Source organism: Bacillus rossius, chromosome 17, assembly GCF_032445375.1.
Source record: "Bacillus rossius redtenbacheri isolate Brsri chromosome 17, Brsri_v3, whole genome shotgun sequence".
In the NCBI taxonomy this organism is placed as follows: domain Eukaryota; kingdom Metazoa; phylum Arthropoda; class Insecta; order Phasmatodea; family Bacillidae; genus Bacillus; species Bacillus rossius.
The window spans coordinates 13,212,976-13,357,154 of NC_086344.1; the positions used below are offsets into that span (position 1 = coordinate 13,212,976).

Consider the following 144,179-nt stretch of genomic DNA (forward strand, 5'->3'; position numbering starts at 1 on the left):
TGACCTGAGTTTGTTTACCATCGAACGAATTTTTTAGCGCGAGACCTGAATTGTGTATACGCAGTGTCGCTTGTGGAAATGTTTGGTTTTATGTACTGTTTATGTTTAGTGTTTAAGAATCATTATTAAATAAATAGTGCACGTAAACATTTAAAGCGTAGACTTCTTCAGTGAAGTTAAATGTAGCTGGTGTCATCAGTTTCAGTACTCGACAGGCAATGTCTTGCTGTGAAAGTAGAGTTAGAACGGAAGAGAGATATCTGAATGTTCGCAAGCAGTTGGATGATTTGGGTTACCACCAAGTGCTTGGCGTTGAAAGTGTTTCACTGGTCGAACATTTGGTAGCTGAACTGTTACATGTGACAGACTGTTTAAACCACTATAAGGATGTGACGCAAAGATGTTTGGAAGTAAGAATACAATGCAAGTGTACTCTTTATTAGTTTTGTTGCTCCTGGTCTTGTTGGTGTTAATGAACCAAAGCACTGAATGTGAAGAATGGTTTGGTTTCCAGCAGGGGCAATCCAGGTTCTGTTCCTGGGAGAGTTAAAGCTTGAATTTTTTTCAAGGCGGAAACGTGGCAAAAGTTATCCCATGGTATTTTTGATCGATTTTTGTAAAAAAAAAATATATTTACACTTGGGCTTTCACCCGGGGGCAAGGAGTCCTACCCCTTTCTATCAATCCCTGTCTCTTAGTCTCTCACAGATCCCTTTCATCTCTCACCCCAAGCGTTCCATCCTGCAGCCCATTCCACTCCCTCCCTGTCCTTGCGAGAAAGCCTTGCGTTCCTCTTTCCGTTCACCTCAGCACCCTCTGGAGCTTCCACCCGTGTCCCACCTCTGTGTACCGTAGTTCCCAGCTGTCCCCAGCCCCCCCTCTCCCTGTATGATTTTGAACAGCCTCACTAACCTCTCCACCCTTCTCTAGCCCTGCCATGCGTCCTGCCCCCAACTCCTGGATCGTTTCCGTCACACCGTGCATTTTCCCCGCCTCGCTGCTCTACGCTGCACCTTCTTCCAGTCACCAGGCCGAGGTCCCAGGTCACAGCTGCATGCTCCGTCACTGGTCTGACCAACATGGTGCGTGATTTCTCCCGCGCCCTCGTGGGGTCCTCGGGTTATCTCGTTCCCCCCTACGTGAGGTAAACAATCCCAGTATTTACCAGAGGCGATTTCGTGGAAACCGTGGGAAACCGAAAATTAAGATCACTGAATATCTGAATTTTTGATTTCAGGATTTTCGGTCCGGTATGTTTTCACTGGGCCCCTGTCTTTTTTTTTTGTCCTTCCATTTTTACAATGAAAGTGTTATCACACAATGATATCTCACACGTCAAAATATCTCGGTTATTTGCTAGCAGTGCAAGTAAAACAAATACAGATACTTATATAGTCTTTATAGACAACAATAAATACAAATATACAAAGATAAAGGTATAAAAATAAAAAAGATACAAATATAGCCTTACAGACAATGCATGAAAATACAACAGTATTACAGATGTAGGTACCTAATCAGAGATTGTACGAGACATATATTCTGATTACTAAAGCTTTCAAACATTAAGCTACAATTGAAAGGAAAAAAATTGTTTTCAATTTACAAGCTCGGAATACAGGAATAGTCAGTGTTGGCCTGTACCTAGATGTACAGTGTTTTTCTTAATGATTCAATCAATTTGATAACTGCATGAAAACTAGAATGTGTATAATGTGTGTTAGGCCGGGTTCACAATAAAAAAAAAAAAAACAGCGAGTGCACACCAGACCATGCGCACGAATTGTGCGAAATGGGTTCACAATAGAAATCTTACTGTTAGTTTCAGCCAATGAAACATCTGTTGGTAAGGCTAGTAAACAACTATATTAACTACCGAATGTTTATCCCAGGACATCTGACTAGAAATTTGTGAACACAGTTGCTTAACATATAAATTAATTTGGGCATGTAACATTTTCAGTTAACCATTCTAACCATGAAAAAATTTTAATTTTTTATTTAAGTTGTTTGCTAGTGACTTTTTTTAAAACTAATAGCATTAATTAATTTTTAAAGCAATAATAATGCATAATATCTAGACAATTTCTTGGCAGAATATCATTGAGAAAAATTAAACAGTTGTCTAGTCTCGCCAAAATGGCTTCCTACTCTGCTGTCACTGGCTGTTGCGCCATGCGTCCGTAACGGAAATAAAATATATTCGTTTGACATCCACATGTACAGTCTATTTCACGACAAGAGGCAGTGGTGCGGCACTCTGCGGCCTGGGACTCCTCGCAGGGTCCTTGGTTCGATGCTCGGCTCTGACACACGGACCAACGAGGCCCGCAGTAGCTGTGGCGGCAATACACTGTGTCGCGGTGTTGTCTGATCAAGCAAACAGTCTGAGCAATATATTCAGTTTTCTTCTATGCGGACGACCTGTCTCCCGTGCACACGATCGTCCTGTCCGCTGTCGCCAAACCAGTTTGGAAAACATGGCGGTCAAATCTTGTGCGCTTGTCCTACTGTTCCTGTTGTTTCTTGACGTGACAACGTCTAATAAATCGATGAATGCCGGCTGCGCGCACGAAAAAGTATCCCGTAAAGCACATTGTCCCGTTACGCTCATTGTACGCTTGCGCCGCATCTATCTCTCTTCCACTCGATTGGAACAACCATCGATTTTACTTTTTCGAGGCACATTAAACTTGAAACACTCCCATTCGTTTCCTGCTTTTTCCTATCATCGTCCTATCCTTAACAGAATAACACAGATTGGTAGAAGTTAAATAGCAAACATGCATAAAAGTTATAGTTAATATGATCTGTTCGTTAAAGTAATAAACATATTTGAATTACTGAGTGCAAATAAAGGTAAATTTATCAATTTAATTGTAGATTTCATTTCACTCATTCTTTGTATCCATACAAAATAGTGATAATTCAATAAAAATGATTCAATTTTATTCATAAAAGTATGCAATCATTTCATCGAAGTTTTGTTATGACGTCATGTTAAACTATCGTCCGTAAACTGACTTTACAGACAACCAATTTTTTTTTTTTGATGTTCAAATGTGCATGTGTGTGTGTGTGTGGTGTGTGCGTTCACCTGGAAGGAATTGTTCCAGTCGCAGAAGGACTTTGACCTGGGCGTGGAGCCGTATCGGCAGGACAACGCGCAGCTCATACAAGAGTGCAACCAGCTGCACATGAAGCTCATGTGTGTGCAAGAAGACGGAGAGAGGAACGTCAGGGGTGAGGAGTTTTGTGATCGGTAGAGACTGGAAAAATTCCCGCTTTCGACGACCTCTAGGATAGACTCCACAACCCCCTACATGCTCGGGCAAATGCCACCTGCTCATTGGCTACCACTGACTCGTGAGACCTGTCAACTGGGACGCTTGCGATTCGATACTTTTTTGGTTGAAGGTTTTCCATTGGCTCATAGTCCTTCAGATAAACTGTAAGCCAATCACAGAAGCAATATAAAGGTACATATGTTTGGATTCTAGCGTATCGTGAAATGAATCCGCAAATTTTTCCGGTCTCTAGTGATCAGTCTTACACCTGCTGCGAAATGTTAAGTGCTTAGCCTTTATTGGCACCGAAAGAAACCAAAATAACTGATAGCATCGGATAGTTTAAGTCATTCTTATAATTCTGGCATATGCCTCATGCGGAACATGCATGATGACACTAGCGCATATGCTCGTATACATGCATTTTCATGGGACATACAGCAGTTTTAAGTTTGTAGTGGGTGGTTCCTAGTTTTATTATGATCACAGTTAAAAAAAAAACATAGTGAACGGAATATTGAAAATGTGAATTTTTTAAGTGTGTGTTAAAACTCGCACCTGATAAAATGTGCAGCGTGTATTTTTGTGCAGCATTATCAACTCCCAAAAACTGTTTTAATGATTAAAAATCATTCAACTATATAAAAAAAATAGTATGTTGGTATGTGCTCCTCTGAGTTTTTTTTTTTTTTTCATGGAGAATGTTTTTATGCTATTCATTTTGCTGTAACTCGCTGCTATATGGCACTGCTGCGCATCAGCTAATCACCATTCAACCGATCGCCGTGGAAAATTGACGTTCAAATTAAGAAGACAATTGCTGTCTACATCTGATTTTGAAAAAAAAAGTTCCCTGCACCCTGTTAAGCCCAGGCAACGCCGGGTACCGCAGCTAGTATTATTATACAGTAGGGAGGATTGATTGAGTTGTTTATTATCGAATTGAAAAATTTTGAGTTTCATATTTTATATTTTTATGTATTTTATAATTAAGTTGGTCGACTGGGTATTTATGAAAAACCTTTGCGTTAAATACCTTTCCCGATTTGTTTTTTTTTTGCCCGTATGTCAAAATTTTAAGCATCTGCAGCAATTTCAGGGTGTTACCAACTCACCAGTCCTTACTGAAACTCAAACAAACTAAATGAAAGTGTGAGCCATTGGCTGCAAGTGTGCCAATGTTAACGTTACCGTAGGTGAGACACGCTGTTTGTGTGGAACTTCTTTTTTTTTTACCTCTTTCATGAGAAATAATATGTGAAATTATACCAAACCCGGGTAGAATTAGAATATATACTTCTGGGTGTCCAAAAAATCAAAATAAATGTTGATATAAAATGGGATCTCCCCCTCTTGATGGATCAAAAAATTATGTATTTATATTACGATCTGTTAAGAATATGGTAATTGCTCCTGCTGATACTGGTAATGATAATAGTAATAAAATAGCTGTAATTGATTCTATGTAGATGTCGAAAGAGTGCCAGGGGTTGTTTCCCGGGAGTCACTTGCGCTGGGGGCAGTACACCCTGTACATGGTCCCTACCCGGTGGTTCGCCGTCGTGTCGCGGGTACCCCTGAGACTGGGGACAAGCGCCTACGCTATCAGCCGCCAGGCACGGTAGCGACACCCGCGAAGGACCGACGAGGCGTGGTGAGCGCGCACGTCAGCTGGCGTGTTCCGAGCTCGCGTTCCAGCCGCCGTGGCAAGGAATTGCGTCCCAGGACGCCCCCTGTCCGTGGTCGTAAAAACCAGGGGCGCGTCGGCACGGCCTGTGCGAGGTGGGGCGTCTGTATTCCAGTGGACAGACCGCTCGCTTCCCACCGGGGATATCTGGCGAGGCTTACGCTCCCTGTTAGCCGGTGGATTCTCTCGTCTCACTCACCGCTCGTGCGTCGGTAACGTACCGTGCTTAAAGTTATACTTCTTTAGGCGCATTTAAAAAAAAAATTATGAGGGTGGGTATTTGCGATCCGCATGCACCATGCAACAAAAATAACGCTACATACAAATAAAAAATTATGTACAGTAGAGCCCTGTTGTAATGTTCCTGCTTATGATGTTTTCTTGCTTATTTCGTCATATTTTTTTTAAGTCACCACATTTTCCCCACAAGGTCAATGTGCTGTACGCGAGTGAGTGTGAGTGCGTGCGCGTGTGCGTGTGGCAGAGCTGAAGAAGAAGGTGCGACGGCTGGAGAGCGAGAACCGGGACCTGGTGTTCGTCAACTCGCAGTGCCTGGCGCGGATCAGCCGCCTGGAGCTGGAGTGCATCGAGAAGAGCAGCGGCCTGCTGCAGTTGAAGGGGCCTGCCCCCGGTGAGCCGCCCCCCCCCCCCCTGCAGCTTCCGCCCGGCCCCGGGCCCCCCGCCCGGACACTCTCGCTCGTGTGTCGCTTACACCTTTGAATATATATACTGTGTAGAAGTCGCCAGCCCAGGTTAAAATTTCTAATACGGTTTCGAGGTAGTTGGTTGATTCACCGCCGCAATCGCCACCATCTCTAGGGCATCGACTTGTAGTGGTCCCTAGCGGACAAGTGTCGAACTCTTCAAACACCCCTTCCCCCCTCACGTTGAACGACCTCGAGCTGCAGTGAATGATGGTTGGGGGGGTGCAGGGGGGAATGACAGCTGGCGACAGTGCTGCGCTCTAACGTGTAAGACGATACAGGGCGTTACGGCAGCGCACTGCAGCGGTGAAGTTCCCAAGCTACTCGTCGTGCGCTCCTGAAAGACGTAGAGTAAATCCTATCCGCTCGCGACTTCTATACAGTATATATGTATTCAAAGCTTACACTCAGTCGGGTTGAAACCGTATCACAACGTGTCTGCGTGTCACGGCAAGTCGTGTGGAAAAGTAGCGGAACTGAAGAACTGGTCACAAAAAAATGTCACGATATAAACGGTAATGGCTGTTGGAAGTCACTAACTTGCTAATTTGCATTTTTTTTTCCCCTCTCACTTAACTTAATAATTGCATGTTAAGTATAAATAGTTTGAGACCGTCCATTTAAATCAGTTGAAAATTATCACTGAAAAATTTTTAACTATTCCAAAAAAATTTGGTGTGTTCATGTGAATAGCAGACATATTCCGTAACATGTTTTATTTCGCATATATTATTTATAAAAATGGTCCTGTGATATAAAAAAAAACTTTATTAAAAGATGCAGAAAAAAAACTCTGAATTGGGTTCATTAGTTATTTGCAGACATTCTGTGTTGAGAAAAGTATTTTTTTTTTAATTGACTCATCGCAGTGTGGAAGTGTGTCTGATGCAGGGGCGTAGCCAGGGGGGGGGATTATAGGGGTTCAACCCCCCCCCCCCCCATTTTAGCGCCAAATCTTTAATTAATTTCTTATTCATCACTCAAATTTCATATTAAAATTAATAAAAAAAATTTTACCATTACAATATTTAAATTTAAGTATCGAAAACTGCTAAAATAGCACTGTTTTACACCTTAAAATCCAAATTTTCCAGAGGGAGGACCCCGCTTTAATACGGGGGGGCCCATGCTTCTTAACACCCCCCATACACAAATCCTGGCTACGCCACTCATCTAATGCACGGCTCCCGGAAATGCACGCTCGCTCGTGAACCAGGAACCAGGGGGGTTTGTTGTTGCGTGTGTCGCGCAGGCAGGAGGAAGAAAGAGGCGGGCCGGCCGAAGAGCGGCTGCCCCGAGCGCGCCCAGCCGTGCCACGGGCAAGAGGACGCTCACGAGCCGCGGGGGGGAGAGCGAGGGCACGGACCGGCGGGTGCAGTCGCTGACACGGCTGCTGAACCGCGCGGAGGACGAGTGCCAGCAGCACGCCGACCTCGTCAGCTCCCTCAAACTGCAGGTGCGCGCGCAGTCGGTTGGTCGGGTGACCGTTCATTTTTTTTTTTTTTTGACGTGACGACGTCTTGTAAATCTATGAACGCCGGCTGCACGCACGAAAAAAATCGTCACGTTCCGCCCGAGCCAAGCGTGCGAGAACCGGCCGAATCGCCGTGCGAGAAAAATCTTCCATAATATCATATAGGTTAAGGCGGGCTGTTTTAACTAATCGTTCGTGATTATATTTAAACAATTATTTAAATGAAATTTTCAAAAAACTTGTAAATAATATTTGAAAATTAAAAAGTATGCAATTATTCATCAGTTTTTCTTGACGTTATCACGCGAAATTATCGTCTGTAAACCGACTTCACAGACCAAACCGGCCCCTCCCCCCCCCTCTTTTTTTTACAATGACGCGGATCTTATGCATACACGTTAATCACGTGTACCCTATTTTCGTGAGCGTCTGGCAAGAATTTTATGCCAGTTGAAAAGCTTAAAGCTGCTACTCATTTTACTTGTTGGTACCTGAGCCGCTGTTGCACGGAGTATACACGCGTGGTGGAACTTATGCCACTGTTGCTTAAAGGAGGACAGAGAAGAGCTAATTTTGGAACAAAAATCTTGTATCCACGCTTTCAACTGTGATGTGCTTTATTTTTTTTTATACAGCCACTTTTTCTATCTTGCTAAATGTTTAAGTAAGATAGTTAAAACTGTTCGTCTCTCTTTTGTTTGTCAAGCTTCTGGTCAAAAAAACTCTGGCCCTAAACCTTATTAAGGTGCAAATCTAGTTTCAAATACTCATCACTGAAACGTTGTGTCGTACAATATGGAAACTATGGCAATAGTGTATGTACAGGGGCGTCTGTGTGTACAGGCACAGAAAAGGCTAGTCAAACCTGAACTTTTATGTCTGAGTGAATAATTTTGGCAGCTATGATAGTCGTGTTTGTTTGATTTCTTAATTCGGTAACTGGTTTTTCAGCCTATAAGATAAGCTGTACACGACTAGTGTTCTATCGTGGTTTTGGAGTTTATTTTTTTGTTAAATTTGTACACTCGGATGTGGTAATGTTCCTGCCTGTAGAAAAAAAATTTATAAAACAGCGATGCTCTTTTTCTTTTTTTTTTTTTTCATTTATCATTAAAATTTAAATGTCTTCACATTTTGTACTGCGCTACTATGTTAGCAAATGTAATTTAATTTATAACGGACAGGCAAGTTGGGTGAGTGTAGACAGAATTACTAAGCATCCCAATTGCTTTTACCTTTTATTTCATTCATGTGCAGTGTGAAACAGGCAGAACTAGTAACGAAATGTAAATATATTGTGCTTCCATAGTATTATACGTTTCCCCAACATTTTAATACAAGGCTAAGGTACAAAATATTATTCTGTATTCTATAAAACAGAAGTAGTACCAAAATATGTGTTAATACACCAATATGCAAGTTACTAATATGTTGTGTAACATTAATACAAGCATTATATAAAAACCTTATCTAATGGTCCATAGTTTATCCTGCAATAGCAAACACCCAAAATTTGGTAAATAGGTATAATTAATTTTTTGTAATTTTCTTTAATGATTATGAATTTATAAATTTATTTGATCTAAAAATCATTGTAATCTTATCTGTTTGATCTTGCATCCATAGTAATTGTAATGCAGGTATGTACTTTATTTTAAAATGTTTTCTCTTTTGCTGTTGTTATTGTTTGCATTAAATTTGCTGCATAAACTTTTCTCATTGTTAAAATAACACTAATATTTTGTCAGGCAAGTACAGTAAAACTTTTTATCTTTTAGTATGCTAAATAGAAAGGCATGTCTATTAAAAATAAAACCATAAAACATCATATTATGTTTTGAATAAGATGAAATTTTAGTTTCAAATGTCCTTAAAACAATAGAACCAATTTACCAAGTTCCCAAGTGAATTTTTTTTTTAGTTAATTTAATTTTTTTTTTTTCACTGCCCTTAATGTACTTCACACTTGGTTTGACACTTTTAAGAGGTTTTGATCTGTATTGTCATTGGACTTCTGAGGAACTTAAACCAACATGGATCCTGAGCAGAAAAATGTTTGGAAATAACTAGGGAAAAGATTATACTGTGAATTGCGATAAAACAGAAATAACACCTAAACACAGAATAACACTGAAATGCAAGTAATATCATGGTGTGGCATTTAACATAAAGGTAATTAAAATCATTAAAAAAACTTATTATTTAATGTTTTTAAATGCAAAGAATTTCATTTCTGGAATAAAAATTGTATCAAAGTGCATGGATCAGACCAAATAATTTGTTTTTATTGTGCATCGCTTATTGAATCACTTTTAAACCACAAATACAGTAGTCACTAATTATTTTTCATTGTTCCGAATGCATCTGTTTTACATAAATTTATTACAAATTTATTTTATTGTAAAAATGCAGCATATAAATTTAACCACTATTTTGGTGCAGTAAGTATTACAAAACAGCTTTTATAAAAATAAAAACATTAACATTTAAATATTCTGATTTAAAAAAGATTGATGACTAAAAATAAGGCCATTAAGTTTTGTCTCTAGCAATAACTGAGATATTGTCTTGTATCCAGCAGTAACTTAGGTGCTGTCTTGTCTCTAGCAATAACTGAGATATTGTCTTGTCTCTAGCAGTAACTTAGGTACTGTCTTGTCTCTGACAATAACTGAGGTACCGTCTTGTCACGAGCAGTACCTGAGGTACTGTCTTGTCACTAGCAGTAACTGAGGCAGTGTCTGGTTGCAGATCGATGCGAGGGACTCGGAGATAGAGCGCCTGCTGGGCTTGCTGGAGGGCGGACGGCCGCTGAGGGCCATCTGCAAGGACTACCGCCGCTGCGAGCAGGACAACAGGGTGCGAGGTCTCGAGGAAGAGCTGAGAGCCGCCGAGGAGAAGAACAGGAGGCTGGAAGACAAACTGAAAGGTTTGATTGCATTTTCTTAAAGTTATACTTCTTTAGGCGCATTATAAAAAATAATGATGAGGGTGAATATTTGCGATGCGCATGCACCATGCAACAAAAATAATGCTACATACAAATAAAAAATTATGTACAGTAGAGCCCTGTTATAATGTTCCTGCTTGTAAGGTTTTTCTTGCTTATTTCATCTTATTTTTTAAGTCACCACATTTTCTCTATAAGGACAATGTATTTATTTCCTGCATACCGTATTTACCTGCAGAAGGGTTGCCCCTTAGTATGGGTGGCACCTTTAATTTTGGGCCAAAAAATTTAACATTTTCACTGGAAGGGTGCCCCCGGCGCAGAGGCGATGCAGCCTGGTGTCGGTGGAGGTGTGTGGTGTGTGAGCGGGGGAGGGGGTGGGTGTGGCGTGCCCCAGAGACCACGGCCAGCCTGCACGAGGCGATGTCGCGCGCCATGGCGCTGGCGGACCGCGGCCGGGAGCTGCAGGAGCGGCTGCACGGACGCGGCGCGGCGGAGGGGCCCATCGCCTCCGAGACCGCCGGCAGCCTCGTCGACGCGCAGGTATCCCGGCTCGCCAGTCTCGTGCATAGCGTGTTCTGTCTCTCCGGGTTCCCCGTCACCGCAGCCAACATTTAGTGATGTGTCAGAAAAAATATGGATCAAAACTCGTACCGGTCAAATTACTTATACGTTTTTTTAACAGAGCTGATACACACACACACACACATATATGCATGTATGTACACACACACACACACACACACACACACACACACACACACATATATATATATATATATATATATATATATATATATATATATATATATATATATATATATATATATATATAATAATCACAATGCAAGTCTTCAGAAATTCGATATTTTGTAAGTAATGAGTCAGTATGTATTATTTTTATTAAATTTAAGTTAATTTGTTTAAACTACTAGGAAATAATGTAATGAAATTTATCAGATATTTTGATGATTGTGAATAACAATGTTATGGATGTTATGGTCCATTTTTTAAATTTTATGTTCTTGTTGGTTACTTACCATTTATTGCATTTCCTTGGCAGTGTTGGAAAAGGCAGACAGGTAACGAAACTCAAAATTCTTGTTCACATAGGACAGGGCAGGGCTCTAGATAACTGATTCCCTTGGTATTTAAACACCTTTTGATGAAACTGATACTTTTTATTCTTATGCACAACTAAAAAATAATGGATAGGGACCAGATTTGATAATTGGATGCTGTAAAACCGAACTGTACTTAATTCATTACACCTTGTAACACTTGAATGCAAGTCTTGTTGCATGCCACAAATGTATGTTTTAAATTATGAGTTTCAGTGAATATCATGAGGTTTCGTACCAAAATGAATAAACCGAAACAATAAGCTAAAGATTTACTCTTGTGCTATAATGAATCTCTCACTAACTTATTTTTACTTTCCTGATGTTGGTTACCATTTATTGCATTTCCTTGCAGTGTTGCAATAGGCAGACAGGTAACGAAACTTAAAAAATCTTGCTCAGATAGTACAGGGAAGGGCTCTAGACAACTGCTTTCCCTTGGCATTTAAACACCTTTTGATGAAACTGATCCTTTTTATTCTGATGAACAGCGAAAATATAATGGATTGGAACCAGATTTGATGAATGTATGCTATAAAGTATTACACCTTGTAACACTTGACATGCAAGTTATGCATAGGTGGCATTTAAACAAGACTTGTTTCATATCACAAATATATCTTTTAAATTATGCATTTCAATGAGCATCATGACAAATAGAAAAACAGATTTACTCTTGTGCTATAGTAAATCTCTCGTTAAGTCATTTTTTTTTTACTTTCCTGATGTTGGCACTTGAGTCACATGGGAGCCACACCGGTTGGGGTCACGCTCGTCCCAAGGCGATCAGGGTTATTCTCTCGACTGGGTCGAAACCTAGATGCTCTGCGAGTCGGAAACATGACGGATGTGCTCTGGGTGCTCCCGTTTATAGGGATGTGCGAGTACCCGATATTTTCGGGTACGGTTCGAATCCACAATTACCCGAACCCGGAATCGTTGTACGTACATGGATTCAAACAGTATTACGAATATTCACAAAAGTTATAAATTAATTTAGTACGGCTCAAGAATACTAGCAGTGAAAAATAAAATTAGGCTACTATTACGTAAGTATTTATAATATGATGTATCAAAGAAAGATATGTAAATTAAATAATTAACACAGTGACATTAAAAGAATTTCGAGATTTCGGTATAGCAAACTATAAACTAAAAACAATTACATACCTCCAAGGAAAAAAAATCTTGGCTATTTGTTGGAGAAAAAATGGTTTCGTTTGCTGAAACGTTTATAAAACAGAGATTTCCCTGCGGCATGCAGTTTATTACGATTGAGTTGGAGAATCGAATATGTTTTGGTTTTCATATTTCTAAGTGTTTATTATTAATTTAAGTTTACATAATTATAAACATCTCAATCTCAGTGAAATAAATAATTGCCAGTAGTTACAGTTAGAAAAAAAAGAGAGAACACACACATTATTTTTCAAATTGATCAGTTATTTTTTAATTATTCCGTGCTTAGTATTCGGAATCGGATTCACGTCTCAGATATTGCCAGGGATTCGAATCGGATTCGAACCGAACTGAAAATCAATAATGCCTCCGTCCAATAAAGTTGCCGTAATGCCCGATGATGCAACGGCCAATGCGATGCCATTATTTTGATCGTATTTCGGCGATAATTATCGAAATAAGGATTGTTTTTTTCCAGTTCCACCTGGTGCATCCAAAAAAAAAAGAACCCACCCTTGTCCTGCTGAAACTGCGAGCATAATGCGGTCGTAAATGGTTCTTTGTTCCTCGTTCATTAGTAGTGGGACATTGCGAGTAACAATCGCCGCCATTCCTACAGTGTCGTCGTACCGCAGTTCACGATCCATTTCAGCGTTCATTAAATCAGACGCAGTTCGATTTGGCGAATTCATGCCGAAATGACTGACCGTTCACCCGGTCGGTCGGTCGGTCGTCTCGTCAGTGCCCCGGTCTCGCGGGAGCGCCGTCGTCTCCGCCTGACCGTGTCTCGCGCGTGTGGTGTCGACCCCAGGACCGGCTGAAGGCGTGCGAGGAGCGCGCGGAGACGCTGGAGCGGGAACTGGCGGCGGCGCGGCAGAAGGGCCGGCAGCTGGAGTCCCAGGCGGAGGCGGAGCGGGGCGACAGGCGGTGGCTGGAGTCCCAGGTCGAGGCGGCCGCCAAGGAGAAGCGCAGGCTGCTCGACCGCTTGGACGAGCTGCACGTCGTGGGTCAGTGGCGCCCGATCCCTGCTCGATGCGTTACCGTGGCAGTTCCGTACCCGGCGCTCGATCCCTGCACGTCGCCGCTTCCCGTTGCAGTTCCGTACTCGTATCGTCATTTATAACTTTCTTTACCATGTTTTATTCCACAATCGTCGCACATTTAATGCCAAAATAAAGTTTGAAAAGTAGGGGTGCTGATTTTTATGAGAATTTTTTTTTTTAAGGTTAGGATTTTCATAACGAAATATGTTGCAAATCAAGTACATTTAATAAAAAAAATAGAGTTTTCACAGCGAAATAATTAAAGTTAGTTACTGAAAAAAAATTTATTAAAAAGAAATAAAAATCTATGAAAATGCATCTGTTGTCATTCACAAGTCATTTTATCATTGTAACCTGCAAGAAAGAAAACAATTTTTTTTTTTGATTAAGCAATAAGTAGTTTAAAATAAAACACCATACTGGTAAATTAAATGATTTAAGTCATCAGAATGACTCGGCATCGGTTGCCTATTTCCGTACTTAAACAGTTACTTTCGCCGAGGTTGTTGTCAGAATCGTCGCCGTCACGCTGCCAGATGTCATCATCTTCACTTTCGTCGATGGCGTTTGAGATACACAAAGCGTTTGTAATCTAACAGCGGGACCAAAAACATCACGCTACTGTAATGCAGTGGCCGGACCAAAAACATCATGTGACTTTTATGCGCAAATAGTTTTTATTCCCCGATTTGGATGCCCTATAATAACAGTGCGACGATTATGCGAGTGCGACGATTATGCAATAAAGCACGGTATTTATCCCAATTTTTGGAATGTCAAGGCATAAATCATACCTCCCAGACCGTCTGTACCTGGTGGCAACCACATAATGACTAACAGACCCTAGTCTGTAAGAGCTGTGAGGAAATAATTTATTATTTAATTTAAATTAACGACTAACAGTAACAGCGAATAAAAGTTTTGTAGATATTTTGTAAATATTGACATGGTATTTTTTGTATTAGTTTTGGACATAATCATTAATATTACTTTTCAGCTTAGAACCAAAAAATAATTTGGTAGGCAAAGGAAAATACCTTATCTTTGGTATGGCGTATGGGTCTTCTTTTGCTCTTAATACTTTGACGTAGCGATTTTTTCTGTTCTGTCAGGAACACTACATGTTTTCATTTTTATTATTATACTAGCTGCAGTACCCGGCGTTGCCCGGGCTGAACACAGGGTGAGGGGGACCTTTTTCGAAATCAGATGTAGACAGTAAGTATTGTCTTCTTAATTTTATGTCAAGTGTGCAAAATAATTTATATCACTTTCAGATCCCGAAAGACGTTCTGCCAGTGTATAGTTATGTACCAGTATACGTATATCTTATAATTGGTGGTCTGTAGCAGTATAAAAAAAAGCTGAAAAATAAGAGATTACTAGTATTGAAAAGATTCCATTATCTAGCTAATGCTTGGCATGCATTGCAATGCCTCATTCAGTTTTGTTTTGTACTATGTTTGAAGTAGTTACACATATACAAATAATCTATCTATCTCTGTAAAATATATTTATCTCTATCTACATCTATATATCTATGTATATCTGGGTCTCTATTTATCTCTCGAAAGAGAACAGATATTCGAAATTTTCGGAATTTTGGGAATTTATCCCTAGAGGAGGGAGTATGTTGAAGACCCTGAATGGCTCGGAAACACTCAAAATCTAAAGAGAATAAATTTTTGACATTTTTGAAACTTCGAAATTTAGGGCTTTGACTCCTTGTGGGGGGAGGTTAGTTTGAGGACCCCGAATGGCTAGGAAACACTCCAAATTGAAAAACGTATATTTTTAAAATAATTTGAAATATTTTCGAAATTTTGGGTTTTTGCATTTTCCTCCCCTTCCCCCCCCCCCCCCCCCCTCACTCTATTTTGATGGAGAAGACGTCTTTGGGTAAATTTTCCACCATGCCCCGGACACTTAAGTCATAATGGCTTAATTTTAATACAATTACCTCCAATTTTTCAAAATTTTTGGGGCTTCATTTTTATGGAGGGGGGGGGGGGGGGGGGGGGAGGGGGTGTGGAGGTTCTGGACCTCGAATGATTCGGAACACTCCATCTCGAAAAAAATAGATATTTGAAATTCCTGAAATTTTCGAAATTTTGGGTCTTTGTCCCCAGAGGGGGAGAGGTGATTTGAGGACCCTGAATGGCTGGGAAACACTAAAAATTAAAAGAGAATGATTTTTTTAAATTTTTTAAATTTTTGGGCTTTGAACCCTGAGGGGGTATGGGGGGGGGGGGGGGGTGGGGGGGGTTGATGTTGAGGACCCCCGAATTGGCTCGTAAACACTCCAAATCTAAAAAAAAAATTTTTTCGAAATTTTGGGAAATTTTTTCAATTATTGGGTCTTTGACCCCTTGTGGATGGAGGGCAGTTTGAGGACCCCCGAATGGCTAGGAAACACTCCAAATAGTAAAAAAAAAGTATACTTATATTTAAGAAATTTTTAGAAATTTTGGGGTTTTGCATTCTCCCCCCCCCCCCCCCCCCCCCCCTCCCTCCATCAAATTTTTATGGGGAAGTCGACTTTGGGTAAAAGTTCCACCATGCCCCGGACACTTTAGTTCGTAATGACTTAATTTTAATACAATTTCCTCCAATTTTTCGAAATTTTGATGCTTTCACTTTTGAGGAACCGAGGGGGAGGGGGGGGTGGAGGTTCAGGACCTCGAATGTTTCGAAATCACTCCATCTCAAAAGAATATACATTTGAAATTCCTGAAATTTTTGAAATTTTTGGGCTTTGTTCCCAGAGGTGGGCGTGGGGTTCGAGAACCCTGAATGGCTCGAAAACCACTTAAAATCGAAAGAGAAATATTTTTAAAAATTTTAAGAACTGTCGAAATTTTTGGGGCTTTGACCTCTGGGGGGGGGGGGGGGGGGGGTGATGTTGAGGACCCCGAATGAGTCTTTGGTCTCGGCAGCCCTAAGAGACGCTTGACGCTCAGCAGATAAATTATAAACACTAAACCAAACTCCTTGCAAAAATGTAAGTAGATACTGTAAAAAAATAACAATATTGACAATTAGAAAAAAAATTAGTAGGCCCTACCAACCTATGAATGCAGAGCTTTAATTTTTCTTACTCTCTACTCAATTCCTTACAATAGCAAAACGTAACGTAATGGCTTGAAAGCTATTACTCGGCTGACATAGAGGAATGACACTTAACAGTTTGTATATCTATGACACACATTACATAAAATTAAAATACATTTTTTTAACCAGTTTAAAGATTATTTTTTTAGACAAAATATAGCCTTAGACCATCTCCAGGATATAATCTATCTCCTTGCCAAAATTCATTACGTTCCGTTCAGCCGTTCAGCCGGGAAAAGGTAACAGACAAACAGACAGACAGACAGAGTTACTTTCGCATTTATAATATTAGTATTGATGTTACAGAAGTACTGTACTGTAACATCTTTCCATTAAGTTTTGAAACCCTGCGTATAACGTGGGCGGGCGTGTGTAAATAAAAACAAAAGTTGTAACGTTGGGTTTCTTCCTCAGAGCAGGACATGCTGGAAGAGATTGGTCGGCTGAAGCAGGCCGGCCTTCAGCAGAGGCAGACAATTCTCGACCTTCAGATCCTGCTGAAGTCAGGCGGCCTCAAGGAGCAGGCCTGCCAGACCAACGGTGCCAAAAACGTAAGTTGCTCGCAAGTTAAATAATAATAAAAAAATTGGTTGTCTGTAAAGTCGGTTTACGGACGATAGTTTAACGTGACGTCATAACAAAACATTAATGAAATGATTACATACTTTTATGAATAAAATTGAATCATTTTTATTGAATTATCACTATTTTGAATGGATACAAAGAAGGAGTGAAATGAAATCTACAATTTAATTGATAAATTTACTTTTATTTGCACTCATTAATTCAAATATGTTTATTACTTTACCGAAGAGATTATTTTAACTATAACTTTTATACGTGTTTGCTATTTAACTTCTTCCAATCTGTGTTATTCTGTTAAGGATAGGACGATGATATGAAAAGTAGGAAACGAATGGGAGTGTTTCAAGGATGATGTGAAGGAAAATGGCTTACCCAACACCAAGAGGCAGTCAAAAATAATATATTTGCGCCACGGACTCTGCAGCAATGCTATGAGGAACGGGTTAGATAAGAGCAATGAAAATGTTACATTGAAATTCATGAAAACAGAATTACGCCACGGACTCTGTCGTAATGCTAGGAGGTTGTTTAGCAAAGAGCAATATAACATGAGCGTAACGGGACACAGCGAAATGGGACAATGTGCTTAACGGGACACTTTTTCATGCGTGCAGCCGGTGTTCATCGATTTATTAGACATCACGTTAAAAAAAAATTGCAATGGAGTTTTAAGAAATGGTGTGTGAAAATAATTATGCATGCCTGGCTCATGGTTATTTGTTTTATGAACTTCTTTTTTTTTTCCTTCCAGATTATTGTCATCATGGTAAACGATTGCAGTAGCTGCAGTTTTAAAATAAATTTTTAAAATGTGATTTGACACTTAAAAAACTGAAGGTTTTTTTTTTAAACACACAAAATTACTTTGAGGATACATGTTAAATGATGCTAGAATTATTTTTCTCGTGTTTTTATTGCTCTGGCGAGAGTGAAGATAACAGACAGCCGCGCTGACAAGTAACACTGCACAGTATTGGCCTGAATATAAGTGTGCAAGTTTTCCCAAACTTTCTTTTCTGTTAGCGTCGAAGACCTTGAAAAAAAAAATTTTGATTTCCCCAATACAGAATGTGCTGTGTAGTGTGTATTTTACAACACATTCATGATAACGTGATAAGTGAAACTCGATAATGAATTCTAATTCAGTATCTTATATTTTCATTCATTTCACAGTTGTAGTGGTCATGTAAGTTGTAGACAAAGGAAGTTATGATTTCTTTTCATCTATGAACTATGCCTAATACATGTTTTTGATACTTTTAATTAAATATCAATTTGATATTTGCTTTGATAGTGAGCAAATTGTTATACTTTATTATTTGTGGTATTGTATTAGTATCATTTTCACTGGAAATTTAACTTAACTAGTCTAATGTTATCTTTTTTCATGTTTTTTTTTTATGTTCTTTAACTACAGAAAATTATGTCGCTTATGTTCGGGTCTGTATGTTGCTATCGCAATCATTCGAATCACTTGCTGTTCAAGAGTTCTGTCACGTTCAGGACGTTTAGAAATTATACAAATATTATAGATTAGAAACTTGCATTTTCCTTAAGAAATTGTTGTAAAAAAGACTGTCCCCTCAAGAAAGGAACCATGTATAGAGATTCATGAAGATATTACATTTAATTTATAATATAGCGTATTCGGTTTTTCAGGACATTTATTTAATAAATGAAATCTTTTGTATTAGTTGCAAGTGTAGACATTAATCGAGACAAGATATCGATTTGTTTTTAGTACAATTTAGATTTTAAAATACAGGATTTTGGTGTTGTTTTTATTTTTATAATGGCTGTTTTGTAATACTTACTCCACCAAAATAGTAGTAAAATTTATATGCAAAATTTTTATACTAAAATAATGTGTAATAAATTGGTCTAAAACAGATACATTGAGAACAATAAAATAAAATTAGCACATTTGGGGTTTGAAAGTAATTCAATAAGAGATGCAGAATATAACAACTCAAATTAATTTTTCTGATCTATGCGCTTTGGTACGAATTTTGTCTGGAAATAATGACAGTCCTTGAATTTCAAACATTAAAAGAAACCTTTTTTTATGATTTTAATTTTTATTAAAGTTTTGGTTAAGTGCTATTTAATTTGATTATTTAACTTGCATTTCAATGCTTTATGGTGGATTAACCGGCATTTTGGTATCATACGATTTTATGACATGGTTTTATTGCAATTCACAGTATGGTCTTGTCCCTAAACATTAAATAATGTATGCAGTTATGCCATGTATTACGGATTCCCCGTAATTATTACTGATTTAGATGTCAAGTTAACGGAATCATGGAATGATTATTTTTTTTTTCCTAACCTAAATTAAAACTAAGTGTGTTTGGGAGGGGTCTGGATTAGGGACAGACTCTAAGTGCGTCTCAGGCCGAAGCCCATACGCTCTAATCATGCAGGGGTTAGCCATGCGGGAGAGGGTGCATGCATCGTGTGCTAGGAGGGGATTGGCCAGCCATGGCAGCGATTGGCGCCATGACTAACTCCCCTCACTGACTATTCTAGACTTATTTGTTGATTACGGAAGCAGAAAAATTTAATGTCTGAAATATTGTGTTTAACATTGTTTCATGCATTGAATTTTGCTCATGTAGCTCATGTATTAAGAATAATTTAAACTATTTTTATCAATTATTTAACATAAATATAAGTCCTACAACTTATTTTAGCTTATTAAATATCAGATGGTTTGCTAAACTTTATTTTTTTTTAATTATCGTTTAATTGATGAATTAGCTCGTTACTTCATAAGGTTGACACTTGATAATAGTGTAGTACTTTGGCATGAACTTTGCATCGCGTTTTTTTTTTGCATGTGTTTTATTACGTGTGTGTTTACTGATGCGTGTGCCTGGACATTGATCAGCAGTGTGTGTGTAATGTCTCTGTCACTCTCGCTCTCTCTGTGCAGGGCCCAGCCGGGAGAGGCGAGAACAATGGGCTGGAGGCAGATGCTGTACGTCTCCAGACACAAGACACTTTGCGGCAAGACGACCAGCTCAGAAGTGTGAGTGTTGCAACAACCCAGATTACAGCCTTCCTCATGCAATCCAGTAATAATAATAATAATGTGTAGGGACACCTGTATTTCGCGAATACATTTCGTGTCAAGGTATTTCACAAAATACTGTAGCTTTTCTCCTGTGGTTATTGGCTGAGGTCGGTGAGAGGTGTCGTCCCGCTCTTGACGGGGCCAATGAGAATGTGGTCACCGTACTGCTGCACCCTCGCAGTTTGCCACGACTCTTATAAAAAGCTACAGTGTTTTGTGAAATACCTTGACATGAAATGAAATCGCGAAATACAGGTGTCCCTAATAATGTGTTATAAAATTTTTGCCATTTTCAGGTTAGGCGTAAAATATTTCACCGGGTTTATTGTTTTTATTTTTAAAATTCATAAAAAAATTTCTAGTGTTTTTTTTTTATTTTATTTTTTTGCTGGCTTTTTTGTGTGGGAAGGCGTGTTGACGTGATTCTCCTTCATTTTTTCCACGACCGTGGGTTTGTTTCACACGCTAGGCGTGTGAGTCGCGGTCACGGGAGTGGGAGAGAGAGAGAGAGAGAAAATTGCTGCGTTGTAGGAACAGAAGTAAGCATTTCATGGAAGGTTTCTGTTGCCATGCGCCGTGATTGGCTGAAAATTGCGTCAGCGAGCCCAGGACACTGCCCGCACGAAGGGAAGGAAGGCTGTAAGATCGGTCATTGTCCGAGCGCCAGGCCGAGCGGTCGTTGTTCGAGTGGCGGGCCGAGCGATGGCTCAGTGTTTGATCTTTTATTTATGTACATTTAATTTTTATTTATTCTGTTCGGAATATAGTGTGATTTTTACATAAATAAATAAAACAGGTAATACATCAAACTTTGTGTATAAATTTCTTCTTTCTTCATGACCTATAACCTGTATGTTCCACTCATCACCTAATTTGAGCTAGCCGGAGGTGGTGAGTGGTGACAGTGTGCACTCAGTTTGTACAAATTTAGGATAACACGAGTACTCAAAATTTTGAGTTTTAAGTACTCGACTCGAGCCTAATTTTTAAGGACAGAAAAATTTCGGCTGGTTTACCGTTTGGTCTCGAGAAACAATAAAACACTCACGTAACATCACTAATGCAAACCTGGAGTAATATAGGATTAAGGATTATACACCTAGTAATTGTGAAGTTCGTACAAAATGGTTAGCTGATGCAAAACTGATCAAATAAAAAAAGTATTCATCATCATCACAATATAAGTACTTCAGCATGCTACGCTAATGATCTCCCGCCATTTCATTATCATTAATAATGTGGATGAATAAGTTTTGAATTTGCTAGCGATGGTGATTGATTTTACATAATCTAATACTGTATTTATGATTTTCATTTTCAGTTTGTACATATTCGCAGTATTTTAGCACATTGTCATCGTAATTTTGTTTAACATTAACTTATACTACAAACACAACAAATATAACGTCCGTGCAAGCACCATACTAAAAATTTTGTTGAGATTTCTACACTAATAACTGCTACTTAAAATGAGCTTCGAAAATCCTTTTCCACATTAGTATTATTCATACTGACACCGGGTATTATCCATTGAAAAGAAATAAACATAGAAAATACACATCTATTTTACCGTCCGCCTAGTTGAAAATTACATGAGTGAAATCACGGTTTATTAGCTAGTAAATAAATAATATTAATTTTTATAATGTATTTTTTTTTCTTCCCCCCCCCCCCCCTTCTCCCACCACTATTTTGATGATACATGTTATAAGGTTGTAGATGATTTATTGATTTTTAAAGAAGTTTGAATATTTTTCATTAACTTTAACTTGCTATATCTTATCCAAAAATTAATTAAAATATCATTAGCCTTTGCATGAGTAACATTAAAACCTTCATCATTCTTGCACCCCCAAGAGTTTCTCGAAATTAAATAGTATTGCATAATGGAATAACGAGCATAAAGTTGATGCGTGTGTTGATACTGTTGTTGCATGTGTTGATACTGTTGCGTGTGTTGATACTGTTGTTGTGTGTGCAGCTTGCGGAGGAGAGCAAGCGAGCTCTCGGCGAGCGCGAACAGCAGTTGGTGTCCCTGCAGCGGAACCTGCGGGCCTCGGAGCAAGAGAACAACTCTCTGAGGACAGAGCTCGACTCTCTCCGCAGATCAAACACGTCTCTTGCCAGTCAAGTGAGTTTGTCACGTACTTCTCAAGACACTTGCTGCATTTCTTTTTGGTCTGATAATGATAATGAGCACATATACTGTCTGTGCATGGTTGTAATAACAGACTATATTTTAATTTACTGGCTATTCTTGTAAATTTTCTTCTAACTTAGTTCAGAGGTTAGGGATATGTCACCTTTTTATTAAAAATTTGTACATCACTTACGTTAGTATTTATAAATTATTTTTTGATGATGTACATATCCAAGTATTTCAAACTTCTGTGGATAGTTGCAGTGATAGTGATAGACTGATCACATCTACAAGGAAAATGTTCGATTTTTAAATGAGGAAATCATAATTTTGTCATTTTATCATTATCATCTTGTTTTGTTATCTGAAAATTTATTGCAAAAAAATCACCATTTTGATGAAAACAAACATAAAATGTGTTATGCATTATAAATACTTTTTTATTACCATCAACTTAATTTTTTTTTGGTGGTTGATTCGACACTCCTGTTCTTATATCTACACTTCATTGCCACCATTTCAAATGTAATTTGCCAGCCTTTTTGAATAATTACCATACTTTTTTGTATCTAAAAAAAAAGATTCCTTCTTTTATAAAAACAATCAAGTATCATTCAATAAGTCAATGACTAATAAGGTGTTGAGGAATTTGATGGTTGCTATTTGCATTATAGTTTGGCAATTTTTTTTTTCTTTACCACTTATATTTTCACATCTTGGATGTTATTTTAACTCTAAAATTCAGCTACTTATTTTTTTTTGTGAATAGTGTAAATAGGACATTCTTATTTGCCAAACTTTTTGTTGTTGTTGCTAATTTGACTTACTCAGTGGCCATACTTGTCTAGTTGAATGTCATTTTACTCAATAGTACATATCAAGATATAAAATAAATTAATATTTAGCAATTAGAACATCCTGTTTTTATTTTTTATTTTTGACATTGGTAAATGTTACCTACATTTGTGTAACTCGGTTAGCGAAACGAGTAATCTTTACACAACTGTTGCATCTCGTCGGGGTGGCTGTGGTGTCCAGGTAGAGGAGCTCCAACGTTCCCTGATGGAGACAAAGCAGCAGTTGGCAGCCCTGCAGCTCACCCCCGCCTCCGCCAGCCAGGTCAGTTCTCTTCAACCTTCGCCTGGTGCAAACCCTCGACTGCTTAGAGACGCGGGGCTTCTAGAGTCATCAGGAGGCCTGTGCGAACATTCAAATTCTTGAATACAATTAATAAACTATTGGTAGGGGCAGGCATTTTTCGTGAATAAAGCTGAACGCATATTAGACTGCAACAAGGTATTCGCGCACCAGCTGTTTCTTCCTTGTGATTGGCGGCCGTCTGCGAGAGAAGTAGTTGCCTTTTTTGGCTGAGCCACTCAGGACGCGTTTACTTCCGCAACAAATTACTGTGACTGGCGTTGTAACAATCGTCATGTACCTGAAACAAACTCGCCCAATCACCAAAACACAAGACGATACTACAGTGTCTTAACTTTCAGCTAGTCTCGAAATCTTTTCGCGAAATATGCATGGCCCTAACTATTGGTATTTGATTCAACTTCAAAATAACGAATATTTGACATAGTATAACCTCATGAGTTTGTCGTACACCAACGTTCACTGTTGAGGTTAAGTCAGTTTTGCAATATAAATACTCTTTTTTTTTTGATAACTTAAAACATAAACAATAAACAATGTTTTAAAAATGCAACAATTCAAAGTTTTTTTTTTTTCATTACTGTCTCTCTAAACAGTGACGGAAAAAAATGTGTGAACGATTCAAAACATGGCATATTTGTAATTTCAAACTTGAAAACAAAATATTATTTGTGTTCATTTTGTCACGAAATGTAGCAGTCATGCTCACCAGAAGTGGAGGGGGGAGAGATTCAACAACCATGGACTAAAATACCACAAAACATGGACACTCGATAGCAAATAACCATTACAAAAAAGTGTAAATTGATAGTTACAATCGATCTAACACAATGTGACAGTAGCAGTTTCCATGCTGTATATATCTATGATGAAACAGATGTTGCGACTCAAAAAAAATTATTTAAAAAAATTAATAATGGTTTAAGATTCTAGATGAAATTGGCATAAATTGTGTTTATAATATTGCTGAACCAAAATACCTTTTACCTGGCTGCGATAGCTACATAAAACTCGTTGTAAATATGAGCTCATTTAACCACTAATTTGGTAATAAAGCACGCATTTGAAAAAAAATTATTCAATTTTTTTTTATTGTGAAATGGTTTGCTTTGGATGTTACGGTGTTTTGATATTTGCGAAAAGTTTCGGCATAAACATGCAGAGCAGCAGGTTCTGTAAAATATGGCGAATTGGGAACTGAAATGAAAGATTAGTGGTTGATTAGGTTAAGTAAGGTTAGTAAAGATAGGTTAGCCGCATAGTTAAAAACACAGTAATTTTTTTTTTGGTAATTTCATAATTTAAATATTTTAACAAACATTTTCCTTGTAATTATTGTAGCTGACTTAACCTGACTAACCTTTTTTTTAATATTATTTGTCTAATTGTTTTTTAGAAATTTTTACATGATGCGACAAAATAAAATTTCTAGTGTGATTATAATTCTCATTCTTACTATTTGAATTGGATACTCATTTTTGTAAATAATTTTGTATTCGTATTTGATTCAAACTTGAAAAATTGGTTTTCTGTAAAGTCTGTTTACGGACGATAATTTAAAATGACGTCATAACAAATCATTGATGAAATGATTGCATACTTTTATGAATAAAATTGAATCATTTTTTTTTAATAATAAAAGAATAAATACTTGAAATTATACTAGTAATCAGATTTTTTAAAATGCAAGAATAATTAACCTTTATTGCCGAAATTGTTGTAATAAGCAATGAAAACCCACATTAACTTTTCACTTCACTTTATAACCAGTCGACGAAACAGTTCACGTGTAGATGTAAGTTGTGTGCTGCCGCTGTCTTTCTTCTCTTCGGACGCATAGACCAATCGAGTGGAAGAGAGATAGATGCGGCGCAAGCGTACAATGAGCGTAATGGGACACAGCATAACGGAACAATGTGTGTAACGGGACACTTTTTTGTGCGTGCAGCCGGCGTTCATTGATTTATTAGACGTCACGTAAAAAACTATTCTAACACTATAACTATTCACACAGGCGTAGTCATCAGATATCCCCCTGCGGACTACAACTAAATGAAGGCTTTATGTAGCCCTGTGCAAAGCTTCAACTGAACAAATCAATCAAAACTCTTTTTTTTTATATTTGATTCGACTTTGCCTGTGGAATTATGTTATTTGTTTTATTTAAAGCATCTGTTGTGTTGCAGAGCTTTGAAACCTCGAAGCCTAACATTAGTTTTCTTATGTGTTCTATATGTTTTGCACAAATAAAGATGAGTATTAAAAAAAAAATCAAATTTGACACTCAAGTTTCCTTTTATTAATGCTCAATATTAATATTAATTACGGTTAGTTAATAAATATCATTTATAGGGCCCAATTGGTTAATCGCCTAATTAGGTCAGACTTTGCAAACTTTAAAATGCTATTATTATTTTTTTACTTCAATTCAGTATTTTATAAAGTAAGTGTAATACAGCCTTGCTGAGAACAATATTTGAAATTTGATTCGACTTAGGGAATATTTTAAACATTCGATTTGATATTCACTTCACATAAAAAAAAACTAGTATTCACAACGGCCTAGTTATGTGTGTCTGAACGGATAAAAGTTTGTCTAAAAAAAAAATTTAAATAATTAAAGATTTATTATATTATTCTGGACTCATTGTCTAAAATTAATCATCAATCTTAAATCTTAAAAGTGCTACTTTCTCTTAGACCTTTGATTAAAAAAAATGTGTGGAAGAAAATTTTCATTGTATTTTTAAAAAAAAAATTTCTGTTGACATTCATGAGTTAATATGTATATTAACTTGATATTAAATCTGACAATTGGTTTGAATTGTAAATATATATATAAAAACATGTATATCATATATATATATTGGCAGAAACCTAGAGCATTTATTATGCCATTTCATCCTAAAACGAGAGAAATTAATTCCTTGGCATATAGAGTTCCCTTGGTTTTTCTGAAACTATCAGAAGCTTCTTCTATGCAATGGTGTACCAATGACAGCCTGCAGCCACATTGAGCGGTTGGCTTGCTGTCAGTTGTAATCAGAGGTGTGCAAATACCCGTCATGGAATTGACTTTAAAACCTGGGAAAGTCGTGGAAATTCGTCAGTGATAGTAATTTGAGGGGAAATGCCATCACCCACCCAGACTTTGAACACGTTTTTTTTTTATCCAGACGGTGTTTTAGTACATGGTCACACACTGAAAATAGGCATATGCAAGATTCTTTTTGAACTAGTACAGCTGTACGGAGGTTAGATTGTCTTTGCTTCGTCGAGGAAATTGCAAAATACATAGGTAAGTTGTTTGAAAAAAATTGGTAAGGGTAATTTGTAATTTTGGTTGTGGAAAGTCAGGGAAATGTTTCTACATTATTTGTGTGAAACCCTGCGGGACTAGCATGATTTGTAAATATAAAGTCTGTCACTGTAAAATGAATTCGAACATTTTTTTCCCAGTTTCATGCATGGTTGACTGGTAAGATGATAATACAAATCTGAAGGGACCATAATGTGTCACTTTGAAATATTGAGCTTTGTATTAATCAAACTGTTTCAGAATTTAATTACAATTTTTGTATAATTTCTTAAACAAATTTTAATAACGTACAAACTTGCGCACACAATTTTGTACCATACTGACATGTACTTTTTTTTTAGGGATTGCAAAATACAATTTTAGGATGGCTACACCTGCGTCTCAATTAATATTTTCTAGTGTATCACACTTAAAAAGGTTTAAGACAGATGAATAAAGCAAAGGTCTATAAATTACCTTTAAAAAAAGACATACTAACCACAATCATTTTGGAAGAATAAAATTTCCAAGCCTTTTTCCCCAACTTAAATGAACAGAAGCAATAGCATTAGTATGATATTAGTTGGAACTTCATTATTCTGGGATATTTGTAACAACCATCCTTTGCTACATGTAACTGTTTACCCTTGCAACAAAAAAAAATTGTATTGCATTATAACCATACTTTTGTATTAAATATATTACTTATCACTGTAACTCCTATGTAATTTGTAGGGACTGTGAAAACACTTAGTATTAACGAGAGTTTTGTATTAACAGGTTTTTTTTGTTATTGAGGTTTTACTGTAATTGGACAGGACATGTTTATCCTACCTCGTGCAAGGCGTTCAGACAAGTTGGACGTGTAGTAACGATGTGATGTGGCGGTTGGGAGTTTCTTTTTGACTTGACATCTTTTTTGAAAGGGATGTTATGACTAGAGACAAGATTTTATGGTTTTTTATTTTTAGACCAATTTCATTTCAAAACAGGATTTCGGGGTATTTTTTTGTCCGGAAATAAAAAAAAAATTCCTTAAAATCCAAAATATTAAAACATTATTATTTTTTTATGATTTTAAATAAGTTTTAATAAAATGCTACCTTATTCCATGTTATAACGCGAACTTTGGTATTATTTATGTTGTATTAACTTGTTACGCTGTGATTCGGCGTGCCTTTTCTGTGTTAGTTCTGTTTTATCGCGATTCACCGCGTAACCTTGTCCCTAGTCATGATGGATGGTGAGACGTAGTGATACCGGGCAGATGGCCGCTGCCTCACGGCCTCGAGTGTGGCCGACGTGTGTCCACGTGTGAAAGGTGCGGGTGAGTGTTTGAGCAGTGCGTCCGGGCAGTCACCGTGATAGCTGTCGTGCTGTCGTGCTGTCGTGGCAGGTGTCGGCGTCGCCGGTCTCCCAGGACGCCGAGCTGAGGCAGCAGCTGTCGGCGGCCCAGGCCGAGCTCTCGCGCCAGAGGGCGCTCTGCAACCAGGTCAAGTATGTACGTCCCCTCGCCCCCGCCGACCTCGCAGTTGCTCTGTCACTGCCCCCCCGGGGGGCAAGGCAGCGTGGTCATGTGGTCGCTACAGGCTGGAAGCACTGCGATCGCCATGAGATCACGTATCTTCGAATGTCAAAACGTTCCGCGCTTCCACGATTCTAATCATTAGGGCCGCACGAGTACTCGAAATTTCGTGTCGAGTCGAGTTTTAAGTATGTACTCGACTCAACCTGAGTTCCTGATATTTCACAAAAAGGTGAAATATCAGGTTAAACCATTCTATAGAAAACCATTGAAGAAACTTAATAACTAACATAATGAAAAATAAAGTAATGCGAGCCCTTCAATTAAATAAAATTAATCAGTTCACGTAATTAAGAGTTTATTTCTATACATTTTACCACCTGATATGAATTATAAATGCAAGACTTGTTTTCACCAAGTGAGATAAATACATTGATGTGATAATGTAAGGTTTATAAAGTTTGTAAGTTATAACATTATTTTATTTCCAATTTGTCTTAGCTTAAGACATATTTGAATTGTTGGCATAGTTCGAGCACGTGATTCACCCTAACTATGCAAGGTTAAAAGGCCAACTTTGTAGTAGAAATTGAAGGTAGCAGTAACTGAGGGTAATGAACGTGCTTTTTAAAATTATGTAAGCTATATACAATGTTAATTTATGTACAGAAAATGAAACTTAATGCAATTATATTTTTTAAATTGACCTTTTTTTGACGTGATAAGGTCTTATAAATCGATGAACGCCGGCTGCACGCGCGAAAAAGCACGACTGTCACGTTCCGCCCGAGCCGAACGTGCAAGAACCGGCCAACCACCGTGCAAGGAAAATCTTCTATAATATCAAACAGGTTAAAGGTGGGCTTTTTTTTAACTAATTGTTCGTGATTATATTCAAACAAATCATTTAAATTAAATTTGTCAAAAACTAGTAAATAATATTTGAAAATTAAAAAGTATGCAGTTTTTCATCAATGTTTCCTTAATGACGTTATCACGTAAACCGACTTTACAGACAACCCCTCCTTTTTTTTTTTTTTTTTTTTTTAAATTTTCTTTTGTTGAACATTGTCAGAAAAAAAATTAAGGAATCAGATTTGAAGAATTGACCCTTTATTTTAGGAATCGGCCCAGCACTACTGATCAGTGATGACCACATGAAGCTATTATTATTATCATCATCATCATCATCATCATCATCATCATCATCATCATCATCATCATCATCATCATCATCATCATCATCATCATCATCATCATCACCATCATTATTATTATCATAGCTGCAATTGGGTACAGAAGTGCCCGGTGGCAAGCATTCTCCCTACTTTCCCCACACTCTTCTTCTGAACTGATCCACACTCCCAGCCGACACACACTCCTCCTCCAGCCTGTTCCATTCCCGTACCATCCTCACGACCATCGCATTCTTTCCCCTTTCTGTCCTCCTCCTCTCTTTGAAAACCATCTACCTAGTATTTTCCTTCCTACTTCTAGGCATTCCCATTTTGACTCATCCCCCCAGCTCTCCCCATCCTCCCACTCCACTCAGCACTTGGTAGTACAGTAGAACCCTGTTATAATGTTCCTGCATATAATGTTTTCCTGCTTATGATGTCATATATTTTTAAAGTCCCAATATTTCCCCCATAAGGACTGTTTGGACTTGTAAATATTGTGTGTAATTTAGTGTATAGTGTTTGAAACATTTGAATTTTGAACTTCCCGCGCTGCTTGCTAGCAGCGCCAAGTTTTTCAAGTTGGCTGCCTGCCGAGGTGGGTAGCCCTGCAGCGTCCGGCAACGAAGCAACAGTTGTTGTTGAACCATCATGGCGGTAAGTTGTGCTATCGTGCACGCTTGCTGCCAATCGAGTTGTTCGCGAGTGAATCGTTATTAATTGTTTCGTTTTACATGGATTTTACAGTCTCGTACGTCTCTAAGACAAAACAAGGACAATGTATTTATTTCCTGCATATAACGTTCATAAATAGTGTAATTTCCTGCTTGTAACGTTTTTTTTTTTTTTTTTTTCCTTGTGCTCCCTTGAAAAACATTGTAACAGGGTTCTACTGTACCTTGACCAGTGTCTCCTCGCGGCAGGTCTTGACGGGCGTGTGTGTGTGGGCCCCAGGCTGCAGCAGCAGCAGGCGGACGGGGCGCTGGCCGAGGCCCAGGCGGAGCTGGGGCACGCGGCCGGGGAGCTGGCGGCCGCTCGGGAGCGGCTGGCTAGCCTCGGCACGGAGCACGCCGAGCTGCAGCGCGAGGCGGCCGCGCTCCGGGCCGAGCGCGCGGCGCTGCGCGAGTCCCTGTCCCGGGTCGACCAGGAGCGAGACGGCCTGCTGGTGAGCGCGCCCCGGGGCCCCCACACGGCCGGTGCCACCGTTGCTACGGCGACGGGGCCCACGGGTCTAGGGGGCCTGCGAATAAAAAGAAAAATAAAATTTTAAAACAAAAAAGTAGACAATTTCAAATAGATCATAGAAAACAATTAAACAGCAAGGCCTAAATTTAGTCACCGATGAAATATCACACCAGAGTAATATTATTCGGAATATGCTGTGCGTACAGAACGTGTCTGAATCTACAACTGTGAGTAACAAGAACACCACCGATTGACGTGACACCGTGTTGACGGAGCAGAACACTTACGCTCATTTATTCGCCGTTATTCATAAATAAATTTACGTTTACAATCGAAACACTGACTTATAACTGGTTTTAACGTGTTTTAAACATAATTGTGAAAAGGATATTAAAAAAATATATACAACTGAAACAATGTACATAAAGGAAAAAAACATTTTTTTTTTAATCTCTGGTAGAAAAAAAAGGGGGGGGGGACATCATGAGCACGCCTCAGGGCCCCCACGTGGCCGGTGCTACCGTTGCTATGGCGACGGGGCCCACAGGTCTAGGGGGCCCACGAAGGAAAGGAAAAAAAAGAACTTTAAAACAAAAAAAAAGAAGACAATTTCAAATAAATCATAGAAAACAATTAAACAGTAAGGCCTAAATTTAGTTACCGATGAAATATTACATCACAGTAATTTTTAATAAATTCAATATTCCAACTATTAATTGTTTCCATTCATACTTTTACCTTCGTTTTATGACAGAAGGTGATGCATGCTTTCTATCCTGGAGCAGGATCGACATATGTACTTTACCACCTTGTCATTAAAAGATTTTTCAACATTCTTAACAAAATGTTGAATACCGTGTTATTTTAATCAGTGCTTCCATTCTTTCAAAATCCTCCATAGACAAACTGATTATAAATAAACTGATACACATTCTCTATACGAAATTAGCATTGCAAAAACCATAATTATACAACACTGAATTATATTTGGCCACAAAATAAAAATGAAATTTCTTCTGTAATTTTACATTACAAAAACATGAATAGTATTTTTTAAATCAGTAATTCTGTGAGGATGTAATGGCGTCACAACTGTGTCAGCTGGCGCACACCTACTGGCCTTCCAGGCAGGATTTCATGCTTTCCATTTCGAAACATAGCTAGAGACTGGAAAAAATTTCGCGCTTTGGATGACCTCTAGGACAGACTCCAGAACCCCCTACACACTCCAGGAAAATGCCACCTGCTCATTGGCTACTGACTCATGACACCTGTTAAGTGGGACGCTTGCGATTCAATACTTTTTTGGTTGAAGGTTTTCCATTGGCTCAAAGTCCTTCAGGTAAACAGTGAGCCAATCAGAGAAGCAATATAAAGGTACAGTTGTTTGGATTCTATCATATCATGAAAATAATACGTGAATTTTTCCTGTTTCTAAACATAGGATTTCATGTCATATTCTTTAATTTTTAATATGTTCAATCTATTCATAAGTGTATCAGGTTATTAAAATATGACACTTAAACATGCTTAATGTTTATTTCACCAGAATAGTGTGATTCGGACTGAGATGCACCAAGCCTTTTTACAAAAAAAAATTAATTTGTAATAGGCATGTCTTCGACAGAATTTCTCTGACCAGAAAAAATCAATTTGAAAGTATATAAGCAGTGTAAATATTAGTTTGTAAAATATTCAAAATCAAACAAAGAAAAAAAAATTTCCCTATTCATTTGGTCTATTCTGGAGCTGTTACCGATTTACAAAATTTTGCAGATATGATACAACTATTGCCTATTCACCAATGCCGAACAGATAACAGCAGAAAACACATTTCGTTTCAAATATTTTTATAAATTTACTAAATTACCCAAAATAACTCATTCTAGGAAAAGCATGCAATGCAGATGTATTTTAGTTTATAAACACAACATAACCTCTCTTTTTTTAACTCATATTTTTAGCTTGTTTTCATTGTTTTGTTGACGACCTGTTAGTTGCTATCGAAACGTGAATTTTCTATTGGATACTGGAAAATTTATTTATTTAATATGTAATTATATAAAAAAGATAATAGGTAACTATGAAATTTATTGATTCACAAAATACAAAGTTAAAAAAATTTAATGTTAAAAATTGCAAGACTTTGTACGTGTTTTTAATTCAAGAATGGGAATTCCAATACTATCTTAATGCGTGCAGCTGTGAAAATTTACGGACCAATCATTTATACGGAAATATGTTTCATGTATTCACTTTGCACGGGAAACAGTAAAAGTAATTTACGTTAATGTGAAGTCCTATATCATTTGGTTATTATTATTTTTTTACTCAGTTTCAAAAACATTACTTAAGTAAATTAAAAAAACATTTCTGTCATGATGTTACGAACATTTCTTCGCAGTTCAAGCAGTTTGTATTTTCCGTTGTTTGTAGTGGTAGCCATGCGCCGTGTTTCTCACTCGGCAATAAGCTGAGACACGGACCATAATGACTTCACTTGTATTCTACTGGAGACAGATTAATGGCGCGACTCATATTTATGGGCAAATCTTACAGTGAAAAAATTTTTTTTGCCCAAAATTAAGGCTGTGACCTATACGAAGGGGCGACTCATTTGCAAGTAAATACTGTAAATAAAAAATAATTAATTATATAAGTAATATTAATTCGGCATGAATATTTGCAAGTTGTTATTATTAACAGCTAAAAGAGTTCTGTTATGTTATTTGTTTCAACACCTGACGGTAAATCCGAAGATTCCTGTCCACCATGACCCCCTTACCACTGCCCAGTCTCAACCGCTGCCCGGAGTAGGAAGCAATCTACGCACCTCCAAGACTTAATCACTTTGTACTAACTGATTCTTCAACATCCATCTGTTATTTGTATCTTTTTTGACGTGACAACGTCTAATAAATGGATGAACGCCGGCTGCACGCACGAAAAAGTGTCCTGTAACGCACATTGTCCCATTACGCTGTGTCCCGTATGATCATTGTACGCTTGCGCCACATCTATCTCTCTTCCACTCGATTGGAAGAACCATCGATTTGACTTTTTCGAGGCACATTAAACTTGAAACACTCCCATTCGTTTCCTACTTTTCCTATCATCGTCCTATCCTTAACAGAATAACACAGATTGGAAGAAGTTATATAGCAAACGTGTATAAAAGTTATAGTTAAAATAATCTCTTCGTTAAAGTAATAAACATATTTGAATTAATGAGTGCAAATAAAAGTAAATTTATCAATTAAATTGTAGGTTTCATTTCACTCCTTCTTTGTATCCATACAAAATAGTGATAATTCAATAAAAATTATTCAATTTGATTCATAAAAGTATGCAATCATTTCATCAATGTTGTGTTATGACGTCACGTTGAACTATCGTCCGTAAACCGACTTTTCAAACAACCAATTTTTTTTTCTGTTTCTTAGAGGCCTGCTCCAGGTTGCCACATGTTTGACCTATTTTAAGTTTGTGTGGACGTTTTGCACGAACGACGCACATTGTATTCTGGACCAGGTCACTGGGTGTCCTGGTGCGCAACTAACCCGGATTGATTGCCTTATGCAAATTTACGGTTTGATATGTAAGGAGTTTCGTTAATTGTTTAACAGAGTTTGTATCTGCAGAAATAAAAGCTTCTGAGTCTGGAGTAATGGAAGCCTCCTCAATTCTGTGTCTCAATTCTGGAAAATCATTAAGTAGCGGTGGAACGTAGACACTGTCTTTTATAAAGCCCCAAGGGAGAAAAATGTCACATGGCGTTATGTCGGGTGATCGTGTCGTCTCGAATTGCCTATACCATCGGCGGATATTTTTGCCACATGGGGGATCACAATTAAACTTTAAACCAAATGCTGGTTGATTTGAAATTACAGGTAGCAAATTGCCTAACACAAAACGCTTTACACTCGGGAGTCACCATTTTTGCGTACGTGGTGCTGCAGACGAAAATATACAATGTTTACAGTTTTACACTATTAAAAAAAACATACCGTATACTGGACACCACTGACATTTCATTTTCAGGGATTGAAAACTCACATAAAAAAAATCTATTTTAGAATCAGGTGAGTTTGGTAAGCTGATGCAAATTTACAAAAGTTGTGCCACATTTTTTTTTTTTTTTTTTTTGTTAATTTCCTTGTTGATAAAATCTCTTATGTGGTGTGTAGTGCAAAGAATGTGTTAAAGACGGAACAGTCTTGTCGAGACCGTCGTGCGAGCGTTGGAGCGGCTCGTGACTGTGTGTGTGTGTGTGTGTGGCGCGCGGCAGATAAGCCTGGACACGAAGACGGAGCAGTTGGCGACCTTGGAGCAGACGCTGGAGCAGAGGGACGCGCGGGTGGCCAAGCTGAGGGACGCCGTGCAGGAGCTGCAGAAGAAGCTCAGGTAGCTGCCCTCCCGGCATCGCTCTGTGCTCTGTGCTCTGTGCTCTGTGCTCTGTGCTCTGTGCTCTCACAGCTTCAGGAGAGAGGAATCGGGAGTTCCATTTGTAACTATGAGAGAGTGATTGAGGGGTCCCAGTGTGAGAGCGGGAGACTGGGGTAGGCGCCAGAAGTGATGACTCCAGAGGGCTTTGGGAGCATCCAACTTGCTGGTGAGCTGAGTGGAGTAGGGGGCCGGAGGTGGTACATAAGCTGGGATGGGTAGCCTCAGCCCCTTTGCATAGCCAAAAGCTCTAACGCTCTTCCCGGTTGCGTATGCGGCGTATCCGCATCCATGCCCGTGGGGGCCCCAGGGCGGTAAGGCTAATCGGCTAAGAGGGCTGGGTTATCAAAGAAAAGGGGGGGAAACCCCTGGAAGACTTGTCTTGTAACTATGAGAGATGTCGGTTTTTGCCGGTGTTGTCGTGCTGGCCACATCATCTGTTCAGTGTCGTCGTTGGGTTTCGTCTGTGTCTCTCTGTTGTTCAAGGTCGTTTTAAGCAAATATGTCACTGTTGTCAGCCCGCTGTGTCTTTCTGTGCTGTCAAGTTTTTCGGACTGATTCCTTCTACAGAATTTTCTGTGCTGTCTTATGTTTTTAACATCGGCTGGTTTTGGTTTGATTTAAGTTTTTGGACATACGCCATTGCTAAGCACATGTATGTCTGTAGAAGAAAACTACAAAAATAAACCGCAAATGACAAAAAACACACATTGAGCAAAAAAATTGCTGTTATCAACTGGATATAAACACCACACAATACTCCACAACAGGAATATGGTCAACAAACAAAGAAAACAAAGAAAAATGGACTAACAGAACAGGAAAAAAAACCACAAATTATGACAGCACAAAAATACTGAACCCAAAAAATTTCGTTTTGTCATGTTTTTGTCTTGTACGGTTACATGGTACCGCGTACAGCAACATAAGACTACTTATTAATTATTTTATTATCATATATGTATTTCTTTATTATTCATAATACTATGATGTCGTTTAACACTTATATAATATATCTAATCTTCAAACTACGGAACTGTCATGCTACAGCTTAGCATTCATAAACATTGAACTGACTATACTACCATCAAACCTAACCTGATTTAATATTTAACTCATTGTTGTAACTTCACTTCTGTTATTTATTGTATTTTTTTTGTCTCACCACAGATATTTTATATTTAATAATGTTTCCACTTTGTTTTGATGTGATTAGTAATTACCTGTTCCTGGCTGCAGTGTTTACAGCCGCAGGCTATCCTGTATAATAGCATACCGCCGTGGGCGGAAGTGCGTCCGTGAATTATGATAAAAGAGGGAAGTAAGAAAAGGCGTCTTTTCGTCTGGGCCTATCCCGACGCCGGCCTTATAGAAATTGATATAATTAACATAATCTTGTAAAATAATATAAATTCAGTGATTATAAACTAATTTGTGTTTTGGTGACTAATACCGTGAGTATTTACAACAGGATCCGGCGGCAAATATATAAATTATCTGCAAATTAGTTAGAGGCTTAGAGCCTAAGCTAAAAGTTGCCATATTTTTGCTGGATAGCGTCACTAGCACGGAATTTTACAAATTAATACTATTGAACACTATAATTATATTCCAATCAACTACAGATATTTCGGACAATTTTGAACATTGTTTATTTTTAATTCGTTTGAACTTTATTACAGATTTGAATGATTATTTCAGAATGATTTATAGTGAATATTCTACTCAGTGGTCTGAAAGCAGAACTTATGCTAACCCTGAGCACTAGCCGAGGTGACAATATTATTTATTGAAGTAATTTCATAATAATTCTTTAGTGTTTGTATATTTTACTGAAACTGATCGACTTTGAATTACGGAAATTTCAATACATTAACTATTAAACTGTTTCTCGTATAAGTACTTGTGACAAATGATAATTTCAACATAATGAACTTTAGTATAAATCTGTGCCTACGTATCTCCTGCATTTTTAACCAGTCAACCTAACCAGGAAAACCACAATTAACCTGATTAATTCATAATTTTTTTCTCACTAATAATCTGCACAATTTATCACTATTCATAACAACACCATTAAATTCCCACTGTGTGGCAATAGAAGTGTTAATGTTGTTGTGTAATTGTTTGTTTAGAATTAATATGGTTCAGTGTATTTGTTATAGTTGTTTGCATGTCTTTTATCATTAAACTGTGTGTTGTTTACATTGTCATACCCATTCACTCTACACAATTACAGTTTTTACTTTTATTATTTTAATTGCATTTGTTTCCATAGTTAATTCACTAAATCCAACATATATAACGGATAATCATTTAACATAGCAACGGCGCCCAATAAACTTTAATAACTTTTAATTAGCTATGTTATGCCCATAGAATAATTGTAATTATACAAGAAATAGATACATAGAGTCGACAAGTCAGAGGGGTGTTACCACCATCCATATACAAACACAATAATAAATATAGAGAGATAATTAATATAGATATATAGTCTCTTTTGACTGTTATGCTGAATTTTTTGGGTTCAATATTTTTGTGCTGTCATCATTTGTGGGTTTTTTTTTCATTCTGTTAGTCCATTTTTCTTTGTTTTCTTTGTTTGTTGACCATATTCCTGTTGTGGAGTATTGTGTGGTGTTTATATTGTGACAACAGCAATTTTTTGCTTAATTTGTGTTTTTGTCATTTGTGTTTTTTTGTAGTTTTCTTCTACAGACATACATGTGCTTAGCAATGGCGTATGTCCAAAAACTTAAATCAAGTCATGCACTCCCATTGCACAAATATTTCAAAGATAATATGGTTTTGGTTTGTTTTGTGTTTGCATATCATCTTTTTTATTTAAACTATATTTAGGAAGTTGAGAATGGTTAAAAATGTGCACTTTCGGAATAATTTTTAGGCATGAAAGCACTCCAAAGGCCTTGCACTACGATCTTATCTTCATTTCTCCGCCATGTAATATTATGGTTACCACACAAACCCCATTGTTGTCCTATGCACTTAGAGGCATCAGCGGGAGTCGCCCTAATCATCGCGTCTCGTTGACACACACACACCCCTGACTAGGCGGGCTGTGTTGGCCGTTTCATCGTGTCATGGTTATTAGTTGGCGGCTTTCCCTCGTTTGCGACAGCTTTCTTGCATTTGAAGATTCACTTGAAAACTTTTCCAACAGATATTCACTGAATTGTATCTACTCGCTGTAAAATGTCACGCACATAACCGAAAACCGTGGCCTTTCGACGACTCGAAAATAACGTTTTCGTGAATATCGGGTGAGGAAATTTGTACCCCGACAACAAATGCAAGAAACCAATCTGAATAAATCAGGATGTTCACGTTTTGGTTGCTTTAAATACTGGTGAAGTCATGGGAATTTGCCAGTGATAGAAATTTGAGGGGAAAATTTCATGTTTCAGTCAGCATTCACCCAGATTATGAAAGCATTTTGTTTCTGGTGGTTAGTACATAGTCATACTCACTATAAAAGGTGTATGCAATGTTCTGTGTGGACTAAACCAGCTATTGGGATAATGAAGACTGAATTGTATTTATTCATCTTAAGAAAAATAATTTTGATAAGATAGTCTAACAATAGTGAGGGTTTTTGGTCATAGAAAGTCAAGGAAATTTCATTACCAATATGACAAGACACTTTGTTAATTAACAGGAAAGTTCGTTAGTTAATACTAATTACTGGAAAATAAAATAACCTTACATGTTATATGAGACCAACCTTTAGTGACATTAAATGCAAACTTGAGAGTGACTAGTGACATATAAGGTGAACTGGAGAGTGGCTAGTGACATAAGGTGAACTGGAGAGTGACTAGTGACATATAAGGTGAACTGGAGAGTGGCTAGTGACATATAAGGTGAACTGGAGAGTGGCTAGTGACATATAAGGTGAACTGGAGAGTGGCTAGTGACATATAAGGTGAACTGTAGAGTGGCTAGTGACATATAAGGTGAACTGGAGAGTGGCTAGTGACATATAAGGTAAACTGGAGAGTGACTAGTGACATATAAGGTGAACTGTAGAGTAGCTAGTGACATATAAGGTGAACTGGAGAGTGACTAGTGACATATAAGGTGAACTGGAGAGTGGCTAATGACATAAAAGGTGAACTGGAGAGTGGCTAGTGACATATAAGGTGAACTGGAGAGTGACTAGTGACATATAAGGTGAACTGGAGAGTGGCTAGTGACATATAAGGTGAACTGGAGAGTGGCTAGTGACATATAAGGTGAACTGGAGAGTGGCTAGTGACATAAGGTAAACTGGAGAGTGACTAGTGACATATAAGGTGACTGTAGAGTAGCTAGTGACATATAAGGTGAACTGGAGAGTGACTAGTGACATATAAGGTGAACTGGAGAGTGGCTAATGACATAAAAGGTGAACTGGAGAGTGGCTAGTGACATATAAGGTGAACTGGAGAGTGACTAGTGACATATAAGGTGAACTGGAGAGTGGCTAGTGACAGATAAGGTGAACTGGAGAGTGACTAGTGACATATAAGGTGAACTGGAGAAAGGCTAGTGACATATAAGGTGAACTGGAGAGTGGCTAGTGACATATAAGGTGAACTGGAGAGTGGCTAGTGACATAAAGTGAACTGGAGAGTGGCTAGTGACATAAGGTGAACTGGAGAGTGACTAGTGACATATAAGGTGAACTGGAGAGTGACTAGTGACATATAAGGTGAACTGGAGACTGGCTAGTGACATATAAGGTGAACTGGAGACTGGCTAGTGACATATAAGGTGAACTGGAGAGTGGCTAGTGACATATAAGGTGAACTGGAGAGTGACTAGTGATATATAAGGTGAACTGGAGTGTGACTAGTGACATATAAGGTGAACTGGAGAGTGACTAGTGACATATAAGGTGAACTGGAGAGTGGCTAGTGACATATAAGGTGAACTGTTAGTGGCTGGTGACATAAAAGCTCAACTGGAGAGTGGCTTTGTATATATACATACACACAGCATCTCTCCCTAACTCTCCATGTATAGTTTTTACAAAGTAAAGCATAGTGGTCTGCAGCTACATTAATGACTAATGGCCTACAGATAAACATCACAAGTCTAATGATTTTGGGTTTTAGCTTTGCCTAATGCGCACATTTTTAGGGTCTCACCACAAATTGTTGAAGCAGTTCATCAAAGTTATTGTGCTTGATGTGTACACATGATTTTAATTTTTATTGGCAATAAAAGATGAAATCTCACTTATCAATGGCAAAACTTGGGTGTTTATAACCAGTGGTGTGCCCAGGATTTTGCTCTGAGGGGGGGGGGGGGGGGGGGGTCAGGTAGAAGGCTAGGGCCTTTCCGGGGGGCCTGGGGGGTATAGAATACCCCCCAGCTAGGCGGGGGGGTCCGGGGGTTCTCCCCCGTGGAAATTTTGAAAAATACGTGTTCAATATTGCTGATTTAGGCTATCTAAAATGGAAAGCGAACTAAGTTTAATTAAACATTTATGCTTGTGTCATTGAATTTATTTTAATATCATACTAAATATTTATTTTTTTCATTTTATGAATTTAATATTAAAATATTTTTAGCCCTGGGGGGGGGGGGAGTCCGGTCCTGCTCATCCCCCCCCCCCCCCCTTGGCATGCCTCTGTTTATAAGACCATAAAACCTGGTCCCTAGTCATGCAGCCAGGGTGTGACCACGGTGACGTGTGTACGCAGCGCGGTGACGGACGACAGCTTGGCGCGCAGCCAGTCCTCCAAGGCGCTGCAGAGGACTGTGGAGTCGCTGCGAGAGGACCTGGACGCTCTGCAGCAGAGCAGGGACGCTGCCGTGCGCGAGAACAGGTCTGTGTGCCAGCCTCACCGGGGGCAGTAGTGTACCTCTAGAAGCTCACCGTCCCCGCTAGCAGCACACATCCCTCCTCGCTAGCAGCACACCCTCTCCGCTACCAGCCCACCCTCTCTGCTACCAGCCCACACTCTACACTACCAGCCCACCCTCTCCGCTACCAGCCCACCCCCTCTGCTACCAGCCCACACTCTACACTACCAGCCCACCCTCTCCGCTACCAGCCCACCCTCTCTGCTACCAGCCCACACTCTACGCTACCAGCCCACACTCTCCGCTACCAGCCCACCCTCTCTGCTACCAGCCCACACTCTACACTACCAGCCCACACTCTACGCTACCAGCCCACCCTCTCCGCTACCAGCCCACCCTCTCTGCTACCAGCCCACACTCTACGCTACCAGCCCACACTCTACACTACCAGCCCACCCTCTCCGCTACCAGCCCACCCTCTCTGCTACCAGCCCACACTCTACGCTACCAGCCCACACTCTCCGCTACCAGCCCACACTCTACACTACCAGCCCACCCTCTACGCTACCAGCCCACCCTCCTCGCAAGTAGACAGTGGTTCACGAGTGTAGGTACCAGTGTTCCTGATCACACACGTGAGGAGCGGACTGGGTGGAACCAGTGGGCGGTGGTTGACGGGTGGGCGTGCCGGCAGGCAGCTGCAGGAGGACCTGGCGGCGGCCGTGCAGGACAACAGGATGGCGCAGCGCGGCCTGGAGGAGGCGCGGCGCGAGGCCAGCACGCTCCGGCGCCAGCTGCAGGAGTACGTCAACGAGGTGCGCCGTGTGGAGGAGCTCCTGGCACGCAAGGTACGCCCGCCGTGTCCGCATCACACTCTCCAGAACATACTTCACAGGCTTTCACGGCCGCGTCTTTGTCCAGACACATCTGGGGAACGTACTTCACGTGTTGTCAACAATGTTCGCAGGCTTTCACGGCCACTGTTTGGAGTAGCCGTGTATTTGTATTAGTCCATTGAAATTAAGGACCGAATATTGCATTTTTTAGAGGATGCAATTTTATTTTTTGGGAATTGTGTGGAGGGGGGGGGGGGGGGGGCGGGTACAATAGAAGCTTAACCTCAAGTTTGTGGGTTTCGCCACCTTTTGTCCCCCGGCCGCAATCTTGGAAAAAAGGGGTGAAAACACTTTTCCGCGATATCGCGGAAACTATGTGTCTTACAAAAAAAATTTGTAAAGTCTTAATTTGTAGCAAATTGTTTTGCCTACAAATATGTTTATATAACCTTTTGCCCTAAATTAATAATCAAAGAAGTTATAAGCAAAAAAGTGAGAAAATGTTTATAAAAATTTTCGTTTTTGCTCTATAACTGGTTTTTTTTATACATTTTACAAAAAAAATTACCTCAGACCAATGTTGTAGACAATCTTTTAAGGAAAATTTTTTCCTATATTTGTTTTCAATTTCATTCATTTAAAATGCCGTCCTCTAAAAAATGCAAAGCTCATGTAACATTTCAATGGACTATATCTGCGACTGCAATGTCGACCAATACGTCGGTGAATTATTCGCCAAAGACACGGTTACAACCCAGAAGCCAAGCTACTTCACGTGTTTTTGTTTAATAAATAGTAAACTCTTTTAATATTCGAAATATAAATAATTTTGTCACGTCTTTGCTGAAGGAGCTACAATTTTTGAGCGTTGCGAAAATTCCGGTCTCAGTAGAGGTATAGTTAGGTACGTGGTGGGGGAACCGGTAGAGGAGAGTGCGTCAGAGGCGACGCCACTTCAACGCATGCGCTAGTGGTCGAATGGGGATACAGGAATTGAAGGGAAGATAAGGGACGTAGCGTAGCATGCTTTATGCTTGTTGTAATGCCCGGAAGGGGTGACAGCAGGAGAGAGAGAGTTATAAATGACGCAGCAGTGTTGCTACAAATATCTCGTAACGCATACAAGTGTTTTTGTGTTTTCCTCAGTTTACCTAACGGCTAACGTTTGGCGCTACCATAGTTTTGTTGTTTTGTTTATATTATCTACAATTTATTTCTTCATGTGAAAAAGGGCTATTTATTTTAGCAATTAATTTTACAAGTATCATTCACTTTTATGTGATTACTGTGATTGAAAATGTAAAAATGACGTATAGACTTCAGAGGTTAGCTTTATAAGTGTAATTTATTTTTGGTATGTGAAGACCGTTTTTTGAAATGTAAATAAGACTTATAGTCTTCTGAGATACACTTTATATGTTTAATTTATGTTCAATAGACGTGTTTGATTGTTCTTTCATTTTATTCAGCTGGAGATAATGATTTAACTGCATGCCTTTAAATAATAAAAAGGAAAAAGCAGATAAGAGGTATTATCAAAGGCAACGAGGGAATAAACCGCCAAAAAGTGCCAGTGAACAGATGGGATTGTACAGGTTGTAGAAAAGGGCATTTTTCCATTTGAGATCATACCCACATCTTTGTTCAATAAAAAAAATACTAATAATTTATCTCTATCTCCACATAATAAGTAAGAAGTTTCGCTTCTGTCACACGTGGGCTCCGCACACATATTTTTTAAAATCTTAGCTCACAATGAGGTGGTCAGAAATAAAGATATATAAGTGAAAACAGGATAGTTTTTAGAACAGTGTTCGTACGCCTCCTTAATATCCTTAAAAAAAATCCTTTATTTGTCTTAAATTGAATGAGGGCCCTTAAAAGTGCTTAAATTTCACTACAATCTACAAATATTTAAAAATGCATTTATAAAGACTGATAGTGTGCAAGTAATGGATAAATGAGGGTATTATAATGTTCTTTTGTTTCCGACATGGCAGCAAACAACTCTTTGCTTATGCTCAATTTCAATTTGTGAATTTCTGGCCACATGATTAGATTTTATGTATAAAAACTTTTGAATTTTTTTTGTATTTTTTTCTTCACCTTTATACTAAAAAGGTGTGTGTTTACTGTCTTACTTTGAAGTTATAAAGTAAATAAGACTGGATTATTTTAAAACACTATTTTATTGCTAGGCAACATGAATGAAAACAAATGCAATCCAATGATTTTGTAACAGATCCGATAACTGATACAAAATTACCCTCTTTTATCGCATAATGGTAGCACTCGCGTAATCGTCGCACCCATATTTTGGGGCGTCAAAATTTGGATAAAAAAAACCTCTAGCGTAAACGTCGCATAATTTTTTTGGTCCCGCTATTAGATTCTGAGCGCTTTGTGTAGGTATTTTTTCTGTATAAAATGATGTCTTTTAAAATATAAATCTAAGATTTATTCGGACATTACCACTTAATTAATTGACGAAAATACGAAGTTGTCTGACGTGTAAATTATCTTGTAAAGACTTATTAAATGTTATTTACTTCATCTGATCATCAGCATCGCCGCGGTGTACCACTTATAAACATGTAGCCAGCGCTAGTTGGCATCATTCGTGTTTGGTTATGTTGCTTCCGTATAGAGCGCGCGCACGTAGTCGAATATCAATATCTCGCCGATTGCATGCAACGTGCTCTCTCTGTCAACTGCCAAGTTAACTACATTTGATAGCCCGCATTCTTTCGTGGTAAATGTGTACTACTGCAATAGTTACGCGTTGGTTCCTGGCACAGATTCAAATTCACGTTACAGTTTGGTTTTTCTATTTAAAGTTGAAGAATGGTTTTTGTTTAGTGAATTATTAATATAAATTGTTTGGCGTGCCCTTGTATAGTCCACGTTTTTTTAAATAAACGTACTTTCCATGAATGAGTTTCATTTTTATGAATAACTTTACCTAACAAAAAAAAAATTCCGCATAATCGTCGCATCCCTACTTTTCAAACTTGATTTTAGAATAAAATGTGCGACGATCATGCGAGAAAACACGGTATTTCAATATATTTTTTTTGTAAATAATAACAATTAAAGTTTCTAGATAATATTTGTAAGTAGTAAGTCATTCCATTAATAGGTTTTTTTTATGACTGTTTGTATTTATAAAGCAATTGTATTTGTCTTTAAGTGTGTACTTATTTAGGTTAAATAACACATTAATTTTCTTAATAAATGTCTTAAATTACCAATGAGATTAAATTTGTGTTAAGAATAAATAAAATCTTTACAATTATTACAAAATAATTTTTTCAAATCATAGTTGGATAAAATGTAAAATAACTGTACAAACAACAAATATACTAAGTTGCAGTTACACATTAAGCGTTTCTCTCATTCATTATTTGGAACTGTTCTATGAAATGTCAGACACGTAGGTACCTCTCACATTTGATGTGTAAAACGGCAGTTGAACAATCTAGTGTTCCTGAACTGGAACACCCAAGCCAGGCTGAGAGATCAATGGGTTAGTCTCCAAAATAAAGGATTCGTGATTTTAACCGGAAGTTTGGTAGGTCTGTGCGAGAAAGTTTTTAAAAACTTTTATTCTTGCTGTCTCGTGGAGCACAGCGTACAGATTCAATTTTACGTTTTTTGACTTGTGTGATGTAATGTTTACAATATCGGTGCCTTAAAAAAAGTTTTTAGCAGTGATTTTGCGGGGCGGAATTTTAGAAGTTTATTTTATCCTCTAAATCACATTATTACCATAATACGTGACCGAAATTTAAAAACTGAATAGTGATTATCTTACTTTAGGTTTAGGATTTTTTTTTTTCGAGAGTCGGATAGGTCTGTGGGGGGAGCAATGGCCTGCACTCAGATTAGAGCGGCAGTAGACAGAGGTTTGTAAACACCCTATTACGGACCGTGACTCTTCTCGGAAAGGGAGGAAATGGCTGGGACCTCAAGGTGCGACCACATCTGCAGACTAGTTCCAACCCCGGCCACTGCGGTCTGCCCAGTACTACCGGGTCAACAAGCGAGATGTGGGGATACACTCCCATCTAGGCGGGCACCTTACGAAAATTTCCTGTATAGTAATTTTAAATAATTTATCACATGATCTGTACGTACGTACACACACACACAAACACACACACACACCCACACCCATCCATCCATCCATCCATCCATCCAACCATCCACCCATCCATCCATCCACCCACCCACCCATCCAACCATCCACCCACCCACCCATTCACCCACCCATCCATCCACCCACCCATTCACCCACCCATCCACCCACCCACCCATCCACCCACCCATTCACCCATCCATTCACCCATCCATCCATCCATTCACCCATCCATCCATCCACCCATCCATCCACCCATCCATCCACCCACCCACCCACCCATTCATCCATCCACCCACCCACCCACCCACCCATTCATCCATCCACCCACCCATTCATCCACCCACCCACCCATCCATCCATCCATGCATCCATACATTCATTCATGCATGCATGCATGCATACATGCATACATACAATTTCACCATCATAAGTGTAAAGTTGTGAGCGTGTGGGGAAGCTTGCAAGCAGAGTGTCGGGCCGGCAGGACTCTGAGCGCGCGGACATGCTGGAGCACTTCCGCAGCCTGAGCGTGGAGGCGACGGCGCTGGAGTCCAGCAACCACAGCCTGGAGGGTGAGCGCGAGGAGGCGCGCGCTGCCGTGCAGGCGGCGGAGCAGCGCGCGGACGAGCTGCACCAGCGCCTGCTGGCCCGCGAGGCCGCCGTGCACGCCTGCGAGGAGCAGGTAGTGCCGTACCTCTGTGGTGGTAGTCGTAACGTGCCCCTGTGGCGGTAGTCATGCGTGCCTCTGTAGTAGTAGTAGTAGTAGTAGTCGTGCTGCAATATTGCGGTAGATAACAATCACTGACGACAGAACATTATTACAGTAGGTATTTCATATCAAGTTCATCTAACATTACGAAACACAATATTAGATAAAAAAAATTTTTTTATATAGATTCTAAAAAAAAAAAAATTTTAAGTCCAAAACTAAAAAACATATATATTTTTTAAATTACCACTTTTAAAAGTGATATAAAAAGCAATTAGCATTAAGCGTAGGGATATTGAAATCGAGCAGGTGTAATTAAGTTGTTTTTTTCCTTCATTAACGAAGGAAAATTAAAAAAAAATGAGGGGGAGATTAATATGAAGAATTCTGTACACAAACGTGTACGTGAAGAAATTAATATTTTCTTTTTTTAATTACTAATGAACGCTATTGCAGGAATTAACAATAGGGCGCCAGAGGTAATCAACAGGTAACAACAAAATAACACTATCAATAATTATTTTTATTGCATTAACCATAGTATGAGAAACCTCGAGTCATGGAATTAACAAACAAACAAATATTAAATACGGTCTATGGGATGTCGTAGATAACCTGACTCTTGAATAAAATAAAATAAAATAAATTAAGTTCCTGAAAGTGTTCACAAAGTAAAAAGTTTTGGGGTTTGCACCGGCTTGCTCGAGCATGAAACTCCTAACTTCTGGACCTCTGAACTTGTGTGTGAGTAGATTGTGAATTTTTAAGTATTTTTGCCGATAATTGCCGAAAGTCAATATTTAATTAATTTGATGATAATCCAAAGTTTATACTAATTACGTCGACGGTAAAAATTTACGTCAGTGTTCCAATATAACGATGATGCAGACCATACCTTAACTCTGGACGATTAAGGTCGTTCGGAAAATACGTCGTCACTCACGTAAATTGAATGCGATTCTTCTGCATTCAATTACAGGGCGTCGCCAACTATTGCCCTGTATTTTGACGTAATTTTCACACCAATAACGCCGAAATTAGTCTCGCCACGTATAAATATTCCCCGAGGGAATACACTTCAACACGCACTAAATGGCGTCATTTTCCACTCTTTCTTCTTCTCTCTTGCCGAAATTAAATTGTTACTTTAAATAGGCCAATCACGGCCGCGACACGTTAGCGTCCTTTTTAACTAAGCCAATGAAAAGTCATTATTACACAAGCATAGGCTCGTTGAAGCTGTTCCAAACGCCGCGCGATTATTTATATCAGCAGTTGTCATGACGACGCAGCACGAGCTGCGAACGCCGCCATGCAAGAAACAAAACAAAACACTGCCGAAAGTCCGGGAAGCGGTATTAACCTCGAACGTAAAACAATAATAAACAGTTTCAGTTAGTCTGATAATACCGTAGTATTACAATTCCTGTGTGTGTATGAAATTACTTGGATTGTGAAAGGAGGTTGTGATGCAAATGAAGCGGAGTGTAACGGAGGAGCGGCTGCCCGGCAGATCTCGGAGCTGACGGTGGAGGTGGCAGGCCTGGAGGCGCGGCTGCGGCAGGAACAAGAGCGCGCCGAGCGCCAGGACACGGACCTGGCAGCGCTGCGCCAGCTGTGCGCGGGGCTCGACCAGCAGAAGGAGTCCCAGGCCGAGCGGGCGGCCGTCGCGGAGAGCGTCAGGGCGCAGGTGAGCGTCGAGCGTCCCCCGCAGCCCCGGGAGGAACAAACGCCGTTCGGGAAACTTATTGAGATGTCCGAGTGGTGTCTGTTCGTGAAAAGCATTATACGCCAAAAGGGGGAATTGTAGATCTGATTGATTCTCGAAAGCTCTCAAAGGACTTGCATTACACCTTTATCTTCATTTCTCCGCCATATAATGTTACGGTCACCGCTCATATGCACTGGGAGAAGACTGCGCGCCAGTCCAGAGGAGACACCGCGCTAGAAGCACCAGCGAGCGTCACGCTTATCATCCCGCCTCGCCGACACAGATACACCCCTGACTAGCGAGGTGGTCAAGAGACAGCTAAGTGTTGTATTGTTGCAATGGAAATAACCAATTTATGCAGTATTTCTTGTGCATCCAAACCAGTTAGTGGATACTGACTATTTTTTTATCGGGGTGGGTCGTATTCCCCGGTGGATCCCTCGCAGATCTGGGCTAGTTGAGAACGTGTCATGGGTTCCACGGTGAGCTGGTTTTGGTTTTCTCTAGCGTCCTGAGTTCCATCTCTGCTCTTGTATTCGTCCCACGCCGAGTTGCAGGTCATGCAGGCTTGGGTGACGACAAACGTGTGTAGGAAGGGTTCAGTGTGTCCCGTGTTTTACTTCCCTGTGAACAGTTGGTGTGGTTGTTTTTCCTTGTGCCGGACAAAGGAGCTTTCTGATGACCGGTGGAGCGTGGTGAGACATCTCTACTTGAGTGGCAGTTATGCAGCTATGGCTCTGTGTTGTCGTTGCTACTTCACAAGCTTCTCGCATGCATGAAGGCATGAATGTAAAGACGTCCATACATAACATTGCACTTCGTGGAATGATTTTGACAGACATTGGGACACAGAAAAAAACAGTACGTAAACACCTAAACTGCTGCAGGTTTGAAAGTATTGTGTGAGAAGATGAGTCTTTCATTCCTTGTTTTATATTGTTTGTAGGGTGGGAAATACGAAAAATAGATCCCAAAGTTGAAATATGTCACTTAACAATTGAATAATAATTTTTACAGTGTACCCACAACTATTATTTTATTGAAACTATTATTATATATAAGATTTGTTTTTAAAACAATTAAAATAAATAGCACTAGCATTCAGAAACAGAAACGAGATGGCATGTATTTTCCGTTTATTCGCTTTTTCAATGTTATTGGGATTTGTCGTGCACAATTTAGAATAATATTTAATTCAGCATACTATAAGATTATAAAAGTTGTTTGTTTTAATAAAATATTGGATTTAATTTATTCTGGGCCAGGCAAATTTCATTGCCCGAGATTGACGATGGCGTAAATAAATCCTGGCTGGACACTTAGGCCGTCATCGAAAATAAACACGCAGTGAAGTAAGCAAATAGCTATTAAGGAAAGAGCAAATTATGTTTGTTTATTCATCACACATTAATTAGTTGCATTGTATCTACTGCTACATAACTGTTGTTGCCATTGTGCACGCAGGGGGGAAAAATACTCATAAAAAAAGAGCTACCTGCTTTGAATCTATGACCGTGTTACTTCAAATCGTGCCATAATTTGTTGAAGTCGGTTTTCTGCTTCTTTTTGAAGGACTTTCACTTATTTTTGTAACAGAAATTATTCTTACTTTAGCTTAAGAATTAGCTTTAAATATTTGCTCCATTCTTTGTGAAATTGCCATAGTATACATGCTCTGAAAATATACAGTCACACTCGAATTATTTACGAATAAAAAATGAGAAGAAATATCACTGCTTATAGAGGTGCAAAACTTAACTGATAGTTTTAATAAACTCTTAGTAGATTAGATTGTTCCACTCAAGAAACAACAAGTTGCAGTCACCAGCATCAGAGTGGTGAGACGGCAGGGGAGAGGTAGAAATAATGCAGCATGCTTGCACAGTTGCATGCTAGCACACTTGCAATAGCATAATTTAGTGCTAGCATGTTTCCATTTTTTTTATCTGCGACCTCAGCCAAGGAGAATATTTTTTTCCTATGTCTAATAATAATAATTAGGGGCAGGTATTTTTCGCGAAAATATCGAAACGCATATTAGACTGAAACAAGGTATACCCGCACCTGTGATTTCTTCCTTGTGATTGGCGGCAGTCTGCGAGAGACGTCGTTGCCTTATTTGGCTGAGCCACTCAGAGCGCGTTTGCTTTCACGTTGAATTACTGTGGTTGGTGTTGTTACAATCTATATGTACCTGGGAGAAACTCGCCCAATCACGAAACACAGACGATGCTACAGTGTTTTAACTTTCAGGTAGTCTCGAACTCTTTTCGCGAAATCTGCATGCCCCTAATAATAATATAGTAAGTTAAGAAGTTTCACTTCTGCTATGCACGCATGCACACACACACATGCATATGCATACACGCACCTGTTTGTTAATATTAATGCTGTTAATAGTGTTGTACAAACAGTAGAAATAAATTTCAAACTAGGTATAATGTTGGCGCAAAAACGAAATTACAGCAATGCAATTCAACAAAAATATTTTTTGTTTCCTGACTGGGCCACTGCTAAAAGATTTATGTAAGTTTTGTTTATTTAGCAGCCCCAATAACATGGGGTCTCGTTTTGATACATAAAATGTGATATACATGTATGCTAAATTTTAGTATTTTCGTATATAAAAATGTACAGTGTTGGCGACACGTACAATATTCATGACAATAAAAGTGATAACAAAAACTTAAAAGTTTTCGCAACAAAACTGATTGAAATATAAAACCGTAAAATCTTGCCTCTGCAGTGACTAGCATGTATCATGATGTGGGAAAGAAAAATCAGACGTTGCTGGCAATTAGAGCAGAATCGTGGACTTCAAGATTCCGTTATGTTTGGTTTTTCCACTGGAGAAATGAAATTAATCATTTGAAATTTAAGAATTTACTTTCACCATATTTTTATTTTCTCTGTGTTATTTTTTTTTTGTCTGTCTGTTTGGTACAAATTTTGTAATCAAAATTTAAAATAACTTCCCAATTAGTTAGAAACTTGAAAATTTGAACATCGTTCAGGACTGGATGACAATGCAATATTAACTCATTTTCTTGTTTGTCTGTTTGGTACAAATTTTTGATTGATTTTGTTCAGCAAGCCCTTGTATTCGTGGCGTTGGGCTGTGAGCGGAACATTGCAGGCGGTGCTTCGTGCTTTAGTTTCCAATAGGATAGAAGCTGGGAGTAACTTTACAAACATGTTGTAACATTTAACCTAAATACATATTTTGTGAAATCTTCAGCTATATTATTTGATGCTCTTTGCATATTCATTAACACATTCAACCTTAAATTTCACAGCCTGATAAAAATACAAATCTGTATCAATTCCCTGCGACAAAACTTTTTCAAAATGTAAAAAAAGAAAAATTCTGAATTTTTAAATTAATTATTTTTAATTACTTCTAAATATGACCTTTACAGGAAAAATTGTAACAAACACATGGGGGAAATGCATATAGCTCTCTTTGAATAATTTATCATTAGGAACACCTGTATTTCGCGAATAAATTTCGTGTCAAGGTATTTCAACAAAATACTGTAGCTTTTCTCCTGTGGTTATTGGCTGAGGTCGGTGAGAGGTGTCGTCCCGCTCTTGACGGGGCCAATGAGAATGTGGTCAACCGTACCGCTGCACCCTCAACAATTTGCCACGACTCCTAGAGAAAGCTAGGTACAGGGTTTTGTGAAATACCTTGACGTGAAATGAAATCGCGAATTACAGGTGCAGAGATGCCAACCTTTAACAAGACCTATCAGTGGTAATATCAAACACTTATCAGTAGCTTTCAGTAGTAACCAAAATTAATTACAAATTTACTTGTAATTGATGTACCTGATCATCTGCATTATGTAGGACTGCTCTGTGTTTGTATATCTTCACTTAATTGTTTTTTTTTTTTTAAATAGTCATTTAAAAATTTCGGTTCTCTCAGTTCGCTCGAAATATTACCAAGTGAATATTACCAAGCAAGCTGCAGGAACAAACAGCATTCACCATAGCCATTTTGCATACGGGAGCTAATACAGCTATATTTTTTTTTTGGCAGTTTCAGTAGAACTTTATGGTCGTATCAGTAGCTCCGTGATTTCTCTTTACGATCCGTAGAAACTACGGAAAATTCGTAGGCATTGGCATCTCTGCAGGTATCCCTATTTATAGTTATTTTGGAAGAAAATTTGCATGAACTCGAAACGGACTGGCAAGGCAGGGTTTGATGAGCTTTCTTGAGCCGGGCAGAGAGCAGACGCAGGTGTGTCATGTTTGCGCAGCTGGAGAGCGAGGTGGCACGGCTTCGCGAGGAGCACGAAGCGCTCCGGGACCAGATGGAGCGGGACCGTGCCGGAGCGTCCTCGCTGGAGGCGATGCTGGCATCCAGCCGGCAGGAGGCGCTGGAGCAGCGCGCGGCCAACCAGGCGCTGGAGTCGGAGGTGGCACGCCTGCGGGACCAGGTGTCTCGTCTGCAGGACAAGCTGTGAGTTCCAAGCACTGTTCAAGCTTTGTTCGGTTTCAATTTACTTCCATGCAGTGCGTGGTATGTATTTTACGCTTATAAATAGTCCACCCTTTTTTCTTAACAGTGTAAAATGATACCTTTCTGACGTGACAACGTCTAATAAATCGATGAACGCAGGCTGCACGCACGAAAAAGGATGACTCATTGTCCCGTTATGCTTTGTCCCATTACGCTCATTGTACGCTTGCGCCGCTTCTATCTCTCCACTCCCATTAATTTCCTACTTTTCCTATCATCGTCCTATCCTTAACAGAATAACACAGATTGGAAGAAGTTAAATAGCAAACATGTATAAAAGCTAAAAGGTATAGTTAAAATAATCTCTTTGTTAAAGTAATACACATATTTGAATTAATTAGTGCAAATAAAAGTAAATTTTATCAATTAAATTGTAGATTTCATTTCACTTCTTCTTTGTATCCATACAAAATAGTGATAATTCAATAAAAAATGATTCAATTTTATTCATAAAAGTATGCAATCATTTCATCAATGTTTTGTTATGACGTCATGTTAAACTATCGTCCGTAAACCGACTTTACAGACAACCAATTTTTTTTAAGTGCAACTTCTTTGGACGTGATAAGAGTAAAATATCAAGGCTGAATTTCAATACAATATTTTTTCGTGAAAAATTGTTGCGAAACGAAAGGACGGAGACTGGTTGCGGACGGTGCAGAGAACTGGCGGGCCGCGGGCTCCACATGGCTTAGTGCGGCTCGGGTTGAACCCTGCCATGCTGCAGGGATAGGCGGGTCGCCTGCGCCTGACGTATAGTAAGGGAGTGTTTGGGCAGAGGGCAACACAACGGGGTTTGAGCTTATTGTTGTGCACCGCGCCTCGGGCCACATTTCAAAGAAATATTTTTCTCTCATGTATGTATTATTAATTAAATTAGTTGTGTGATTCAGTATTGTTAAACAGTGTTACCTGAGTATTGTTTTAGCTGTGAAACTAAATATATATTTTTTTGCTGGTATAATGCTTTTCACGCTTTAGTTTGACAGGGTAATTATTCATCTTAAATTATTATTTTATTAACTAAATCACACATTGTATTATAATTATGAGTCCACAAGTGTGTAAATATGTTAGTCCAAATAAGAATATGCTAGTTAAAAGGGTTGAAACATTTCCCTTGTGTGGAACGTTGTTTTTATTTTCATTTGTATTAAATTTCTAATAAATACAAGAGAATGTTAACATTCTAAAGTACTTGAAAAAGAAATCAAAGCAAAAAAAATTAATGCTGATTTTTTTTAGAAAATATTTTTTTCTCTCTTTCTCTCTCTGCCGTTTTACTCCTTATGATATACTTACGAGTCGAGGATTGAAGTGCCAAAGAAGTTTCACTTGTATCACGTGTACTGAGTTACGTGCAATTTTTCTTTTCTTTAACGATAATCAAGTGAAATATTTGGTAATTATATTTGTATTTGTCGTGAGGTAGTGTGTGTTGCTTGTTCGAGGGTGGTGTGTGTGTAGCTTGTTTGAGGGTGGAGTGTGTTGCTTGTTTGAGGGTGGAGTGTGTTGCTTGTTTGAGGGTGGAGTGTGTTGCTTGTTTAAGGGTGGTGTGTGTTGCTTGTTTAAGGGTGGTATGTGTTGCTTGTTCGAGGGTGGTGTGTGTGTAGCTTGTTTATGGGTGGTGTGTGTTGCTTGTTCGAGGGTGGAGTGTGTGTAGCTTGTTTATGGGTGGTGTGTGTTGCTTGTTTAAGGGTGGTATGTGTTGCTTGTTCGAGGGTGGTGTGTGTGTAGCTTGTTTATGGGTGGTGTGTGTTGCTTGTTCGAGGGTGGAGTGTGTGTAGCTTGTTTATGGGTGGTGTGTGTTGCTTGTTCGAGGGTGGAGTGTGTGTTGCTTGTTCGAGGGTGGAGTGTGTGTAGCTTGTTTATGGGTGGTGTGTGTTGCTTGTTCGAGGGTGGAGTGTGTGTAGCTTGTTTATGGGTGGTGTGTGTTGCTTGTTCGAGGGTGGTGTGTGTGTAGCTTGTTTATGGGTGGTATGTGTTGCTTGTTCGAGGGTGGTGTGTGTGTAGCTTGTTTATGGGTGGTGTGTGTTGCTTGTTCGAGGGTGGAGTGTGTGTTGCTTGTTCGAGGGTGGAGTGTGTGTTGCTTGTTCGAGGGTGGTGTGTGTGTAGCTTGTTTATGGGTGGTGTGTGTTGCTTGTTCGAGGGTGGAGTGTGTGTAGCTTGTTTATGGGTGGTGTGTGTTGCTTGTTCGAGGGTGGAGTGTGTGTTGCTTGTTTATGGGTGGTATGTGTTGCTTGTTCGAGGGTGGTGTGTGTGTAGCTTGTTTATGGGTGGTGTGTGTTGCTTGTTCGAGGGTGGAGTGTGTGTTGCTTGTTCGAGGGTGGAGTGTGTGTAGCTTGTTTATGGGTGGTGTGTGTTGCTTGTTCGAGGGTGGAGTGTGTGTAGCTTGTTTATGGGTGGTGTGTGTTGCTTGTTCGAGGGTGGTGTGTGTGTAGCTTGTTTATGGGTGGTATGTGTTGCTTGTTCGAGGGTGGTGTGTGTGTAGCTTGTTTATGGGTGGTGTGTGTTGCTTGTTCGAGGGTGGAGTGTGTGTTGCTTGTTCGAGGGTGGAGTGTGTGTTGCTTGTTCGAGGGTGGAGTGTGTGTTGCTTGTTCGAGGGTGGAGTGTGTGTTGCTTGTTCGAGGGTGGTGTGTGTGTTGCTTGTACGAGGGTGGTGTGTGTGTTGCTTGTTTATGGGTGGTGTGTGTTGCTTGTTTGAGGGTGGAGTGTGTTGCTTGTTTGAGGGTGGAGTGTGTTGCTTGTTTGAGGGTGGAGTGTGTTGCTTGTTCGAGGGTGGTGTGTGTGTAGCTTGTTTATAGGTGGTGTGTGTTGCTTGTTTATAGGTGGTGTGTGTTGCTTGTTTGAGGGTGGAGTGTGTTGCTACTTTGAGGGTGGAGTGTGTTGCTTGTTTAAGGGTGGTGTGTGTTGCTTGTTCGAGGGTGGTATGTGTTGCTTGTTCGAGGGTGGTGTGTGTTGCTTGTTCGAGGGTGGTGTGTGTTGCTTGTTCGAGGGTGGTGTGTGTGTTGCTTGTTCGAGGGTGGAGTGTGTGTTGCTTGTTCGAGGGTGGAGTGTGTGTTGCTTGTTCGAGGGTGGAGTGTGTGTTGCTTGTTCGAGGGTGGAGTGTGTGTTGCTTGTTCGAGGGTGGTGTGTGTGTTGCTTGTTCGAGGGTGGTGTGTGTGTTGCTTGTTCGAGGGTGGTGTGTGTTGCTTGTTCGAGGGTGGTGTGTGTTGCTTGTTCGAGGGTGGTGTGTGTGTTGCTTGTTCGAGGGTGGTGTGTGTTGCTTGTTTATAGGTGGTGTGTGTTGCTTGTTTAAGGGTGGAGTGTGTTGCTACTTTGAGGGTGGAGTGTGTTGCTTGTTTAAGGGTGGTGTGTGTTGCTTGTTCGAGGGTGGTATGTGTTGCTTGTTCGAGGGTGGTGTGTGTTGCTTGTTGAAGGGTGGTGTGTGTTGCTTGTTCGAGGGTAGTATGTGTTGCTTGTTCGAGGGTGGTGTGTGTGTTGCTTGTTCGAGGGCGGTGTGTGTTGCTTGTTGGAGGGTGTGTGTGTGTGTTGTTTGTTCGAGGTTGGTGTGTGTGTTGATGTACGAGGGTGGTGTGTGTTGCTTGTTCGAGGGTGGTGTGTGTGTTGCTTGTTCGAGGGTGGTGTGTGTGTTGCTTGTTGGAGGGTGTGTGTGTTGTTTGTTCGAGGGTGTGTGTGTGTGTGTTGTTTGTTCGAGGGTGGTGTGTGTGTGTGGCTTGTTCGAGGGTGGTGTGTGTGTTGCTTGTTGGAGGGTGGTGTGTGTGTTGCTTGTTCGAGGATAGTGTGTGTGTTGATGTACGAGGGTGGTGTGTGTTGCTTGTTCGAGGGTGGTGTGTGTGTTGCTTGTTCGAGGGTGGTGTGTGTGTTGCTTGTTGGAGGGTGGTGTGTGTGTTGTTTGTTCGAGGGTCCTGTGTGTGTTGCTTGTTCGAGGGTGGTGTGTGTGTTGCTTGTTCGAGGGTGGTGTGTGTGTTGCTTGTTCGAGGGTGGTGTGTGTGTTGCTTGTTCGAGGGTGGTGTGTGTGTTGCTTGTTCGAGGGTGGAGTGAGTTGCTTGTTCGAGGGTGGGTTGTGCGTTGCTTGTTCGAGGGTGGTGTGTGTGTTAATTGTTCGAGGGTGGTGTGTGTTGCTTGTTGGAGGGTGTGTGTGTGTGTGTGTGTGTTGTTTGTTCGAGGGTGGTGTGTGTGTGGCTTGTTCGAGGGTGGTGTGTGTGTTGCTTGTTCGAGGGTGGTGTGTGTTGCTTGTTGGAGGGTGGAGTGTGTTGCTTGTTCGAGAGCGGTGTGTGTTGCTTGTTCGAGGGTGGTGTGTGTGTTGCTTGTTCGAGGGTGGTGTGTGTGTTGCTTGTTCGAGGGTGGTGTGTGTGTTGCTTGTTCGATGGTGGTGTGTGTTGCTTGTTCGAGGGTGGTGTGTGTTGCTTGTTCGAGGGTGGTGTGTTTTGCTTGTTGGAGGGTGTGTGTTGTTTGTTCGAGGGTGGTGTGTGTGTTGCTTGTTCGAGGGTGGTGTGTGGGTTGCTTGTTCGAGGGTGGTGTGTGTGTTGCTTGTTCGAGGGTGGTGTGTGTGTTGCTTGTTCGACGGTGGTGTGTGTTGCTTGTTCGAGGGTGGTGTGTGTTGCTTGTTCGAGGGTGGTGTGTTTTGCTTGTTGGAGGGTGTGTGTTGTTTGTTCGAGGGTGGTGTGTGTGTGGCTTGTTCGAGGGTGGTGTGTGTTGCTTGTTTGAGGGTGGTGTGTGTGTTGCTTGTTCGAGGGTGGTGTGTGTGTTGCTTGTTCGAGGGTGGAGTGTGTGTTGCTTGTTCGAGGGTGGTGTGTGTGTTGCTTGTTCGAGGGTGGTGTGTGCTGCTTGTTCGAGGGTGGTGTGTGTGTTGCTTGTTCTAAGGTGGTGTGTGCTGCTTGTTCGAGGGTGGTGTGTGTGCTGCTTGTTCGACGGTGGTGTGTGTGTTGCTTGTTCGACGGTGGTGTGTGTGTTGCTTGTTCGAGGGTGGTGTGTGTGTTGCTTGTTCGACGGTGGTGTGTGTGTTGCTTGTTCGAGGGTGGTGTGTGTGTTGCTTGTTCGAGGGTGGTGTGTGTGTTGCTTGTTCGAGGGTGGTGTGTGTGTTGCTTGTTCGACGGTGGTGTGTGTGTTGCTTGTTCGAGGGTGGTGTGTGTGTTGCTTGTTCTAAGGTGGTGTGTGCTGCTTGTTCGAGGGTGGTGTGTGTGCTGCTTGTTCGAGGGTGGTGTGTGTGCTGCTTGTACGACGGTGGAGTGTGTGTTGCTTGTTCGAGGGTGGTGTGTGTGTTGCTTGTTCGACGGTGGTGTGTGTGTTGCTTGTTCGAGGGTGGTGTGTGTGTTGCTTGTTCGACGGTGGTGTGTGTTGCTTGTTCGAGGGTGGTGTGTGTGTTGCTTGTTCGAGGGTGGTGTGTGTGTTGCTTGTTCGACGGTGGTGTGTGTGTTGCTTGTTCGACGGTGGTGTGTGTGTTGCTTGTTCGAGGGTGGTGTGTGTGTTGCTTGTTCTAAGGTGGTGTGTGCTGCTTGTTCGAGGGTGGTGTGTGTGCTGCTTGTTCGACGGTGGAGTGTGTGTTGCTTGTTCGAGGGTGGTGTGTGTGTTGCTTGTTCGAGGGTGGTGTGTGTGTTGCTTGTTCGACGGTGGTGTGTGTGTTGCTTGTTCGAGGGTGGTGTGTGTGTTGCTTGTTCGAGGGTGGTGTGTGTGTTGCTTGTTCGAGGGTGGTGTGTGTGTTGCTTGTTCGACGGTGGTGTGTGTTGCTTGTTCGAGGGTGGTGTGTGTTGCTTGTTCGAGGGTGGTGTGTTTTGCTTGTTGGAGGGTGTGTGTTGTTTGTTCGAGGGTGGTGTGTGTGTGGCTTGTTCGAGGGTGGTGTGTGTTGCTTGTTTGAGGGTGGTGTGTGTGTTGCTTGTTCGAGGGTGGTGTGTGTGTTGCTTGTTCGAGGGTGGTGTGTGTGTTGCTTGTTCGAGGATGGTGTGTGTTGCTTGTTCGAGGGTGGTGTGTGTGTTGCTTGTTCGAGGTTGGTGTGTGTTGCTTGTTCGAGGGTGGTGTGTGCTACTTGTTCGAGGGTGGTGTGTGTGTGGCTTGTTCGAGGGTTTTGTGTGTGTTGCTTGTTCGAGGGTGGTGTGTGTTGCTTGTTGGATGGTGGAGTGTGTTGCTTGTTCGAGGGTGGTGTGTGTTGCTTTTTCGAGGGTGGTGTGTGTGTTGCTTGTTCGAGGATGGTGTGTGTTGCTTGTTCGAGGATGGTGTGTGTTGCTTGTTCGAAGGTGGTGTGTGTGTTGCTTGTTCGAGGGTGGTGTGTGTGTTGCTTGTTCGAGGGTGGAGTGTGTGTTGCTTGTTCGAGGGTGGTGTGTGTGTTGCTTGTTCGAGGGTGGTGTGTGTGTTGCTTGTTCGAGGGTGGAGTGTGTGTTGCTTGTTCGAGGGTGGTGTGTGTGTTGCTTGTTCGAGGGTGGTGTGTGTGTTGCTTGTTCGAGGGTGGTGTGTGTGTTGCTTGTTCTAAGGTGGTGTGTGCTGCTTGTTCGAGGGTGGTGTGTGTGCTGCTTGTTCGAGGGTGGTGTGTGTGCTGCTTGTTCGAGGGTGGTGTGTGTGTTGCTTGTTCGAGGGTGGTGTGTGTTTTGCTTGTTCTAAGGTGGTATGTGCTGCTTGTTCGAGGGTGGTGTGTGTGCTGCTTGTTCGAGGGTGGTGTGTGTGCTGCTTGTTCGAGGGTGGTGTGTGTGCTGCTTGTTCGAGGGTGGTGTGTGTGCTGCTTGTTCGAGGGTGGTGTGTGTGCTGCTTGTTCGAGGGTGGTGTGTGTGTTGCTTGTTCTAAGGTGGTGTGTGCTGTTTGTTCGAGGGTGGTGTGTGTGCTGCTTGTTCGAGGGTGGTGTGTGTGCTGCTTGTTCGAGGGTGGTGTGTGTGCTGCTTGTTCGAGGGTGGTGTGTGTGTTTCTTGTTCGAGGGTGGTGTGTGTGTTGTTATTTCGAGGGTGGTGTGTGTGTTGCTTGTTCGAGGGTGGTGGATGTGTTGCTTGTTCGAGGGTGGTGGATGTGTTGCTTTTTCGAGGGTCGTGTGTGTGTTGTCTGTTCGAGGGTGGTGTGTGTGTGTCGCTTGTTCGAGGGTGGTGTGTGTGTTTCTTGTTCGAGGGTGGTGTGTGTGTTGCTGGTTCGAGGGTGGTGTGTGTGTTGCTTGTTCGAGGGTGGTTTGTGTGTTGCTTGTTCGAGGGCGGTTTGTGTGTTGCTTGTTCGAGGGCGGTTTGTGTGTTGCTTGTTTGAGGGTGGTGTGTGTGTTGCTTGTTCGAGGGCGGTTTGTGTGTTGCTTGTTCGAGGGCGGTTTGTGTGTTGCTTGTTCGAGGGCGGTTTGTGTGTTGCTTGTTCGAGGGTGGTGTGTGTGTTGCTTGTTCGAGGGCGGTTTGTGTGTTGCTTGTTCGAGGGCGGTTTGTGTGTTGCTTGTTCAAGGGTGGTGTGTGTGCTCGGCAGGGGCGGGGAGAAGGCCCAGGTACACCAACTGGCGAGCCAGTCGGCCGAGCTGGCGCAGCAGGTGACGGACCTGCAGCGGGAGGTGACCAACGAGCGGTACAGTCGCGTGCGAGCCGCCGAGTACAAGAGGTGAGTCCCGCAGCCGCGGTCTGGTGTCTCCACCCTCCATTCCTTGGAAGGAAGCACCGTGTTCACCCGCGGAGAAGGGTCGCCCTGCGTATGTGTCGCAACTTTATTTTTGGGTAAAAAATAAATATTATTAAATTTTCACCGCAAGGGTTGCCCTCGAATATGGATCGCACCAAATATATCGTCTCCAGTAGAACACAAGTGCATGGTTGCTACAGGACTAGAAATCTGGGAATACCAGAAACAGAGAGGGAATTTAAAATGATCAGGAAATTCCAGGTAATTTCAGGGAAATTGCAAATTATTTCTGGAATTTCTTCATGTGTAAACAAGTTTGAAACAAAATATACCGCTTTCATTGACGTTTTAGACACCTCAAAAAATTCGGAAACATTTAATATCGTAAAATTTGGTTGATTTTCCTTCTTTTCGTGAATTCACGGGCTTTTTTTTTCTGTATTGACGTAGTTTAACAAGGGGAAAAAAATGTATTTAGGCATGTATACATATAAATTCGATGGCCTTTACTCAATAGTTTCAGTAGAATCTATAGTAATTATTTGCAAATAAGTATTTTGATCTCAAACTTAGTTAATTTTTTATTACGTCGCCATAAATAAAAAAATAATTCAACACATAATTTATTTACAATAATTCTGGAGATTATTGGCTTCTGCAGATTAATAGAAATAAAGTTACGAAGAGTTAGGGCCTGTGTGTTTATACTAAACAAAATATATTAAATGAATAACCAGACTGCACATTGCTTTTATTTTATAATCAAATTGAATTTTTACTCAGAATAGGTAATTCATAACCAATACTTAAAATACATTCAAAGTCTTGAAAATTCTCAATTATTAACTTAGAAATTCGGGGAAAAAAGTTTATTTTTAAGAAATTATTTCATAAAATTTTAATGTAAAAACTTGATGACTTTATCATCAAATGCCCCACTCCTGTACATTAAACTTTTTGTTACATCTACGATCCTAAAATTATATGTCATAAATGAAAAATAAATATATTTAATTAAACTATACCAGCATCATGTGCAGGAGTCAGTCAACTTGTTTAGTGGAGACCTCTATACTGATTTCATTTTATGGATATCACATTTGAGTGTCAGCTCCTAAAGTGTGTCAGTGTATGCAAGGATGTGTTTATATTTCCTAACAGTGTTGTAATGAACCTTATAGAACAAAAAAATCCACACTTAATCCACAAAATCCACAGTCAGTTTGTTTAAAATGGTGGTGGTTGTGACCACCGATTTTTCTTAATGATATAATATATAATGTTTATATGCATAGCCTGAGATATATGTTATAAAATATCAAATTAATTGTCTCATCATTGTGAACGCAATTTTTACATTTATTTTTAAGTAATGGTAATTCAAAAAACAATTAATTAATATATTTAATTTGTTTCCTCCATCTTACAACGTTCAGGATCAATAATTTTTCAGAGTCCTCACAAGTAATAATCTCTTCTTAGCATGATCATGTTGGTGTACTCATGTTTAAAAAACTGCATGGAAGCAGAAATTTTAACATTTGCGTATATTTTCTTTTATATTTCACTCTTTTAAACCAGCTCGTGTTTAAAAAAGGCTGCATGGAAGCAGATATTATGTTACAATAATAAACAATTTGTAGATAAAATCATATTTATTGAAATCAAGTAGGAAGTACTTAGTGCAATTCAAACTAACAAAATATATCAAGAAGAGGAAACTATATTCAAAAACAGAAACTTAACAACAAAAATTTAAAACTATATACAACAAATAGAAACAATGCACACCAAACAACCTAACTATTTACAGAAACTTTATTTGTCATCTCCATCACATCCGTGGATGACCGTATGGAAACCATCCTCACATATCCTGCACTTCTCGTCCTCCAACGTTAAGGCTAGCTCATTACTGTGCAGCGGATATCTCCGCTGCTTTATCAGTCCCCCTCCCCCCTTCACCTGTTCCCCTCTCCTGATCTCTTGTCATAGTGACGTATTTGTACCTTGTGATTTTATTTTCCCCTTAGTTTCCCCTTCTGCGCCTGCACAGTGGGGGTTGTGTATGCTTCTTTAAGGCTGTGTCGCCATTTTGGAGCCTCTTTCGTTTAGTAAGTTTCGGGCAGTTAAGTTTCACATTGGCTTCTCTCCGCCGTCATACTTAAATGCTCCGACTGTTGTTCGGCGTCTAGCTGCACGCGTCCCCGGTATTGTAATTTTGTCAATCTAAGGTTTAGCGTGTAAAATGCCTTTGTGTATTCTTGCTTTTCACTCTCATTGTTGAGCGCCTTAACTTTTGCAGCCTTGCGGGAGTTGTTTTTTTTTTTAGTCAGTCTATTTTCACAGTTTCAAGATTTCGCATCTTATGTGTTGTGGTCTTGCACTGGGCCAAGGTATTGGTGGAACCACATGCCAGTACAGAGAGGCGGGGTCTCACTCGAGGGCTGTGCCCTGTGTCATAACTAGGATCCCTTTTGCCTGTTCTGTTATTAGCAGTTTTTCTTTGTGTCGCTTGGGACACTTCCCATGTAATGCACGTTTCTCTCTTGTCTTGCCCGGGTTGCCTCACTGCTTGTGTGGGCTTCAGCTGGGGTTTGATTGTGGCTGTGATTCCTTTAATTTGGGTAGGTTTTGCCCAGGGAGCATGATGTTTGCATTGTGCACGTGACTTTGATAGATTAGGATTCTCTAATGCTGTGTTTCCTCCACATGGTGTTCTTGTTCATGGGCTCCTGTATAGTTTTTGATGTGTATTCGTTTAAGCTTTGTATGTTTGTTTCACACATTACCCGGTGGTGGCGTTATTTGATAGATATGTGTGTCTCGATGTTTCGTTTGCACACCACCGAGCATTCTTGGTAACTGAGGCCAATTGGATAGTGTAATCACGCTACTGGTTAGGGTACACTCAGCGTAGCGTCTAGTCTTTTTGCTCAGTGGTATTAATGAAATGTATTAATGTTTGTTTATTTAATGTATTTTCTACACTTACTGTCTGTCTAATAATACTCATTTTCTTTGCCTTATTGATATTCTATCTATTTTGTACGATCTTATAGTTGAATTGACTATTTTTATGAGTGTATTATGTACCTGCATTTGTGAGTCTTAATGCGAGCCTTGTTAGGCGTAGTGTTTACCCGATTACCGTTTTTATGAATAAACTTGCAATTGGAATTTTGATTATAATTCCCAGCCACGAACGCTGTCGTGCACACTACGATCTGTACTTTGCCACATTGTTATTAAGGTCAAACCCAAACATGTAAACCCTCTGCATCCTCGTTCTAGCACGAGGCTGCATTTCTGTGTCTGGTGTGTGCACTGTTGTAGTTTCCTAGAACCGCAGTTTTAAGGAGGGTACAACAGCTATGTCACTCAAGACACACAGGGTTTACATGTTTGGGTTTGACCTTAGTAACAGTGTGGCAAAGTACAGATCGTAGTGTGCAGAACAGAGTTCATGGCAGGGAAATATAAACAAAATTCCAATTACAGGTTTATTCAAAAAACATGGTATTCGGGTAAACACTAGGCCTAACAAGGATCGCATTAAGGCTCAATGTACGCTCATACAAATAGTCAATTCAGCTATAAGATCGCACAAAATAAATCGAATATCAATAAGGCAAAGAAAATGAGCATCAATAGACAGTAAATGTAGAAAATACATTAATAAACAAACATTAATACCACTGGGCAACAAAACTAGACACCACACTCAGTGTACCCTAACCAGTCGCATGTTTACACCATCCGATAGGCCTCGGTTACCAAGAATGCTCGGTCGTGCGCAATCGAACCTCGAGACACACACGTCTATCAAATAACGCCACCACCGGGCAATGTGTGAAACAAACATACAAAGCTTAAACGAATACACATCAAAAACTATACACGAGCCCATGAACAAGAAAACCATGTGGAGAAAACACGGCAATACAGAGTCCTAAAATATCAAAGTCACGTGCGCAATGCAAATCGTCACGTCCCTGTGAAAAACATACCCAAATTAAAGGAATCACGGCCACAATCAAACGCTAGCTGAAGGCCCACACAAGCAGTTAGAAAATATGGGCAAAGCAAGAGAGAAACATGCTTAAAACTTGAAATTTCCCAACGACACAAAGAAAAAACTACGAATAACCGGCAAAAAGCATCCTTGTTATGAGACACTGCATCTCTGTATTCACGCAAAATAAACTGGCACGTGGTTCCACCAATTCGTTGCCCCAGTGCAAGGCCACAACACATGAGAAATGACATTGTGAAATGGTGAAAATAGACTGACTAAAAAAACCACTCCAGCAAGGTTGTTCAAGTTATGGCGCTAAACAATACAAGCGAAAAGGACGAATACATTAAGGAAAATTACAAGCTAAACCATAGATTGACAAAATTATGACAAAAAACCTTACCGCGGACGCAGGCAGCTAGTCGCAGAATGACAGTCTCAGCATTTAGGCATGTCGGCGGAGAGAAGCAAAGGGAAGTACCAACCCAATTGCGTCACGACCTTAAATAAGCATACACCACCACCCACTGCACTGGTGCAAAAGGGGAAATTAAAGGGAAAAGGAAATCCCAAGTTACAATCACATCACTATGACAAAAGGAACTGGCTTTGGGGTTAGGAAGTACTAGAGTATCTAAAGCACAAACTTCAAGCAGCTAAGCCCTTTACTGCAACTGTACTGTAAGCACATCAAAGAAAGTCTCCTATTACCCTGTCTTGTGAAGTGGTCATGATAGCTTTATGTAAATTTCTAAACACAAAGCAGTGTTATACCATACTGGATAGATACCCTTAGACTTGTCCTCAACCATGCCACCGTACTTGTAGGCATAGAGTTTTGCCCACAGAACAAAAACTCACTCATCCTTGAACTTCCCAACGACTTTCTTGTTGGTGGGGGAGAAACAAGGGTGGTCGGAAAGGAAGCAACTAGTGTCGAACTTCGCCATTATTGTAGGCTAGATGAATGTTTCCTCAGTATTGGTGTTTCATTGAGTTGAAATGGAAGTCATACACGAGTATCTTTGAAAGATTGAGTACTGCAAGCCCAGCATAAGTAGCTCTGTCAAAAACAATGGTTTACTGGTTCAGGTGGACAAGATTCAAATTTGGCTCATACATTGAATGGTCCTTGAAGGATGGATGGCACACCAGCTTCCTGACTCTTTTCTCGGAGCAAACTAACTCCATTTTTAACCTACGTCTTTTGTTTTTCATCAATTTTTCAAACATTAAATTTACAGCAAGCTTAACAAATTACTTCTCTTCATTGGTTGCGGACTGGCGCTTAGTAGTGTTGAGCTTAATACATGGCACCAAGCATGCCGACTGCTGAAACTGAAGGACTCCGTTGTATCTTAGTTATTTTCAACCCATGAGATATAACCTGCTGAAGGTTTATACAGTGAACAATGTAGTGCTCTTTATTTCCCAGAGTTGTCTTCAGCTTAGATTGTTTTGAGTCAGGCGGACACTTAAGTATGGGGAGAAACGGCAGGTCTTTATGACTTTCATGGAGTTCTAGAGGGTACTGTACATAACGCTCGATAATGTAGCCTGTAGGAGAATTGTTTGGAACAGACACGACGTCAATGGATGTCTGCCCATTGGAAATGACTAATAGGAAGCGGCAGTGACATGGTCCATCCATACAAATTATCCGCATCTATGTACTCAAGAAATGTGCTAAATTTGGCTGAATTGTATGTCTCGGTTACGTATTTGCTGCTAGCCACACAATTGTGCTTGATATTTTGTGCTAAGCCAAATTGAATACCCACTTACACTAAGATATACACATCGTAATCTGTTAAATGCTCTAGTTGTACACATGTGGTATGAAGCATAGCATAGAAAGCGAACCCAGGACAGGAAATGTAGGGAGAGGAGTTAAGACTATATGACTCCAGGCACAGATTGTGAAAATTCTCAAATACACTTACCAGGATCAGGACATCTGTCTTCAGGTGCAAGTCAGTGTAATCACCCAAGTAGTACACTGAAACTTGCCCCAGCCTTTTTGTGCGTGTGCGTAATCTGCCTCGGAAATCCCAGAATCGGTAAGAATATTGTAGAAATCATCAATCGATGAAAGACTAGTATTATCTAATAGAGCAAAAGAATCTACAAAATTTTATGGGAAGACCTTCTTGCAGGTAACCAAATCTAGCTCATCAGGTGCAAAAACACAGCAGTACTTATCAATTTGTCTGAAGACAAAAACGAGGCAAGATAAGCGAGACCTCGACCCAGAAAGCAGAACGTATCAACAAACTGAACACTGAACAATTCATACATTTTCTTGGAATTATTTATCAGTTTTTCCTTAGAGTTAGGAATAATGAAAATATCTTTAGTATCGTATCCCAACTTCCTGATACGAGGTTATAGAGGAAAACAATAATCTTTTTTGGTCTGCGTCTGAAAAGATTGTACTCATTACAAGTAGGCACCTGATTTTCGCCGGTGAAGTGATTCTGATCCCGAACGTTCTTTGTAGTACCTCCTAACTAGCTGTTGCAGTAGCACCTCTTTGATGCTTGCAGTAAAGCAGTCTTCTGTGAAAGTTGTGCGGAGTCATGAGAACAGATGTAGAAAATATTTTCTGTACATCTTGACCAATCTCCACAATGCGAAAAAGAACATGTTCTCTGCATCGCATCCCCTGTACTTTTCAGGCTCTGATGGAAGTGCTGAATGAAGTAAGGTTAGCAGAAATGATGTCATTATCACCTTTCACATAAACACAGTACCTGAATGCTTTATGTTTTTTGTAGTGCAGTGTGTATGACTCTTCAGGATTTGGCTGGCAGGTTTGGATTTACTCAAGAATTGCCTCAAAATCACAATAAAGGCCATAGGCATCTTATAGGAATGGTGGGAACTTTTGAACGGAAGAACAGGCGGCTGACCATTTTCATCAAGCTGTGGCATCTCCATTTGAACAGCAGCATGATGTTTGTAGAACTCACTGTGTTTTTCAAAACACTGAATACCAGGAGTCGGCCGACCCTTTCCCGATCATCGTAATGTTTGAAGCATCTTTTACATACATGGATAGTGTCATGATGTGTAGTGAGTTGGGAGTCCACCAAAGCGTAAAATTATTGCTGAAAGTAAAGTGGGACTAACCAAGAGCAGAAGATCGAAATGATGTACTTTATCTTCTGGAGCGACTCGTGCCGGTACAATGTTCTGGTTCTCATCACTACTGTACATGTTGATGGAGACACCAGGATTCTGTTTCTCGAATAGAGGTGTTTGACTGATTTTGGCAGAATAGACCACTTAAAACACTTGTGGTCATTTAGGTTTTGTGGATTAATGACGACATGCTTTTCTTTGATGCAGGTAGGTAATTCGATGTAGGAGCTGGCACGAAGTGGATCAAGCTAGTTTTATTATTAGTTGCAGCTGCTTGACAACGGACAAAGTCATTCCGGACCCTTTACCCATGTAGTCTTCCTCCTCCTTGCAGATCTTAGAGATGGATTCAGTAACTGCATCCTCCACCTTGTAAACTTCGCGGTTTTAAGGCCTTCTTATCTTCACTGGCATCCACTGGCTTTTCATAATCACACTCAAGCATGATATTGAACTTGAGCGGGCCATTCTCCTAAATCTCATCCATAAGTTGGATAATTATTTAGCTTTGACAGAGACCCAAATACACACGTATGTCCTTGGCAGAACAGGTGTTATTTTCTGCCACGTACGTCTTTAAATTGCCACGGGATCCTACTTCGGCAATGATGAAGCTGTGGAAATTGGCCAATCCTGCTCCAGTAACCACCTTCGTTCTGCTGGTGCTTGGCTTTGGTGTAACTGTATGCTTCAGTGCTACCATCCTCTGCTTCTTGGACAGGTGGAGCAGGGCCCTTGCACACTTTGGTGTGTGCTTTCAAACTGTTGGACCTTGCAAACTCTTTTGCACAGTTTTCACATGAATGTGCTTTGCGGTTTGCATTGAGACAGCAAGCCGTCTTCTCTTGTCTTCTGGCATGGCTGGAGTTCTCAAGGTCTTGCAGCAGAAGCTACACCGGGCGGTTGATGTCGTGGCAGCAGCACCAGTACACAAAGCAAGATACTGCTGCATCTTATTACTACGAGCAACCATCTTGCCAAACAGGTGACACTGCTGAAGGTCTCGCTGCTAGTTGTCAGCGCACTGGCGTTCTTGCCGGTAGCGGTTGGCCTAGCGAAAACACAGCAGGACACAAATGGCATTTCTGTATGACAGATGCCATCACAGCAACCTGTAGTCTGGTCTAAATGTACGGAGAACTACATATTAACAAAAGAATTAATAAAAACAATGTAGCTAGATGTTACATGAAAACATTCATAACCTCAAACCCACACATTCTTACAAAAAAACTTCAAATTACAAAGTTCATAAACTAATTCTCAGTTAGCAGAACCTACTTGAAACTAACCTGACCTCAAATGTTAGCAATGAAAATTATTCAAAGCCTCCAGTAAGCGATAACTTACAGCATACAAAATATATTTAAACTATCCTCTCACAATACACATACAATCCATGATTACTGGAGGCTTTGAATAATTTACATTGCTAACATTTTAGGTTAGGTTAGTTTCAAGTAGGTTGTGCTAGCTTTAGAATTAGTTTATTGACTTTGTAGTTTAAAGCTTTTTGTGTGAAGTGTAGATTTGAGGTTACGTATGTTTTCATGTAACATCTAGCTAAATTGTTTTTATTAATTCTTTTGTTAATAGTTCTCCGTACATTGAGACCGGACTACAGGTTGCTGTGATGGCATCTGTCATGCAGAAAACCATTTGCGTCCTGCTGTGTTTTCGCTAGGCCAACCGCTACCGGCAAGAACGCCAGTGCGCTGACAACTAGCAGCGAGACCTTCAGCAGTGTCACCTGTTTGGCAAGATGGTTGCTCGTAGTAATAAGATGCAGCAGTATCTTGCTTTGTGTACTGGTGCTGCTGCCACGACATCAACCGCCCGGTGTAGCTTCTGCTGCAAGACCTTGAGAACTCCAGCCATGCCAGAAGACAAGAGAAGACGGCTTGCTGTTTCAATGCAAACCGCAAAGCACATTCATGTGAAAACTGTGCAAAAGAGTTTGCAAGGTCCGACAGTTTGAAAGCACACACCAAAGTGTGCAAGGGCCCTGCTCCACCTGTCCAAGAAGCAGAGGATGGTAGCACTGAAGCATGCAGTTACACCAAAGCCAAGCACCAGCAGAACGAAGGTGGTTACTGGAGCAGGATTGGCCAATGTCCACAGCTTCATCATTGCCGAAGTAGGATTCCGTGGCAATTTAAAGATGTATGTGGCAGAAAATAACACCTGTTCTGCCAAAGACATATGCGTGTATTTGGGACTCTGTCAAGTAAAGGCTAAATAATAAGCCAACTTATGTATGATTTAGGAGAATGGCTCGCTCAAGTTCAATATCATGCTTGAGTGTGATTATGAAACGCCGGTGGATGCCAGTGAAGACAAGTGAGCCTTCAAATGGCGAAGTTCATGAGGTGGAGAATGCAGTTACTGAATCCATCTCCAAGATCTGCAAGGAGGAGGAAGACTACATGGGTAAAGGGTCCGGATCGACTTTGTCTGTTGTCAAGCGCTTGCAACTGAGAATAAACAAGCTTGATCCACTTCGTGCCAGCTCCTTCATGGAATTAGCTACCTGCATCGAAGAAAAGCATGTCGTCATTAATCCACAAAACCTAAATGACCACAAGTGTTTTTTAGTAGTCTATTCTGGCCAAGTACATGGAAGGTGTGCATCCTGAGCATGTCAACTAGGGCCTACCATGACCTGGAGGGTAGTTCAACTTTGAAAACATTGAGTTTCCTACCTCAATCAGGCAAACACCTCTATTCGAAAAAACAGAATTCTGGTGTCTCCATCAACATATACAGTATTAATGTGAACAAGAACATTGTACCGGCACGAGTTGCTCCAGAAGATAAAGTACATCATTTCGATCATCTGCTCTTGGTTAGTGACTATTCCTCCCACATTACTTTCAGCAATAATTTTCCACCTTGGTGCTCTCCCAACTCACTACACATCATGACACTACTATCCATGTATGTAAAAGATGCTTCAAACATTACGATGATCGGGAAAGGGTCGGCCGACGCCTGGTATTCAGTGTTTTTAAAAACACAGTGAGTTATGCAAACATCATGCTGCTGTACGAATGGAGATGCCACAGCCTGATGAAAATGGTCAGCCTCCTGTTCTTCCATTCAAAAATTTCCACCATGCAGATAGGATGCCTATTGGCGTTTGTGATTTTGAGGCAATTCTTGAGAAAATCCATACCTGCCAGCCAAATCCTGAAGAGTCATACACACTGCACTACAAAAACAATGCATACAGCTAATGTATTTACGTGAATGTTGATAATGATTTCATTCCTGCTAACCTTACTTCATTGAGCACTTCCATCACAGCCTGAAAAGTACAGGGGATGTTATGCAGAGGACATGTCCATTTTCGCATTGTGGAGATTCGTCAAGATGTACAGAAATTTTTTCTACATCTGTTCTCATGACTCCGCTCACACATGTACCTAACACTGTTTTACTGCAAATCAAGTTTTGCTACTGCGGCAGCTAGTTTGGAGGAACTACAAAGAACGTTCGGGATCATAATCACTTCACCGGAGAAAATCAGGTGCCTGCTTGTAATGAGTACAACCTTCTCAGACGCAGACCAAAAAAGATGATTGTTTTCCTTCATAATCTCGCATAAGATCAGAACTTCAGTATCAGGAAGTTGGGATACGATAATAAAGATATTTTCATTATTCCTAACTGTCAGGAAAAACTGATAAGTAATTCCAAGAAAATGTAGACATGTTCAGTATTCAGTTTGTTGATACGTTCCGCTTCCTGGTCGATGTCTCGTTTCTCTCGCCTCGTTTTTGCCTTCATACAAATTTATAAGTACTGCTGAGTTTTTCACACTTGATGAGCTAGATTTGGTTTCCCGCAAGAGGGTCTTCCCATACGATTTTGAAGATTCTTTTGCTCGATTAGATAATACTAGTCTTTCATCGGTTGATGATTTCCACAATATTCTTACCGATTCTGGGATTTCCGAGGCAGATTATGCACACGCACAAAAAGGCTGGGGCAAGTTTCAGTGTACTACTTTGGGGGACTATGCTGACTAGCACCTGAAGACAGATGTCCTGATCCTGGTAGATGTATTTGAGAATTTTCGTGTCTGTGCCGGGAGACATATAGTCTTAACCCCTCTCACTACATTTCCTATCCTGGGTTCGCTTTCAATGCTATGCTTCGTACTAGATGTGTACAACTAGAGCATTTAACAGATTACAATATGTATATCTTAGAATAGTTGGGTATTCGTCTTGTCTTAGCGCAAAATATCAAGCACAATTGTGTGGCTAACAGCACATATGTAACCGAGACATACAATTCAGCCAAGTCTAGTACATTTCTAGAGTACATAGATGCGAATAATTTGTATGGATGGGCCATGTCGCTGCCGCTTCCTATTCGTCATTTTCAATGGGCAGACATCCATTGGCGTTGTGTCTGTTACAAACAATTTTCCTACAGACTACATTTTCGAGCGTTATGTACAGTACCCTCCAGAACTCCATGAAAGTCATAAAGACCTGCCGAATCTCCCGTTACATCAGTGTCCGCCTGACTCAAAACAAACTAAGCTGAAGACAAGTCTGGAAAATAAAGAGCACTACATTGTCCACTGTATAAACCTCCAGCAGTTATATCTCATGGGTTGAAAGTAACTAAGATACACGGAGTCCTTCAGTTTCAGCCGTCGGCATGGTTGGTGCCATGTATTAAGCTCAACACCACTAAGCGCCAGTCCGCAATCAATGAATACGAGAAGGAAATTGTTAAGCTTGCTGTGAACTTTACGTTTGGAAAATTAATGAAAACAAAAGACGTAGGTTAAAAATGGAGTTCGTTTGCTCCAAGAAAAGATTCAGGAAGCTGGTGAGCCATCTGTCCTTCAAGGACCAACTAATGTATGAGACAAATTTGAATCTTGTCCACCTGAACCAGTAGACCATCGTTTTTGACAAAGCTACTTATGCTGGGCTTGCAGTATACTCAATGTTTCAAAGATACTCGTGTATGACTTCCATCACAACACAATGGAACACCAATACTGAGAAAACATTCATCTAGCCTACATTGATACAGACAGCAAACTTTTACTCTTATCCCAAAGCTGATCCTACAATAATGGCAAAGTTCGACACTAGTTGCTTCCTTTCCGACCACCCTGTTTCTTCCCCACCAACAAGAAAGTTGTTGGGAAGTTCAAGGATGAGTGAGTTTGTAGTTCTGTGGGTGAAACTCTATGCCTACAAGTACGGTGGCATGGTTGAGGACAAGTCTAAGGGCATCCAGTATGGTATGGTCACAATCTGCATTGTGTTCGGAGGCTAACATGGTGTCCTTCATGACCACAGTGGGGTGTGCAATGATGAAGTTAGAAATTTTAATTTAAAAACTTTATAAGTAATGAATTGACATGACACCCCACCTAAAAAAAAAAATGACGACATGATTTAAAATTGCTGAATGTTCTAGAAAACAGAATGGTGGAATCCAAGATGGCCACCACAAATTCACCACGAATTCTTACCCGAGACCCGGTGTGACAGGACAAACTAAATACACCAACTATTATAACATGGTTTTATGGAAAGTCAGGGATTTTACTTTAAAAACTGAAAAAAAGGCATGGAAATTCCTAGAAATTTCAGGGGATGGTGTCATGGTCATGTATGCCATCACCCAGTCATTGAACACATTCCCCCCCCCCTCCCTCCCTCCTAATCACTCACATGGTATAGCAGTGCATAGTCATTATACTGTAAAATGGCATATGGGAAGATCACTTAAAATAAATATTATGTATTAGCTGAAACAATATAAGTACTGAATTTTTCTCCCATAAAAAATGTATTTAATTCCTGCATATATTGTTTCACGTGTTAGTGTAAAATGTTAAATGCAGGAATACATTTTTATGTGTGTGTGACTAGAAGAGAAAAAAAATGTTGGTGTTGAAGCTCACTTATTTTTAGAAATGGACTATTTACAAATATATATTACTAAATAGCAAATTTATTATTTGAATACACAATAACAGTGGTTTTGTAATTCATACTCTTTGGTTCTAGCACAACACTTTGACAAAAGAAGTGACTGCTCTTGATACTGGAGAAGTAATGTGTCTACGAAACTGGAAGGTGGTATACACAAGACACTACGAGAACTGTGTACCTGAAGAACATTGCCTTTCCATTAATTTGCTTGAATTTGGGTTAAGATCGACAATTTCTTTCTAAGCACACCATAATATATCTGTACAACTACGATGTGTAAATGTATGTTAAGGAACTGGACAGCTGACTTAGTAGTCATGTGTTAATATTTTTGTATATATGTATAAGAAAATAAATTTCATGTTTTTATCTACACCCTGTGTGAGTTATTTCAATGAAGGCACTTGTGAAGCGAGTGGAAGCTCACCAGAAACTGTCGTCATCTTGGTCCCTCGTGCTGCAAGTGAAAATTCACCAGGAGCTGTCATCATCTTCTTCATCATTCTTGCTGCTGGCGAAGTTCACCAAACGCTGTTGTCATCTTCGTCCCTTTTGCTGCCAACAAAGTTCACCAGACGCTGTCGTCATATTCGTCACACTTGCTGCTGGCAAAGTTCACCAAAAGCTGTCGTCATCTTCGTCGCTCTTGCGGCCGGCGGAGACTGCCTGGTCGCTACTCAGAGCCACGCTTGACAGTGACCCTTCTGTAAGTACTTCTTGAATCTCCCTGTCGTGTCCTAACTCCGCGGACGCATGGCTGTGCACACTGGCCACGGGACTGGGGTCTCGGGTTGTTGACGCTTGTCGCTCCGGCGCTTGTTCCTGCGACACCTCAGGACACACTCTTCTCTCCGCGATTATATCCGCTGCTTCAGGCTCTGACACACCTCCATCAATGTCTTCGCTGGATCCAGCTTCTGACTGCGATGACCCCAATGACCCTTCCACTTCACCCTCCTCTTGCTGCAGTCCCGTCTTAATTACAACACTCTCTGATTGCGGCTCTACCGCTGTTTCTGGTATCCTGTCCTCACTGACGTCACACTTATTGATAGCTTGCTGCATCAGGGCTTCATCTTGCTGCGTGAACTCCCTTTGCTCGTTTGATGCAGCAGATGCCTGGAATTTTGATTCCTGTTCTATTATGTTAGAGTTCCTCTCATTTTCCAGCACGCCTTCACCAATGGCAGGCTCTAGTATCAAGTTGTGCCTGTTTTCATTTCCTAGCATCTCTGTATTCACTGACATACTTTGTTCTATCCAATTTTCTACACCATCGCTATGCTCCAAAGGCTCCTTTGCTCTGCTACACAGTGTCCCATTCTCCAACTTGTCGCTACGGACCAAAGGCTCCTGTGTTATATCACGTATATTCCCATTCATTTTATCATTGCCACTCAAAGGCCCACCTTGATCTCGGACTGCCGGAAGAGCTTCCTGAAAACTTCCTCTTAACTCCACTGCACTGGCGTTTAAGTTAAGCTTGTCACTGTCTGCTTGTGTTTCTTGTGGACTGAATGACAGGCTAGTTTGCCTCACACCATAGTCTTTCACAGTGTTGGAGTTCACCAATCTGCGGTTTACTGCGGCTTTGTGCGCATCATCAATCGTTACATTTGTTGCTGCAATTTCACTACTTCCCGTTGCGTCGTTGCTGACTGGAGAGGCATCGATACTGCCGATGGGTGCCGGTGGCTGAGGGAGGTAGTTCCTCGGGTGTTCTGTTCGGGGCACGCCTGGTAACAGCGTATGGCCACCCGGGACAGTCGACGGTGGAGGAGGCAGGAAGAGTGGCGTGGCGTGCTGGCTGCGCCTGTACCGCTGCAGCAAGTCGTGAAGCGCGGGCTCGGCCAGGCTCCTGGTCTGGCGCAGCCGGAAGCGCTCGTAGCTGCGGTCCACCGCCTCGCTCTCCTCCTCCAGCTCCCGCAGCCGGTCCCTGGTCTCGCGGAGCACCGCGTCCGTGGGGCTGCCCCCGTCGGAGTCCCCGCTGCTGCTGCTGTGTGCGGCGGCCCCGGGCCGCGGGCTCCCGTCACGCTCGCGCGGTGCCGCCTGCTGTGCGGGTCGGCTGGACAGCAGCCGCACGGCGTCGTGGGCGCTCTCCAGCTGCTTCGCCACCTGCACGGACTGCAGGATGAGCTCGCTGATGCGCTGGCGGAGCTGGCGCACGTACATGCGCAGCTCGCAGTTCTCGTCCCGCAGTTGCCTCACGGTGTCGGACGATGCAGTCTGCCCCTCCTGGACGAACAACGAAGCCACCATAACTAATGGTTAGAGACCCGGAAAAATTTGCGGGTTCAGTGACCTCCAGGATGGACTCCAATATCCTCTACACACTCGGGCAAATGCCAACTGTTCATTGGCTGCTGACTCGCGAGTCGTCTCGACTGGGTGGCCCTGTGATTCGACACTTCAACGAGTGATGGTCTCTAATTGGCCCTCAGTCCTCCAGATTAACAGGGGACCAATGGCAGAAGCAGCACTAAGGTATAATTATTTGAATTTTAGCATAACAGGAAATGAACCCGCGAATTTTTCAGGTCTCTACTAATGGTACAGAATCATTATTTGAGCAGAGTAGACATGTGAGGTTTGATTTCATCTGCAAAGGTCTCCAAAAATGCAATTTTAAGAAACAATATTTTGTTCATACCTTATTCCAGATTTTTGTTAGTTTTAAAATTTTCACAATAACATTAGAGTATTTTCATGGCAAAAGTATGTTGGTTGGTTACAATCATTACTTTTTTTTAAAAATTCTAAATAACAATTTTATTACTTGGGCTTTACATAAACACTATACATTTTTGTCAGAGAAAAATCATAATATGCCTGAAGATATCAGGACTTGCTATTCACCAGTTAACAACCCCAACCTTAACTTTCACCTACTCTTAACTGCACTATCTATAACTTGGTATTTTCTTAGCACGGTTTTAATGACAGCTAAGGTCATAAGTCCAACAGAGATTTAGGTCTACTTGACACAATTATTGTATAAAAATTTGGTTATCAAAGAAGTAAAATTTTATTTTCTTTATTTTTCGCCTCATTTCTTTTTCTGCATTGATTATCGCTCTTTCTTAGCTCAAGAAAAGCCATGATTGTTTTGAAAAAATGGTAAGTCGAATAAAATAAATATTTTGTAATGCAGATAACTAGTAAAACTTAATATTGATTTTATGGAAACTTCAAAAGTTTCTTTCAGATAATAAGTTATCTTATACACTTTTCTTGCTAGTAATTCACTTCTACATAGATAGAAATTCAAACTATCTTTATCAAAAATAACAAGTAATGGTAATCACGATATAGCAGTGCTCTTTTTGTTCACTATGAATTTAATGCCATACTTAAGCATGCATATAAGCAGTACTTTTTCCAAGTATTGCTTATATCACCACTATGAATTCCACCCTAAGGCTGGATTTTGTTCAAATGTGATTTAATAAATAACTTGAACCTTATGTTTTACCAGTGTTCTGTTTCGCTTTTTTATTTACTTTTTTTTTTTAATGACTGTGAATTCGTATTGAGCAGTACTTATTTGACGCAGTGCTTTTTTATTTATTTTATTACTGACTTGAGGGCGAAGTTAAGGCCACTGGTTGTTTCGGTATTATCAAAATCTTGTCCGTGAGCCAAAGCCCGAAATCTGCCGGAAGAGCCTCCAGACACCTTCGGTGCCCGAGCGCCCCAGCGGCCGGCTGAGGGAAGCCTACAACTCATGTAGTTTCGGTTCCCTGCAAAGAATATCCGAAGATTTCCGAAGTTTTGCGTTTTGGTATCAACGCCACTTCAGCCGCTAAATCAGAAGTTTCCGATGAAAACGAGCATGTTGCGACTGACCTAACCTAACCCAACCCTTTAGATTTTTTTTTATTTCAATTTTTGAGAGAAATTCGAAGTTGCACGAAGGTGGTAGGGAACCGAAACTAGGTGAGTTGCAGGCTTCCCGCTGGCCGACAGGCAGAGACTACTAGTGGACAGGGCGCACACTTGGTGTCTCTGTAAGCTGGGAGCACCCACGCCGGTACCTGGGGCCGGGGCTGGGGCAGAGGGTCGGTCTGCTGGGCTCCGTGCCGCACGGAGGGCCGCGCCGGCTCCGGCCGCAGGCGCGCCGAGACGCCCGCGGACGCCGACGCCTGAAGCAGGCGCTCGTAGCTGCCCCGCACGGCCGCCCGCTCCTCTTCCAGCCTGTCAGACAGGCAGTTCTTACTCCTTACTGCACAGTTGCTCACAACCTCACACTAGCTGACTGATGCCCCCGCATGCATCGCTACGCCCCATTCAGTTCCTTTGTGATTTGTTTAGGTAGGTACACAAATAGAAAGCAACTCTTTCTATCTCTCTATACATATACTTCTATAACTCTCATTATATATGTGTATACATGTGTGTGTGTTTGTGTGTGTATATACACACACATACATACTTACACATATATACATACACATATATCTAATATATAAAATTCTCGTGTCATAGTGTTAGTTACCATACTCCTCCGAAACGGCTTGACCGATTTTAATGAAATTTTGTATGCATATTCAGTAGGTCTGAGAATCTGCTACTACCTATTTTTCATACCCCTAAGTAATAAGGGTTGTCCAACCATAACATTTTTTTTGGACAATTTTTTTTTAAATTTTTTTTTAATGTGGCATTAAAGAATACATACAACTGACAACCCTAAATTTTCACCCTTCTATCACCAACCCCCTAATTTTTAATAGAATTTTATATTTTCCAACCCCGGTCGATAGCTGATCAATTAACACTTGATCAACCTTCCCCGCCAGGGGTCTACCCGTGTCACCCCGTAAACAGCACAGAGTAGGGATGAGACCGAAGCCGGTCTCCTGTTTCTCTCACACAATAAACCTTCTCTCCAAAGTTTTTGGCCATTATTATTGTTTAGGTATGCATCAAGCGTAGTAGTAATGTTTACAATTATAATTTTACTATCTCAGTGTAACTCTCATATTAACTATATTCTCAAGTAAATTTATTATTAATTTGCTGGACTATAATTATTTATTCATATTTTATTAATAATTAATCAAATTATTAATTTTGAGAGTAGTTCGCACCATTAGTTAATTAAGTGATTTACATAACCTCAAAAGTACTCAACACGTGTCATGATCTCCCGCCAACAACTGCTTTTGTGTTGTCAGTATAAATTATTCTTATACATTTATTATAAAATCAAAATTTTTTTTATTTATATTGAAAATATATTGTTTGAAATAGTCAAAAATAAAAATAAATTCGGTCAAAATTAGATTTTTATTATAATTGGGTAAATATTAAATATCTTTTTATTCATTTATATGAGCTGTAACTTCCAAAAAGAATATTTTTTCACCATTTCTAACAATATATTTTCGATATAATTAAGAAAAATAACATCTTTTCCTTTCGTAAAACAGTCTAGAAATTCCCTAGAAATAATTTATATGGCAAAAAAATGTTTGCTGGGTCAGCTAGTATACATATATACGTAGGTACATCTCTAACCAAATCTCTCCATATCACTTTATATCTCCACGTATCTATGTTTATATATCAATCTATCTCTCTATGTCTATATCTTTTAATCTATATCTTTACAAAACAACAGATGAACACCCAAACATTAATTTATTTACGTACACTATGTGTATTTTTATCTATCTTTATACCTGTCAAAGGTGTGTGTGTGACATCGATATTTAAAACCATGCGCGTATTCGAATGCAACAGTGAGTCAAAATTTCATAGCAGTCTTTCTGAGATATAATGTTTTGAACGAACAAACATTTACATTTTTATTTATATAGATAATTTTGTTCATTGCAAGTGTCCTATAATGCTTAGTTTGATTTTTAATTCAATGAGAGTAATTTTAATGTTGAAATATATATAGTATGTGCTGATAAACTGCACAGACTAAAAATCATTAAAAAAATTACAATCATTTATTTGTAGTTATAGACAAGAAATACTGCCTACCACTACTCAGAGCTATAGTACCCGGTACAATTTAAATAACAAGCACACCAATAAAAACCATCATTAAATTACGCTTCACAATCACTCGCTTCTTTCAGTAATAGTAGTTCACAAACAATGTTGTTTCGTGCAATATTCTCTTGGCATTTTTATTCTACTCTCACAATTTTGCCTAAAATTTCATAAAGACAATCCATCACTGTCTTTCCTGCAACAGTTGGTAGCTCTTTGCACCTAAATATTTATGTTATGTATTTCTCTTGCCAGGAGTGCCACAAGAAAAAAAAAATCAAAATAAAACAGTAATTTATTTTAATTTGTAATGCTGATGTAATACGTATAAGGATTATATTTTCAATGTTTTTTTTTTTATTGTGAAAAATAAATAGCTTGTTTGACACTTTAAACCACAACTGTGTGGTTTTATAACAGTTCTTCCACTAGTTTATTGTTTCAAATTATTTATGGCAATAAAAAATACATTTTCATTTTGTGCACAATTTCCTGCTATAAATTAACTAACATAATAACAAACACTGCCGCACACTAACACACTGAGAGAAAGACTTCATTTTATCTACAGTACGCCGTATGTGAAACATGCATACTATTTTATATGCATTCTCAAAAATAATAAGTACGAATAATCCACATTTACTTCTTTTCTGTGCTACTGTCGCCACCTAGTGAGACATTAAGCACCTGTGCTGCCTAGGGGCTAGGTGGCTTGTTTGTGGTGGTGTGAGGCAGGGGCGCAACAACAGGGGGGGAGTAAGGGTATTTTGCCCCCCCCCCCCTCTGAAACCTTGAAGTGGGGGCAAACGGGGGCAAAGAAAGTGCTGTGTAATCAATTTTTCCATAATAAAACTGCTTAAATAGCACTATTTTCCACCTTGAAATACAAATTTTCCCGGGGGAGGACCCCCGGACCCCGCTTCAATAGGGGGGATCGATGATTCTTTATAAAAAGGTATATTGCTCCGCCTTTGGAAATTTAGTTGTTGCGCCCCTGGTGTGAGGCACTTAGATGTTATATTGAACAAATAAACACGCCATTTACCGTGTTTTATTGTATAATCATCGCACATTTTATACTAAAATCAAGTTTGAAAAGTAGGGGTGCGACGTTTATACAAGAGAAAAAAAAATTTGTTATGTAAAGTTATTCATAAAAACAAAACCCATTCATGGAAAGTACGTTTGTTTAAAAAGTGAAGTATAAAAGAGCACGCCAAACAATTTAAATTAATAAGTCGTGCAACAAAAATTTTTCTTCAACTTTAAATAGAAAAACAAAATCTATGAACCGAATGCGAGTCTGAACGAACACGTTAACTATCGTCGTAGTACACACTTGCCATGAAAGAGTGCGGGCCGTCAAATGTAGTTAACTGAGCACTCGACAGAGAGCGCGCGTAGCATGCACTCGCCGAGATATTAGGAACGTGCGAAGCTTCGAAATTTTCGAATCCGAAGCGAATATTTTTAGGATTCGTATTTGATTCGTTCAAAAAAATAATATTCGTAAATTTTCGAAGCTTCGAAGGCAAACGAATATAAATTAGTCTTCTTTAACTTGCCATTTAGTAGAGCCAATTATTAAAATGTGCATAATTTCTGCTAAAAACTTAAGGAAAATTGGTTCAGGATTCGTATACTTACGTTGAGGTTAAACATACCGACGGCATACTTGTACAATTCCGTCATACAGAAATATTAGGTACCATAGCAAATATGAACACTATGACTATTACTAGTGCAGATAATCATTACAAAATCTTTATTTATGCATTTCCTTCCACAAGACATAAAAAAAACACCACGTTATGCTCAAAATTTAATTTACGTTTTCAAATGTTTGTTTACCACAACAATATTTCCGCCATTTTGCGGCCAGATGCTGCTAACTAGCCAAACTACGCCAGTCAGTTGCACAATCCACACACAGTTGTGTATTAACATGATCACGGAAATAATTTGAATGGAAATATGTATCTTAGTTTTTCAGATATACGTCGCACATTTTTTTAAAATTCTAGTTCAGAAATGAAAGTGCCGTGGTTGCCAATCATTAAATTTCACAGAATGATATTGGCTTGGTGGTAGCCAAGTAGCCTGAAATTGTCTTCGCTGTATTAACTGTGTTCATTTATACCCTCTCTTTTCTATGCCTCGACATCACGTTTTTTTGTTTTCGTGTTCACTACGTTGGTTGAGTTCTATAAGCGTGCACTGTAAAATTTCAATGGTAAAAAATGTAATTACATTATACTTGAATTGTTTTAGTAGAAAGTGGCACCGTTTTATATTTTTTCTGACGTATATTTGTAAACTAAACCTGCAATGGAATCGAAGGAAACTGCTAAGAGATCTCGCAGTGAAGTGTGGAATTATTTTACAAAATTGAGTGACGGAAAAGTTGCAAGCTACAATAAATGCAAAAAGGAATACAAAATTCCAACAGGCAAGCAGTTCTCTTTATTATTTAGTAAGTGAGTCACTGTTAAAAGCAAAAAGTGCATAAGATGTTGCGTGAAATGTGTTATTTGAAGGTCATATAAACAAAAAATGTGTAGGCTTACAGTCCACAAATTAGCATATCTAGCACAGAATATTTTGAAATAACCAACTTTAATTTGAAAGTCATGTTTTTGTTTAAGACATTCATATTACTATGTTCATGTGCATATTATAATTATACAGATGAAAATTCATTTAAGCTATAAGAGAATTTATTTCCAGACTCACTTTATTGAAGATACAAAAAATATGTAATGGATAGAGACCTGAAAATGTAGGTTTTATTTTTTTTAAGAAATATGTGTTATTTTTCTTGGAAATAGGTGTTATTTTCATTGAAAATAGGTGTTATTTTTGTATGGTATCTACCTTTTTTTTTCGTTAAGGATGTGTAAATAATTGCATCATATTAATGAAAGATATGAATTCATCATTATATATACATATAATAAAACTACCAGAAATGTAAAATACAGTCCATAATCAAGTAAAGCAGTCCTTTCTTGGAGAGGGGAAAAGTCACCAAGCCTAAATTAGAAATAAAAAAATTAGGCTATTGTAAAAAGAAAAACAGAAATTTTTGCTGGTTTGTTTCATTTTACAAACAACTTTATGCAACAGAACTATTTTCAATAAGATTTTAACTTGAGAAACGTAAAATATAAAACAATCCGATCGTAAGAAAACAATAACAAACAAGTATATTCAGTTCAAAGATTAATGAATGCACAAAATATGAGATCCGTGCCTTGGTAAATCGCGTGCACCATTTTCATAATCATTCGTGCCACTAGTCTCGCTTGGTGCTGGCTATAGATGCTAATAGCGAAGTGCACAGTCTTCCCGATACTATCCATATCTATGGTGCGATAAAGTTATTTTCTTACGTTTGCAAAGGTAAACAATGAACGTTTTTCAAAATAAAAGCATTAAAACGTAGTTTATCAGGAGGAATATAATAAAAATATTTGTGAATTTTAGGACTTTTCCGCTTCGTAAAAACGTATGAAACGGGAAATTAAAGATTTTATAAGTGTATGTTCCGGGAAAGTAAACCATTGTAAATATAGAACTTTCGGCGGGACCAAAATTAATCGGCGTATGACACGGGAAAATGTATGAAACGGGAACGTATCATCGAGGTTCTACTGTAATTGATACTAAGAACGGGTTGCGTAATTATACGGTACTTTAAGTAATTGCCTAATTGGTTTAATATTAAGTAAATGGCAGTCATAGTGTACTAATGAAATTGAAATTAAAAAAATAGAACACCAAACAAAATGCTAAAATTCACGTTTTTAGCACAAAAGACTGAAATTCGCATTATTCAAAATAAAAGGCCGAAATTCGCGTTATTTTTCGCTTTATAGCAAATGCTATTTTTTCAGGTCTCTAGTAATGGAACATTCTATAAACATTTCATTCATTCAAACGTTTAAATTCTTTAAGGAGATATTATTAAAATAATAATTTAAGGTTTCAATATTATGTTTTAAGTGCCTTGTGTGAGACATAAGATTAGAAACAAACTTTTTAAGGGTGGTGACAGTACAAAATGAAAATAATTGTGCTGTATGTCATGTGGGAGCAGTATTTAACACATCTTGAAAAATTATTCGAACTTTGATTTGCAATTCGTGAATATTTACAATATTCGCTTCGCTTCGAATTCGATTTTAACTGAAAAAGTCCACTTTGCACAGGCCTACGAGATATCAGTATCTATATTAGACTACGTGTGCGCGCTCTATACGGGAAGCAACATAACCAAACATGAATGATACCAACTAGCGCAGGATATATTTTTATAAGCGGTACACCGCGGCGACGCAGACGAACAGTTAAAGGTTATAACGTTTAAAAACGTCTTTAAAAGAAAATTTACACATCAGACAACTTCGTATTTCCATTAAATAAGTAAGTGGTAATGTCCAAATAAATATTAGATTTCTACTTGAAAATACATTGTTTTATAGGGAAAAAAATACCTACAGAAAGAGCTCGGAATCTAATAGCGGGACCAAAAACATCATGCAAAGATTAAGAGAGGTTTTTTTTATCCAAATTTTGACGCCCTAAAATATAGGTGCGACGATTATGCGATTAAAGAGGGTATCAGGACTTACTGTATCTTTGGTGTGAGTGGAAATTGTATGGAGGTTAACATAGAAAGAAATTTTAACCAGAAAAATAAAAGTAAAACTGCCACATCACCATTATCATCACGTGTGTGCTTTGCCCCTCATCCGTGTTCTCTCGTTCCTGAACTCGACAACTCACCGTCGGAATCCTTCGTCCAGCTGCTTCTGTTTCAGCTCTTGTTTCCTCCTCTGCTCTGCGATGAGAGACAGCTCTCGCTGGCTCTCCTCTTGGAAGTTGTTCTCGCGCTGCCTCAGCTCCGCCAAGTAGTCCTGGGACACGACACGGGACCTCGATTACTGCTCACCCACGCTAGTAGCACTTGCCTGCCTTGGCAAGACGTTAGAGATGAGGCATGAGTTGGTTCTAGGACCTGTTAATACTAAACTTTCATTAATACAAAGTATTTTCACAGTCCCTAGATCATCGCACCACAGACCACCTCGGCTAGCTAAAAATTCGGTCTGACTCGGACGCACATAAAACACTTGCAAAAATGTAAGTTCCAGCAAAATGTTACTGCCAACGATTCATTTACTGCAATAATGTCTTGTCTCTCAGACACCAAACTGATTTTAACGTAATTTTTATTGATACTTGAAGAAAATTCACAGTCATGGCAGCCACCTTGCGACCACAAAACATTTAGAGCATACAACTTTTGCACATAACCTCTTCCTACACTTTTACACAAAGCATACGTCGACTGTTCGCAGGTACCAAAGGATAGGTGTTACTTTAAAAGACAGTACGCACTAATGTCCCGTGGTTACTCACGAACTCACAGTACCCCAAAAGACTCTGTCCTCGGAACAACGACGAAAAAACTCGGAACAACGACGAAAAAACTAAGTTTAAAGTCTTGTTGCGGGCTTCGCCGACAACTGTGGTCAAAATTATAGTCGCAAAGTCCCAAAGCATACATGCATGGTGGTGCTCGGACCACAGCCGCCAAGTGCTCTATACACTCGCATATCTTATATAATTCGTGAGCCCTCGCCCGGCCTCGTCCAGACAACGACCAATCAAAGAGGCCACGCAGCCGCGTCTGCCCAACGGAAGTTGCAGGTGCGTACCTCTCCCAGCCAATCACAGCACAGCACTCGTTGAACCCAAGCAGGACACAATTTCTTACCTATTCTGTACACAATGCAGTACGTGAATTTTTAAATTTAATTTTAGGTTGATTAATCTCAAAATTTTATTCCACATTTATTTAAATGTACTTATCAAGACTTTAGACAATTATAAGTACGTACTTTAAATTAATTTTAACGGGTGTAGTGTCGTGATTACAATTGCATTCAGCAAGCTCACTTACATGATTGGAAAATTAATTATTTTCATTAAAATACACTCTTATTAAGGGCAGGCATTTTTCGCGAATAAAGCTGAACGCCTGTTGGAATGCAACAAGGTATACGCGCACCAGTGGTTTCTTCCTTGTGATTGGCGGCCGTCTGCGAGAGAATTAGTTGCCTATTTGGCTGAGCCACTCAGGACGCATTTGCTTCCGCAACAAATTACTGTGATTGGTGTTTTAACAGTCGCCACGTACCTGAAAGAAACTCATCCAATAACGAAACACAGACGATGCTACAGTGTCTTAACTTTCAGCTAGTCTAGAAATCTTTTCGCGAAATATGCATGGCCCTAACTCTTATGGAAAAAACGTATTTGACTAGCGCTGTTTTTATTAGCGCTCTGTTCTACTGGAACGTATTAGGGACGTTTCTTCGAGGGGTGGGTGTTGCAGTGTTTGTCAAGATAGTCGGGATGAAAAAAATTTTATTAAATTTTTTTTACATTGCTTTAACCGTGTTTTTTGGTATCCGTGGACCCTTTGCCAGTATTACCCCAGATAATCAGGAGTGTACTATAGCTGTAAAACCTCTGACTAGATAGTGCCACATTATGCTGTAGGATTTCCCAGAAGCCTTGATACACGCTGGTACTGGTGCAATGACATTCCTTTCAACACCCTCGCCCCGCTTGCGTGGTGGGACTCAACAGTAACACAATATCCAAGCTGAATCTGCACCTCGGAGGCAAAACACACTATGTCACAAAAAACCGTTTTTTTTAAAAAGGGCAGTTTATAAAATTTGAAATAGTGCCTCACTATTTTCTACCCAAAATATGTGAATTTTTATAGATATTATATATCTTAAGTGTTGTATGTCAATAGAAATAACGTCTAACGGTGGTCATCTTAATGGTTAAAAGTGCAATTTTTCCCAAATATGGACATCGTGTCTTATGCCTCCGAGGTACAGAAATAATCAATTACAAAAATTAAAACTATTAGTTAATTTTTCGGTAAAAAGGTAATTTTATCAACTTTACATAAATAAAGACTTAAAAGTTCCAAATGTGACCTTTTACTGATAAGCTCTGTATTCAGGGGGATGATGATTATTATTATTATTATTATAATAAATCTTTACTGGGCATGCTCTGACTTCAATGTCAGTGGAAAATTAGGAAGAAAAGGAGGTGGCATAAATCCAAACTATACCTACCCTTACGGCCTTACATCCATTGAGAAACACCACCCACATCCATGCCTTATCTGGAATTTGAAACCAGAACCACTCACCCAGTAGTTGGCATTGCAAGCAACAGTACCATTCCTAGCGCTGGCAGACACACTAGGAATAAAATATCCAAAAAAAACATAAGCTTCTGTAGAGATAAATAACATAGTCCTTGTCAACTACACAGGTTTTTCATTTTATGAATTGCTTTTCCACAAATTTTTTGATGAATCTTTTATCCTTGAATATGAAATTTTTCAAATACTTTGATATACTGGCCCAGCCATATAATAAAAGTTCTATATTTGAAACAGATGGCTGCTTAAGTTGGTTTATTATAGTTTACATACATTACAATAAAATTTAGTGTGACAATATCATTTTTATTTTTCAATTTAGCATTGACTGATGCATGCCTAAATGCCTCTAGGTTCGTGACAATGTTAACTAGAGGTGTAGCGGATGGCTACTGAAAGTATATCTTAAGCAGGACTACCGAAAATTGTATGTTGATTTAAAGCCTAAACCCCCTGCACATTCAAAGGTCATTCGACGCCAGAAATTTTCCAAGTAAAAAAAAAATAAACATAATTCCAAATGCAAATACAGTAAATCAAAATTAGTAGGTTTTCACGAGATTGAGAAAACTGAACATTAAACCACATCTTTCAAACAATATGTAATAATAATTGTCATATGTGTTTAATTAATCTGGAGCAGAACCTTTATCACTAACTTTTGTAGGTTAAGAATGTTTAATCAGCGATATGTAGAACCAAGATTTTATGGTGTTATAAAAATGCAAAATTTTTTTCAATAAAAATAGTGGATTTCCTCTTCATCATCATTAAAATTTTAAACACATGATAATCAAGCACAATTACATTGATCAACTGCAATAATTCGTGGTAAGACACTTAAAAAAAATCTGCAACCAAAACATTCAATAATAAAAAAATCAATATGCAATGTTAAAACCCCAAAATCTTTATACATACATATACATTTTCTTGTGATGTTTCTCTGTAGTCCTTCACCCTTGTCTGTATGGTATCAGCTATAGACTGATTTTATTTATTTTGGTTACTTTACTTTGGAAATACTGTTGATAGAAGCTAATTAATACTTTTACTTAGTACATAACATTTTAGGGTTTAAATAAAAAACCTAAATTAAAGATTTATGAAATTGACTGTATATTTGGTAGCTATAATGAGGTAATTAAGGTAAATTTCTCTACATTTCAGTGTTATGCAATGTTAATGACTTCCATTTTGATGTATGGCGGTGCAGTGACTAAATATTGCTGTTATTTCCGTTTTATCACTATTCATAGAGACCGGAAAAATTCGCGGTGTCAATGACCTCCAGGATAGACTCCAATATCCTTTACACACTCTGGTGAATGCCAACTGGTCATTGGCTGCTGACTTGTAAGTCGTCTCGACTGGGTGGCCTGTGATTCGACACTTCTATGAGTGAGGGTCTCTAATTGGCCCTCAGTCCTGCAGATTAACAGTGACCAATGACAGAAGCAGCACTAAGGTATAATTATTTGAATTTTAGCATAACACGAAATGAACCCGCAAATTTTTCAGGTCTCTAGCTATTCAACACACAACCTCGCCTCAAGCTTGTATTTGCCGGTCGCGGGGCAGACACCCACCTCGAGGAAGCGCACTCGCATGTCGATCTCGTTCCTCTGGTGCTGCAGCTGCATGGCGTCTCGCGCCAGCCGTGCCCGCGCGTCCTGCGTCTCGCGCGCCTCAGCGTCGTGCCGGGCGACCTCCGCCCGCGCGAGTGCCTCCGCCCGCACGAGCGCCTCCTCCCGGCGCTGGTGCGTCTCCTCAGCCGCGCGGTGCTCCTGCCAAGCGTCCTCCAAATCACGCTGATGCAGGGCGCGCAGCTCCGCCACGGCCCGCTCGTGCTGGCCCTCCAGCCGCGCGCGCGCCTCCGACACCTCGCGCCTGTAGTGCCTGCACGGGCCACAACCACTCCTTCACGCACGTCTCACACAATCCACACACATCTCACACTATTCACACGTGTCTCACACTATTCATATATGTCTCACACTATTCACACATGTCTCACACTATTCACACATGTCTCACACTATTCACAAATGTCTCACACTATTCACACGTGTCTCACACTATTCACACATGTCTCACACTATTCACAAATGTCTCACACTATTCACACATGTCTCACACTATTCACACATGTCTCACACTATTTACACACATCTCACACTATTCACACATGTCTCACACTAGTCACACATGTCTCACACTATTCACACACATCTCACACTATTCACATGTGTCACACTATTCACATGTGTCTCACACTATTCACATGTCTAACACTATTCACATGTCTAACACTATTCACATGTCTAACACTATTCACATGTCTCACACTATTCACACATGTCACACTATTCACACACCCTCATAAAACTAATCAGAATTGTGCACTAAATTATTGTTACCCTTACGAACATAGCCCATGACAGGTAACTATCAATTTGTCTAATAGCTGAATATTCTTCCATCATTTCTCAGAAAATACTTCTTAGTGGTTCTAACCTGATTTCTGAAAAACAAAGTACTTTATTGAATTTAATTTTTGTGGAATCTCAGTTAAATGCCTCTCGCAAATCCGTCAAAAAATTGAACCTGTTGATAGGCTACATCTTGAGATACAAAGTTGGCTTGTTTCTGAAGTCCGTGTGCCACGACGGAATGTTTCACGCAGGCTCTACCAACATCTTCCAGCAGAATTGCTGCCAACATCCACGGCCTAACTATGCGACGATACTTCATTCACAGCACATAAACAATCCAAATGTCAATTTGATTTGTTGTGGAAATAAGTAGGTATTTCTATTCACGTAGAAACATTGATATTAACGATAATTTTTACACACACACAAGTTTTCATGGATTTAAAAACACTCTAATAACTTGAATGCCGCCTCCTTACCCTACAGTTTCTGCTTATTTATTTGAAACTCACATGCGTAGTTTAGTTCTCGAGGACGCTTAGAAGCTGAAAACAATTTTTGTGTAGTGTTAGTTGATTCATAAAGTCGGTAATGAAAAAACAAAACCTTAGAAAAATTTGCAAGAGAAAGTAAAAGTTCTTTCAGCAAGTATATTTTTTTCTGTCATGATGTTTATCCAAAAATTGTGGGATCAGTTTTATTGATCATTGATTCAAGACTATTATTCAGATATCTACGAGGCCTGTCCGGAAAGTAAGTACCGTTTCGTTCTACCGTCACTGCATTGGTAGTGACGCAGTTCCGTGTATGCGCACACGTGTCTATGGTTTATTGCCTGTCTACTGACGCCATTACAGCCGGATTGTGTTGTGTTTACATGCGTTAGTGAGCATTCAAATGTTTAAGACGATTGCTGATCTTACCGACTGTGAAGTGCGTTCTAAAAAATGGTTTCTGAACACCAAGAACGCTAAGCCAGTTGAAATTCATCAACTTGTACAGATTTATATTGAAAACGTAATGACTGATGGAATGGTTAGAAAGTGGGTTCGACAATTCAACGATGGATGCACCAATGTTCATGACGAAACACAGGGTGGCTGGCCTTCTGTCGTCAATGATGGTTTGGTTGCAAAAGTGAATGAGAAAAATGCAAAGCAAAGAAGAAAAAAGAAAAACTATCGTCACTGGCGACATCTATCTTTGAAGTGGATATAGGGAAGTTGGTTTCCGCTATGAAAAATGTCTGAACAATGGTTGTTACTATGTAGAAAAATAGTTCAAGAATTGCTATTTCATCTAAAAATAAATTTCCTGTTGTGAAAACACTTTCTATGCGAGTTTTTCCAAAACGGTACTTACTTGCCGGACACGCCTCGTACCAGCACGGCAGGATGCAGGCTATGTTCGAGAGAGAGGGACGAGGAAAGGATGACTTCTGGAGACCTTTGAAGTGGGTTTTAATCCCGAGATGGGTCTACTTTACTTTGAGAATACATGCATAAACGACTGTACCACTATTTTGATGCAAAGATAAATCTAAATATTTTTACAATTACAAACAATTTAAAATCAACACACAAATTGCATGGAGTGACAACGAATGGCAATCGTATTCCAATTTAAATGAATGAAAATCGTGCTCCTGGCAATTAAAGTGCAGTAAGCCATAATTATTTGTAAACTATCACATTTTTTAAAACTATATAAATCAAGTTTATCTTCTGGGATTGACTATTAAATTTCTAAAATATAGTAAATGACTCAGCGATATGTCCAAGTACATTATCACAATGTGTAATTTTTTTTATCTACATATACATAACACTTTATGCACACACAAACAGCCCTGGAATATTAATCATTTAAATGATCAAATGACATCAACATCCAAAAATAATCAAAATTAATCCTGCAATTCCAAAATTCCCTCTTCCAATTGTGTCAAAAAAAATTCATTACTACCTTAGTAGGCATAGTATGAATTTCTTGCCAAGTTATTCAATACAACTTAATTTCAACATAATTTCCGCACCCACCACTAGAATTTTTTGCCCAACAGCTACGTTGACTATTGAATCATTAGATTTTCAGACTGAAATTTTAAACTATATAATGAAAAGGCTCAGATAAAAGCAAAAACTTGAAAAAATACTAAACCCCAGTTTTGTATCTGATTTTCGACAAGCAATTTTATTAAAAACTGTCCATCTTGTTACTATTCACTAAACGGTTAATACTATTATGTTTACCTTTGTGTGAAATGTGGTGGGCGGACGCAAAACACACACAGTTTCCGCACCTGCCGCTAGAATTCGCAGCCGGAGCAGCTACGTCAACTATTGAATCATGCAATTCGCAGAGTGAAATTTTAAACTATATAAACTTTTCTGATAAAAAGTGATAAACACTTGAAAAAAATGCTAAACCTCAGCTTTTGACATTTTTTGACGAGGAATTTTGTTATGAAGTTTCCCTTTCGTTTTGTGAACTTTAGTTCCCACCATCCGCCACAGATGACAGCCACAGTGACGTTCCATGCGACTTCCGTTCCATTCACAAAACTACCCCTACCAAATGCAGAATGCAGAGCGCTAAGAATTTACACATCAAAAACATGACTTGCAGAAGCCTAGGAAATAGAGTGCGCCCGATGCTTAATTGCATCCTTCCATACTTAACTCCAAGATGCATTTAACACACCGATCAGGTCAGGGGTGTAGCCAAGGACAAAAAAACTTGGGATTGATTAAATTAAAATATCTTTAATTAATTTCTTACTTCATCACTCAAACAATTTTTTTTATTAAAAAAATTAGTATTTTCACCATTACAATATTTAAAGTTAAGTACCGAAAACTGCTCAAATAGCACTGTTTTACACCTTAAAATCCAAATTTTTCCGGGCACTTTAATAGGGGTTGGGGTGGGGGGGGGGGACCATGCTTCTTAACCCCCCCCCTATACACAAATCCTGGCTACGCTACTGAATGAGGTAGACGCACTACGCACCTCTTCAATCTCCGGACCAGCCTCTTCACCTTGGGGCTCCTCGCCGCCCGGCCGGCGGGAAGCGAGGTGTCGACGGCGGGGACCGGCAGGAGTCCCTGGACGACGCACGGCAGGAGCGGCTCCCGCCCGGCCTCGTAGGCGTCGCACACGGACGCCGCCTCCCGGGAGCCCGCGGGGAGCCCCAGCGCCCCCAGCACGTGTTCCACGTCCCGCCGCGCCAGCCGCAGCGACGAGCGGTCCCGGCCGCTGTCCCAGGGCCAGGGCCCGCCCGCCGGCGGCAGGCGCGCCTCGCTGGCGAACACAGACAGCGTGTAGGGGTAGCCCCGCCCCTGGAGGAACTCCGCCACCAGGAAGGCGAGGGCGTGGCTCCGCGCCGACGGGAAGAACTCTGATTGGTCCTCGGGCTGGGGGCAGAGTGACGTCTCCTGCAGGGCCAGGATCATCTTCCGCCGGAGCTGGGCTTCGCAGTTGGCCAAGTGGCCTTTCTCGCTGAACCTGCCGCCCACCAGCCAGAGTCCACACCCCACTACACGTGCATTCCCCGTGACAACACTTCTGTGGAAACCAGGAAATATAAATCCTTATATGACTTTCTAATAATTTATCATTGTACTACTTTGTTGATGCTATGGTAATAATATTTACTTAGTAAAAAAAAATTATGCACTAAGTGACATTTTTTAAAGGGACAGTGCCACAGTAAAGTGGGACATATATGTAATTGCATATTTTAATATTTGATATTAGATCAGGTTACTGCAAACTATTATGTGTATTAAACCATGCTCAAACTTAAAAATGGTAACATTTTGGTCACAGAAAGACAGTAGGCCTATGTTACTTTGCATGACTAAACAAGATTTTAAAAAAAAAACCATAAGTATAAATAAATATAACGAGATTACGCGAATCACCGGAAATTTTATTTTCCTTCTGTAAATATTCCAAGGCAATTTTTAAAAGAAAATGCCAATAACTATCAAGATATGAAATTGTAAGTTCACATTTTCCTAAGTGCAATTAAATTTTATCTAATTAACTACTAACATATTCTGTGACATTTTTATTTAAAAAATTAAAAAAATAAAAATTACAAACTGAGACATTTTTTGTCACGGAAGGAAAAGTCCAACCAAATTTCTCGACATTACTGTTTCCTGTTCCCTCATATTTTTTATCACACAATATTTTCCCTCCATTTTCATTACTGAAACCTGGAGGTTAATACTAAGTTTCAGAAGATACTTTTAATGAAGCAAATTTGTTTAATGTGGAAGATTTATTTCACTGTCATTTCACATTTTAAAGAATATACTATTCATGTTTTTTTTTTTTTTAAAAAAATAGTACACCAATTATATCTATAATCTTTTAACATGCATTTTAAAAATGAGGTTTAGTTATATGCTTACAATTCTGTCTGGTAATGTACAGTTACACATTCTTTTAACAATGGAAAACTGGCTTTAACTTACTTTTCTATAACTTTACAATTGATGTGTTATGGTTGTAGTAAACAATGGGCAAGACAGGTGCTCAAGAGATGTGGGAATGCGAAAGGAAAAAAAATTGAAAAGAGATGAACTAACAAAAAATGGAGGTATTTTTAAATTAAGAAAATATGAAAGAGAAAGGAAAAAGGATGCACAAAAGAAAATAAGACAACAAAAATGGCACAGATCATACACTTCTTTCTCCAAGTGGTGTACGTAAAGCAAACTGTTTGAGTGAAAAGGGCATTACCTCAATCGCCAAGGAAAAGTGTTGAAGTTCTTGGGAAACTTGTTAAAACTTTGTCATCAAATAAATTGAATAAATTTTTGGATCTAGCAGGGCTTAGCAATAATTAAAAAAATTGGTTGTCTGTAAAGTCAGTTTACGGATGATAGTTTAATGTGACGTCATAAAACATTGATGAAATGATTGCAAACTTTTATGAATAAAATTGAAACATTTTTATTGAATTACCACTATTTTGTATGGATACAAAGGAGGAGTGAAATGAAATTTACAATTTAATTGATAAATTTACTTTTATTTGCACTCATTAATTAAAATATGTTTATTACTTTAACAAACAGATTATTTTAACTATAACGTTTATGTATAAACATGTATACATGTTTGCTATTTAACTTCTTCCAATCTGTGTTATTCTGTTAAGGATAGGACGATGATAGGAAAAGTAGGAAACGAATGGGAGTGTTTCAAGTTTAATGTGCCTCGAAAAAGTCAAATCGATGGTTGTTCCAATCGAGTGGAAGAGAGATAGATGCGGCGCAAGCGTACAATGAGCGTAACGGGACAATGTGCGTAATGGGACAATGAGTCATCCTTCAGCGTTCATCGTTTTATTAGACGTTGTCACGTCAAAAAAGGTGGTAGTTCAAAGAAAGAAAAGTATATCCAAGGGTGACCAATTACACTCCTCTATCACCTGAGCACGGAGCCCACTGCAGGTAGTAAGTCTGCATTGTACGTAGGTGGCTCCATATTTGTGCGATAGAGCTGCGCTCTCTAGAATATTTATCATAAAAATTGTTGTTCGTCCGCTAGAATGCATTGGAACCATAAAGTCAATTTTGTTAAAAACATCAGGCGGTATTTACTTAACGAGATATGCAGAATTCCATTTTGAAGGGGAGGGGGTAGCTAGAACACTTTGCCCACTATCTGCTCAAATTCTTTTCTTTGGTTTGTTGGAAATGATAGATTGTTACGATTGTTGGGAGGGCGGATATTTCCCCTATGTATAAGCCACCTGAGAACCAGTAAGTCTATATTTCATGGTCGCCATGACTGTAAGAGTTGAACAGTGGTCACATCAGTTGGAATCCTGCGTACCAAGGCCACAAAATGTTATTTGTGCATTTTATTTGGCCCATTTGACCAACTGCCCAACGCTCATTTTGTGAAGTCGATTCTTAAACAACAGTATTTGTTAGTGTTATTGAACCATTATTCACTGCATAAAGGATACATAGTAAAATTTTATAGTTCTGCTCATTATCTACAAGGGCACTGCTAATAGCAAACACACACAATTAGTCCCAAGGGCTGAGCAGTCCGAACTGGGAGTTGCACTGATTGTGTGTGGGTTCTTAAAGAGTGATTTACAGCGAATACAAACTAATTTTTACTCTTGAAATAAATGTCTGAAACTGTTTTTGATGTGTAACATCTTAGCTCTCTGTATACTGCATTTAGCAGAAGTTATTTCGTGAATGGAACAAAATTTACGTGGAACGGAAATGTGTGACCACAGTGCTGCCATTTGTGGCGGATGGGGTGAACCAAAGTTCACAAAGCCAATGGGAAACTTTACAGTATTAACTGATTAATGAAGATTAAAAGTCAGTATTTAAATAAAATTTCTTTGTAGAAAATCAGGTCCAAAGCCGGTGTTTAGTATTTTTCAAGTCTTTTTCGCTTTTGTCGTAACTGCTTCATTATACAGTTTAAAATTTTGCTCTGCAAATTGAATGATTCAATAGTAGACGTAGCTGCTCTGGCAACGAATTCTACCACAGGGCACGGAAATCTGTGGAAATATATTTACATTTATCACACACTGCATTATTTTTAATAATTCTACGTTAAATTTGGTGTCTGAGTTTCGTATCATAAGTGTAGTTGTAACATGAGAACACATGAATTTGTTCGTTACTGAGGTTAGATAATATACATTTCTGGCGAGTACCTTACTGAAAGTCTCACTCACATGTTTTTTTTATAACCTCTTTCAAATTAACCCAAACATAGCCTGGTGTACACTCATTCATGTTTAAGACACTCAGAAAATGCAGTTTTGTACTGTCACAGCTTACTGACAAAAAAAATTAAAAACTACTGTTTGTGAATGCTCATTTATCCAGGAACCAAGTTACAACTTCTTTCTTTTATACCACTGTAGTTCTGTGAGGATCCTCAGAGATCACTCATTATGAGGTTCATGAGTTCGATTCGAACTCTCAGCATGACCATGGTGACTGCAATTTCACGGCGAACCAATTTCAGGAATTTTTTTAGGATTTTTTAATAAACTTTTTCTACATTTTTTTTTATCAAAAGGTGACATTTAAATATGTATATAACAAAAATTAAACATTAGCAAAATTAATAACAAATGTTCAACAATTTGAAAAAAAATTATTTTTAAGTTAGGAAGCTTAAAACCCTTTCTGAGTTAATTTTCACATGATGAAGAGGCAAGTCTCCAACTATATATATTTAATGTGCAACTATAAACTGAAGATGTCAAATAAACAAAACATGAGTCAGCAATACAGGATGCTGGGAATTTAAGTTTTTGTGACCTCAAGTAATACTGCTGTTAATTTGGGGACTTTTTTTGTGGCTTTTGTGACACATCCTTTTGTTTGCTTACCATCTGAGTGACTTTCGAGACTTTCCTGACCTGTGGACACTGTTACGACTCAACTTCATGATCAATGAGTCGTTATTAGCCAAGCATTCGCTCCGCTGAGCACCACACTGGGTACATCTGCACACTGCCTTTGTTTCTCCCACTGCATCCATTTAGAAAATGATTCTTACCGTTTTGTAGGTAGGGCGGTTATGTTAGAGGTGGTAGCCTACCTAGGGATGTTTAACCATTAAGTTTGGATGATAAGCAAATGTAAGCAGAGGGGCTGGAGAAATTAAGCTCATAAAGGCGACAGGCTTGTGTTGTGGGTAAATATGTAGTTGAGCGGTATTTGCGAAAACAAATGTTAAAAATCCGAAAATACCTTTATTAGATGCTCTTCAACTTCCTCTTTTCATTAAAAGCGGCGAAGATAAGAAATTCCAAATACTTTAGGAGATATAGAATTTTTAAATTTCATCATATGTAGTTGAGCGGTATTTGCGAAAAAGAAATGTTAAAAGTCCGACAATACCTTTATTGGATGCTCTTCAACTTCCTCTTTTCATTAAAAGCGGCGGAGATAAGAAATTCCAAATACTTTAGGAGATATCACCGTTCTTATTTTGCATACAAGACCTGTGTTTATCATTTGATCGCCACCATTTTTTTTATTTTGCCATGTGTTTGTGAATGCCTAATTAATGAAAATGGTCGATTAGGTCAGGTCAGTTACATTATAAATACTTTGAAACTAAGCGTACATTAAAAATAATATGAAATTATTTCTATGGTTCTTTAGTTTTAAAGTATTTATAATGTAACTGACCTGACCTAACAAACCGGGACAAAGGATGAACAGTAACAACTCGGGTAAAAATTTTTTGTTACTTATTAGTTGCGCAACAATAAAAAATAAGACTTTAAAATTAGAAACGTTAAAAACTCGCCTAAGTTGGAGGCGGTAATTAAACACCGTTTTAAAACAATAAATGAACTAAATAATCACGTATTGGTTCATTTAAATTCTGGCCTATCACGATCAATCACGCGACATCATTATCCAATAAAAAAATAGATACTCGTAAAAAAGAAACAATGCGGAATGCCACATGAATGCACTGGTATAGTTGTGACGAAATTTAAAAATTCGATATCTCCTAAAGTATTTGGAATTTCTTACCTCCGCCGCTTTTAATGAAAAGAGGAAGTTAAAGAGCATAGAATAAAAGTATTTTCGGATTTTGAACATTTTTTTTCGCAAATACCGCCCAACTACATATTTACCGTGTTGTGTTTTTCCGTGAAAACATAATTTTGCCCAGTCCAAGTTGTAGGAATGAGCCGGAGGGAAGGAGGGAGGGGGGGGGGTGCAAGTTCCCTTTAGATCAGCATATGGACCTACAAACCCGCAGAGCAGAAGCCGTTATCTATTTGATTTAATACTGTCATTACTTTAATTACATTAATTTTTTTAAATTCAGATAAGAGTGTTTTCCATTACTGCTTAATATAATTATATATCTTGCAACACATTATTTTAGATGAAAATCTGCACCACTCTGCTCCCCAAAGCACAAAGCACAAGCCGAGAGAGCACATATGGGATAAGACACACCCATCTACTTCTTATTTCTGTGTGCTGTTAAATTTATTCTTCATTTACCAAAGTCCCTTTAATGGTAAAATCAACCAAAATTAGCAGCATCGAATAAACCCCAATTGCAGATTTTTTTTTTTTGTTTTTTTCTCCAGAATTTCCACTTAAATTCCCATTGGGACCTTGTATACCTTTTGTGATTGTTTCCAAATATTTCTTCAGATAAATTATTTTTACATGCATCAGTAGGAATAGGTTAAGTGAGGTTACGTTGGTTATTATAATTCAAATCACATAAAAAATATTTCTTAGGGCATAGTGTTTGAAAGTGAATGACCGTTAAGTTAAGTACTTAATTGAAATTTAAAAACTAGTATATAAATACATTCAGAAATTAGACTTTTTTACTGAGTAATAAGTAGCCATCAGGCAACCTTACCATTTTAGAAATTTGTTTTTAAAATCTTCAACAGAAAGATTTTTTGTGGGGCTTGAGGATATTTTTGGGTTATTAACAGCCATTACTTAAACTCAAGTACACGCACTTCTTCGCCGTTTATATATTAAAATAAAATATAAACTACGCACTGTAACCGTTCTTTCTTGTTTACTATCTACTTACGAAAATAAACCTCCAAAATTATTTGTCAAGTGCTGCAACATAACAAAAGTTATTTCTTTCATTGTGTCGGTAGGTAAAATATTTCGCTTTCCGTTAGGTTCACACCACTGTCCATTCCATAGAGGTATAATAGGTAGAGGGAGCGTTCGCTATACCATGACATGTATAACTGTGTGGTCAACACCTATCACGTGACAAGGATAATGTGAGCGGGAATTCAAAGTTTGTTTCAGATTCGTAATTACAAAAGCATGAACGTAACGATTCTGTAGGCGTACGCTGATCATCAAATGAGAGTATTTATACCTTATGATTATAACTTTGTTAAGTGATGTATTTCTTTACCTTCTGCCTCTGTTGACACATACGTTTCGGACGAGTATGTCGCCTTTGTCGTATCTCGGACCAGGGCCGCCGAGAGGGGGGGGGGGCAAAAGGGGCAAATGCCCAGGGGCCCGGTAGCCTTAGGGGCCCGGGCGCCCGGCTGGGAAGTGGAAAATAAATGGCTGGAAAAACATTGTCCCCCTGCTATTAAAACATCTTGTACACACACACACACACACACACACATATATATATATATATATATATATATATATATATAAATTGTTTGTGTGTTCCTAAAACTACAATCGATAGCCAATAACCTAACCGAGTAGAAGGTACTTGTAACATTCAGTTCACACCGAAATACTTGTCTAGTAGCAGAAATGGGAACGTTACAGAGACGTCGGAACAGGGGGGGGGGGGGGGGGGGGGGCAGCAGTTGCGAGTCGCTCCGTGCTTTTATGTAGGGGGGGGGGGGGGGGGCGAGAGTAGCATTTCGCCCCCCTCCTTCCCAGAATAAATGTTTGGTCCTAGTAGTATTTTTCTCAACCAGTAGTTACAAACGTTGCATTGGTGATCACATTGATTAGAAAATAAAATTTATGATTGTCAATATACTGTAAAATAATTGCAAATTCCTAGATGGTATTTTATTTAAGTTGTACTACGCCTACTGTCAGACTAGTATTTAATACATACTACGTCATCAAATTCTTGGTATGGTATATTTAATATTTTGGTTCGGTAACTCATTAAATAGCACAATTTTGCATCTAAAATTCCAAATTTTTCCGGGGGAGGAACCCCGGACTCCCCACTCTATGACTGAGGTAAGTGTGATACATCTGTCCTCCCCCCCCCCCCCCCCCCCACCATAATGAAAACGTTCCGACGTCCCTGGAACGTTATAAATAATTAATATGTATTACAAATTTTTCAATGTAATGAACGTGGTTCAGTGTGTTTGATGTTTTCGAAATAACAAAATTTATTATTACTTTACATTATTTTAATACTATTTACATTCAGAATAAATTATTATACTTATGTATTTTAAACACTCATATAATAATGCAAATTCTGATTACCAGTTAAGATTTTTTTTTTTTTAGCAATATATACATCAAAATTAATTATTATTTGTATTTTGATGGATTAACAATGTAAAAGTGCACTGAGATAATACATGCAAATGCTCTCTTTTTTTTTTTTGCGTAACTAGGAAATCGTTATGCATGTTCAAATGAAGGATGCAATTTTACGATACCATATATATTTATGGTATAGGCCTACGTAGTAGTGGTATGCAAAAAAAAAAAAAAAAGGAAGGGGGCCTACTACTCCAGCTGCCCAGGGGCCCACAAATTCTCTCAGCGGCCCTGTCTCGGACATCACCTTGTTTACTTCTCTTTCCATTAGTGTCGTGACATTCCCCTACACACAACCGTTTGACTGGTTTCCTTGGGTTTGGAGTGGTAAGCATGCCATGTACCATCAAACTTCTCTCTATCAAAGCACTCCTCTTCGAATTGTTTGGAACATATTTTTGTCACCGAAGTTGCTTTGAAATCTTGTCGTCTTACTTTGATTTCCCACCACTTTTCTACGGCTTTCGTCCTTCGGAAAACTGAAAACGATTAAAATTGAGAGATAAAACGTCAATTATAGCTCTCAAGTACCAAACACCAGCGTACCTACTTTTAATGCTAATATTCACATAAATAAGCATATTTACCTGTGAAAACTTAGCGGGCTTCCTTTATGATGTTTTGACTTGCATCCAAACGCACAGCAATACAGGACCATTTTCAAAAATTAGCACATAACACATGCGATACCATCTTGAACACACATTTGTGACGTCACGCTCTCTCTTTCGGGATGTATCCAACATCTGTTGGCAGTGTAAGTAACTATATTACCTACCAAATGATTATTTCCTGACATCTGACCAGCAATTTGTTAGCACAGTTTTTAACATATAAATAAGGGTTATATAAATTTTTTAGCTAACAATTCTAACCATGGCACATTTTTTATTTACAATTTTTGCTATATACATATTAGTAATAGCATTAATTAATATTTAAAGCAGGAATTACACTTGGTCATTGGTAATAATCTCGACGATTTATTGCCACGATATGATTGATAAATATAAACAGTACTCTAGTCCCGCCAAAATGGCTTCCTACTCTACTCTCATTGATTGTTGTACCATGTGTCACTAACAGAAATAAAATATATTTATTTCCCTGCAATGCACACGACCATCCTCAGCACTACATATTGGGAATCAGTAGGTTTGAAAACATGGCAGTCAAATCTTGTGCGCACGATCTACAGTTAGGTACTCTTTATTTTTTTTCAATTGTGAATCCAGCATAACTCCGAGAAAAAAATAGTTTCACTACTCCCTTGTTACATTTTGTTTGACATTTTGTTAGAAGTGCGGGTAAAAGCGGGTATTTTGGCTTTCGCATGAGGGTATAAATGAACGACTGCATTTGGCAACACTGGAAACGTAGCCAGGGAAAGATCCCGGTGGTTGGGACCCCTGTCTTCCAGGATTTAAAATAAAATAAACACAAGCAAAGACGGAACGAGAAAATTAATGTAACTTAGTGTACCAATCCCCTCTTGTTCTTTTAAGTACCCTAGAATGGCACTTCAGCAACAACAAAAAATTGGTTGTCTGTAAAGTCGGTTTACGGACGATAGTTTAACGTGACGTCATAACAAAACATTAATGAAATGATTACATACTTTTATGAATAAAATTGAATCATTTTTATTGAATTATCACTATTTTGAATGGATACAAAGAAGGAGTGAAATGAAATCTACAATTTAATTGATAAATTTACTTTTATTTGCACTCATTAGTTCAAATATGTTTATTACTTTAACGAATAGATTATTTCAACTATAACTTTTATACATGTTTGCTATTTAACTTCTTCAAATCTGTGTTATTCTGTTAAGGATAGGATGATGATAGGAAAAGTAGGAAACGAATGGGAGTGTTTCAAGTTTAATGTGCCTCGAAAAAGTCAAATCGATGGTTGTTCCAATCGAGTGGAAGAGAGATAGATGCGGCGCAAGCGTATAATGAGCGTAACGGGACAAATTGCGTAACGGGACAAATTGCGTAACGGGACAATGTGCGTAACGGGACACTTTTTCGGGCGTACAGTCGGCGTGCATCGATTTATTAGACGTTGTCACGTCAAAAAAACTGGAAATGGCCAAGGCAAGAAACCACTAAGTTCAACTACTAATCCAGAGGCGAACACATACAATTTTATTAACACCCACAGCAGGGATGGTGTGTAATGTGAATTGTAATTGGCACAACCAACGAATAAAAATACTAAGTTCGCTGGTTAGTGAGTTGCAATTTTATTTTAGATAGAATTTAATAATGTTCGCAGGCTTCCACGGCCATTGTCTGAAGTAGCTTGGCTTCCGGGTTGCAGCCGCGTCCTTGGCGAATAATTCACCGACGTTTCGGTCAACATTACAGTCGCCATCATCAGGTAGTAGTTAACTACTCTAACTGCTCCCTGATGATGGCGACTGCAATGTCGACCGAAACGTCGGTGAATTATTCGCCAAGGACGCGCGGCTACAACCCAGAAGCCAAGCTGCTGTAGATAGAATTTGTTTTTTTTTTTTCTGATCTACAACTTTTGTTTAAAGTAAATTTTTATGTAATTACTGCAAGGGGTAGGAAGTAACAAGGTTACATTAGTGCATTAGTAGGTATTACTGTCAAATCTGTTACAATTTACTGTCAAATTCTAAACATTATCTAAAACATTTGGCTGTAACAATTTTTGACGAGACAAACTATTAAAGTACAAACGGGGTTTATTATTAAAAAAATATTTTTTAATTCCTTACTTCAAAATTGTTCGAATGTATTTTAAACCATGTCATTATCACTTGATGTAAGTTTTTGGACATACGCCATTGCTAAGAACTTTTTCTGTTGAAGAAAAACTAAAAACTAAAAAAAAAAAATAATAAATAAATAAAAATACCCAAAAAAAAACACAAAATTAAGCAAAAAATTGCTGTTGTCAACACGGATATAAACACCACAAAATATTCCATAACATGAATATGGTCAACAAACAAAGGAAAACAAAGAAAAATGTAATAAGAGAACAGAAAAAAAAAACACAAATGATGACGACTCAGAAATATCATTTGTGTTTTTTTTTTTCGTTCTCTTAGTACATTTTTCTTTGTTTTCCTTTGTTTTTTGACCATATTCCTGTTACGGAATATTTTGTGGTGTTTATATCCGTGTTGACAACAGAAATGTTTTGCTTAATTTTGTGTTTTTTTGTCTTTTTTGGGTATTTTTATTTATTTATTTCTTTATTTTTTAGTTTTTAGTTTTTCTTCAACAGAAAAAGTTCTTAGCAATGGCGTATGTCCAAAAACTTACATCAAGTAATGCACTCCCATTGCACAAATCTTTCAAAGATAACAACATGTTATTATCCTAAGCGTGTTGGAGGCTTGTAGCCAAATGTCTTTGGAGCACACATATACTGTGACCGATTGTATCCTACTGACGGGGACGTACCTTACGGTGTTGAATATTCGTGTAAATATATGTCCTTTTTGTCGAATTTGTTTCCAAATGTGCTTACTTTTTTTATATGGTTCCAAATATACTTCTTTTTTTATGTGGTTCCAAATGTGCTCCCTTTTTGTCGAATGTGTGTCCAGTGTGTGTCCATTATGTGTCCGGTGTGTCCTTTTGGTCGAATGTGTAACCTTTTTGTCGAATTTGTTTCCAAACGTGCTTCCTTTTTTATGTGGTTCCAAATGTGCTTCCTTTTTGTCGAATGTGTGTCCAGTGTGTGTCCATTATGTGTCCGGTGTATCCTTTTTGTCGAATGTGTATCCTTTTTGTTGAATGTGTGTCTGTCCAGTGTGTTTCCATTATGTGTCCGGTGTGTCCTTTTTGTCGAATGTGCATCCTTTTTGTCGAGTGTGATAACAAATGTGCTTCCATTTTATCGAGTGTGTTTCCATTTGTACTTCCCTTTTTTGAATGTTTTTTTGGCTTGCTTATTAATGAAAATGGTTTTAGTTTTGACTCGCAGATTATGGCAGCGACCATGAGCATATAAGCGAGGGCTGGAAGAACACGGCGGTGTCAGGATCGCCTGCTTTCACTCGTCTGACACACAAGTTCAGTAACTGGCTATTCTTGATAACATGACTGTAGCTTGACCATATTTAACGCCCGAACTCGATGGAAGTTGTACCATCGTCAGGGCTGTATTTACGTGCAGGCTATCTAGGCTTTAGCCTATAGGCCCGCACCACAAATGGGGGCCCGCACCACACGATACGAAAAAAAAAAAATATGCTTCGATGTGGATCTTCTTTTATTCTTAAAATACGCGTCGACATAGTGTCCAGTTGTTTTGTGTAGATTAATTGCGCCGAACTAAACTCTTCTGCATAAATAATTTTCGATTATTTTAATTGGTTTTGGTGTCACTTAATTCCTTAACCTCTAAATACTGTTTGGTTAAATTGTCTAGTTTAATAATAAACTAATTTTTTTCAAAATAGAAAATTGATCAAAAATATGAGATTTGTAGGTCAATTAAAATAAACTAGCCACCCAGACCCAGGCAAGAGGCACCCACTGTGTCACTGGAAGGGGATACTGCCCTTAGAGAGGGCCCACACCACAGGCTCAGCCTAGGGGCCCACAGGCAGTCAATCCGGCCCTGACCATCGTCGTCGACAACACTAGAGGAGACTTCAGCATGCATGGTTCCACCGGCAGAAGAGATATTAATTGATGAAGTGCTGGCTGCAGAGGAAACTTCGATGAATGACGTCTCGTCAGCGGAGGAAGACTTCATTGGTTGGTGTTTCGTCAACAACTATCGAACATCGATGTTGTTACTGTAACAACGAGAAGAGAGAATGCGTTAATAATTTTCTCACTAAATTATTAGCAATGTCCAATGTGTAGAGACCGGAAAAATTCGCGGGTTTAATGACCTCCAGGATAGACTCCAATATCCTCTACACACTCTGGAAAATGCCAACTGTTCATTGGCTACTGACTTGTGAGTCGCCTCGACTGGGTGGCCTGTGATTCGACACTTCTATGAGTAAGGGTCTCTAATTGGCCCTCAGTCCTCCAGATTAACATTGAACCAATGGCAGAAGCAGCACTAAGGTATAATTATTTGAATTTTAGCATAACACGAAATGAACACGCGAATTTTTCAGGTCTCTAGCAATGTGACGCAAGCATTTTACAAGAAATTTTAATTTGAAAAAGACACTTGAATATATGCAAAGGTCTTGCTGCGCGGCAGAAAGTATGAAGGTTTCGCTGCAACAGCGAATGATTTATTCGCTTCAAGAGCACACCAGGAATTGGCACTACAGCAGTTACATAAGCATCTGGTTCGAGCCTGAAAGGTTCGTCTTCATCAACTAGGCATCCTTGCAGCTACTGCGTGCGTTAAGTATTTCGCATTTTCCCACGATGCACGCAGACACGACATGAGTAAGTGTACGAAGAAACATTCTGGTGTGAAGTTTCTCTGCGATGAGTGTACCATGTTTGGTTTACACGTACTGATTTTCTCTGCGATGAGTGTCATGTTTGGTTTACACGTGCTGATAATTTGCGACGACATGCGAAAAACTGTAAAGGTGAAATCCGTGTGCTTACTGTTTCACTACCTGCAAACATTTCGACTCCTTGCTTTGGATTGGGGACTCGTAAGCGTACAAGCACAAAAAAAAATTGGTTGTCTGTAAAGTCGGTTTACGGACGATAGTTTAACGTTACGTCATAACAAAACATTGATGAAATGATTGCATACTTTTATGAATAAAATTGAATCATTTTTATTTTAATAATAAAATAATAAATACTTGAAATTATACTAGTAATCAGATTTTTAAAATGCAAGAATAATTAACCTTTATTGCAGAAATTGTTGTTGTAATAAACAATGAAAACCACATTAACGTCTCACTTCACTTTATAACCAGTCGACGAAACAGTTCACGTGTAGATGTAAGTTGTGTGCTGCCGCTGTCTTTCTTCTTCTCCTCGGACGCATAGGCCAATCGAGTGGAAGAGAGATAGATGCGGCGCAAGCGTACAATGAGCGTAATGGGACACAGCGTAACGGAACAATGTGCGTAACGGGACACTTTTTCGTGCGTGCAGCCGGCGTTCATCGATTTATTAGACGTTGTCACGTCAAAAGATGTTTAACAACCGATTGCGATAATGCCTGGCCATGAATCTGCCGGGTTGGAATCCTACCAAACAACTTCCAGTTCAGCGCTCAAACACACAATTAAATTATTAAACAGATCCAGATTCCTATACGCTGTAATAGAGACGGAATCGTTAAGTGTGTACAAAAAATTAAATAAAAACATCAAACAACAAATCGATAACGTAACAAGTTACGAAAAAAAAAAAGAAGGATTTGTGTAACAAGACCAGTGTAACTTTATTATGAAATTCTCTTCTACTGAGATTAGATGTACGATTTCGTACGTAGCCTATATCAGCTGATTCAGTCTTGTTTTCTGTGATTTTGTTATATTCATATTTATATATATGTATATATTTGACGTGATAACGACTTACATATCGATGAACACCGGCTGCACGCACGAAAAATTGTCACGTTCCGCCTGAGCCGAGCGTGCAAGAACCGGCCAACCGCTGTGAGAGGAAAATCTTCTATAATATCAAACAGGTTAAGGCGGGCTTTTTAAACTAATTGTTCGTGATTATATTTAAAACAAATTATTTTAAATTAAATTTGCAAAACACTGTAAATAATATTTGAAAATTAAAAAAATATGCAATTTTTCATCAATGTTTTCTTATGCAGTTATCACGTAAAATTATCGTCCGTAAACCGACTTTACAGACAACCCCTCTTTTTTCGTTTAATTTTTTTAATTTTAGGAATTTTTCCATGACAAACAATGTAAAACTGCAATGGCGTATGTTTAAAAATAATAGTGTGTGGAGTCCCTCCGCGCGGAAGAAGTGAAACTTCGTAATGTGGAAATGAAAATAGGAAGGGGTAGAAATTGATTTTTAGTGAAATCATATTGTATCAAATCAAACTAAAATATTAAATCATGAAATCATTCAACGATAAAAGCTGTTTATTTAATTAAGCGGACGGGTTCGCCCCAAGGAGAAAATTGACGCGGCGAGACCTCGTGGACATAGAGAAATGACACACACTCACTATTTGTGTGTCTATGAAACATGATTTTTTTCTGCAATTTAAATTGTAATATACAAAAAAGGTATTGAAAATTGAAACAATTATGGCGACACTACAAACTGTCAGGATCTTTATTTTTTTCTTACTCTCTACTTTGTTCCTTACAATATCAGAACTTAATGGCTACCCCCTCCATGGTAGCGTTAAACGTTTAACGGAACCTTGTTGGAAGTCGCATTAGAAGTTTCACTTCAAAAAACTATTGAATCAGAATTTCCCATAGAATGAATTATTTAAACAGAACACTTAGATCACGTAGAACACTTGTATTATCAGCATTGCAATCTCACGTCCCTGTGGCGCAGAGGATAGCGCGTCGGACTTCTAATCCAAAGGCCGTGGGTTCGATCCCCACCAGGGATGCTACAGTTTTACACTTCGAACAGAAATTTAACAATTCCACCTTAAAATTAAGTTAATACATACTGTATGAACAAGGTAGTGCGGAAATAAGAAGTGATTTTCCTTTTGTTAGTTTTTTTTTCTTCTTCTAGGAAAGGGGGGTGTTGTCTGTAAAGTCGGTTTACGGACGATAATTTTACGTGATAACGTCATAAGAAAACATTGATGAAAAATTGCATACTTTTTTAATTTTCAAATATTATTTACAGTATTTGCAAATTTAATTTAAATAATTTGTTTAAATATAATCACGAACAATTAGCTTAAAAGGCCGCCTTAAAACATTTGATATTATAGAAGATTTTCTCGCACGGTGGTTGGCCGGTTCTTGCACGCTCGGCTCAGGCGGAACGTGGACAATTTTTCGTGCGTGCAGCCGGTGTTCATCGATTTATAAGACGTTATAACGTCAAAAATTTTAAGAGGCTACCAAATACTAATACACACACACACACACATACACCTACACACACACCTACACACACACACACACACACACACACACACACACACACATATATATATATATATATATATATATATATATATATATATATATAGTTCAAACTGAAATTATTACAATTTAAGAAACCTTTGTTCGAGATTATTGATGTTTTAACTTCAGAAAAAAAAATTACGTCGCATTTGTTTACAAATGCTTGTTGTCTGATTGGGAGGGAAAAAAATTTACAGCCTTGATCTTATTATTCCCAGATTACTCAATCAGGAATAAGATAGTGTTTAACTTGTTGTCAACACCGGGGTCATTGGAGCATAAGGTTCGCAATGGTGACGTAATGGAATTATTCAAAGTTATGTAACAGAAACCCAATTGATCTTATTTTACACTCCAACAGCTGTATTTAACGATATGAAATTTCATCCTCATTGTGCACAGTATAGTTATAAACGTTATGGCATTATACAAAACAAGGATCCAGTTTGTCGAATGAACACGGTACACATTCAAAGTTGATTCGGCATTCCACAATCCAATGCTCTACGTTTTTTATTTTTTTACACTGCAAAAGCCCTATTCGCCTTTATGTAATTTTGCGTAACAGTGACCTATGGTATCTTTTGTACGCTTAAAAATATATGATCGCCGAAATAAAATTTCACGCATACCAAGGATCCAGCGCATATAGTTGATCACAGCTACAACTATAACCGCCGATACGGATTTCCACATAAAAGAGATCCAGTTATGGCGTATTCTTACATCACAGCAGCTTTAATTACCTAGATAAAGATTTCATACATAAAATGTATCCATGTACTTAAATTTACACAGTAACATATGTAATACATACATATACCCAGCTGATTTTATTAAAAACGCAATACTTCGATACGTCAATATGCCCCACTACACATCAAAATCAAAGAAAAAGCGTATTTCATTGTACACAGCAACAGCTCTGTTTGCCCGTATGACATCTCGCGAAACTGCTGTCTTGATTGCTACAATGTAGGAACGACCAGCACCCACTGCCGCGGCTGAATTCTACATAACAGTGATCCAGTGTATGTCATTTTACAATGCACGACTCTGATAATAGATAAAGATACGTTGTATCATAGACGAAACCGCTCTCTAATTCTCGATTATGGCATTCCACACGACAAGGCGCCAGCTCTTACAGCCGATATTCCATTCCGCAAAACAGTGGTTCATTGTATCACATGGTACACTTTTGTAGCTGTAGCTATGTACAGAAGTATTATTTCCTGACCAAACATGCATATGCGAACACAGTTTCTGGATGTATGGGACCATCATATATTCATTTTTTACGTGACGTCTAATAAATCAGTGCACGCCGGCTGCACGCATGAAAAAGGATGACTCATTGTCCCGTTACGCACATTGTCCCGTTACGCTCATTGTACACTTGCGCCGCATCTATCTCTCTTCCACTCGATTGGAACAACCATCGATTTGACTTTTTCGAGGCACATTAAACTTGAAACATTCCCATTCGTTTCCTACTTTTCCTATCATCGTCCTATCCTTACCAGAATAACACAGATTGGAAGAAGTTAAATAGCAAACATGTATAAAAGTTATAGTTAAAATAATATGTTTGTTAAAGTAATAAACATATAAGAATTAATGAGTGCAAATAAAAGTAAATTTATCAATTAAATCAGGGGTGCCCACAAGGGATGGGGGGGGGGGGGGTAACGACGCAGACTGCGTCATTAAAATTTCAGGGGGGGGGGGGGTGGTTAAAAGACGAGAAAAATGTATATATTATTTACATAATTATAGCTTCTAATGTGAAAATACGTTTCTGGTGCTTTGATAATTGAAAGGGATCTTGTAAATCAAATTGGCAACCCCGCACTTTCCTCAACAAAAGCAGTTTGGCATCTGTCGGTTCAGGATGGAAATATTACCTGATATGACCAAAATAATTATTATTAGAAAATCAGTTTAAATTAATGCAAAATGTGATAAAATATAATACTAAAAAAGTATAATATTATATAATAATTGAGTAAATCATTGAGAAAATGGCATAAAAATTTAAGGGGGGGGGGGGGCGCATTATAAGGTTAGGGGGGGGGGGGTGAGTCATAGTGTTTGGGGGGTGGGCACCTCTGATTAAATTGTAGATTTCATTTCACTCCTTCTTTGTTTCCATACAAAATAGTGATAATTCAATAAAAATAAGTCAATTTTATTCATAAAAGTATGCAATCATTGCATCAATGTTTTGTTATGACGTTGTCACGTTAAACTATCGCAATGTTTTGTTATGACGTTGTCACGTTAAACTATCGTCCGTAAACCGACTTTACAGACAATCGATTTTTTTTATCTACATTAAAAGCGTTACCAAAGCTTCATTACGAAAGGAAAAAAAAAACTTGTCAATTAATGGAAAGTTGTGTATTCACGAACAGTTTTCATGGGGTTACGGAAACATTGCTTATCAAAGGGGTTTCCGCAGTTTCGTGGAAGGTACTGAATAACATCTTCACCCCGCCGTTCCCGTGACGTCACGGGGAAATTGCCTCGACAAGCCACCAATGCACTGAAGGGAGACGGGAGGGGTGGGGTGGCAATGATTCAGCGTTTTAATTCTCCATGTTCTTCGACGCTTGACCTTTCAATCTCTGTGCGAAGCCGTGCTGACCTTTACCTGTCGAACCCTTCAGGGCCAACTTTCTCCCCGGGCAGGTGCGGTGATTACATGACTGGTCCAACGGCGGCTCCAGGAATACCTCTCGGGCTGGGCTCTCACACTCAGGAGGATGCAGGTAATAATCATGACATTGCCCTTGGGACATTCACAAAATATATGGTCTCAAATACTGAAATTTAGTATTTTCGTACACATTTTGATTGAAATAAGAGTTTAGCACAATAACGAAAGTATTTAAGTTAACATCAATATTCCCTACAAAGAGATAAGAAGTAAAATTTGGGCTCGGAAGGGGCTATCGGCCCCTGCGCCCTTCCTCTGGAGCCGCGCTTGGACTGGTCTGGATTCACGGCACTTGGATCCCCGTCGAAATAACGTTCAGAGTCCGCGCTGGGAGCTCACACTGCTCACAAGCCAGATTAGCTACTTCGTTCCTTTTTTATTGCTAACTAGCTGATGTCCGGCATGCATTGCTATGCCACTTTCAATTTTTTTTTTTTTATTGTTTGAAGTAGATACACATACACAAAGCATCTCTCTCTAGCTCTCTATCTCATTCTCTATATATCTCACTATATCTCTCTATCTTTCTCTATCTTTATATATCTCTACATATCGTTACGAGCATAAGATATAGGCTGGCGGTCCCGCACGACCGCTGAAGTCACGCGCCGTCCACTGACGTAAGGCATGCCTGGCCGGATTACAAGGGTCGTCGCTAACCCCTTTCCCCTCCGTACCCCGCACACCGTCACGCCTCGGGCTATTGTCACCTCTAACGACCTCGGAATTCCGGGCTTACAGAGGCCGCCGCGAGGAGTGGCGTGAATAAACGTCGCTGTTCTGGGTGTTCCGGGACGCGACAAGTCACGGCCGCTCTCGTCCCTTCGAGAAGGACGCCACGGGTATATAAGCGACGACGCCGGCCTCCGCGGCAGTTCCGAGAGTTCTGAGAGTAGGGGAGAGATACTGGCGATACCCGTGCCATCAGTGAGAGGTGTGTTGTAGGCTCTACGGACGGTTGCCTCTACGCTTGCACTGTACATGTGTTTAAACTCGAGAACTGTCTGCCTGCGCGGACTGAGCCTTCAGATAGGCGCGCGTTGTTTTTTTTCCCCGACGTCACAGCGTTGTAGCCCGCCTCTTCGCTAGGAAATGCGCTTCGCCGCTACCAGAAGCCTGTGTGTTGTGCGGGGCGGATAAAGTTAACACCAGCCTCGCCCCAGATGGGTCAGGGGTCTCCCACCCCTCCTTAGTAGCTGTGCCTCACTTGCCCGTCACTGTCAACCCCCGCACGGAACATAAACATATTTTTAAAACGTTATAGTGTTGCGAACTTCACTATGTTTAGGTTTTCCACTCTTGCTTTGGGATATTAATAACTATATTATTAGCAAATAATAGGCATTTTATTTCCCTATATTATAACAGTGTAGTTATTCTAACATTTTTGCACATACTATTATATAATATACAGATAAAATGGCATACATTAAAATACTTAACTATGGTTTAAGAATATAAATTTTACTATATTTAAAAATACTTAATATATATTTTTCATAACTGATGGTGAATTATACGTGAAAAGGAGCTTAGGTTGAAAGACATATATATGTCATAATATTATAGTAATATTATCAAGTTTTAAAAACATTTTACAACTATTTTAATAAAGTATGCTATTATATATTGTATTTAGCAAGGTGTGTAGTCACTTAAGATCATAGTTCTTAAAGTATTATTTAAATTTATTTTAAAATAATTAACTGATAAATAATCATATTAATTAAAATTGTGTATGTTTAAGACATACATTAGACATAAATAAATTGTGCATTAATTTTTATTAGGGGCTTAAGTTGAACGGCATACCTATAACTTACAAGTATATAATAATTTTTATTTAAATCTATTTATTTATTAAAGGACTTGTAAAAATTATATTTTTTTTCTCAGATATTCCTATTCTGGATATGCCTCTACGAGACTTCCATATTTCTTGTCGTCATGGTGGCCGAGTGGCTATAAAAAAATCAGCTCGAAACTGGCTCTCTCTCGTAGTAACAGTATGAACTATTCGTGATGTCACTATCTGCTGGTGGTCGTCCAATATGGCGACGTTCGGGACCCCCCCGTCACCCTCCACCCTCTTCTCCCTTGTCCACCCCTCGCGCCCTCCAGGCTCTTGAGCCTGTGCTAGAATCTCCTATTTCCATCTACTGATATCTACCAGTACTTCTCACTGAGCCCTGGTCAGTCCCGAATATAAACGAACTTCGTCGTTCATGCCACATCACAACCCTGGGGGGGGGGGGGGAGGGGGGGGGAGACAATTTTCTCGAACCTCGCGGTTGTCACATTGAAATATAATTTTAGAGACCGGAAAAATTCGCGAATTCATTTCGCGATAGGCTAAAATACAAATAGTTATACCTCAGTGCTGCCTCTGCTATTGGCTCACCACTCACCTGTATGACTCTGGGCCAATGAGAAACACCCAACCAAAGCTGTATCGAATCACAGGCTGCTGCGCTGGAACGTCTCACAAGACAGCAGCCAATGAGTGGGTGGCATTTGACCGAGTGTACGTAGAACTGTGGAGTTCATCCTGCAGGTCATTGAACCCGCGAATTTTTCCGGTCCCTAAATTTAATTCCACGCCCGTCAAGTTGGTACACACAATCGCCGTCACATCTCAGCGAGCGCGCACTGCGTGTGTTATCTGTGTTATCACGGAGGGGCTTATCACGAGAGGGGGCGTGACCTTGGACGTCTGCACTAGACCGGCAATCAAGACCGATCAGATGAGCGGCGTGCTAATGCGATTGTTTACGGATGTCACGTGCGCGCGTCTGTTGCCACACTCTCTCTCTCTCTCTCTCTCTCTCTCTCTCTCTCTCTCTCTCTGTGTTCGTTCTGGTCCACTCTCGGAACTGCTGGATGTGGACCACGGGAAGCCTGAGATGCACATCAAGTTCTGTCCCTGCCCGAACACCACCCGAATATTCACCTTCGGCCAACCTCTCGGGATTTGTTTTATTGAAGTGAAACTTCTAATGCGACTTCCAACAAGGTTGCGTTCAACGTTCAACGCTCCTGGGGAGGGGGAATAGAAAGATACAGAGCGAGAGTGAATGCGTGGCACTCGAACCTTTGAATATTGTTACGATTTCCCTGCGGGTTCGTAAAGGATAGCCCAATTAAAAGATTTTATTTCACACACACGGTTTTATTTATTACCACTACTTATCATTTACAATTAATCTTCTAAGATGGCAAATAATTTACTACACTTAAATAAATGTCAATTCCCTGGTCACTCGTTCCGCACACCTCGCTGGGCCGCACCTCTGGCGAAACTCACGCCGCAGCACCCCTCGTGGGTCTCCGCCGCGGGACTCCGTCACCACACTCCGCCGCCGCCGTCACACCCTTCGCCGAGATCCCACTCGACGCCTCACTCGGAACTTCACTCGGGAGAACTCACTCAGTCTCCGACTCAGACTCACTCACTTCCTGCCCTGGAACCTTCGTCCAAGGACTTCGCCACTCTGCCGCACCCGCGGCACTATCGCCCGGAAACTCCGCCGCGGGAGAACTCCCCACTGAACTCCTTCTCTGACTCGAAGGTCGGCCCAACCTCCTTAAATAGCCCTTGGGTTCCCGTCCAGAACAATCGAGCATGTCTCCGAGATATCGCGCGACCTTCGTCGTCGAAATGCCCAGAAACGCCTCGTGAGTCCTCGAAGGACGCGGCGGCTGCTCAAAGAACGCCGATAAACTCAACAAGCATCGGGTTCCCACAAAACGCGCCGATAAACATGTCTGAGTCCCTCCATTCCGCAGTGCGGCCTCCCTTAAGTAACTCGATCTGAGGCAGGTGCGCGCTGCGACGGTCAGGATGTCGCGCGATAGTATGACACGAGATACCAGGGAGAGGATGCGGGTGGAAGGGGGCGCAGACAAATAGAACGAGCGCGGCGACGCCAAGCATTGCAGCCAAGCGCGCTCGTAACAATATATATACTGTATAGAAGTCGCCAGCCCAGGTTAAAATTTCTAATACGGTTTTGAGGTAGTTGGTTAATTCACCGCCGCAATCGCCACCATATCTAGGGCATCGACTTGTGGTGGTCCCTAGCGGACAAGTGTCGAACTCTTCAAACACCCCTTCCCCCTCCCGTTGAACGACCTTGAGCTGCAGTGAATGATAGATGGGGGGGTGCGGGGAATGTCAGCGGGCGACACTGCTGCGCTCTAACGTGTAAATAACAACTAAGACGATACAGGGCGTTACGGCAGCGCACTGCAGCGGTGAAGTTCCCAAGCTGCTCATCATACGCTTCTGAAAAACGTAGAGTAAATCATATCCGCTCGCGACTTCTATACAGTATATATATTCAAAGCTCGAACGCATGCGTGTAGTGTACCTGTTACAGGCCAGCGCGAGCGTTAGCAACGAGTAGCGTCCAATATTCCAAGCACATGCTTGTGGTATTCTTGCTATGCGGCGAAGTAAACAGTGTAAGCGTCGTGAAATTAGCTAAACACGTACTTGTTGTTCTATTTTATTGTTCTATTTTAATTTATAATATTCATTATTTAATTTACTTGTTTTTTTTAGTTTGATTTGATGCAATATGATTTCACTAAAAAACAATTTCTACCCCTTCCTATTTTCATTTCCACATTACGAAGTTTCACTTCTTCCGCGCGGAGGGACTCCACGCACTATTTTTTTTTTGCACAGGAAAAATGAATTCAAATATTAAAAGTGGTCGGTTAGGTTAGCTAAATTAAAACACTTTAAAACACTGGACGGTTAGTTAGGTTAGTATAGCTAAATTAAAATAAACAGAGAAATATAAATAAATGTATATAAATGAACCCGAGGTTGGCCTAAGGTGAATATTCGGGCGTTTTCGGGCAGGGACAGAACTTGATGTACATCTTAGGCTTCCCGTGGTTCACACAGGGACCTCTTGCTCCAGCGCTGAAGTGAACACAACGAGTGAACCTTAAAGTGAACACTAAGTTAGTGCACAGCGCACACGTCGGATGTTTATGTGCTGGACAGGATATCCAATTTATTAATAAAATTTTACTTCATTTGTACATTTGAACATTTTTTTTTTTGACGTGACGTCTAATAAATCGATGAACACCCGCTGCACGCACGATCAAGTGTCCCGTTACGCTGTGTCCCGTTACGCTCATTGTACGCTTGCGCCGCATCTATCTCTCTTCCACTCGACTGTTTATAAAGTGAAGTGAAAAGTTAATGTGGTTTTCATTGCCTATTAAAACAACAATTTCGGCAATAAAGGTTAATTATTCTTGCATTTTAAAAATCTGATTACTAGTATATTTAAAGTATTTATTCTTTTATTATTAAAATAAAAATGATTCAATTTTATTCTTAAAAGTATGCAATCATTTCATAAATGTTTTTTATGACGTCACGTTAAACTATCGTCCGTAAACCGACTTTACAAACTACCAATTTTTTTTGCAGGAAATTGAGGAAGAAAAATAAATTTCTGCTCTGAATATTGAATTTAATTCATACAAATAGTAATGCGATAATTTTAGCTTGTTGGTAGTTCTGACGGCCACTCTGTCGTGCGGGAGGTCTCTCATTGGCAGAGACTATAAAGGACTGCTGGAAAGGAAAAGCCATGTTGATGACGTGAGCGACTTGGAATCACTTCGACGGCTATGCAGTGACGTAGCCAGCAGGGAGGTACCACTCCCTTCCAGGAATGGACTGAAATGTGTGGAATTGTTATCTACTTGAACATATTAATGTGAAATACCTGGAAGAATCTAAACGATACAAATGGAAATGAAATAAATCCACATATGTATACAGAAATGAGTCGGAAACCTCATACATCAAACAAAAACAATCGATACAATAGAAATAAAATGATTTGTACCTAAATGTAATAAAATAAATAAAATAAAGTAAATTTACATGAAAAAGCATCAAAAGAACCCATTTATAACGAAATAAATGTGCATTAATAGAAAATAATTTCAATTATTAAATGCATAAATTGTAACAAAATTAATCAAAGGAAAGTACTGAAATATAGCAACCTAGCTACATTAAGACACAAAGATATTATTTCAGAAGGATTATCGTATCCACATGGGGCTTCCTTACTGTATTTTCTCCCCATTATAAGTGTCCATGCGGTTGGAATTGTATTTCTAAGTGGCCTGTATTTATTGCCTGATTATTTCTGCCGTGACTTCATTGTTTTTTTCTCCGTGTGCTCCAGTTTATTGCTGAGAAAACAATCGGTGCAAAAAAATGTTTTTTTTTTTTTCCTGTTATGAGAGATGCAATTTAATCCAGAGATGCCGAATTAACACTAATAATATTTTTAATTAGGTGTTATTTAAACAAAAAATATAAAAGATACATAATTCAAAATATTATTTTGCCTTAAAACAACTGAGGAATGCTATCATGCAAGACGATTTCCTTAACCCACCCCCGGAGGCCTAGTGATGCTCTCATCTTCAGATCGAGAGTAAGCATCCCGCATTCCGCATGAAACGGCCAGTTTGTACAACACAGCAAGTGCCGACAGCTGCTGACAAGAATTGGAACTACTTGCAACAAGTCTTTTTTTCTCATCAGATAAATTAACCCTCGCATCTAAATGGAGCTTTTTTTTTTAGCTAGTTGGAGACATGTAGCCTCGCAGCCTTGCAGCCTTGTAGCTTCGTAGTCCTGTAGCCTCATAGTCTTGTAGATTCCTAGCCGAGTAGCATTGTAGCCATGTAGCATCGTAGCCTTGTAGTTTCGTAGCGCCACTCTCAAAAAGGGGGGAGGGTGGTTTCTATCTCACACTCTTCGTCAATATTGCACTTCCCTTCGCTCGCGGCACTCACTGCAATCACGCGGAGGCCGGCGTCGCTGCTTAAATACCTGTAACTACCTTCTCGAACCGACGAGAGCGGCTGTGACGAGTCGCGTTTATCCCGGGGCCGGACCCGACGCCCGAAAAGTCCAGAAAGGCGGCGCTCGTTCGCGCCACTCCGCGCGGCGGCCGGTGGAACTCCCAAGGGCCGCTCGACGCTCGGCGGTAGATAACAGCAGTGGGAGTAGCGGCGACCCTTGCGATCCCGGCCAGGCGTGCGCGTCACGCCTTACGTCACTGGATGGCGCGTGACGTCAGTGGCCGTGCAGGGCCGCCAGCCAGCTCAGAACCTGGCATCGCGGTCCTGTCTGCGTTCGTAACAATATCTTTGATCTGATATACTGACCCTAATAAAAGAGTTATACATTTTTGTCTTTACGCCCTTTCTTTTTTTTTTGACGTGACAACGTCTAATAAATCGATGAACGCCGGCTGCACGCACGAAAAAGTGTCCCGTTACGCACAATGTTCCGTTACGCTGTGTCCCGTTACGCACATTGTTCCGTTACGCTGTGTCCCGTTACGCTCATTGTACGCTTGCGCCGCATCTATCTCTCTTCCACTCGACTGTTTATAAAGTGAAGTGAAAAGTTAATGTGGTTTTCATTGCCTATTAAAACAACAATTTCGGCAATAAAGGTTAATTATTCTTGCATTTTAAAAATCTGATTACTAGTATTTTTTCAAGTATTTATTCTTTTATTATTAAAATAAAAATGATTCAATTTTATTCACAAAGTATGCAATCATTTCATCAATGTTTTTTTATGACGTTGTCACGTTGAACTATCGTCCGTAAACAGACTTTACAGACAACCAATTTTTTTATCTGCTCATTGCAAGTGATTCGTAGTATAAACATATATTTATTACAAAACTGTAAACTTATGTTTAAAAATTTTAATATCGTGTAACGTATTTTTAACTGCGTTTACTGAGGAAGTTATGGCTTTTTAAGTCCTTCGAATCCTGCTTTTTTTCTCCCCCTTGCAGTAATGGTTGGTCGTATCAGTTTTCCTAGCGAAACGTTTCTACAAAATATTTGACGTTTTCATAAATTTTTCAATGGATTTAGCACTTTGCTTGTTATAATGCGTTCCAACTTTCTCCGGAAAAAAAAATAGAGCGTATTTCGCAGACGGGAGAAATTCGCTGTTTCATCTTGCAATAGGCTAGAATATCACACTATTTTACTTTTGGTGTGCTCAACGAAATAAGCAGCTGATCACATATCTCAAAGTCAACAACCAATGAACACAAGCGGACATTTGCATGCGTGTGAATAGGTTTTTCAAGTCCAGCCCGAGTGTCATAGAACCAGAGAATATTTCCAGTTCCTACTACACCGAAATTTTTTTTATGGCAGAAAAAGAAAAAACTTTTATACCCGAGAAAATTGTTTCGTCAAATCAACAGCATATTTTGTTGGTTGTTCTAAATACATTTTTACGCCGGAATTCCAGTTGGCCCGACAAAATAATTTGTTGCGGCAGCCAAGTTTTAATCAGAAACAAACATAATTGTTTAATAAAGATCGCAGGGTTTTCACGGCCGTGGTCTGCATTTTCTTGGCTTCTGGGTGCAGGTCCATGTCTCAGGTAAATTGTCTTGCGACGTTTCGGCAGTCATTGTAGCTGCCATCATCAGGTGGACTAAAGTCTTACTAATGATGGCAGCTGCAAATGACTGCCGAAAAGTCGCAAGACAATTTACCTGAGACATGGACCTGCACCCAGAAGCCAAGAAAATGCAGACCACGGCCGTGAAAACCCTGCGATCGTTATTAAACAATTATGTTTGTTTCTGATTAAACTACGCTGCTGCAACAAATTATTTTGTCGGGCCAACTGGAATTCCGGCGTAAAAATGTGTTTAGAACAACCAACAAAATATGCTGTTGATTTGACGAAACAATTTTCTCGGGTAAAAAAAGTTTTTTTTTCTGCCATAAAAAAAATATTTCGGTATAGTAGGAACTGCAAATATTCTCTGGTTCAATGACATGCGGGCTGGACTTAAAAAAACCTATTCACACGCATGCAAATGTCCGCTTGTGTTCATTGGTTGTTGACTTTGAGATATGTGATCAGCTGCTTATTTCGTTGAGCACACCAAAAGTATAATAGTGTGAATTTCTAGCCTATTGCAAGATGAAACAGCGCAATTTCTCCCGTCTCCACTGTATCTTTGAATATATATATACTGTATAGAAGTCGCGAGTGGATAGGATTTACTCTACGTTTTTCAGAAGCGTATGATGAGCAGCTTGGGAACTTCACCGCTGCAGTGCGCCGCCGTGACGCCCTGTATCGTCTTAGTTGTTATTTACACGTTAGAGCGCAGCACTGTCGCCCGCTGTCATTCCCCGCACCCCTCACCTATCATTCACTGCAGCTCTAGGACGTTCAACGGGAGGGGTAAGGGGTGTTTGAAGAGTTCGACACTTGTCCGCTAGGGGACCACCACAAGTCGATGCCCTAGAGATGGTGGCGATTGCGGGCGGTGAATTAACCAACTACCTCAAAACCGTATTAGAAATTTTAACCTGGGCTGGCGACTTCTATACAGTATATATATTCAAAGACTGTATTGTTGGTGGAAACTAACGTTTTTTTTTTTTCCCTTCGCACGCGGCACGCGTCTACTCAAGAGGAGATGAGCAGAACTGCAGCCTTGAGTGCGATGACGTCGCAGCTCACCTTGACCGGAGTAAACAAGCTTGTCTGATTACACAGCAGTGGAAATGTTCTGCGTTATCACGTGGTCACTTCTGTGGCGACCAGGGTCTCCACAGTTAGTACTTTCGTACTAGATCTAGTACTTTTATAACTTTATTAGTGGTTTAGTACACATCTAGTACATTTTTCTTTAATATAATAATATTATTGTAACTCCAATATGTTTTATTATTAAGCGTAATTATTTTTAAAAAAACTATGGAATGTATGTGTGTGTGGTGTGATATTTAAGTTTGAGCATTGCAATGTCATAATAACTTCCTAAATTGTTAAAAACCATAACAAATTATAATTTAGTACTTTTTTTCTAATCTAGTACTTTTTTCTCCCCTAAGTTGGTACGAAATATTTTTTTTCCTTGTGGAGACCCTGGTGGCGACGATCTGCCACATGCCACACGCCACACGCCACACGCCACACGCCAACATCGGGTTGACGTCAACGCAGTTGAATAACGTTCGCTCTGGACCGGGTCGTTACCACAACGCCGAAATACCACAACGCCGAACGTACAATAACGCCGAATGCCAATTTGACCGCAACGCCGACAGCTAGAAAACTGCTGTGTACCACAATGCCGAAATACAGTAACGCCGAAAAATGTTGCTGTGGGGAAGGGGGGGGGGGGGCAGCACAGGAGCAAAATGAAAAACAACTGAAATGAATTTGTGTGCCTAACCTTACCTAACCTAACCTTTCTGGCAGTCCTGCAATTACATTTTTCGGGGTTAATGTATTTCGGCGTTGTGGTACACAGCAGTTTTCTAGCCGTTATCTTTAAAAGATTTGTGCAATGGGAGTGCATGACTTGATGTAAGTTTTTGGACATACGCCATTGCTAAGAACTTTTTCTGCTTAATTTTGTGTGTTTTTTGTCTTTTTTGGATATTTTTATTTATTTATTTTATTTATTAGTTTTTCTTCAACAGAAAAAGTTCTTAGCAATGGCGTATGTCCAAAAACTTACATCAAGCCAGTTTTCTAGCTGTCGGCGTTGCGGTCAATTTGGCATTCGGCGTTATGATATTCGGCGTTATTGTACGTTCGGCGTTGCGGTATTTCGGCGTTGTGGTGCGTCCCCCTCTGAACCAAGTCCGTGTTCCCTTTCTTACGCAAAGGCGCGAACGCAAAACAAACCGGTGAAACCGTTCCGTTACCGCATGCGCCTGTTCCCGAACCGGAAACGGAATTCCCGTTTTTTTTTTTTTCAAACGAATCGGGGGGAAACGCTCTCTCTTCTGCACGCAGGTTATCCCGTCACACTTTTTATATTCACTGAGCCAGAGTATACAAGCGCCCGTGCATCTTGGGATGGATTAGTTAATTATTCTTTCACACTTCCTAATTGAAATCGGTGCTGGCTGGCAGCCCGGCGGTGAAACGACTTAAATTCCCACCCCCCAACCCCCCGAAGAAACAACCAGTACCTCCCAAACCAATGCGTACAGCAATGTCCTAGTGCCCAACCCCCCCGCATGGTAGACTCTTCTCTACTCTGTCCAATTCTTCTTCCAGATCCATCCTTCTGTTTCCCGTAACCAACCTGCACGCATATTGCATGAACTTTGCACTGTGTCTATGCAGGTTTGACATGGGCCCAACTTACCTAGCTTTTAGTCTATAATAGTCAGTGTGGGGTGTTAGTCATGGCTAAAAACGTTGTCATGGCTGGCCAATCTCCCTCCTAGTACACTATGCTTGCTACCTCTCCTGCATGGCTAACCCCTGCATGATTAGAGCGTATAGGTTTCGGCCTGAGACGCGCTTAAGGGGCCCGCCTCGTCAGGGGTGTATGTGTGTTAGTGAGGCGGGATGATAAGCGCGACGCTCGCTGGTGCTTCCAGCGCGGTATAGCCTCTAAGCGCAAGTCTCTGAACTGGCGCGCAGTCTTTTCGTCGTCACAGGATAACTGTGAAATTTGAGCGGTGACCATAACATTATATGGCGGAGAAATGAAGATAAAGGCGTTATGCAAGCCCCTTAAGTGCTTTCAAGAATCTGTACTAATTGTTTTATGCCTAAAAATTACTCTGAAAACACGCGTTTTAGGCATTTTAACGCTTCTAAAAATACAGTTTAAAAACTTAATCCGAAATTAAAAGTACTTTTCGGTCCTCAGCGAACTCTTAAATGCTATTCGTAAATAGGCCCCACTCGGATATCTTGAGTAGTTTTGAAATCGCGTTGTTTTTCCTGAAGCTCTGCACACCGTATGTGTGTCCAGGTAGGCGGGGCCCTTAAGAGTCTATCTCTAACCCGGACCCCTCCCACACACACTTAGTTGTTAGTTAGGTTAGGAAAACAAAATAAAATCTTGGGCTTAAGTTCTGCATTATAAGCGTGGGACAGACTATGGTCTAGTGCAGCGAGGCCTCTGTGGGTCTACAAGATTTTGCAAATAAATATTAATATAACATATAAAAACGAGAAACAATTAATAATTAATAGAATATTACTTACAGGTGGTAGAGTGGAAGGTTGATATCTCACTAAGATTAACAGAAACACTTTAATCTTTGAAACTATTTTATAATAATTTTTAACATAGCCATGTAGCCTGCATAACATAACCTAAGTAAAACTTCTAAAACGGTCTTTCAATTTTTTTTTGTTGTTGTTAAGGATCTAAGAACGTGAAACCCCGTAAGTAAAAATATGATAAAAGTTTGAAGTAGCTTGGCTTCTGGGTTGTAGCCGTGTCCTTGGCGAATGATTCACTTGCACAGTAGGTAACTGCTCCCTGATGATGGCGACTGCAATGTCGACCGAAACGTCGGTGAATTATTCGCCAAGGAGACGCGGGGATACAACCCAGAAGCCAAGCTACTTCAGACAATGGGCGGCGAAAGCGTGCGAATATTATTAATGATAAACGTTTACACTTATTGTCTATTGATGTTCTTTTTCTTAGCCTTACCTATTGATAGTTTATCTATTTTGTACGAGCGTACTGTGTACCTGCATTTCGGAGTCTTATTAATGCGAGCTTTTGTTAGGCCTAGTGCTTACCCGATTACCATTTTCCTGATTAAACCTGTAATTGGAAATTTTGTTAATTTATTTTTGTTTTTTTGCCAACAACTATTCAACTTTATTCTAAAACTATCGTGTAATCATGAGGTGGATATCGGTAAGCGGTGACAGTCAACTAATCCCGACTGCGTGATCCGTAGGGACTTTGAATATATATACTGTATAGAAGTCGCCAGCCCAGGTTAAAATTTCTAATACGGTTTGAGGTAGTTGGTTAATTCACCGCCGCAATCGCCACCATCTCCAGGGCATCGACTCGTGGTGGTCCCTAGCGGACAAGTGTCGAACTCTTCAAAATACCCCTTCCCCCTCCCGTTGAACGACCTTGAGCTGCAGTGAATGATAGGTGGGGGGTGCGGGGAATGACAGCGGGCGACAGAGCTGCGCTCTAACGTGTAAATAACAACTAAGACGATACAGGGCGTTACGGCAGCGCACTGCAGCGGTGAAGTTCCCAAGCTGCTCATCATACGCTCCTGGAAAATCCTATCCACTCGCGACTTCTATACAGTATATATATATTCAAAGGTAGGGCTTGTAACAAATCCCCCCTGGATTTGACGTGTGCCCATTCACACCAGTCCAAGTAGAACAAAAATGATAAGGATGCAGAAACACCGGAGGGCTAATAACGCTAAGACGGGTCCAAGAGAAACTTTTTCTCCTTTTCCTTCTTGTTGTAGTCTGATGTGTGCGCGTTTTTATCATACCTATCCTTTCCACTCTGGGAGAGTGTCACCATTAAATATATATAATATATAATATAATTATATATATTCAATGGTGTCACTGTGTGTTATCAGGGAAACATGGACGATGTTATGTATCAATAGACCAAGCATCAAATATAACTTAAAAAAAAAAACAACAACAATGAAGTTTAATATGATCTTGTAAATTATAGGGAGCACTTACAAACCCAATTTTTTTTCACATATGTATTTTACACTTTACTATTTAAAAAAATCGTTTAGTAATAAATAAAAAAAAGGCACTTGGTCTAGTTTTGCTTGATTGAATATTGTCTTGTACAGTTAAGCATAAGTAAACAAAGCGACATTTTCAGTAGATAGTATTAAAAAAACAACAATCATTTAGTTAAAATTCAATTGTTTAGTAATTTAAACATGTGTTTATGTAAAAAAAAAGTAAAATTTTTGTTTTTATTAGTTAGAACATTGTTAAAAATTACTTAAATATTGGCAGAACTTGTACTTGAATTATAATAGAAATCAAAATAACTTTAGTTTTTTTACTCTTGAATTTCAATTTCAAATTCTAAATCACCATTAAAACCTTCAATATCATCCTCTACTTCAGAGCTAGCAAAAAAGATTCCGGTACGTGGATTTGGCGTCAAGTGGAATAAACTTCATTAAAGATTAAAGATCTTAAAGTTTTTGAACAGACAAAGGCTTTGCGTTTGACCAAAGTGATAACACATAGCTAATTGAAAATATTGGGTTTTTTTGCTGTATGTTTACTTCAAAAGCGTCGAGTGTGATCTCGGCGAAGGGGAAGTGCGACGGCGGCGGCGGAGTCCCGCGGCTGAGACCCACGAGGGGCGCTGCGGCGATAGTTGCGCCAGATGTGTGGCCCAGCGAGGTGTGCGGATTGTGAGAAACGAGTGACTGGGGAAGCAGCAATATTTTAAGTGCAATTGTTTATTTGCCATTTTAGAAGATTAATTGTAAGTTACATAAGTAGTGGCCATCAATAAAACTGTGTGTGTAATAAAATCTTTAACTGGACTATCCTTTACGAACCCGGTAAATCGCAAACAATATTTAGGAAATGGCGTTTAGTCTACTGATGCATAACAACGTCCATATAGCGCGACTTGTTTGGTTTTCCTGTTGAGAGCGTGGTTAGATAACAACCGAGTCCTTATCTGCAGCTGGCCTCTGTCGTCTGAGCACTTTCACAAAAACACTGGCCATCACCATTCGCACCATATGTCAGTGTTGACCTTACAGAGTGTTCTATAGGGTACTATAGGCGCAGAACGTACATAATGTCATCTCCGCTGAGTGGTCTCACGCGAAACTTACCAGTATAGAATGTCCATAAAAGAATGTCTAAGATTAAAATTTTAATATTATCAACTGTAAGCGTTGTAAGAGGGTTAGTTCAAGGTCACAATTAAAGAGTAACTTAAAAATTTGGTTGTCTGTAAAGTCGGTTTACGGACGATAGTTTAACGTGATAACGTCATAACAAAACATTGATGAAATGATTGCATACTTTTATGAATAAAATTGAATCATTTTTATTTTAATAATACCTAAAAGAATAAATACTTGAAATTATACTAGTATTCAGATTTTTAGAATGCAAGAATAATTAACCTTTATTGCCGAAATTGTTGTTGTAATAAGCAATGAAAACCACATTAACTTTTCACTTCACTTTATAAACAGTCGACGAAACAGTTCACGTGTAGATGACTTGTAATTAATTTTAAAAACTGACGTTTAGCTATAAAGTTTAAATATAATTATGAACAAGTTTTCATATAAATAAAGTGTAATCAAATATCTATCATCAATTATATGAATCACCATAATGTTTTAGTCAATTGTAACATAACCTATTATTACTGCACTCGCCGAAAGCGTAACGGAACAATGAACTTAACGGGACACAGCGTAACGGAACAATTTGCGCAACGGGACACTTTTTCGTGCGTGCAGCCAGCGTTCATCGATTTATTAGACGTCACGTCAAAAAAAATCATTTAATAACACGTTGAGGGCGGACGTGTTTCTGGTTTCAAACTGCAATTATGGTGAAGGTGAAAGAGGTCTGAAACGCGTGTTTTCAGAATGATAATGTTTTTAGAAATGAAACATCTGGTCAAGATGTCTGAGAGCACTCAGTTGACTTGCGTTACACGTTTACTTGATTTTCTCCGCCACCTCATGTTACGGTCACCGCTCAAGTCTCGTGGTTGCGGCTCGTGGCTGTCTGTGGCTGTCTGTGCCTGTCTGTGGCTGACTGTGCCTGTCTGTGTCCGTCTGTGCTTGTCTGTTTCCGTCTGTGCCTGTATGTGTCAGTCTGTTGCTGTCTGTGTCTGTATGTGCCTGTATGTGTCCGTCTGTGCTTGTCTGTGTCCGTCTGTGCCTGTATGTGTCAGTCTGTTGCTGTCTGTGTCTGTATGTGCCTGTATGTGTCCGTCTGTGCTTGTCTGTGTCCGTCTGTGCCTGTATGTGTCAGTCTGTTGCTGTCTGTGCCTGTCTGTGTCCGTCTGTGCTTGTCTGTGTCCGTATTTGCCTGTCTGTGTCCGTCTGTGCTTGTCTGTGCCCGTCTGTGCCTGTCTGTGCTTGTCTGTGCTTGTCTGTGCCCGTCTGTGCCTGTCAGTGCCTGTCTGTGCCTGTATGTGCCCGTCTGTGCCTGTCTGTGCCTGTCTGTGTCCGTCTGTGCTTGTCTGTGTCCGTCTGTGCTTGTCTGTTTCCGTCTGTGCCTGTATGTGTCAGTCTGTTGCTGTCTGTGTCTGTATGTGCCTGTATGTGTCCGTCTGTGCCTGTCTGTGTCCGTCTGTGCCTGTATGTGTCAGTCTGTGGCTGTCTGTGCCTGTCTGTGTCCGTCTGTGCCTGTATGTGTCCGTCTGTGCTTGTCTGTGTCCGTCTGTGCTTGTATGTGTCCGTCTGTGCTTGTCTGTGTCCGTCTGTGCCTGTCTGTGTCCGTCTGTGCCTGTATGTGCCCGTCTGTGCCTGTATGTGTCAGTCTGTTGCTGACTGTGCCTGTATGTGCCTGTATGTGTCCGTCTGTGCTTGTATGTGTCCGTCTGTGCTTGTCTGTGCCCGTCTGTGCCTGTCTGTGTCCGTCTGTTGCTGACTGTGCCTGTATGTGCCTGTATGTGTCCGTCTGTGCTTGTCTGTGTCCGTCTGTGCCTGTATGTGTCCGTCTGTGCTTGTCTGTGTCAGTCTGTTGCTGACTGTGCCTGTCTGTGCCTGTCTGTGTCCGTCTGTGCTTGTCTGTGTCCGTCTGTGCCTGTATGTGTCCGTCTGTGCTTGTCTGTGTCCGTCTGTGCTTGTATGTGTCCGTCTGTGCTTGTCTGTGTCCGTCTGTGCCTGTCTGTGTCCGTCTGTGCCTGTATGTGCCCGTCTGTGCCTGTATGTGTCAGTCTGTTGCTGACTGTGCCTGTATGTGCCTGTATGTGTCCGTCTGTGCTTGTATGTGTCCGTCTGTGCCTGTATGTGTCAGTCTGTTGCTGTCTGTGTCTGTATGTGCCTGTATGTGTCCGTCTGTGCTTGTCTGTGTCCGTCTGTGCCTGTATGTGTCAGTCTGTTGCTGTCTGTGTCAGTCTGTTGCTGTCTGTGTCTGTATGTGTCCGTCTGTGCTTGTCTGTGTCCGTCTGTGCCTGTCTGTGTCCGTCTGTGCTTGTCTGTGTCCGTCTGTGCCTGTATGTGTCCGTCTGTGCTTGTATGTGTCCGTCTGTGCCTGTATGTGTCAGTCTGTTGCTGTCTGTGTCTGTATGTGCCTGTATGTGTCCGTCTGTGCTTGTCTGTGTCCGTCTGTGCCTGTCTGTGTCCGTCTGTGCTTGTCTGTTGCTGTCTGTGCCTGTCTGTGTCCGTCTGTGCTTGTCTGTGCCCGTCTGTGCCTGTCTGTGCTTGTCTGTGCTTGTCTGTGCCCGTCTGTGCCTGTCAGTGCCTGTCTGTGCCTGTATGTGCCTGTCTGTGTCCGTCTGTGCTTGTCTGTGTCCGTCTGTGCTTGTCTGTTTCCGTCTGTGCCTGTATGTGTCAGTCTGTTGCTGTCTGTGTCTGTATGTGCCTGTATGTGTCCGTCTGTGCCTGTCTGTGTCCGTCTGTGCCTGTATGTGTCAGTCTGTGGCTGTCTGTGCCTGTCTGTGTCCGTCTGTGCCTGTATGTGTCCGTCTGTGCTTGTCTGTGTCCGTCTGTGCTTGTATGTGTCCGTCTGTGCTTGTCTGTGTCCGTCTGTGCCTGTCTGTGTCCGTCTGTGCCTGTATGTGCCCGTCTGTGCCTGTATGTGTCAGTCTGTTGCTGACTGTGCCTGTATGTGCCTGTATGTGTCCGTCTGTGCTTGTATGTGTCCGTCTGTGCTTGTCTGTGCCCGTCTGTGCCTGTCTGTGTCCGTCTGTTGCTGACTGTGCCTGTATGTGCCTGTATGTGTCCGTCTGTGCTTGTCTGTGTCCGTCTGTGCCTGTATGTGTCCGTCTGTGCTTGTCTGTGTCCGTCTGTGCTTGTATGTGTCCGTCTGTGCTTGTCTGTGTCAGTCTGTTGCTGACTGTGCCTGTCTGTGCCTGTCTGTGTCCGTCTGTGCTTGTCTGTGTCCGTCTGTGCCTGTATGTGTCCGTCTGTGCCTGTATGTGTCAGTCTGTTGCTGTCTGTGTCAGTCTGTTGCTGTCTGTGTCTGTATGTGCCTGTCTGTGTCCGTCTGTGCCTGTATGTGCCCGTCTGTGCCTGTATGTGTCAGTCTGTTGCTGACTGTGCCTGTCTGTGCCTGTCTGTGTCCGTCTGTGCTTGTCTGTGTCCGTCTGTGCCTGTATGTGTCCGTCTGTGCTTGTCTGTGTCCGTCTGTGCTTGTATATGTCCGTCTGTGCTTGTCTGTGTCCGTCTGTGCCTGTCTGTGTCCGTCTGTGCCTGTATGTGCCCGTCTGTGCCTGTATGTGTCAGTCTGTTGCTGACTGTGCCTGTATGTGCCTGTATGTGTCCGTCTGTGCTTGTATGTGTCCGTCTGTGCCTGTCTGTGCCTGTCTGTGCCTGTCTGTGTCCGTATGTGCTTGTCTGTGTCCGTCTGTGCTTGTCTGTGTCCGGCTGTGCTTGTCTGTGCCCGTCTGTGCCTGTCTGTGTCCGTCTGTGCCTGTCTGTGGCTGACTGTGCCTGTCTGTGTCCGTCTGTGCCTGTCTGTGCTTGTCTGTGTCCGTCTGTGCCTGTCTGTGTCCGTCTGTGCCTGTATGTGCCCGTCTGTGCCTGTATGTGTCAGTCTGTTGCTGACTGTGCCCGTATGTGCCTGTATGTGTCCGTCTGTGCTTGTATGTGTCCGTCTGTGCCTGTCTGTGCCTGTATGTGTCCGTCTGTGCTTGTCTGTGTCCGTCTGTGCCTGTCTGTGTCCGTCTGTGCCTGTATGTGCCCGTCTGTGCCTGTATGTGTCAGTCTGTTGCTGACTGTGCCCGTCTGTGCCTGTCTGTGTCCGTCTGTGCTTGTATGTGTCCGTCTGTGCCTGTCTGTGTCCGTCTGTGCCTGTCTGTGTCCGTCTTTTGCTGACTGTGCCTGTATGTGCCCGTCTGTGCCTGTATGTGTCAGTCTGTGGCTGTCTGTGCCTGTCTGTGTCCGTCTGTGCCTGTCTGTGTCCGTCTGTGCTTGTCTGTGTCCGGCTGTGCTTGTCTGTGTCCGTCTGTGCCTGTCTGTGTCCGTCTGTTGCTGACTGTGCCTGTATGTGCCCGTCTGTGGCTGTCTGTGCCTGTCTGTGTCCGTCTGTGCTTGTCTGTGTCCGTCTGTGCTTGTATGTGTCCGTCTGTGCCTGTCTGTGTCCGTCTGTGCCTGTCTGTGTCCGTCTGTTGCTGACTGTGCCTGTATGTGCCCGTCTGTGCCTGTATGTGTCAGTCTGTGGCTGTCTGTGCCTGTCTGTGTCCGTCTGTGCTTGTCTGTGTCCGTCTGTGCCTGTATGTGCCCGTCTGTGCCTGTATGTGTCAGTCTGTTGCTGACTGTGCCCGTCTGTGCCTGTCTGTGTCCGTCTGTGCTTGTATGTGTCCGTCTGTGCCTGTCTGTGCCAGTCTGTGCCTGTCTGTGTCCGTCTGTGCCTGTCTGTGGCTGACTGTGCCTGTCTGTGTCCGTCTGTGCTTGTCTGTGTCCGGCTGTGCTTGTCTGTGCCCGTCTGTGCCTGTCTGTGTCCGTCTGTGCCTGTATGTGTCAGTCTGTTGCTGTCTGTGCCTGTCTGTGTCAGTCTGTGCTTGTCTGTGTCCGTCTGTGCCTGTCTGTGCCTGTCTGTGTCCGTCTGTGCATGTCTGCGGCCGCACCAGACCACCCGGCCTCGCCGACACAGACACGCCCTTGGAGGCGCTCGGCGGCGAGTGAAAGTGAGAGGCGCAGGTCGCCGAGTCATCGGGCGGCGCTGGTAACCTGGCAACCCGCCGCAGCAGGATAAGGGGAGCGGCAGGGAAATACCGCGCGCGTCAGTTGGCAAGAGTGGGCGGCCGGCGTCAACCGCAGTTCGGGAAACCCTTTAGGCCGGGTCCACCGTCAGCCTGTGCCAAGTCGCTTCACGACTGAAATCCTACTGTTGATGTCAGCCAATGATATTTCGCGATGTATCCGACATCTGTTGGCAGTTTTAGTAAGCAACTATATCAACTACCAAGACATCTGACCAGCAATTTTTGAGCACAGTTTATCAATATATAAATAAATAAGGGTTATATAAATTTTTGAGTTAAAAATTCTAATTAGTAGAGACCGGAAAAATTCGCGAATTCATTTCGCGATAGGCTAAAATACAAATAGTTATACCTCAATGGTGCCTCTGCTATTGGCTCACAACTCACCTGTATGACGCTGGGCCAATGTGAAACACCCAACCAAAGCTGTATCGAATCACAGGCTGCTACGTTGGGACGTCTCACAAGACAGCAGCCAATGAGTGGGCGATATTTTACCGAGTGTAGGTAGAACTATGGAGTTCATCTTGGAGGTCATTTAACCCGCGAATTTTTCCTGCCCCTACAAATTAGTTAAATTTTAAAGGAGGAATTACACCTGGGCATTGGTAACATCTCGACAATTTCTTGACACGGTGTGATTGATAAATACAAACAGTTCTCTAGTCCCGCCAGAATGGCTTCCTGCTCTGCTCTCATTGGCTGTTGCGCCGTGCGTCCGTAATAGAAGTGAAATATATTAATTTCCCTTCCTTCCACATGACCGTCCTGTGCACTGTTGTGAATCAGTAGGTTGGGAAACATGGCGGCCATATCCTGTGAGCACGACCTACTGGTACTGTCACTTTTGAAAAAAAAAAATTGTGTATTCAGTCTTAGCTCTGCATCTAACAAAATACAGGTCGCCTCTGATTGGCCAAACAGCCCAGCCAATCAGAAGAGAAGAGGCCGCTGATTCGCCAGCACCTCCGGCCAATCACAGAAACCCAGCTCCGATTGGCCGAACCAACAGGCCAACCAGATGAAAGGAAGGTTGTGATAGGTTCACAGCTGCAGCAAATCGGGAAACACTCCCCACTCATCAGGCCAGAGGATTAAAGGCAGAGAACTTGTAATAACCTCAGTGTAGGTACATTGGAGTGCGTGTCCGCGTGGCTTCGGCTACAAAATTCACCTAAATAATTTTCTTTCTTCATAATTTAAGTGGGCTGGCTGGCAGTCCTGCGGGAAACGACTAAAGTCGCCCCCGAAACAACCAGTGCCACCCGAACCAATGCGCACAGCAATGTCCAAGCCCCCAACCCCCCCTGCATGGTAGACTCTTTTATACTCTGTCCAACTCTTCTTCCAGATCCATCCTTCTGTTTTCCCGTAAGCCTCCTGCTCGATATTAATGCATGAAATTTTGCATCCCGCATGTCAGAGCCCAGGGTTTTCCCTGCGTCTATGCATGTTTTACATGGGCTCAACTTATCTAGTTTTAGTCTAGTATAGTCAGTGAGGGCTTTGAATATATATACTGTATAGAAGTCGCGAGTGGATAGGATTTACTCTACGTTTTTCAGAAGCGTATGATGAGCAGCTTGGGAACTTCACCGCTGCAGTGCGCTGCCCGTAACGCCCTGTATCGTCTTAGTTGTTATTTACACGTTAGAGCGCAGCGCTGTCGCCCGCTGTCATTCCCCGCACCACCCATCAATCATTCTCTGCAGCTCAAGGTCGTTCAACAGGAGGGGGAAGGGGTGTTTGAAGAGTTCGACACTTGTCCGCTTGGGACCACCACAAGTCGATGCCCTGGAGATGGTGGCGATTGCGGCGGTGAATTAACCAACTACCTCAAAACCGTGTTAGAAATTTTAACCTGGGCTGGCGACTTCTATACAGTATATATATTCAAAGCTGCAAGACAGAACATTTTACACAAGCCTGTTAGATGTCAAATCGGCCAGCAGTCCTGTTCACGCCGGGGACCCACAGGGCAGAATTCTGGGCCCCACTCTATTTAATATCTACGTACACGACCTACCAACACCAACACGATCACACACAGCCTGCTACGCCGACGGCACTATGGTCTTTGCAAGCTCCACCTGGCCCTTTACCATGGAGTCCGTACAGGGCCGGATTCACTGCCTGTGGGCCCCTAGGCTGAGCCTGTGGTGAGGGCCCTCTCTAAGGGGGGGTATCCCCTTCCAGTGACACAGTGGGTGCCTCTAGCCCGGGTCTGGGTGGCTAGTTTATTTTAATTGACCTACAAATCTCATATTTTTGATCAATTTTCTATTTTGAAAAAAAAAATAGTTCATTATTAATCCAGACAATTTAACCAAACAGTATTTAGAGGTTAAGGAATTAAGTGACACCAAAACCAATTAAAATAATCGAAAATTATTTATGCAAGTCATCACAGCTTTTTTTAACATTAATTAAAAAAAACTATATTAAAATAATACTGTTATTTATAAAACCTTTTGCAGTGATAGCTTTACTTTGTAGTTACGAAAAGTTTAATTAAAGGCTAAAGTTACATTTTAAGATAAAACAAATAATAAATGACGCACACGATCACTGAAACACCGAAACAAACACTACAGAATGGGTCATAAATTCACACAAATTTAATTTATGCATGCCGAAAAAAAAGACGCCAGTCGCAAGGTCAACATGAAAACAGTGTCTACTGATTTGGAGTTTGTGCTATTGATCTTTGTATACGTCACAGGGCTCACTGTAATCAGCTTACAGAGCCTCCTCTTAAGGGGCCCGCCTCGTCAGGGGTGTACGTGTGTTAGTGAGGCGGGATGATAAGCGCGACGCTCGCTGGTGCTTCTAGCGCTGTATAGCCTCTAAGCGCAAGGCTCTGAACTGGCGCGCAGTCTTCTCGTCGTCACAGGATAACTGTGAAATTTGAGCGGTGACCGTAACATTACATGGCGGAGAAATGAAGATAAAGGTGTTATGCAAGCCCCTTAAGTGCTTTCAAGAATCTGTACTGATTGTTTTATGCCTAAAAATTACTCTGAAAACACGCGTTTTAGGCATTTTAACGCTTCTAAACATACAGTTTAAAAACTTAATCCGTAATTAAAAGTACTTTTCGGTCCTCAGCGAACTCTTAAATGCTATTCGTAAATAGGCCCCACTCGGATATCTTGAGTAGTTTTGAAATCGCGTTGTTTTTTCTGAAGCTCTGCACACCGTATGTGTGCCCAGGTAGGCGGGCCCCTTAACTCGCTTTGCTCCCCCCACCCCGCACCCCGCAAATTAAGTTTAGAATACTACACCAGTCGCCAACGCCAAGTGTTTCAGATTTCTAAATGCTGACACAACTCATATATCAGCTTACCACAGAAGAGTTTAGTTCGGCGCAATTAATCCACACAAAACAACTGGACACCTTGTCGACGCGTATTTTAAGAATATAAGAAGATCCACATCGCATTATAATAGTGTGGTGCGGGCCCCCATTTGTGGTGCGGGCCCACAGGCTACAGCCTAGATAGCCTGCGCGTAAATACGGCCCTGAGTCCGAAAGGTTCAAGAGGCCCTCAAAAAAACTAGAAAAATGGCTCACCGACAGGAATACAGCAGTCAACATTTCAAAAACTGAAGCAATAATATTCTCTCGCCGACTTGTCCCGGACAATCTACAACGATTGCAGCTGTTCGACGAGAAAATTGCATACACAAAAAAAAAAGTGTTTAAATACTTAGGAACACACCATTGATTCAAAGCTCACGTGGAGAACAAACACAAACAAAACAACTGATTGTCTGTAAAGTCGGTTTACGTACGATAGTTTAACGTGACAACGTCATAACAAAACATTGATGAAATAATTGCATACTTTTATGAATAAAATTGAATCATCACTATTTTGTATGGATACAAAGAAGGAGTGAAATGAAATCTACAAATTAATTGATAAATTTATTTTTATTTGCACTCATTAAGTCAAATATGTTTATTACTTAACGAATATATTATTTTAAATATAACTTTTATACATGTTTGCTATTTAACTTCTTCCAATCTGTGTTATTCTGTTTAGGATAGGACGAGGATAGGAAAAGTAGGAAACGAATGGGAGTGTTTCAAGTTTAATGTGCCTCGAAAAAGTCAAATCGATGGTTGTTCCAATCGAGTGGAAGAGAGATAGATGCAGCGCAAGCGTACAATGAGCGTAACGGGACACAGCGTAACGGGACAATGTGCGTAACGGGACACTTTTTCATGCGTGCAGCCGGCGTTCATCGATTTATTAGACGTTGTCACGTCAAAAAATAGCAGCAGCCTGTTCCCCGATGGCACAGCTCTGCCCACAATTGAACATGAACAGCTCACTCTCACACAAGAATGGCACACTGCTGTATACGACGTGCATCAAACCCATCCTTACGTAACGCAGCCCCAGCCTGGGGATATGCAGCGAAAATACACACAGCTAAACTACAAGTAGCACAGAACAAGGCGATCAGGCGCATCGCGCAAGTGCCTATGCATGTTCCCACCGGGCCACTACACAAAGAACTACACACACTAACAATCAGCGACACCATGCACAAACAAGCAACAAAATTCTACAAGAGCATCCAGGGCCATGAAAATCCACTCATCCACGCCCTAGGACAATAACGACGAAACAATTCGGAAAAAAAATACAAGAGACCAAAAATACATGCTTGTGCCAAAAACCACCATAGAAGCACGACGAAGACACAACAACGCACGCGCCTCCAGACGATACACAACTGAGCAGCGCCAACGAAAAACTACTCCAATCACCTCACGAATAAACAAAAAGCTAATTTTGTACTGACCATGTTCGTGTAATTTTACACCAAGGGTGTGCTCAAACTCCACAACAGATAGCTTGCTTTCGTGAGTGCTAGACTTCCTGGTTAATTAAGTGAATATTGTTAACAAAGGATAAAAAAAGGGGGGAAAGAAATAATAATTATTATTAATTGCCAACCGGTTAGGCTTCAACTTGAGAGCGGATGGCCACTCCACACACTTGCACCTCCGTGGACGCCAGTAGTCTGTGACACGGACGCTGGTCCTGCTGACGTCACCGTCTCCAAAGGCCAACAGCCGACAGGAATGCGGGCGTGGGGGCGGTTGTCTCGACCGGGGAGCGGCGAGCAGGATATCGTGCACAGCCTGCGACGGGGAATTACCCCTCAAACACCGACAACCTGGCCGGTTGGAAAACACCGCTACTCGCCTTAGTCCAGCTACACGTGGTTACGACACCTGCGAAATAACGGGGATTTAGCCCAAATGTCATCAATTAGACACCCGGATAATTTCGCGAGTTCATCTAGCGTCAAGCTAACCTTCAAAGCCTTATGTTTCTTCCAACCAACGTTTGCTTCTACATTGGCTGATTTCTTAGCGTAAAAAATATAAAAATTTTTTTATCTTGTTAATCTGCTCTCTCTGATTCGCTTACTTCTCTCATAACTGGACGTCGTTGGCTCACGGTCGCAGAGGGGCGTGTCCAAATAACTGCTGTCCAATCATGAACAGCGCATGAATATGAATGTTTGCATTCTAGCTTGCGACCAAATGAATCCGCGAAATTTCCGTACCTCTAGTCATAATTCTACCGCCAAATAACGAACGAAAATAAGAAGCCACGATTTTATTGCACCGAAATAGGGCAGTTCCTGTGTGTTCAGAATTTTTATATTAATGTGCAGAATATATTAATTTAAAAAATCCAGGGTACATATTTTATTTTTTAATATTTTGAAATACGTATCACAGATTTCATTTTGATTATTTAGAGAAACGTATAATGAATAGAGACCGGAAAAATTCGCGGATTCCTTTCGAGACAGGCTGGAATCCAAACTCGTTTAGCTTAATGCTGCGTCAGTGATTGGACCGCAATTTACCTGAAGGACTCTGAGCCAATGGAAAACACTCAACAAAATAAGTATCGAATAATAAGAATCGCAATAAACAGGTGTCCCTAGTCGGTAGCCAATGACCAGGTGATAGTCGCCCGAGTACATAGAGAATCGTGGAGTCTATCCTAGTGGTCTTGAAACCGCGAATTTTTCCTGTCCCTAATAATGAATGACAATATAAATGAGCATACATATTTTCAATTATTATTTTTTTTTAAATTGATATTGGTCCAAGTCACAAAGTGAATATTAATAATAGAGGATAGCAAGATAAAATATATTAAAATAAAACAGTTTTTTTTTTAACTTTTTAAGTTTTTTTTAGTTGTTCCAGTTCATGCACGATAACTAGAGACAGGAAAAATTCGCGGTTTCGATGGCCTTCAGGATAGACTGCACATTCCCCTGTGCACTCGGGCGAGTAACGCAAGTTCATTGGCTGCTGACTTGTGAGTCGTCTCGGCTGGTTCGTCTGTGATTCGATCCTTCTTTGGTTGAGGGTTTATAATTGGTTGAGATTCGTCCAGATGAACAAGTAAGCCAATAGCAAAATTATCTAAGAGGGATATGTGTTTGAATTCTAGCCTATCACCGAATGAATCCGCGAATTTTTCAGGTCTCTAACGATAACACATAATTAAATAATTTGTTTCCGAAATCTCTGACACGGACACACGTTGTGAAACAAGGTTCTGCGGGATCGCGATGTCGCTGTGAGCGACACGAAGTCGCGGCGACTCTGGCGTCGCCGGTCGCGGCCGGTGGTCGCTGCTCCAGCCTCCGGCGCGCGGGAAGCCTTCTTTTCACAGACGAGACCGCCACACCCGAAGTTGCCCCAAGTTCATGCTCGCTTTTTATTTTCCCCTTTCTATCTCATTGTATAAACCGGTGTGGCATTAAATTTTGCTGTCGATTAGGATACGTTAGCTACATTATAAACACTTTAAAACATTGTGGATGGTTGGTTGTATCAGGTAAGTATAGCTACATTAAAAATAATGCAAAACCATTTTATGGTTGCTTAGCAAATAACTTTTTAATATGTAGCTATCCAGGGCTAGGAAAAACCGTTTACATGATCTCACAGTATCTTTAATGTAGCTATCCTAACCAAATCAACCGTCCACCATGTTTTCAAGTATTTATAATGTAGCTAACCTAACCTTTTACAATGAACAAAAAAACCGAAGATGCACGATCGGTAGAGACCGGAAAAATTCGCTAATTCATTTCGCGATAGGCCAAAATACAAATAGTTACACCTCATTGCTGCCTCTGCTATTGGCTCACAACTCACCTGGATGACTCTGGGCAATGAGAAACACCCGACCAAAGCTTTATCAAATCACAAGCTGCTACGTTGGGACGTCTCACAAGACAGCAGCCAATGAGTGGGTGACATTTGACGGAGTGTACGTAGAACTATAGAGTTCATCCTGCAGGTCATTGAACCTGCGAATTTTTCCGGTCTCTTAACGATCGGGCATTTGGCTCTCTCGTCTGTGAGAAGAAGGCTTCCCCCGGCGGCGCCGTATCTGCGGCACGCGCGGCAACACTGTAAAGGGGGTGGGGCAGTGAGTCAGCGCCGCTCTAACGCCCTACATGGACACGCGGCGGCTGCAAGTGTGTCAGACACCTCTCCTCCCCTCCTCCACTGTCAGCCACGCTATCACCAGCCAGCCGGCAGCGTTGCCAGCTCTCTACTGATGTCGGCGGTGTTGCCAGACGTGTCCGAAATACTATGTCTGTACCCGGTACCTTTGTATATATATATATATATATATATATATATATATATATACTGTATAGAAGTCGCGAGTGGATAGGATTTACTATACGTTTTTTCAGGAGCGTATGATGAGCAGCTTGGGAACTTCACCGCTGCAGTGCGCTGCCGTAACGCCCTGTATCGTCTTAGTTGTTATTTACACGTTAGAGCGCAGCGCTGTCGCCCGCTGTCATTCCCCGCACCACCCATCAATCATTCTCTGCAGCTCAAGGTCGTTCAACAGGAGGGGGAAGGGGTGTTTGAAGAGTTCGACACTTGTCCGCCAGGGACCACCACAAGTCGATGCCCTAGAGATGGTGGCGATTGCGGCGGTGAATTAACCAACTACCTCAAAACCGTATTAGAAATTTTAACCTGGGCTGGCGACTTCTATACAGTATATATATTCAAAGCCGGTACAGAGCACGCTAGTGGACCCGCTATCTCCAGCCAGCCGGCAGCGTTGCCAGCTCTCTCATGTCTGCGGTGTTGCCAGACGTGCCCGAAATACTATGTCTGTACCCGGTACAGAGGACGCTAGTGTACCCGCTATCTCCAGCAAACGGCAGCGTTGCCAGCTCTCTCCTCATGTCGGTGGTGTTGCCAGAATGAAATGAAGTGAAACAAAAATGAAACTGAATAAACAAAATAACAATTGTAATGAAATAAAACGATATAAACTAAACGAATTTAAATTTTATAATTTAAAAGTAATATTCAAAAAGGGAATAATTGAAATAATGTCTATGTCTGTAACCCGGTACCCGATATGCAGGGGCAGGCAATATTCGAGATTAATTTGAACGCCTATTAGATTGCAACAAGGTATACCTGCACCAGAGGTTTCTACCTTGTGATTGGCGGCCGTCTGCGAGAGAAGTCGTTTTTTTTTTTTTTTTGACCGAGCCACTCAGGATGCGTTTGCTTCCGCACTGAATTACTGTGATTGGTGTTGTAACAATCGACATGCGCCTGAAAGAAATTCACCCAATCACGAAACACAGGCGATGCTACAGTGTTTTAACTTATAACTAATCTCGGAATCTTTTCGCGAAATCTGCGTGGCCCAACCGATATGATCAACTAGTGCACGTAAATGTACACGATTTTTTGAGAAAAAGAAAAAGAACAATATTCACTTGTAATGGATTGACTCGTAACGCACTGACATTAAACATCCCTGCCTTTTTGAAAACAGTCTCTGCTACGCCACTATATTCCTAAAGATCTATGGAGAACCACAGGATCAAATTGCAGCTAGCATCAAGTAAACAGTAGGGAGGAGACAACAGAAACAGGTATGTCTCCCACTGGAAACAGTCTCGGCTACAATATTACAGCACAACAGAAATTTATATTACAGGTAATATTTACAATAATTTTACACCAAACTTTCACTTGAAAAAAAAAACATTTTTCATGTGTGGCTTGAATATTAAGTATTCAACCACTGAAGAACGCATTTGAAAATATTGCATTAAAACTATAAAATGTTACGTTATCACGCGATTATGATACTAAACATAACAGTGCATATGATGTTCATATCAAAGAAGACACCACAATTTGGTTTTCACGCTTCATTTTTTTGTGTGTGTGAACCGGAATGACACCGAACTGAGAATCATTCGTTATTAAGAGCGAAATTTTAAACTATATACATAATTAAAAGGCTCTTATAATAACGAAAAAGTCTAGAAAAAAATGGTTCTGATTTTCAATATTGAATTTTATTAAAATACTGCGCATAAAGTTAAAATTCATTAAAAAGTTGATACTATAAATTTTCCCTTTGGCTTTGTGAACGTTGGTTCGCGCCATCCGCAACAGATGGCAGCACCGTGGTTACACATTTCCGATCCAGGCGACATCCGTTCCATTCCCGAAATTACCCCTGCCAAATGCCGTGCACCGAGAGCTAAGATACGTTTCAAATATGATCCATGAAACGGGGAATTTTGTATTTAATACGATTTCTTGGACAATACGCCATTGCCGTCTGTGAGTGCCTGACGACGGAAAAAGATGACAGCTCCCGAAACGTCGCAACTGTTTAGTCACAGGAAATCTGCTGTCCTCGTCTGATCTGTCGTCGTTGTGTTGTACATTGTCCGTTGTCTGTTCATCTTTCATCGTTGTGTTCGCATATTTGCTGCGTGGTCCAGGCATTTACTGTTGTTGTTGTTGTTGTTGTTGTTGTTGTTGAAACTGTCTCGTCATTTTTTGACGTGACAACGTCTAATAAATCGATGAACTCCGGCTGCACGCACGAAAATGTGTCCCGTTACGCACATTGTCCCGTTACGCTGTGTCCCGTTACGCTCATTGTACGCTTGCGCCGCATATATCTCTCTTCAACTCGATTGGAACAACCATCGATTTGACTTTTTTCGAGGCACATTAAACTTGAAACACTCCCATTCGTTTCCTACTTTTCCTATCATCGTCCCATCCTGAACAGAATAACACAGATTCGAAGAAGTTAAATAGCAGACATGTATAAAAGTAATAGTTAAAATAATCTCTTCGTTTAAGTAATAAACATACATGAATTAATGAGTGAAAATAAAAGTAAATTTATCAATTAAAATGTAGATTTCATTTCACTCCTTCTTTGTATCCACACAAAATAGTGATAATTCAATAAAAAATGATTCGATTTTATTCATAAAAGTATGCAATAATTTCATCAATGTTTTGTTATGACGTTGTCACGTTAAACTATCGTCCGTAAACCGACTTTACAGACAACCAATTTTTTTTTAGCCCAGTGTGTTCTGTGCTGTTTTAGTTTTTTATTTTTCGTGACGATATTCCTCCCACGGAATTTTTGTGATTTAAGTTTGTATATGTTCGTCTGTGCTGTCGCCGTTGTGTTTAGATCCAGCGTTGGCTTTGTCTGTTTGACACCAGCTGATAATGGCCTGGTTCTCTGAGAGTTTGATGTTTTCATTTTGACGTGAATACGTCTTCAAAATTGCTTCCATAGTGGGAGTCAATTCAAAAAAACGAATGATAACAATATCGGGGGGTACAGTTTGGTGTTGCAGCTACATAGGTATCATCTCCATCCAGAATTTAATCACACCACTGGATAGATAAAGGACCAAAGAATTCGTCACGCTAAGTGAGGACTGTGACGCATCGCGCGCGGTGGAGGGGGAAGCACCGCCATTTTGAGGTCATTTTGCTGCGTTTCGAGACTTCCATTTAGTACAACTTTTGACTCGGAGAAGCTACGACGTTCGTTTGAGTTTCAATCGTCAGCTCTCGTCAAAATCTATCGATTGCATATACAAGACATCAATGTAAAATAGTTACAGTGAATATATATAGTGTTAAAATATAAAAAAAATAGCATATTTTATATTTTGTATAGAAAATATTACCTGATACGTACGCGTATTCACGTACAATACACGGCCGTGTCCATGACACAGCCACACCCCATTTGTTTTTTTTTTTTTTTTTTTTTTTTTTTTTTAGCATTTATGAATTTATGAATGGAGCGTGTCGAAGGAATTGTATCAACCGGGTCGTTACCACAACGCCGAAATACAACAACGCCGAACGTACAATAACGCCGAATACCATAACGCCGAATGCCAAATTGACCGCAACGCCGACAGCTAGAAAACTGCTGTGTACCACAACGCCGAGATACAGTAACGCCGAAAAATGTACCACAACCTAACCTGACCTAGCCTAACCTAACCTAACCTAACCTAACCTAACCTAACCTTTGTGGCAGTCCTGCAATTACATTTTTCGGTGTTAATGTGTTTCGGCATTGTGGTAATTCGGCGTTGTGGTACACAGCAGTTTTCTAGCTGTCGGCGTTGTAGTCAATTTGGCTTTCGGCGTTATTGTACGTTCGGCGTTGTGCAGGGCCGGCGCGTCCACACAGGCGAACTAGGCGACCGCCCAGGGCGCCAAGTGGCTGGGGGCGGCGCAGCACGACACACAACAGCTCATACAATATGTTTAACGATTACTGAAACTAGATGAAAATGGATTTTTGTAACAGTTTGGAATGTTTATATTGATATAAGTAATTATTTAAAGTCCACGGTGACCTGTTTATGATTTGTGATAAGTAAAAAAAGTAAAAAAAAATAAAACACAAGCATTGCTTACATTTGATTGTTGACAAAATCTTAGGCTTACCTACGTGATGTATTTTGAGGCAAGGAAAAATTTTTTGGGGTGTCCGGGGGGGGGGGATATATGGTTTTTTCGCATAGGGCGCCAATTTACCTTGCACCGGCCCTGGCGTTGGTTGTGGTATTTGGGCGTTGTGGTGCGACCCCGTATCAACCTGAGAGCTGAGACGCTGCACGTGACAGAGAGACGGGCTACAGTCTCACGGGGTCACGTGTTCACGTAGTCACTCACGCTCCTAGGCGCTGCCGCTGTCGGGAGACGTCCCAGAAACGTGACCTCTGGCGCCAGAGAACTCCTTCAACTTTCAGAATGGCGATATCTTGGGAATGTTGATTCTTAGATAAAACACTATCAGGACCATTTTCGTAGATAATGTTATAATCTACAATTTTTGTCTGGGCTATATATATATATATATATATATATATAACTTACCATTTTTGAGAAAAATAAAAAAAAAACATTTTTGACCTTTGACCTTGAATAACTTTTTTTAGCACACATGGGATCTATGGGGACTTTTGGCACTTTATTTCTACCGGTGTACCCAAGGTCCCTACCAAAATTCAGTTCTGTCGGAATTTTTTGTTATTTGATCACTATTTTTATGTGTATTTTGACCGTACTAAGAGGTCGCTGCTATAGCCCGACCCACGCTCACTGAGCAGTGTAGTGCAACGGTGCCATGCTCGGCTTCTGAACATTACAAACACTATTCTGTGTACCATCTTTGACTGTAATAAGGGTTTAATAACTTTATTTTGAAGTGAAACGTCTTTGCTGAGGGGGGCTACAATTTTACGAGCGTTACGAAAATTCCGATCGCATGATGGGAACAGCTAGGCACGTGGTGGGGGAACCGGTAGAGGAGGAGAGTGCGACAGCGGCGACGCGAACGTCTGTAGTGTTAAAATAAATAAATAAAAATTGGTTGTCTGTAAAGTCGGTTTACGGACGATAGTTTAACGTGACAACGTCATAACAAAACATTGATGAAATGATTGCATACATATTATGAATAAAATTGAATCATTTTTATTGAATTATCACTATTTTGTATGGATACAAAGAAGGAGTGAAATGAAATCTACAAATTGATTGATAAATTTACGTTTATTTGCACTCATTAATTCAAATATGTTTATTACTTTAACGAAGAGATTATTTTAACTATACCTTTATACATGTTTGCTATTTAACTTCTTCCAATCTGTGATATTCTGTTAAGGATAGGACGATGATAGGAAAAGTAGGAAACGAATGGGAGTGTTTCAAGTTTTTGTGCCTCGAAAAAGTCACATCGATGGTTGTTCCAATCGAGTGGAAGAGAGATAGATGCGGCGCAAGCGTACAATGAGCGTAACGGGACACAGCGTAACGGGACAATGTGCGTAACG

General features: G+C 40.4%; 2 protein-coding genes and 1 non-coding gene across 10 annotated transcripts; 2 read left to right on the forward strand and 1 right to left on the reverse strand.

The window, feature by feature from the left end:
• Window positions 1–1,079: 1,079 nt before the first annotated feature.
• On the forward strand, window positions 1,080–73,962 carry LOC134540942 (centrosomal protein of 135 kDa-like). The gene is made up of 21 exons (XM_063384027.1): window positions 1,080–1,139; window positions 3,105–3,243; window positions 5,459–5,673; window positions 6,931–7,134; window positions 9,904–10,081; window positions 10,500–10,645; window positions 13,214–13,409; window positions 16,971–17,107; window positions 20,080–20,175; window positions 22,202–22,351; window positions 23,399–23,479; window positions 28,213–28,313; window positions 30,474–30,684; window positions 34,993–35,108; window positions 40,859–40,984; window positions 41,656–41,809; window positions 46,423–46,620; window positions 48,161–48,337; window positions 52,627–52,829; window positions 60,288–60,437; window positions 73,665–73,962. Exons 1-21 carry the CDS (start codon window positions 1,080–1,082, stop codon window positions 73,675–73,677), a joined length of 3,051 nt encoding a protein of 1,016 aa, XP_063240097.1. The 3' UTR covers window positions 73,678–73,962.
• On the reverse strand, window positions 23,261–99,636 carry LOC134541019 (uncharacterized). 8 transcript variants are annotated; one of them, XM_063384148.1, is made up of 10 exons: window positions 98,712–98,888; window positions 92,307–92,801; window positions 88,449–88,758; window positions 84,387–84,517; window positions 77,624–77,783; window positions 74,017–75,824; window positions 30,418–30,759; window positions 28,177–28,298; window positions 23,669–23,798; window positions 23,261–23,557 (listed from the first exon to the last, which is right to left on the reverse strand). In XM_063384148.1, the coding sequence occupies exons 1-6, from the start codon at window positions 98,792–98,794 to the stop codon at window positions 74,205–74,207; spliced, it is 2,799 nt and encodes a 932-aa protein (XP_063240218.1). In that variant the 5' UTR covers window positions 98,795–98,888; the 3' UTR covers window positions 23,261–23,557; window positions 23,669–23,798; window positions 28,177–28,298; window positions 30,418–30,759; window positions 74,017–74,204. The 8 variants fall into 8 exon arrangements, with proteins under 8 accessions (XP_063240218.1, XP_063240215.1, XP_063240220.1 ...); XM_063384145.1 differs by lacking the exon at window positions 28,177–28,298; XM_063384150.1 differs by lacking the exons at window positions 23,669–23,798; window positions 28,177–28,298.
• An 8,202-nt stretch (window positions 99,637–107,838) lies between these two features.
• On the forward strand, window positions 107,839–107,911 carry Trnar-ucu (transfer RNA arginine (anticodon UCU)). Its single transcript has one exon. It is a non-coding gene; the product is annotated as a tRNA-Arg (tRNA).
• Window positions 107,912–144,179: the final 36,268 nt, after the last annotated feature.

Bases quoted from the DNA above. Each gene is read 5' to 3' on its own strand.
- LOC134541019 (XM_063384150.1), bottom strand. From the start codon at position 98,794: ATGGCTGTTAATAACCCAAAAATATCCTCAAGCCCCACAAAAAATCTT. The intron at 88,759-92,306 runs GTGCGTAGTGCG...TGGCCCGTGCAG, and splicing joins CTGGTCCGGAGATTGAAGAG to GCACTACAGGCGCGAGGTGT. The intron at 77,784-84,386 runs GTGAGTTGTCGA...CCTGTCTGACAG, and splicing joins CTGGACGAAGGATTCCGACG to GCTGGAAGAGGAGCGGGCGG.
- LOC134540942 (XM_063384027.1), top strand. From the start codon at position 1,080: ATGGTGCGTGATTTCTCCCGCGCCCTCGTGGGGTCCTCGGGTTATCTC. The intron at 7,135-9,903 runs GTGCGCGCGCAG...GTCTGGTTGCAG, and splicing joins TCAGCTCCCTCAAACTGCAG to ATCGATGCGAGGGACTCGGA. The intron at 30,685-34,992 runs GTGAGCGCGCCC...GGCGCGCGGCAG, and splicing joins AGGAGCGAGACGGCCTGCTG to ATAAGCCTGGACACGAAGAC.